Here is a 144,179-nt window from a genome sequence, read left to right as displayed (position 1 = left end):
CAGATCGTTAAAGAGCTATTGAAGGTTCCCGACCCTCCCCTAACCCTGGACATCGCAGGGACCAAATGCAATCAGCTTGCGGACTTTTTCGATTCTAAGATTCAAAACATCCTAAAAACTCTGTCACCACCTGAGGGCATCTTAGATTTCGGTGGCAGGCTCGACGTGCCTAGCTCGCAGCTGGATGCCTTCGCCCCAGTCTCTGGGGAAGTGTTCCAAAAAACCCTGGCAGCTATGAAAAGCGGCTCTCCCTTTGACCCCGCACCTATGTACATTCTTAAACAGGTCAATTCCACCATCTCCTCTCTTGCCACCGACCTAATTAATGCCTCCCTTTGCCAAAGCATTGTTCCTTCAAGCTGGAAGGGAGCAATTGTAAAAGCCCTACTAAAAAAGCCTCAGCTGGACCCTTCGGATTTGGCCAACTTGTGGCCTATATCACTGCTACCGGGACTCAGTAAGATTGCAGAGAAAATGGTGAATCAACAACTTTCCTCTTTTCTGGAATCTAATGAATTATTACGGAGTTCGCAGACAGGCTTTCGACCAGGTCAGGGAACAGAGACTGCTCTTATATCAGTCATCGAAGAGGCAAGGTGCATCTTGGATTCGGGAGGATCAGCGGTAGTGTTCCTCCTGGGTCTAAGTACAGCCTTTGATTAGGTTAACCACCGTATCCTAATTCAGCGCCTATTTAACATCGGAGTTTCAGGCTCTGCCCTGGCTTGGTTAACATCCTTCCTTAACAATCGGACTTTCCAAGTTTGGGAAGGGAATGCACGGTCCAACTTGATCCCCCTCCAGTGTGGTGTGCCGCAGGGCTCCTCATTGAGCCCTACGCTGTTTAACGTGTACATGTCCCCACTGGAGGAGGTGGTTGCCCCATTCGGGATAAAAATAGTTAGTTATGCAGACAATACACAACTTGTCGTCTCACTTACTCAACAGGTTCAGTGTTTCGAAAACCTTCATTCCTGTTTGACCGAGATACATGCCTGGATGAGTAAGTCCTCTCTCAAATTAAACGGATCTAAATCCGAGCTTATGTTTTTGGGGCACAAACTGACATCACCACCGGATGCCATTTGGCCTGCCTGTATGGGTGCTCTCCCCCCAAAAAATGAAATTAAAAGCCTACGAGTATGGATTGATCAGGACCTCTCTTTTAGATTTCAAGCCAAGAAAACTGCTGGCATCTGTTTCGGCTTACTTCGTTGCGCTCGGAAGGTCCTTCCCCTTCTTCCAGCCCTTTCAAAAAACTCTTAATCCAAGGGTTGATCCTGTCAAGGTTGGACTATAGTAACGCCCTGTATCTGGGCACCCGGAAGCGACAATCAACAAATTACAATATATTCAGAACTCCGCAGCTAGGCTGCTCACAGGTACTCTGGCAAGGTCCTCAGCGAAACCGGCCCTCAGAACTCTTCATTGGCTGCCTATTCGTGAGAGAATAAAGTTTAAATCCCTGTGCATTGCTCATAAATCTTTACAAGGCAAGGGGCCGCCCATCTTGAAAGCCAACAGGCCCCTTCGCTCTGACCACGAGTGTCTGGCCATAATCCACAGAGTGAAGAGGGCGCGCACAGGAGGTCGGCGATTTTCCGTCAACGCAGCGACTCTGTGGAATTCTTTACCGCTGAAGATTCGAGCTGAACCGAGCCATTTGCGGTTTCGGAAACTCCTTAAGACCTTCCTTTTTCCCCAGGGTCCCTAATTCAGCCTTTGTCCTTAGTAATCCTGGCTCTACAGCGCGGGGACGCCCCCGGGTAACCAGGCGCTTTATAAATCTGCATCATATTATCATTTTGCACTGCTGCAAACATCTGTTTCACATCTCCAGTCTCTACATCCGGATCTTCCGCCTGGTCCTCCGACAAGCGGGAGCCCCCGCCTCTCTAGCTCTAGTTTTCTTTGCATCGAAGAGCAATTTTGTTGGGTTTTATCAACTTCTCCCATGGTGGCGTCGACAAGGGTGCAGTTCCTGTCAGGGGCCCTATAGTCCTGAGATGTACGATGTCGAATTCGCCTGAGACCCACGTTGCTGGGTCTAGGTACCACATTGTGTGGTGTGTCCGGTCTCCCCCGAGGAAGTCCTCGTCTCCCAGGTATCCCTGATTAAGGGTCCTTGCCTGGTGGTTCTGCAGCACCACAAGCACAACTGCCAGTCAGGTACCACTCTCCCCTCCAGAAAGCGTGCTATAAGATGGACCAGGGCAAGGGGCTGGAACTATCCCCTTCCTTTAAGTGCAGTCTAGTTGTGCAGGGCCAGCAGCGCAATCCCTGCTCTGCAATTGCGTGATCTGTGATCAGTGTCACAGCTTCGTATTGGCCTGTAGGGTCCAGAGCGTCTCACAATTGTAGCCAATGGCCCCGACGTCTCCCAGTGCAATAATAAGGGGGTGCAAGTGGCGGTGCAGTTCTGCAGTCTCCCGCCCTTGCACACATGGGGGCAGATTTACAAACCCTTACGTCACTTTTGCGCTGGCATTGTGTCACTTTTTGTAACACAGCGGTGGCGTAAACAATGTGCCACATTGCGGCCCATTTACAACGTGACACATCTAGGAAGATGCGTCACGTTGTAAAGCCCTGTCACATTATACCTGCGTCAGGTATAATGTATGCAGGATGGGCGTTCCCACGTGGGAAAGCCTCGTAGAAGTTACACAGTGTAATCTACAAGATTTCACAGCGCCACTTCTAGGGCCCCACTGCCTCAAAACCCTACGCCTGCTTGGAGCAGGCATACGGATGGATGCACTGTATTGGAATAGGCCTTCCCGTGCATTGCTGGAAATGCGTTGTGCTTGTGACACAACTCCAGTAATGCATGACTTTTACACCAACAGATGCGTCAGAATTTCTGACGCATCTGTCAATCCTGGCACCATGGTGCGCCGTATTGTAAATATGGCGCATCCATGGTGGCGCAAGGGTATCACAGGCTGGCGCATGGAAACTGACGCATCTCTTCAGATGCGTCAGTTTCTTGTAAATCTGCCCCTAGGTGTTTGGGACATGGGTCCGATGATGAAGAAAGCCGCAGATGGTGCCTGTGGGTGAGGACCCAACAATATATCCTACATGCTGTATGGATCACACTGATTCATCTAGGTGTAGATCTTATACTAAATTAAGATATACATGGGACCACACAACAAACATACAGACAGTACCCTAGTCCACATAGCAAGGGTATGTGATATATTGAATCAGTTGATGTCAGGATTGAATTGCTGCCACTAGCAAAGGCAGTAAACATTTCTTTACTACGTTGCATTTAGGTACTTCTTAGTGCTCTAATTTAGGAGTTGCATCAGCCTGATTGTTCAAGATTACCACAAAAAGGAAAAACCAGCCCATGCCATACAAGTGATCTGTAACTGGTTTTGCTTTATTATTGCTGCTCGCTTAAAGCCCTAAAGCAGTTGGGGGTGTTTAGCAACCTAATAAAGACCATCCTCTCACTCACGAAGAAGCCGAAGACACCAGACTCTGTTTCCAGGAAGGCATGAAGAATGTGGCAGCCTGGATGAAAGACAACTGTTTGAAGCTCAACTCTGAGAAGACCGAAGTCCTCATCCTCAGACCTTGCACCTCCGCCTGGGACAACACCTGGTGGCCCGCCACCTTCGGGAGCCCGCCCACCCCCACTGACCACACACAAAACCTCTGTATCATTCTCGACTCCTCCCTCTCCATGAACTGCCAGATCAACACCGTCGCCCCCACCCGTTTCAACTGCCTACGCATCCTCCGCAAGATTTTCAAATGGATCCCCCCGACTGCAGGAAAAACATCACCCACGCACTCATAACCAGCAGACTGGACTACGGCAACGCCCTATAAGCCAGTATCAACAGAACCCTTCTACACAAACTCCAAACCATCCAGAACGCCGCAGCCAGACTCATCCTCAGGGCACCACGTCACGAACACATGACCTAACACCTACAAGACCTCCACTGTCTCCCCATCGAGAAGAGGATCACCTTCAAACTCCTCACCCATACCTACAAATCACTCAACAACATCGGACCCAAATACCTCAACGAAAGATTATCCTTCCACGCACCCAAGAGGAACCTCTGATCCGCCAACCTCGCCCTGGCAGAGGTCCAGTGGTGGCTGGTGACATTTGAATGTGGTGAGGCGTAAAATTATTGTCGTACTGCACTCCGGCAAGCGAACATAGCGAGAGAGCCTGACCAACCTACCGGGAGTTTGGGGGGGTACTCCCCCAGAGAAATTTTGAAAAAGAGTGGACAAATCGTGCATTTTCAAGTAAATTTGAGGAAGCAGGAAGGTTAATAAAGCAATACGATTGAATTATTTATCATTCGAGAAACTGCCAATTTTGATGAGCTACAGAGGACAATCTTTGCTTATGCTGATGTTAGCATTTGCCTACATTAACTTTTGAACATACTTGCTGTTTCATGCGTAACTGCACCCCCACCAACAACAATAGAGGGTGACTCATACATTTCAGCGTGGTATGAACCGAGATGTCAAGCAAGTGACAGATGCCGATGTTTGCCATCTGGATCACATATTTTAGGGGGTTGGTGTATTTCTGTTGTAAATTCATACTTAGCTCTATATGGCTTCTTGGTGTCTTTAGTCCTTTCTTTGTGTTTCTATCTTCTTACCTCTATATGGCTTCTTGGTGTCTTTAGTCCTTTCTTTGTGTTTCTATCTTCTTACCTAGCTGTGTTCTATCTGGTGTGTTGGGATTCTAGCCCTGGCAGTTGGTCTGGTCAGCTGTGAGGTTTTGTGCTCTGCTGTTTTTCTTATTCCTTTGTAACTTAATAAATCCAACTTAACTACTGGAAGATGTGTCTTGCTGCCTACTTAACTTATGTACAACAATTTCACGTGAAGAGGAACTGGAGGCGGGTGGCCACCCGGTCCACTTGTGCCAGAACACCTATTTTTGTTGCAGTGTATTCACTATTCATGAGCCCAGTGCAGAAAGTCCCCACATGCACACTGGGAGACATCAACATGGACGAAGTCAGAAACCAAGTTAGCGCCTCACAAATCAAAACCTTCGTCGACTTCCCAGGAACTTGACATTGGCAGGCGCCCGGTCTGGGGGTACGCGCGGGGAGAGGGGAGGCGTTTAATTTAATGATTAATTAAATAAAAACAAATAAACTTACCAGGCATCTCCCGCTCCGGTCCTGCATCGCATCACGTCTCCTCTCACAAGACGTCAGTCAGTGGAACTAACTTCATCTTCTCCCCGCTCTTTTGCTTGAAGTTGACTGGCAAATCTGAAGACTGGATGCGACTGTGGGCGGCTACTCGGCTGTATCCTGGCATGTGACAGGACATAGGGCAACTGTACGTAAATGCCCGAGCAGGATCCCATCTTCAGGCTCTTGCATTACACTAGGCATGCGCAGCATACCTTATGTATTGTGAATGGAGTAGGGAGCTGAAATAAAAATGCGCTCTTCTCGCAGATGCGCAGTCGGAGTCCAGAGCTGGACTCCTGCTGCTCTCGAGTGTGCTCTGCGTTTGTTGACTCATGCGCACTTTCACCTGTGAAGCAGCTGCCAGCACAGGCCGGAAATGTAAACAGACAAATTGTCAAAGCTGTCAATTTGTCTGCTTACATTCTTGCTTTGCTGTCCGATTCAGTGAGCAGTTTCTTTTCGTAATTGCCTAGTGGGGTGCCTCCCTGTCGCTCCTATGGACCAACCACCACTGCAGAAGTCCCCTGCATCCATAGACACAGAACAGGTGGGAGAGCTGTCTATTGGTGGCCTTCCATGGACTGACAAATTACTGATGTTGTTGAAGGTTGTGTGACATGTTGTTCCAGCGACAAAGTTATAAAAATTGTCTCTCCTCCTGTACAAGAGGTTATGATTCCCAATGGTCCTTGGTTGAAGTTTGCCATTGATTTTGTGGGGCCATTTAACATTCTACCTAAAAAGTATACATTTGCTTTAGTTGTGGCTGATTATTTTAGTAAATGATGGGAGGTGCAATTTATGACTGATCCCAATTCACAAGAAGTCATCAAGTTTCTTCAGAGTCTCTTTGCAAGAGAGGGCTTTCCCAAAGAGATTGTCTCCGACAATGGAGTACAATTTACTTCAAAAGAAATGTCAGATTTTTTTAGCCAGTCTGGTATTGCTCATAAGCGTGTAGCACTCTATCACCCACAGGCTAATGGTTTTATTGAGCGTACCAACCGTATTCTAGTTGAATGTGTTCAATGAGCTGTCTCTTCTAGGACTGATATTAAAGAAGCTGTTCAAAGTCTGCTCTGGGCACATCGTACCACTCCCAGCTCCATCACAGGTTCCAGTCCTTTCAAACTTCTCAGATGTAGAGAAGCTTCTTTTCACATGTGCCCTGCTTGGATGAAGAAATGGGGCTCCCTGTCCAAGTGTGGAGAATCTCCTGATAAGGGTAGAACACTTGATCAGTCTGTTCTTCCAAATTGTAAGAATGTTGAATCTAATGTTTCTGTGGGCGATTGGGTGAGAGTTAAATCGCCTTTAAATGTCCCTAAAGGACTTTCAAAGTTTGGTCCTCCTGTTAGGGTTGATGCTGTTTCACTCTTTGCTGTTTGGGTCACTGGGAAGAATTGGTGGAACTTATCTAGGATCTACAAGATTCCTAAGAGAGTAGTCTTGCAATAAGACCTTGAGCAAGGAGATGTCACAGATATGGTAACAATGCCATTTAAACAAACTCAGAAAGTGAGATCTGATTTGGCTGAGTTGTCCATGAAATATGTCCCGCCACGTAGAAGTGGTAGGATTAGACTTCCGCCTAATCGCATGGATTTGTAACTATATGCTCTGTCCAAGTATTTTAGTTCACTTTGTTGCTTTCATATTATCCTTGTTTACATTTATAATTCCTCTTTATCACGTTATCTATTTCTTTCAGGTTTTCTTCCTAGCTGATCTGTTCTTTTTGTCTCCATCTTTGTCTGTCTTCTTTTCTCCTTTTACACAATAATGTTGTTATTGGGAAGAGAGGAGATGTTGTAGTATTCTCTTCTCTCTTTAGTGGCATCTGTGATGTCACTGTCATGACAATAGAATGTATATGTTTGAATGTGAGGAGCCTGTTAGTTCCTGGGAGTTGTGGAGGCAAACGGCCATTAAACACGAAGTCTCCTTACCTACTTGCCTCAGCGTAATTAGTTCAGAGAGCCTTCTCCCACATCACAGCCAAGACCTGGAACGAGCTCCCTGTGAACATCAGACGCTCCCTGACCCTGTACATGTTCAGGAAGGACCTCAAGACCTGGCTCTTCAACTGATGCCGAGCTGCCATCAAAACTCCCCAGTGCCTTTGGACCCTCACTGATTAGTAGCGCGCTATATAAAGCCCTGATTGATTGATTGATGTCCATTCCCTCCTAATGGAGGTTCTACCCTGTTGGACCTCTAATTCACACATGCTACAAAGTTTTTTAGTAGTTCAAGTTTTTCAATGACTACATGATAAAAAACAAAGAAAATGCATCTGCCAAAGCCATGTGGCTGACTATTGTACTACTGGGGCTTTTCGTCGTCAAAATGCTTTAACACTTTGAGGTTTTGACACAGATTGCGAACCGGAAATATTTTACCATAAATCCAGCCATCCCATTGTAGAACTTTTTGCAGATTGAGTTATGCAGAGTTACTCAACCACTTCACGATTACAAGGAAAATGAAGCTTCTGGTTGTGTTCATAGATTACTCCTTTGTCTGTAGTCAAATAATAGACTACAGAGCAAGAGATAATATCCTGCCTGAACCGCATTTATGCCACTGTTTTAGATCTGGGGTACAAATACGGTGCTTTGTTTTATTCTCCTTTCAGCACAGGATCTTATTAAGTATAGGGCTTAGACTGTCGAGTTAGTCTACCCTTAAAAATGCAATGCTGCAATATGTAGGACAAAGAAGAAATTAAGTGTTCACATTACTACTTATGCAGGGCACAGTAGTGGCTGTAACAGTGATGTCACTAAGGCAATGTCCACTTGTGTTTCCAATTAATCGATGGTTCAAGCAGACAATGAATAATTGATGTATTAGCATGGGAAATGGAATAGTGCACACAACATAAAAGGATACCAATACTTTATCTATTGTAATCTACATCCAGAGTATCCCGTGAATATGTTTTCAGTGCAGCTGAGGCAATTGTCACTGTGAGGATTAGTCTGTCTCCACAAAATGTGGATAGTTTGCATGATCTGGATGAACAAAGGAACAAGAATTTCATCCCCAAAGATCTTAAGGCACGACCAGATATATTAGAGAAAGAGGTGAGAGATTCTTCACAACCCATCTGTCAGTAGTAGCCTCTGATCAACATGAAACGTACATTGAGCACTAATAAATTGGCTTCTGTAAAAAGTTTTTAAAACAAGATACATAAAAGTAATCGAATGGGATGCAAACATTTTTATGTGCTGTGAAAAGCTAAGCAAAACTGCTTTTTACAATATTTTGGTGATTAGGCACAGACTGCATGTCTGAGAGTGGCCCCTGGTCGGTCAGAATGATATACCAGTGGTTGCTTTGCTTTCCACATTCAATCTTCTGAGAACTGCATTTTACTTCCTGTTCAGGATGTATTCTTGTCATTCAGCAGTCTTTTGGGAAAAAATCCAGATATCCACCCTAACCAGGTTCAGCTTCCATGGCCCGATCTGTTATCTGCTGCATGCTATTTAAAGCAAGAGGCAAAACACCCTCTTATTTCAAGGAGAACAGCTAAGACACAGGTGGCTACAATTCTAATGTCCTCAAATACGATTTGATACAGGGAATAGAAGCGCAAGTTCCCTGTACATACAAAGAACAGGTGAAGACGGATGCAGTGGGAAGCAAGTTTCTGGGACACATATTGAACATGTTCTGAAAGGGAAATAGCTCTGTAAATGTCAGTGCAGGCTGTATGCAAAGTAGGAAAACCAAAGGTGCAAAGTAGATCACACGTGAAGGAGGGTCAATGATTAAGCAATAGTGCAGTGTAACAAATTACACAGCACGCCAGGCCAGGGACTAAGATTTGTATGTGAGCAGTAGACGTTGATGTGCATAGGAGCCAAGTATGCATTCCTAGTTCACCAACGTCTCTAATTTAGCAAACTGTTCTGGTATCAAATTGGTCCCTGTAATAATGGATAAAAGAGGTGTTTATAGCATTGTAAATATTGGATAAGGCCTTTTGACTTCTGGCTGATTTGCGTTCCAGATAAACATAGAGAAATTGCTAAGCAGTTGCATATGCTATTTATTATCTTTTCATTACATTTGGTACCTTTCACTGACTGTATGATTTAATTCCTCAAGTATATTTGCTTATTGTTTAAGGACAATTTGGTTTAATAAGGAAATGACCCAACTTCTGAACGTAAGGCCAGTTTGATTACTGCGTCAGTAAATACTCACATTGGCCAAATAAAAATACATTTGAAGCTATCACATTTGCTATGTTTAATCTGAGACACTTACTCAGTAGTCATGAGTCCGGCATGGTTCTGAAGCTCCAAGATACCACAACAGACTATCTTGAATCCAGTGGCACAGTGAGCAAGGGACCAACGTCTGGGCATACCCTGGCTACTTAGGGCGAACATAGCAACACAACAAGATGATGGACGGAGTGCTGAAACTTTTCAAACACTCACCCCTTGTAATAGATCTAGGTTAATTAAATCTATTGTAGTTTTGCTCACCGTGCCACACCAGTTTGGTCCCAGTGAAATGCAAATTAGTCTGGATCCTGCTCCCCATGATAACAGTCCAGCCCGAACTGCCAGACACTCCAAGAGTATTCATGGGAACCCTTTTTCCTGGCTTGGGATGAGAGAGTAGGCTGAACAGACAATTTGCAGGACCCCACAATCAAGGGAGAGCCAAGATCTTAGTATGTTCCACAGCAGAAATTTAGGGGACGTGAGAGATGTCTTACTCCAACACATGTCACAGTGCACACAGCAGCAAACATGTTATTTCTGCCTGAGGGCTGGGCATGTTGATCATAATGTATTACAAGAGCCTAGTCTCAATACCCATGTGAAGCATCCACCAATGCGAATCACACAGATGGGTTCTGTCTTCAACTGGAGGAGAATTGATATAATCAGGAAATCTTTAGTCATATTATCATTCTTGCTACAGGACCTGGTGCCATATGCACGAAGAGCTAACAAACGGTTAATCATTCGCAAAATGGGTTCCAATTGCAAAGATGCCATTTTCATAGGTACGAAAGGCATTCAAATCGATTATTTTTGTTAAGCGATGCAATTATTTTATGATTCTATATGTTTGTGACTCATAATAGCGAGTCGCTTTTAACAATCTTATGTTATTCAATTCGCTAACCTTACATTTAGGCTATTCGCAAATTGCACATAGTTGCAAAATTATCATTTTGCACATACAGTTTACCACCAACTCTGAGTAAGAGGTAACTCTGAGCAAACACTAAAAACAGCCCCAGAATGCATCTGCCACTTCAATAATGACAGCTTTATATTTGATGACAAAAAGAATGAATATATTGATTTGTTTGCAGAGAAGGACGATAAGGAAGAGGATTTTTAGACTCATAATAACTATTTTCCAACACACTGAGGAAGAAATCAATGCAAAGTACAGGCCAAGTAGGGCTCTAATTTTAGAGCTCAGAGTTGATTTAAAGCCACAGCTTGATAGTGATACTCCGCAAAGTATTTCAATCTACTCCCATGTACAGGTTTTATGTTTGCTCCTCTTAGCCTCTGGTAGTTACCAAGGTTGAATAGCTTCCGCTTGTGGAATGTCAAAAAGTGCCACATCTAGATTTTTGTGTGATTTCCTGGATGCAATGTTAATGCACATAAATACTCATATTTATTTTATTCGCAATACACAGGGATTACAAAATACAAAATGAGAGTTTCATAGGATTTCCAATTTTCCACATGTGATTGGCGGTATACATGGTTCACATGCCTGTCTTCCCACCATTCGACATTGAGTATTAATTTCACAACCCTAAAAAAACTCATTCGCTAATCATACCAATGGTGTGTGGAGCAAAGGGGTTACCAATATTGGATCACCATTTCTAGGGAGCACGCACGATTTTTTCAATTGAAGACATACTGACGTTTACACAAGGCTACAAAGAGGCCACTGTGAGGATGGATATTTATTGGGCAATTTTTGTTTAAGTGATTTTAACTATGTCCAACATATTATCTTAGCATTGTTTATTAATATCCTATTTGATGTTGTAGGTGACCGTGCTTATGCCTTACGCTCCTGGATAACCACTCCATATCTGTTCCCTTATATACAAAATGAGCACTATTGCAATGTTGCCCACAGATGAAAGAGAGGCATACTTAACGTACCTTTAAACTTAGTAGGTTCAGATATCCCAATTTTAGTGGTGTACCATTCAAAATTCGGCAGAAGCTTGTTGCTAAATTATAGCAACATGTGTAGTTCCGCACTATATACCCACTAGAAAAGGATTAGAACTAAAAATGTCAGAGCCTGACGAGGGGGATGGAGAGCTGCCAGTACACCTCAACGACATGCTGAGTCAAGAGCAGCAGAAGTGCGAGTAGCACATGCCAACGTAATACATCATTCTTTTTCAGGGTAAGTTTCGAAGTTAAATATTTATTATGAACAACATAGGAAAACACTTTGCATTTTGTAAGTCAAAATATTCCTTTATTTTCGGTTGTGGTAATATATCCAAGGAAAGAAATAATTCGCATCTATTAATAATTCAAATGTAAAATAAAATCATTGTTTTTTCAACTTTAGCAAAAATGTTTAAGGCTTGTGTTTTTCACAACAAGATGTTGTAGGTCCTAAATTCCCCCTACACCCCCTGCAACTCCTGCTTCTACACAGACTCATATGGTCTTTTGTAGAAATACTACTGACACTGGACTGATCCTCACTTTCCCCTGCTCCTACTTGTGTGACACTTGTAATTTGTGATGTTTGCAATGTTTCCACAGCATTAGTAACTTAAATGAGTCCTCAAGTTACATGTCTGCTGTATTGCCCCATTTCAACTTGCAAGCTCACAATGTGGCATGACAATGAAGATGTACAAGGCGATATATTAACCTAATTACGTCATCAATATGTGCTAAATAATGTTTCCTACGTCTTTGACTCTTATTATCTTGATATAATTATTATTATAAACTCTTCATTGCATCATTCAAAATATCAACTTTTGAAACCATGGAATTCTTGTTTTCAGCAAGAGTATTTGCAACGTTTTGTAAACCAGATGTAATGCTTTTCTTAATTTTTACCAATTTCTGATTGACCAGTTTTATTTTGTTGTGGGCGCTAAACCTTCAGCATTGATACTGCCAGTCTTGGTTGGATTCAGTATTAACAACATGGAGAATGCAAGCTCCAAATCTTCCCCTCAGTTGCCTTGGCCTCACTACATATTCCTGGGTGACACTTTGGGGTCTTCGGGGAAAAAAACGTCCGTACGATTTGTATCCGCAGCCCTCTCCATACGAATCGTACCCGTCCGTCCGAGTCGCGTAGTACGATCCATATTCCATGAATCCGTCCGAATTGTCGCGATCTGTATGTATTGCAAGGCTTAAACCGTGAACCGTACGACTTGTACACATGCCATACGACTCGTACACATGCCGTACGACCCGACGAATACGATCCGGACCGGGGTATGAAGACGGGATTCGTACGGTCCACGTCAGGTAAGGGCGAGTCGTACGGAAAAGCACGCAAACACATACACACCGTACGGTTCGTACCCCCCATGATCGCAGGGGTATGCACCGTCCCCCCGCGATCATGGGGTGTATGAGCCGTACCCCATGTGCGATGGGTGTATGAGCCGTACCCATGTATGATGGGTGTACGAGCCGTACCCCATGTACGATGGGTGTACGAGCCGTACCCCATGTACGATGGGTGTACGAGCCGTACCCCATGTACGATGGGTGTACGAGCCGTACCCCATGTACGATGGGTGTACGAGCCGTACCCCATGTACGATGGGTACCCCTGCGATCATGGGGGGTATGCACCGTACCCGGGGGGGGCCGTTCCGTACCTGTTTCAACGCGAACTCTGTTTTTACGGCTGTTTTCAGCACCCGTAGAAAAAGGGTCGTACGGTGCGTACCCGACACGTATCGTACTTGCTGGGTCGTAAAAACCAGCTGCGAACCGTACAGATGTCGCGTACAGCGGGTTCCGAGGGAGAATCGTATGGAGATTAGAGTCGTACGATCTCTGTAGGACTCGTACGGAGTACGGCTCCTGGTACGAATCGTACTTCGTCGTACCTACGGGGGATGTTGCAGGGAACGATTCGTACGGGAAAAATGCTCCGAACGGCTATTCGGAGCGTTTTTTTCCGAATCTGAATCGGCCCCTCTATGTACCTCTTTTAACACCTTCTTTTAATGACTGTATACGAAGTGTAACACAGGGACTCATAGTTTCAGCATGGGTTGTTGTGTCCTGGCTGCCAAAATCAATAAGGTCATCAAGGAGCATTTGAGATTCATCATGGCCCTCCCCTTCTGAAACATACTTCTTTGAGCATGTCTATCTGTTTGAAAATGGATCAGAAATTACTTTTTTGTATATAGTAAGTTATGGTTTTAAATGTTTTGGTTTGTTTGCAAAAATAAATGTTTTCACCTCAACCTAATGCTCATTCTTTAACTATATCTCCCACAATGCACTATGAAAACAAACTTAATTTATGTTTTAAACTACTCGACTGAATATATTACCTATGTAGAGTTACTCGAACCCTAAAGGTTGTCTAAACATATAAATCTTCATACAAACACCAAAATAAAATGTGTCAAATTATGCGATAGATTCAATATTACAGTTACCTTGAGAGTTTCCTGGAATGTCAGATGTATCAGATGAACTAAATTCACAAACAGATTCAGGCTCCATAGTAGTTTGAACCAGTTCTTCAATTGCAGTTGATGGAGGGGACAATGCTGGGACTTTCTCTAGCAGCTCTGGCCTCATTTAGCCGGTTTACCACCTTCTCCTTTGTCCTGGATCTGAGATCATACCATCTCTTTCGTATTTCCTTGATGGATCTCTGTGACACTCCAAGAGAGTTGATATTCTCCTGTATTGCTTGCCAAGTTTTTTTTTTTTAGATTCGGGCACTGTAAAAGATGTTTTATCAAACAGTTCATCATGGTGCCCAACAAACTCCTTGGTCAGTATATCCATTTCTTTTTTGGGAAAATTTTAGATTTCGTTTTCTGGCACCATCCTTCTTTCTAGTCTCCTTTCTTGCCATTTTTATCATTGGGAAGGGTGGCTGGCACTTGACACTTCACCAGATTGTACTGTCTTCACTGACCTTGTTCTGTTCCCATTCCCCGGTCCACCGCCGATTAGCAGATTGAGTGGAGGGAATAAAAAATGTGCTAGCATTCGCGCCAAGAATTTTCGATTCTATTAAGGACACGGAGGCGAGGATTATGCTTCTCTTTCTTTTATTTGCTACTCACAGCAGCCAATGAAAACGTTTTGTATGCAAATAAAACTACATTTCCCATGATGCTTGTCCTTACATCACATCCTGTACAGCCCTATAAGAGCCACTGCATCCTGTTTCTCTTCCTCTTTCTTTGCTCGAACCTTAACAGTCAATAACATTAATAATTGCAGTCCAAAAACAAGGAGAAGGAAACCCAACAACATCCTCCAACGTGGAAGAACCACATTCCGATTGAGAAGTTTACGTCTCCGAAACCAGAAGCACACCTGCTCGTTGTTTTTCTTGAACCTGAAAGGAATGAGACAGGAAAAACCCGTAACTTTTGCTTAAACAGCATATCAAATACATGCAGGTGGGTAAATATTACCAATATAGTAATAAAACAGGGTGGGATAATCCTCGCCTCCGTGTCCTTAATAGAATTAAAAATTCTTGGCGCGAATGCTAGCACATTTTTTTTTCTATTACAGGACCAGAGGCTTCGTATTATGCTAGTTTAACGCTTATAATACACAACAACATTTATATCACCACCGATTGGTAATAATTGCTGAAACAAATTCAGAAATCGAGACCTTGAGGTGTTTGTACATTCAGAAATAATCATATAACATTAAGAACCATGGCATCATGAACAGACTGTGACCGGACATTTGGTATGAAATTATTATTCCCTGGCATAATAGTCCTCAACCATGTGGTTAGTATAGTCGCTGGCACATGTTAAAAGATTTTTTGTAACGCAACCAACCATTAATTATATCTTGGATACTGAAGCACCTGGAACAGAATGTGCCCCAAACATTTTGGGTAGGAATCTCTGCTGCCTTCATAGCAGACTTGAGCCAGTAGCTATCGAGACCACAGTAACAGGTTGTAACTAGGACCTCTTGTAAATTGTAAAACAGTAAATCCATAATTTGTAGCTGGATAGCGTGCTATGTAGTAGATCCTGATAAGCTGTAGTCCTGGTATAAAGCGAAATGAAGCCTTGTTTGAAATGACTACCGTACCTGTAAAAATCCAGTTTGGTGTTACCTACTGTAGGAACTGCGACAGGTATAAAGGCCTAGCGTCACCGCATGAACCGGAATCTAATCCTGGGTACTATGTATGAATAGCCCATTATAAATAAGGGAAGCTAGAGAAAAACCCACCCCCTTAGAGAAATATCCTGATCTGGGAGGGAGTTAATGGAATACCTGACGAGAAAGATTGGCACAAGCCCATCCATTCACCCTCTGTTGGAAAATACTAGGCCGAAAAAAAGGTCGAACGGCTGTTGTAAGCCGAGCGAAAAATCAATATGTACAACAGTTTTGGTAGAAGAGCGTCTGTCACGTGAGGAAAATTAACCCCACAGTAGAGTCATGTGTGATGTATATACCCGCTAACATGACCTTTCCACGTTGAAAGAATCGCAATGGAATGAAGAACCTGGAGTATAAGGGAGCGCCAGCAACGCAGTTAAGCGCTGGTCAAGTTTCCGTTGTTATCGGGAACCTTGAACACGAAAAGGCGGTTGCTTACTTGACGACGGACATGCAAGAAGCCCTGCTAATCACGTGAAAGGATACAAAGCACCCTGAGCAGGACACAACCCTTAGCCATGGGTGGTGAAGTCGGCATGGAGGTCTTCATACATCAGAAATGATAGGATCTGATTCTGCTGACAGTGAAGGTGTTATAATAATAATCCACATTTGTAAAGCGCGAACAATCACCTGAAAGGGTCTCTATGCGCTGGGGGCCGTCAGGAAGATTAAGCAAGCTATTGCCCCGAGTCACATGGTGCTGGGCTAATCTGGCGCCGAGGATCGAACCGTGATCTCCAGATTCCAGTATCAATCGCCTTGGCGCCACACCGCTTGCCAATGTAAGGCATTGGAAGGGTGTCTGACGGATTAGGAGTTGACCCTTCCAATAGTAGGAAGATCAGGAACCTTCTAATTTGGCGGTAGCCGCGGTTACAAATATATTGTACAAGTGTCAGAGAAACTAATGTGAATGAAGGTAATAATACCAGTACACCAACAAGTGCCCGAAGGGACTCTTGCACGGAGAGCTCGAGAATGAGCTTCAAGGGGAATATGTGAAGGATTGCACCATCAGAGACAGGCCAGAGAACGGGGTACTGTTTGGAGGACAAACCCCCTGAGGCACAGGGGAACTGAAGTGTAGCTGGAACCGGCCATGATATTGTGTATTCCCGAAAAGGGACCGGAAGCTGAAACCCTGAGGCATAAGGGATTGTAGTCGAAAATGGCCATAAGAAAGTGCAAATGTAAAGGACTGTTATTATGAAGTATCCTTGGGAATCTAGGGGAAGGCTAAACATGCCCATATACTCTAGATACCTTTGCAACGAAGCTAATTGGTGCATGACCACCCATTTGACATGGTTAAAATATCAATTTTCCCGAAAAAGCCTTTGCATCTCTTGGAGGAGATGGGGCGAAAGATCTACCCCAAAAAACGTATCGTGTTCACCGCAATCCGCGGAGCCACCGGAGAGACTGAATCATCTAGCTTGACAGTTCTGGAAAAATCCTTCTTATAAAGATCTAGAATCAGGAGGAAGCGGATGTCAACGGTAGGAAGAAGACCGACCATGGCGTTAGGAGAAATGAAATAGGATAAGAAAAGGAAAAGAAAACGAAACAAGACAAGAAACAAGACAAAAAACAACTCCCAAAGGATATGCGTAAATAATAAAGATGGGCGGTCATGGAGGCTTGCTACCCCGTGCAGGGGACTGTATACCTGGGGCCCTGGTGACTGACACTGGGACGGAAAATCCCGATTGGCACCGACTGCATTCTGGGGCGAACGCTCCTTAATGTAGGTTTATTACCGTAGCACGGGAGGCTTTCCAATATTTCCTGAGGCTGGAAGTCTTAAAACATCAATAGCGCCCACCGGAGGCGGGAGAAGGGCCTTCGTGTGCTCGCGTGAGCGGCCAAAACGATTCGGCACAGCCGCATTAAAAGAAATATGTAGGCTTTAAAAGGGGGAACAACTAAGAGCACCAACACAACTAATCTTAAGCATATTAGTTCAGCGGGTGAATAATTATGAGCCCGATGGCCGCCCGCATGACGCCTTAGCTCCGCTCTCAGCGAGAGCCTCTTGAAGTTATCGCTCCCGGCTGGAGCCCATCAGCATGCCTGAAGGTAGTAGCAGGCCAGCGGGAATTCAGTGTGAAGCACACGATACACAAGCAACACCAGAATGTTTAAACGCAGCGCGATGCGTGCGCTAGCGTAAAGACAGTATTAGTGGAGAGTATTACGATGCTAGTGCAAAAGAAACTTGAAGCAGTAGCGCGTTACGCGTGGTTGAACCAGAATTATTTAGCAAACAGCACGAAGAGCGCTTACAAACGCAAAACAGCAGAGTTTAAAACATAGCGCGATCTACGTGCAAGCATAGCCATACAATCATAACCATCACAAATTAATTAACGATCAAAGAAGGCAAATATCATATTATAGTTCTCGAGCACTTAACTTCCTGCTTGAGCAGCAAAGAAATAGGAAGAGAAACAGGATACTGTAAAGTATCCACAGTTCCCCCCACAGATGACACTACATGGTTCTCTGTTACACCCAGGTTTGTTTATTCACAACCTTACAGAGAGCGCCGAGCCTCCTGCTTCACTGGCCCCGGCACCCGTAATGAAGCCTTCGCGCGCTTCACCTAAAATGGCGGATCGGCGTGTTGCGTCATCACGCCGATCCAAACACTGGAACGCTGACTCTACATATCTCCCCTTTTTATATATATACAATTACACTATGAGTTACTGTCCATCACTCATATCATAGTCCCGAAATCTGGCTGGCCTCATCACTGCTCTCCCCCCTCTGGTGCACCTTACCGGGGTGGAGGTCACCTCTCTCCCGCTGGATCTCTCCGGGGTATCTCCTCTATCTTCTTGGCTGCTTTCCGCCCTCGGCCTCTCCTGGGACCTCTGTTCCTGCCAGGGCATCTCACCGCTGGGCGATCTCACCGCCCCTTGCTCACCCCTTATGTCTCTTTCCTCAGTCTCTCTTTCTTCCATGGTCTGTTCATTCTCCACTCCGCTTCTTTCCATTCCTTCCTGATCTTGGTCACTATTGTCCCATTGTAGAATTTTGTTGCATCTGGCCATGCGGTCTTGGGACCATACGTTTCCGTCACTGAGCAGGGCAGCCCTATCATACACCTTCTTAACCTGAAGGGGTCTACTGTACTTGCTGTCCCCCTTCTTCTGCAGCACCGCCAACTTGACTCTTACCCATTCTCCTTCTTCAAGGTTGGTGTCTCTCACATTCCTTCTAGAGTTATAGTGTTTGGTGTACACAGCCTGGGCCCTTTCCAAATTTGCTTGGACCACAGATGGCGACCATTTGCTGGTAACCGTCTTCTCCTTCCAGGCCCTGTTGTCCCTCGTGAATGGATCTCGGCCCCTCAGGATCTGGAACGGGCTATACCCCGTGCTTGTGGGGGTGATCCGATACGCCCAGATCATTTGCCATATCTCTCTCTCCCAGTCCTTGTCTCTCATTATTGCAGCCTGTATGGATCCCATTAGTACACGGTTAAACCGTTCCACCAGTCCATTTCCCGCAGGGTGGTATATGGATGTGTGTTTAGAAACTATGCCGTTCCTTTCCATGAATTTGGCCCACTTGTCTGAGGTGAACTGTGGACCATTGTCACTCAGTATACGTTTGGGAATCCCTTCCCTCAGGAAGGTGTCTGTCAGAAATTTGAATACGCTATCAGTGCCCATTTCCTCTTCCACTCTCACATCTGGCCACTTGAAATACCTGTCCATGAGTACACACACGTATTTCTGTGTCCCCTGCCCATCGAGAATGGGACCTAAAATGTCGATCGATAGTTCTTCCCATGGATTCGCGGGGGTGTCAAATTTACCCAAGGCTGGCCTCAGCGGTTTTAGGGTCTTGTCTGCTTGCTGGCATTGGGTACAGTCTCTGACGTGGCGTTCTGCTTGTATGTCCATGCCCAGCCACCAGTACCCTTCCGTGGCCCTTGCTTTCGTCTTCCCTATCCCCAAGTGTCCTTCATGTAGTAGCGTGAGTAGTTTGGGGATAATTCCTCTCGGCGGTATCACCTTGTCTCCTCTGTATATGAACACCCCTTGATCGTCCACAGAGAGTTCTTCTCTCACTTCATAGTATCTCCGTAGGGACCCACTCAGATGTCTTTTCTCCGGCCACCCACACACTATGCATTTCATTACCTCCTGTAAGTCCTGGTCTTCTCTGTAGGCTTCCTCCCATTCTTGATTGCTGATGACCCTTTCTTGGTCCTCCATCATCGCTACCATTTCCCCCATGGCCTCCTCTTCTTCCGTTTCCATCGATGCCGCCCAGCTCAAGTAATCTGCCACCTTGTTCTTGTTGCCGGGGATGTATTCTACATCATATCTATATTCTAGGAGTTTCAGTGTCATCTTTGCAATCCTGGGGGTGGCACTGGCATGTCCGCTGGACGTGAGCACCTTCACCAGGGGGTTGTGGTCTGTTTTCAGCTGGAACCTCGTTTCCCACAGGAATTGTCTGTATCTGGTCATGGCCCACACCACGGCTAGCATCTCCTTTTCTATGACGCTGAATTTCTTCTCCATTTCACTCAGCACTCGGGATGCGAAGCTTAGGGTCTCCATCACTCCTTGCCCCCTGTCTTGCATCAGGACTGCACCCGGGTCCTTTGTCACTGGCGTCTGTGGTAAAGATTGTTCCCCCCTGAGGGTCGTATCCCTGCAATGGTATTGCCTGTACAACGTCTTTCTTTATGTTCTCAAACTCTCCTTGGGCCTCTACCGTCCATTTGAACACTGTCTTCTCCCGTGTTAGCTGCCTCATGTGGTGGGTCTTTGTCGCAAAGTGGGAGACAAACTTGCTGTAATACTCAGCCATCCCTAGGAATGACCTGACCTCCTCCTTGTTGGATGGTGGGGGTGCTTCACAGATGGCCCTCACATTTTCTGTCTTCGGGGTGATCCCTTGTACCCCAATCTCATGCCCTAGGTAGGTCACCTTCTCCATTCCTAGCCGGCATTTCTCCCACTCTGCCGTTAATCCTCTTTCGTCCAACACTCGCAATACCTTAGACAGCTTAGCATCATGATCCATCCTGTCCTTGCCCATCACCAGGATGTCATCCTGGAAGTACTGGATGCCTTCCATGTTCTTGAAAAGTTGGTGCATCAATTTTTGAAACACTGCAGCCGCCGACGCCCGTCCGAACGGCATCCTGCAGAACTGGTAGCACCCAAAGGGAGTGATGAACGAGGTGAGTTTCCTGCTCTCCTGATGCAACCCTATCTGATGGTAGGCCGATGTTAAGTCGATAGTGGAGTACCACTTGATTCCTCTGGTCTTCGCCAGCATCTCCTCAATGCGTGGCAGCGGGAACTTCTCCACCACAATGTTTTTATTTAGTTTGCGCAGGTCCACACAGAGCCTGACCTTGCCGCTTGGTTTCATCACCACCACCAATGGCGCAAGCCACTCCGCACACGTGATGGGCTCAATTATGCCCTTCTTCTCTAGCTCCTGAAGTTCAACTTGCACAGCGTCTTTCACCGCCAACGGCACATTCCTCACTCTGTGTGCTACCGGCTTAGCATCAGTTTTCAGGATGATTTTGTGTGCGAATCTCTCTAGTTTCCCAACATTCCAGCCGAACACTCTGGGGTAGACATTCTTCCTTTTCTCCAGGTTCGGCCATTGTTCCGGCTCCGTCAGCAAGACCTGCACCACACCTCCTGGGTCTCACTTGATGCCGAGGTCGCCCTGGTCCATCCACCTCAGGACCGATGGCCCTTTCTCTGAGACATACAGTTTGCAGTATGCGCTGCGTCCCTTGAATTCAAATTTGAGTGGCCTGAAACCCGCCATGGGTATACGGTCTCCATTATACTATACCGGCCATATGACCAGCCGCTCTAGCTCTGGGCCTAGTTGTGGCCTGAACTTTTCGTCCCATACCGACCGTTGCACTATCGTGTAAGGTGACCCCGAGTCTGCCACTATGCTGATTGGCACTCCTCTGATATGCATGTCCAGCACCGGTTTGCTTGATCTCTTGGTGTCCACACACAGCACCTGGTCGTAGATACATAGGACCGTGTCCTCCTCTTCATGACCGCTTCTCTCCTGGTCATCTTGCTCTTGGTTCACAAATCTTACCACGTTTTTGGTCGCCTTTCTCCGACACACTTTCTCGTAGTGTCCTACGATCCCGCAGAACAGGCACTTGGCACGGAATGCCAGGCACTTCCTATCGTGCGCTTCGTGAGTCATGCTACCGCACCGGTAACACTGGTTCTTGGCTCCCTTCGAGTGGTTCCCTGGCGGTCCTGGATTTCCTTGCCATTTGTTCGGGCCTCTCTGTGGCGCTCCTTTGCTCCCATTGTCTCTTCTGGGGGCCTCATCTTCAATTCTATTCACCATGGGCCTGGCCATCGTTTCCTTTCTTGCTGCCTCTGCGCATCGCCTCGCCAACTCTGCTTTCTTGACGATCGCCATCACCTCCTTCAAGGAGGAGTCCCTATTAGCCCACAACTTGTCCTGCACCGCTTTACTCGTCATGTGCATCACTATTTGATCCTTTATGAATTTGTCGTGGAAATTCCCGTATCTGCACGTGAACGCCAACTTTTTTAGTGCCGCAACATGTTCATCGACCGATTCCCCTTCTTTCTGTTTACGTTGTTGAAAGTTGTATCGGTCAATTGAGACACAGACGGCCGGCCTGTAATGTTCATTTAGTTCTTCAATCTAATGAGCATATACATCATCGTCACCACTCTGTCTCTGTTTGGTTACCAGATTCTTGAATACCCTCAGCCCCTCTGGGCCCAAATTATGAAGCAGTATCCGTTTTTTCCTTTTGCTTGTAAACTGTTCCTCGTTCTCGTCCTCCAGCACCTCAATGTAGTTGGACATATATTCCCTCCAGTCCTCCCATTTCATGAGGGGTACGCCTGGTTTGGGTAGAAACGGTATGGGCGCCGTTGTCGAGGATGCCTGCGCGCACATGGTTTCGCGCTTCTCTCCTGGTCGTGTCTCCCCTTGCCCTTTGGGGCTCCCCGGAGCGCTATCCTCTCTTTCACTTTTCGGGCTCAATGGAGTGCTTTGGGCCACACCGCCGTCTCTGCCCTCTGAGGTCGCCAGCGCTGTCCCCTTGCCGTGCGTGCAACAGGTCAGTGGTCCTGCGTCTCGGCTCTGTTGCCCCCTTCTGACCGCGTGGCTGTGTGCTCCCGCCGTCCTGCAGGTATGGCCTGATGGAGCTCCGCCGCCCCTGCCCTTACTGTATGGGGCTGCCTGTGTTTTGGGGACCCCTGTACCTGGTGACTTGGGTCGCTGCGTGTGCTCTGCAGCACATGGAGTGTACTCACGGCCCTGCAGCGCTCTCTGTGGTCATGGAGCGTTAACAACGTGTTGTCCAGCGTGTGCTGTGCAGTGGGTGTCTTTGCCTCGGTTGCTCTCTCTGCACGTGGGTTCTTTTCTGTATAGTTGACGCTTCGTTCTGTTTTATTTTTTCCTTTTTTTTTTTTCATCCGAGCCTCGTCGCCATTGTAAAGTATCCACAGTGCCCCCCACAGATGACACTACATGGTTCTCTGTTACACCCAGGTTTGTTTATTCACAACCTTACAGAGAGCGCCGAGCCTCCTGCTTTACTGGCCCCGGCACCCATAATGAAGCCTTCGCGCGCTTCACCTAAAATGGCGGATCGGCGTGTTGCGTCATCACGCCGATCCAAACACTGGAACGCTGACTCTACAGATGCAGTGGCTCTTATAGGGCTAATACAGGATGTGATGTAAGGACAAGCATCATGGAAAATGTCGTTTTATTTGCATACAAAACGTTTTCATTGGCTGCTGTGAGTAGCAAATAAAAGAAAGAGAAGCATAATACGAAGCCTACGGTCCTGTAATAGAATTCGGACCCACAGACAGGCACTCAGGAAGTGATTGCTACTTCCGGGTCATCGGGAGAGTCAGCTGACTAGCAGCTGAGCTTGCTCCTTTAAAAACGGGACTCCTCTCTGCTCGTGCACGGACCCACTGAGCCCGAGACTGAGCAGATTCATTTTGACACAACTAGGAGGAGGAGCGCCTGGTAAAGGGCTCCTCAATCCTCGCGTTGCTTTTAAAACATTTATTTTGCTTTTAAACTTGTGCTTTTTAAATAACTTGACACTCTTTACCACATTGTACTGTCTTCACTCACCTTCTTCTCTTCCCATATTCAAAATTTTAGTGATTTCCCCTTTTTCTTTGCTCATATAGAACAGAAGTAAAAGTTTCACTGCCCTGCGTATTTGTCTTTTTCTCCCGTCCACCCTGCAACACAGAATTCCGAGTAAGCAATCCATCCCTTCACTCTGCCAGCTCCTTTTGTTTCCTTTTTCAAACACCCAGGTTAACCTCTCTCTATATCTAATCCCCCTTCCTTCAACACAAAAGTTCTAGTCAGCAATGCATCCCTTCAGTCTGACATCTATAACTGATGGTATGCTGCTGCTTAGTTAGGAGGGTACCCGAGACTGGTCACTGGAAGATTCCCACCTTCCTTATGAAATGCTATACCTTGATTAGTGTGAAGGTGGTCTGTTTGTCTGGATTCCCAGACCTGAATAAGAGGGCCCCATCCCATTCTGGGGTACAAATGGGCTGGAGGAGGAAAGGAAAACTGTGCCCCGCTTCAGTTTTAGGGCTTCTCATGCCACGCCTGGAATGCCTAATGCCATGGCCTGCCTGCTGTTACAGTCCACCTAAACTTCCCCCTAGCAGCTGGTGAGGCTGACTGGATTGCTTCTTGTCAGTCAAATGATACCTGGTTCTCAGTGTATAGGGAAGATCTTGGTCTCTCTTTTTTGTGAGCGGCTCACTCCCTGTCATGGCAATTTAGCACACTGACCTGCCTGGGGAAACTTGCTTAATCAATAATCTCCTTTCCCTGCTGGGTTTGAAGCTCCCATGTGACATCTAAATGAAGGGCAGGAGGACGAAAGAGGCAAACATCACCAGGTGTTGCCCCCACACATTATCACAGGATGACAGTGAGTGCCTTGGCAATATAATGAGTCTTACTCTTCTCATCTTCCGAAATATAGATCCATTTGTAGGAGTTGGTGGGTTTAGAGGACAGCTGCATGGTTGGATTTCCTACTCTAGTCATGAGTCCCTCATTAGGGAGACCCGAAAAGGGAGATTATGTAAGAGTGGGGTTAGACAATCGGTATTCTTTTGTTAAGAGTTTTGTTGCTTCTACATTGAATTTCCTAGTGTACCCTTAACGCTTAACAGTATCTTGGAGTTAATTGATTCTTGATCGCTTCTGGATGGACAGCATGGGATAGAGTTTACCTTAGTTGCTTATCAGTGCCTCCAGAGGGGTTGGGTCACTGTCATTTCTGGGTGACTCCATGTAGCATACTTTGGTAGTTGCAATGAATAAGCACACTATGCATCCTATGGCAGTCTCAATTGTTGGATAGAAATTACTTCAAAATAGGGTTCTAAATCGGGTAGGTATGCATTCTCCAAGACTTCATGCTTAGGTACAGTGTTGTTTGCTGCATGTCTTTTAACCACATTTATCTCATCCAACACCTCCCTTTTAAAAGGGTAAACACTCAAAATATTGAGTTTTTAATATCGATTAGCATTAATATCGAATAAAAAATATAAAATGGACACAATATCGAATGGACAGAATATAGACTACAAAAATATCGAATAGAATAGCAATACTATCGAATCCAAAATATAGAATGGACAAAATATCGAATGGACAGAATACAGACAACAAAAATATAGAATGGACAGAATATAGACAAAAATATAGAATGGACAGAATATAGACAACAAAAATATCGAATTTGAGGTAAGTAAGTTAATTTCAATTTTTTAATAATATCCAATTTGTTAAAGTGATTTTTTATGTTAGTATATGTGTGAAAAGTGTATATTTATTTTATAATTTATTTTAATTAATTAATGTTATGGTATTTAATTTTTGCGTAATATAATTCTGTAGCGGTTTGTGGGTTTATAGGGGAATAGAGTGGGAAGTAATTTAACTATAATTAATTAAATTCATTTATTGGTATTTATTTTGAATTAATTGTTAATTAATTGTTAATTGGTAATTAATTAAAATATAATTGGTGATTAATTTTAATTGATTGATTAATTGATAAATATGTTAATTTTATTAATTTATTTTCTGTAGCGGGTTGTGGGTTTATAGGGGAATAGGGTGGGAAGTAATTTAATTATAATTCATAAAATGTTTTACTTTATTTATTGGTATTTATTTTGAATTAATTGTTAATTAATTGTTAATTGGTAATTAATTAAAATATAATTGGTGATTAATTTTAATTGATTAATTAATTGATAATTATGTTAATTGTATCAATTTATTTTCTGTAGCGGGTTGTGGGTTTATAGGGGAATAGGGTGGGAAGTAATTTGATTATAAATAATTTTTTTACAATTATTTATTGGTATTTATTTTTAATTAATTGTTATTTAAATTTGTAATTGGTAATTAATTAAAATATAATTGGTAATTAATTTTAATTAGTTGATTAATTGATAATTATGTTAATTTTATTCATATATTTTCTGTTGTGCGTTGTGTGTTTATAGGGGAATAGGGTGGGAAGTAATTTAATTTTAATTAATTAAATATTTTAATTTATTTATTGGTTTTTTGTTCTAATTTTTAATTATTTTATAATTGTTAATGTATTAATTGGTAAATAATTTGTATTAATAGGTAAAAATGTGTAATAATTAATTTTTATTTGTATTTTTAATTGATTAATTATTATATTATATAAAATTGTTAATTACTTTTAATTAATTTGTAATTGGTATTAATATTTAATTTATTTTTATTTATATATGAAGTATTTACTTTCCCTACTGTTGCACGCTATGGAGTGGGAATAGTAATTTTTACCCCTACGCTATCCAACGCTTTCCCTACTGTTTCACTCTCTGGAGTTGGAATAGTAATTTTTACCCCTACGCTATCCAACGCTTTCCCTACTGTTGCACTCTCTGGAGTTGGAATAGTAATTTTTACCCTCCCGCTATCCAACGCTTTCCCTACTGTTGCACTCTCAGGAGTTGGAATAGTAATTTTTACCCTACGCTATCCAACGCTTTCCCTACTGTTGCACTCTCTGGAGTTGGAATAGTAATTTTTACCCCTACGCTATCCATCGCTTTCTCTACTGTTGCACTCTCTGGAGTGGGAATAGTAATTTTTACCCCTATGCTATCCAACGCTTTCCCTACTGTTGCACTCTCTGGAGTGGGAATAGTAGTTTTTACACCTACGCTATCCAACGCTTTCCCTACTGTTGCACTCTCTGCAGTGGGAATAGTAATTTTTACCCTGCCGCTATCCAACGTTTTCCCTACTGTTGCACTCTCTAGAGTTGGAATAGTAATTTTTACCCCTACGATATCCAACGCTTTCCCTACTGTTGCACTCTCTGGGGTGGGAATATTCATTTTTACCCTTATGCTATCCAACGCTTTCCCTACTGTTGCACTCTCTGGTGTTGGAATACTAATTTTTACCCCTACGCTATCCAACGCTTTCCCTACTGTTGCACTCTCTGGAGTGGGAATAGTAATTTTTACCCCACGCTATCCAACGCTTTCCCTACTGTTGCACTCTCTGGAGTGGGATTAGTAATTTTTACACCTACACTATCCAACGCTTTCCCTACTGTTGCACTCTCTGGAGCAGGAATAGTAATTTTTACTCCTACGCTATCCAACGCTTTCCCTATTGTTGCACTCACTGGAGTGGTAATAGTAAATGTTACCCTTTCCGCTATCCTACGGTAAAAATATTGTAATTTGTTTTATTAATATTACGTTTATATATATATATTTATATATGTATTAACAAATCAATTTGTATGTTTTTATTTTTTACTTACATTAATTGTTTCTTATTTTTAAGGTTATTTAAGTATTTTAAGTATGTTTAAGTTAATTATATTTATTATTTCATTAATTTTTAATTAATTTAAAGCATTTTTAAAAATTCGATATTTTGACTAACTATATTTTTTACATCGATATTTCTGATTCGATATTTTTGTACTTACCTGTTTGGAGATAGGAGTTCGATATTTTGGTATTCTATATTTTTTCCTCGATATTTTTGTAAATCGATATTCTTGACATCGATATTGTTTCAGTAATCCTTTTATAAGAAACTATAACCAGCATCCTTTCACTCTTTCAAAGGGCGCCCACTAGAATCCAATGCAAATCGGCATAGTTGGAGGATGAAGTGCAATATGAAGGCTAAAATCCATTACAATGTAATACAAACAACACATCAAGAGCACCTTACTCCTCCTCTCAAAAAATGCTTTAGGGCCTTTAGTGTAACAGCAAAGCAGTAACACAACTACATGCCTTCACATCTTCAGTTCCATATTATCAAATTAGAATACAGGGCTAGTGATGGGAGGAGAAGGACTTGCTTCCCCAGATAAAATAAACTCCGCTCTGGCAGATAGAAAACATGCTTTCAATCAGATCTAAATATTCCACCTTTGTGTGCAATTCATGCCCAGGTATGTGTTTGCTTAATCAGCTGATTGATCATCTACATTTCTTCTATGGTCTTTTTGTATCCTGTTATAACTATGGCTTTATTCATTCCTGCTACGTGCCTCCTGAATTTAATATTAATTATGTAAAAGAAGACATAAAAAATGACATCCTTAGGAAAAAACCTCACCACCTTCCCTTTTACGAATACCCCCATCGCCCGCAACCCAGATTTTATGCCTGCGCTCCCTTGAAATCCCTCTCAGCTTGGGTCACAGGGGAATGCAGAATACTGCAAGACTTCTTTAAAGGTGAAACCATAAAATCTTTTACACAATGCAAAGCTGAGTTTTGACCTCCAGACACCGCCAGACATCAATACTTCCAACTACATCTCTGGGCCCTGCACCCTTCCAACTCCTCAGCCGCTATACACCCCCTCACCCCCTTTGGATCACTTGTACGAATTTTTGAGGGCACGCGTGGGTTAATATACAAGACTTACGCTGTATTGCAACAATCCGGCGTCCTACCCAGCCATTTACACTAACAATCATAGGACGTATAATGTGCCCATGACATTACAAGCAAGCAATGGGAAATCTTGTGGCGCAATATCCCAAAGATTTATAGGAGTAAACCCAAGAAAGAAACAGCCTACAAAATTCTGGTTGAATGGTATTAAACCTAGCCCACCTGCACTCTATTTACCCAAGTGTATCGTCAAATTGTTGGTGAAGCAGGGACAACAATAGAGACTTTCAAGCATATATGATGGACCTGTCTGCTCACTGCTCTCTTTTGAAAGGAAATCTTGAGTCACATCAAACACACCCTGAGTTATCTGATCTCGACCAACTATAGCACTGTAATCCTAGGGCTACGTCCCCCGGCATTTAAAGCAATGATCTACTCAGACTGGTATCTAACTAAACATATGATGGGCTCAGCCAAACAACGGCATTACGCTGTCCTGGAAATTCCCCAGTGCTCCTGTTAGCCTCTAGGTACACTAAGCTTTGGCATACCTTATCACTGGAACAGCTCTCCCACAAACTTGCTGACTTAGATAAGAAATTCATGCGCCTCTGGCAGCCTCTCATTGACTGCATGTCCATGCTTGAGAACATATGCTTCCAGCCACTCGACTTCGCGCACTCCAATTATTTGATTAGGCTGACATGTGGATGAAGTTCATACTCTAGTACCTCAGTCGGTTTGGTCGATAGAGGACCCCCCCCTACCTCTCACATGCTCTCCTCACCTTTGTGCCACCGTTTCCTCCTCCATGGTATTGCCTCCTCCCCATTCCCATTTTGCGATATGTTCTCCTAAGCCCTCCATCCAGACCTTTGACCCTCCCATAGATTCTCTTGTTGACTTTGTTCTCCCCCAACCCCCATTTACCCATTTTTTCCCTCTTTCACCTCCCTCCTGCCTCCTTTTTGGAAATACAAGCATTTTCCTCCTCCCATACCCACCTTACCATGGAGTTCACTTGCTTTCTCTAGAAGCCTGAGAAGGCCTCAGAAATAACAGCATTGTCATTAGTCTTTAAGCCATCAATACTCTTGTATAACTGCTTTTGCTTTGAGTTTTCTGAACCATTTGCTTTCATTGCTATGTGAACCCCTGACTTATCCTTCTTGTGTTTTTGTAATATTTACTGACAAATCCAATAAAACACCTCGAAAATGAGGCCCTCAACCCCACGTGCGCTGCAGAAATGTGACTTTTGTTGACGTACAAGTGGTGCACAGTGTAGGAAGAGATCCACAAGGCCATGTAAAGGCCCTCTGGCCCTCATTTATGAGGTTTTGACTCAAGCCAGTGCTGCAATGAATCTTGCTGTGCTGCCGTGCGTCAAATGAAAAGGGCAGGAATGCAACATATCCATGAGATATGGCGCATTCCTATCCTTTTTCCCTGCGCAGGCGCACAATGGGCTGCCCTGCGCCAACGCAAACACCCTTGCGCCATGGTGCAAGGGTGCCTGCGTTGCGGGGCTGATTGATTTTGTACAGGAAGGGACACCTTTCTGCACAAATTCAATCAGTTGAAGTGATTCCAAATTTCTATGTGTGCTGCACAAGGCGGCACACATAAAAAGAGGAGACATGTTTGCTCCTCCCTTATGCCATCCCTGGGGTGGTGTTAGACTGTGTCGCATTCCCAGGTTTACCATTCCTTGAAAAATCTGGGAAAGCTTCAGATTCAATAGGTGTTGCATGAGAACATCCACAGCAACACCCATGGAACTCCCCTTTCACGCAGTATTCTATGTGAAACAAGCACACATTTACAAGGCCATTTAAATCCACGTAAAGTGGTTTTGAGTGGCCTTGTATATATGCTGGGGTACATTGCGCCACCAGAGCATCCATAATTTGAGATAGATTCTGAGAATCTGCGCTGCATTCAGCAGCACATATAGGAATAGCAAAACGCCTCTAAACATTGCATGTTGTGCTAGAAGGTGACCGTACCTGCTCATGATCAATTCCACCTGCAATGCAGGCACCCTGACATCATGGTGCAAGGGTGATGCACTGGTGCATGGCAGGCCATCGTGCAACGGCACAGGATGAAAATAACAGGATTGGGATGAGTGTCTTAAGACTCATCCCATTCCTGCCCTGTATGTCATGCAGTAGGGTACAACAACAAGAAGGTATGCAGTGTTTGCCCATTGCATCATGTAGTAGAGTATATGCATCTCAAACTTTCATACCAAATACCAGTAATATATCTCTATCTCTTTACAGAGGATGCACCCATACCTCCCGGCCAGGCCCCTGTCCCACTGGACTTTTCTGACATGGATGACGGCGTATCAACCCTTGATCAGGATACCATCCACCAAATCCTGTACTCCATACAGACATCTCCTCTGGTTACTGAGAGGGTCACCAACATTGCAAGGTCCCAAGAGGAGCCATCCACAATTGTACCAACAGCATCTTCCAGCACACAGCCACCACTCGGCTTTGAGGACAAATAACTTGTTTTCCAACAGTGTGCTGTGGGACTACAGCATGAGATTGTAAATGAGGTGAATGTGGGGATGGAGACCATGGCAGGCAGCCATGGTCTCATGGTACATGGGTACGTCATCTCCAATGAGGACAACGTGAAAGATGTACCAGACACCTACCCACCGCTCTGTGACCTGGATCAGTACCTGGCAACCATCACTGGTATTATGAGTCAGAGGCATGATCAAATGCCTTGTCAAAGTGGCACCAACGAGGTTGCCAAACATCTGTGGGCAATATGTAACATCCTCGAGGCCATGGAGCGGAAGCAGGATACATACCTTGCTACAATGGCTGCCTACCACTGGGATGTCGTAGCGGTGTTGAAAAACCAGCAGATCCTAGTCAATGCTGTGCTGCTTCACTTGTTGGCACAGGGTAATGCTGCTGCAGGTATGGATACTACATTCTCAGCCCCTTATGTGTCTGTGCCTCATCCACCCACTGCACCTACAACAGCACCCACATGGGACATGTCCGACACATTAGAGGAAGAAGATGTGGACGGCACACAATTCCAGCGTGAGTGTGGTCCCTAGCATTTCCTTGTGTCACATACACATTAACTCATTTGGACAGTACTGATACCCTTGCCAGTGTCTGAACAACTGGTACTGTCCATTACTTGCAGTATCCACATTTTGAATTCCCCCACCAAAGGACGGATGAGGTGGCTGAAATACCATAGTTGCACTGTAACCCACCTTCTCACTGGAACACTCCTCACATACATATGTGTCATTACATATTTCCCACTAGAACATGTCTAGACACCTAAAGGCTCACCTCTTGATTCTGGGTTGTTTTTGCAAGGACTGCCACTTGCCAGTCAAGAGGTCTTTATTCGATTTACATCATAAAAGACAAACACATATACATAAAAATAGCATTTTGCATATAAGATAATAAATACTTTACAATTTAAAAGCATGATAAGAAGGTATTACATTTAAAGACAATGATGGACGAAAAGACCCCTTGCTACATAAAAACGTCTTACTTTAAAAACACAGTACAGCGTAAAATTCATTTGCCAAGGTTGCGGGTTCGGATTGACCATGCCCAACTCACAAATTTTGCTACACCGATAGCAATGGAAGGGGAGGTGTCAGTTTTGAGAATTCTAAACGCTTCCACAGCAGATCTGGTCCCTAATAACCGACAAACTGGTAGAAGCCAAACTTTCCTGGGTAACGAATACATGGGGCAGCAGAAAAAGAGATGTTCGATATTCTCTACTGCTGTTACACAGAAGGGACATTTATCACTGCCACCAGCTGACCAAGAGTGCGTTAGCCCCCGCACGGGAAGCGAGCCCACTCGTAGTTGGTGGTACAGTTTACGATCATATGGCTTGGTGATTAAGTCCTAATAGGCTTCGTATTTAGGAACATCTTTTACAACCAAAAATTCCAGTGTCATGGTCGGACCACTGGACATAGCAGATCTCCTCTCAGTGATCCAATGCCAGTAAATATCCTTGAGTGCCTTTTTTGAGGGAAAAGTCGCACTTGCTGGATCTACCCATAGTGCCTCTAGGTTTAAGTTTTTCAGGAGTAACCTGAGGTGGCAAAACCAAGGTACCCTGTAAGACCCGTCAAGACCCCTCACATCTTCGATGGCTTCAGCAAACAAAGATAATTCCGGTGTAGTCCACAGACGCCGCCAAAACGCCAGTGGTCTAAACCGTACCACGTCTTCAATGGACTTGACACCTAGGTCTAACTGCAGGGGTAAACAGGGTGTCGATTGAGGGAGGCCAGTTGCCATTCTCAGGAACCTATTCTGAGCCACGCTCAAGGAGGAAAGATCACTATACCCCCACAGCTCGGCCCCATAGGTGGTTGCAGGAATTACCTTGGAACCATAAATTTTAACAAGCGGTGCCATGGGTTTAGTGAGGGATTTAGCATACTCCTTCAATAGGGCTCCCCCAAGTTGCCCATGTTTCAGGGTCAAAAGATCCATCTGTGGTTTCCAGCTCAGATTCTCACTTAGTGTGACACCCAGGTATGTGAAGACCTCAGTTTGATCCAGGGTGGCACCACACATTAACACCTTGGCCTTCACAGGCTTGGGGCCACGCAGAACCATAAACTTGGTCTTATTAACGTTCACCTCTAACTCATGGTCGCTGCAAAAACACTCAAACCGAGCCAGGGCGGACTGCAGTCCCTGCCTCGTTTTCGAAATAATCAGGGTGTCGTCCGCGAACATGAGTAGAGGGATTTTCCTTCCTGCAAGTATGGGCGCATCCGTTGGAAAATTTGTAAAGTACTTAGTCACCCCATTAATAAACAAAGAAAACAGGGTCGGGCCAACACACACCCTTGTCTGACCCCCTTAGCAACTTTAAAGCTGTCGGTAACTTCACCTGGGCCACCCCATCTTACTTTGGCGTAGGTATTTGTATGCAAATTAATCAGCAACACCACCAGCTCTTTGGGCATACCAAGATCCAGCAGAACTTCCCATAGCTTAGACCTAGGTACAAGGTCGAAAGCTGACCTGAGGTCCACAAATGCCGCAAACAACAGGCCTCCCCCAAGAAGGACCACCTTCCAATATACTAGCATAAATCTAAAAACTTGCTCCAGGGTCCCCATGTGTTGCCGAAAACCCGCCTGCAGAGGGCTTAAAACATCATAGTCGGAAATCCAAGTCTGGATCCTGCCCAAAAGAAGGCGGGCCACAATTTTTTGTACTGCATCGATGAGGCTTATGGGTCGGTAATTGGCCGTTACTGAGCGGTCCCCCTTCTTATGGATGGGGAGAATCTCCACCCCGAGCCATGATTCTGGAACTTTCGCACCCCTTGCCAGTGCATTCGCCAAAAAAACACTTGCTCTTTGCTCCTTGGAAGATGTGCAAATAAGCATAGTCACATGTATCACTTTGTTGAATGTCTGATTGACTGTCCAGTACTCATTTGTGTATGCACCAAAACCATGTAGAGCACTTTCCACATGAACTAAATACCCCACCATGTCCACATGACAACATAGCCACTTTGGAGATAAAACTATTATTTCAGAATTCTTGCTGCATGCTAGGTAGCAAGTATAAATTCCAGGTCTATATCATGACCACCTAAGTCTACAATACAGCATTTGGGCCTACCTTCTCACTGGAACACTCCTCACATACATATGTGTCATTACATATTTCCCACTAGAACATGTCTAGACACCTAAAGGCTCACCTCTTGATTCTGGGTTGTTTTTGCAAGGACTGCCACTTGCTCTTTGCTCCTTGGAAGATGTGCAAATAAGCATAGTCACATGTATCACTTTGTTGAATGTCTGATTGACTGTCCAGTACTCATTTGTGTATGCACCAAAACCATGTAGAGCACTTTCCACATGAACTAAATACCCCACCATGTCCACATGACAACATAGCTAAAACTATTATTTCAGAATTCTTGCTGCATGCTAGGTAGCAAGTATAAATTCCAGGTCTATATCATGACCACCTAAGTCTACAATACAGCATTTGGGCCTAATGTGTATGTAATGTCCGTGTTCCGGACACTACCATGGCAAGTCGTCAGCAAATCTAATTGTTGTCATCACTCACTGAATTGGTGCAATGTGGATTGTGTAAGTATGTGTCATAAGTATATGAGCTAATACTTAATGATTTGTATGTATAGTTAAAAAACAGTACTACTTACGAGAAGTGTTGCAGCATGTTAACACACACTGAGTAGTGCAGGTGGGAAACTATTGGCCAGTGTGTACATTACCCACAAGAGAATGATCTACAATGTACATTCACATGTTGAGATGCTTCTAGTAAGTAGATAGCATAAGACACTGGATCCATTCCCAAAGGCCCACAGCAAGTTACACATACACAAACAGTTGCTGGAAATGGCATAGTATGTGTCCGACCACTCACAAGCATACATGCCAACTGTCATGCTACCCAATAGTAAGCAATATAGCAAAACTCAAAAGTGAAATTTTATTATGAAGATCATGAAACAAAGAAATCTTATACCTAATTCAAAAACCTAAATATACCTAAAAACCGTTTACAACACATGTATCCTAATAATACATGTCCTAACATTACTAATCTACCTTACCTACCCTTAATTTACGTTACTCTAAACATTTAGCACAGAAGACCAGTTTTACATCTACCCCTACCCCCTTAACACATAGAAGAACATTAGACAAACATTTACTTAACATAAAGATCAACTACCTAAACATATAAGCTTACACAATCATATATATATACTTTTTTTTATTTATTTCTCAAGTAAAAAAAGAGACATGTGGTATGGATCCCACCCACCCACTATACAAACCACCCATTACAACATCTACCATAAAACACACTGATATCTATAAATATAATCTAAAGCTAACCATCCCTATCTAATAAAACCTAAACTATGATATGATGATGTGAAACATTAATACAACAGCTCGGTACCAAGGATGATTGGAATTTTGGCATTGTGGGCCTATAACTGCTGTAGGATCCTATCCAAAGGCTGATTCGGGTTGTTCACCATTTTTAACAATGTGGCCATCTGCAGCTCAAGTCCATCCAGTTTATGTTTCACCAAGTGCATGTCCTGTGACGTGTGTCCCTTATCTACAGATTGTCCATCCCTAACTTGTGGAGGCTGGGCTTCCAGTATTGTTGGTGCGGATGAAGTTCTTGCCACAGATTCCTGACCTCCTGCCTGTCCCCTTCTGTGGCTTGCCATGGTGTCCCGTGTGGTCTATGGCACTTTTTACGTGAAGAGGTTAAACCCAGGTCCTGGAAACCTTTTTTCTTTCAAACCTGCGGCCCATCTTGAGGAAACCCTTTGCTCTGTGCCTATGTCGTGGTGCCGCTCCAGTTGGCTGCAGTACTTCCGTTCCTCCTCTGCAGTCATGTTGTCTGTTGGAGTAAAAGGACATATGTCTCAGACATTGTAGTTATAGATGACTCTCATCCGTCACATGCATGATAACATCATTTATGCACAAGTTGTGTGTATTGCCAAACTGTTCACATATGTGGGCCTACCGAAGTACAATTGACACATGTGCCTTGTTCAGCACATCCTGTATCAACACATCAGGAGCGTGGCCATAGCCTTGTGGATACAGAAAATGGGAGGCTTTGTAAACAAAACAAAAAAAACAGAGCCCTGCTAAACTAAACTACAAATTGGATGTCCAAAATCTATTCTTCTCATCTATTTACTCCATGTGTAATGTCATGCAGCATGCTAGAAGGTACTAGCTATGTGACTAGAATGTACTAAGGTACATGCATGGTCATCCAGCTAACTTACACTGTGATGATATTTACACTATACCAAACTTATGGTATCTATTGGTTGACATTTGCTGGGTTGAACGAACATGGGCATGTATGTGGGTAGCCATCTCACAGATAATGGAGGCGTATGACACCTTCTCAAAACAAACACATGTACAGACCTGTGAATTTTGCAATGTGTGGATAGCACATCAGTGCATCCATTAGATTTATTCTGCAGTCAAGTCAGTTGCAGTTCATCCCTCCCATCCCATGTCTCCAGGTGCTTTGTTCACCAGTTAACAATAGTCCTCATGTTGATTAGACATTAGCTTGGCTGGCCTACAATTTTGTATGTCCATTGCATGTATGACTCAGCGGGTTGTTCATTCAAACCTGATGCAGGCTGTTGTGACAAATGACACGTTGTATGTGGGCAAGTAAGTTACACCTATGTACCAATTACATGTCACAATGGAGTCATACACTCTTGACATATATTTGGGATAAAAGATATTGTACACTTGATTAGCATACAGGACGGATCCATTTAGACCATGGCACATCACCCGTACATATCAAGGGGCTTATTTACACACCCCTCGCGCTGCGGGTACATCACTATTTCTTATATGAAAAGTGATGCACCAGCAGCACAAGGGGCTTGTAATAATCCCCACATTTCCAAAAACGTGCTTTTTGCATGTTTATTCGGCTCCCAAGTATATTACAAGAACATGTAATTCCAAAAATTTTGTGGACACTCTCCTACTGGCAAATCATAGCGTCTGCTCACAAATGACAATCCAAGTGATAATAATCGTTGATTTGTAAAAACTGGCACAGTACAATTATTGTTGGGCTGGAGCTACATACAAAGCTGCCTCATTCATGGTAGTTTGTACTCAAACAGAGGAAGGCTATGTTATGCTGAATGGATCTGCACAGTGCACATGCCTAATATATACATGTTGTAGGCAAGGCAATGCATGTGAGGAGTTATATGGCACACAGCTCATACATCTGGGCACTGTAACAATCTAAACTTTCCCACACATATTGTGTCTGTAAAGGTCCCTAGCATTAATATCCCACTCATCTGTGACATATGGCTGTAGTAATGGATTCAAGGAAAACACATTGCTCCATTTTGAAGATATTTCATACACAGCTGCTCTGGTAGCATTCCTGCTTCGCAGCAGTGTGTGAAAAATTAAAGAAATGAAGGGCTCATTCATTTAAGATGTGGCACATTCCTGTCATCATAACGTGCTGTAACACACAATAGGCCAGCATGCCACAATGCTGGTATCCTTGCCACATGGTGTAAGTGTGTCTGTGTTGTAGGGGTGACATTAATTGCACAGGAAGGGACACTTCCCTGCACAAACATGATGTGTGATGCAGTTCCCTCTTTATATGTGTGCTGCATTCCGCAGCATCCATAGAAAGTTGAAAAAGTCTCTTGTGATTGGTTTTGTGCAGGAAGGTGTCCCTTCCTTCACAAAAACAATCTCTCCTAAAATGGAGACACCCTTGCACCATGGTGCAAGTGTGTCTGCCTTGATGCATGCCATCCAATTGTGCACCAGCGCTGTGGAAAGGACAGGCATGCCTCAGATTGGTGTACATATGACGCATCCCTGTGCTATGAGAGTGACACAGCACGGTGTAGCCAAATGGGTTATTGCGCTGCATTGATTACTTGTAAAGAAAGCCCTTGGTATTCAATTTCAGCTTCTAAACAGGTTGCAAATCTGGAAATGTGGAAAGTCCTATTGGTGTTGCATATGGTCACCCACAGCAACACCATGGCAGTCCCCTTTCACACAGAGTAATGCATGTAAGGGTACGAAGTTTACAAGGGCATGAAGGTCTTGTTGGCTTGGCTAGTGCAACTTAGGTCAGCCCATTGTGCAGCTGGTGCATCATGATAAGAATATGCCATGGTGGAAAAATGGTCTCGTAAAGAGGCCCTAAGTGTGCCTTGATGTAAAGTATTTTGCTTGGATACACACACATTCCATGTATCCCAGGTAGTATGTCAAGGCACGAGTTTGAATTCTGCTTTTCTGGACATGTTGATGATAGCTCTAACCCATGTCATACCATACATTTCATGCTATACATGCTCACTACTGTTCAAGGTCAGTATAGTCATTAAGTAGATACTCACTGGTAGCATGTGGGTCGCGGAAACTCTCCACTTTTACCGTGTGTGTAGGGTTCTGGTCCACCTGTGAGACATAAATGTTAGATATGGGGGTCTCTAGTTGGCAGAGGTAGGTACCTTTGACCAAGTAGGGACCCTTTCTTCTAGTAAGGGTAAGGAGGTACACTCCTAAAAGGTAAACAACCGTTACAACGCAACTATTACAACGGACTACTTTTACAACGCACCTTTTACAACGCAGGATCCATTACAACAAACTACCTTTACAACGCATTTTTTTACATCGCAGATACCTTTACAACGCATGCCATTACAACGTAAGTATTGGTAAGTATATAATTATATTAAAAATGTTATAGGTTTGGGTTTTTGGGTACAGGGGTATTTTTAGGGTTCAGGGCTAGGTTTGAGTTTTGGGGTACAGGGGTATTTTTAGGGTTCAGGGCTAGGTTTGGGTTTTTGGGTAAAGGGGTATTTTTAGGGTTCAGGGCTAGGTTTGGGTTTTTGGGTAAAGCGGTATTTTTAGGGTTCAGGGCTAGGTTTGGGTTTTTGGGTAGAGGGGTATTTTTAGGGTTCAGGGCTAGGTTTGGGTTTTGGGGTACAGGGGTATTTTTAGGGTTCAAGGCTACGTTTGGGTTTTTGGGTAAAGGGGTATTTTTAGGGTTCAGGGCTAGGTTTGGGTTTTTGGGTAAAGGGGTATTTTTAGGGTTCATGGCTAGGTTTGGGTTTTTGGGTAAAGGGGTATTTTTAGGGTTCAGGGCTAGGTTTGGGTTTTTGGGTACAGGGGTATTTTTAGGGTTCAGGGCTAGGTTTGGGTTTTGGGGTACAGAGGTATTTTTAGGGTTCAAGGCTAGGTTTGGGTTTTTGGGTAGAGGGGTATTTTTAGGGTTCAGGGCTAGGTTTGGGTTTTTGGGTAAAGGGGTATTTTTAGGGTTCAGGGCTAGGTTTGGGTTTTTGGGTAAAGGGGTATTTTTAGGGTTCATGGCTAGGTTTGGGTTTTTGGGTAAAGGGGTATTTTTAGGGTTCAGGGCTAGGTTTGGGTTTTTGGGTACAGGGGTATTTTTAGGGTTCAGGGCTAGGTTTGGGTTTTGGGGTGCAGAGGTATTTTTAGGGTTCAAGGCTAGGTTTGGGTTTTTGGGTACATGGGTATTTTTAGGGTTCAGGGCTAGGTTTGGGTTTTGGGGTACAGGGGTATCTTTAGGGTTCAAGGCTAGGTTTGGGTTTTAAATAAAATTAAATAAAAATTAAATTAAATTAAATTATATTAATTTTAATTACTTACATTTTTAAAAATATTATATACTTACCAATACTTACGTTGTAATGGTATGCGTTGTAAAGGCATCTGCGATGTAAAAAAATGCGTTGTAATGGTAGTTCGTTGTAATGGGTCCTGCGTTGTAAAAATTGAGTTGTAAAGGTATGCGTGCTAAAAGTATTCGTTGTAACGTCATACATCCCTCCTAAAATAACCCCTGCTCACCCCCTTGGTAGCTTGGCACGAGCAGACAGGCTTATCTCCGAGGCAGTGTGTAAAGCATTTGTGAACACATACAGTAACCTAGTGACAACACTACAGATGGACACCACACAAGTTGTAGTATAAAAAGAAGTATTTTTTTATAGACTGAACACAAGACCACCAACGAAAAAATCCACAATGCTGTACTTCAAAAATGGTAGAAATAGCTTAGTTCTCTGTAGATGTAAAATGCGACACTTTGAGTTCAATGTACCTTTGGATGCGTAACGCTATACAACAAAAGTGTTACAGGGAAGGTGATTCGTCGGTTCCTTACACGCAAGAAAGGTGATGCGTCGGGTCCCTACTACTGCATAGGAAATGTGTTGGTTCTCCTCCGCCTGGGGAGGTGATGCATCGGTTTCTTACTGCCCTACCGTGGTGATGGGACCAGCATCGCCGTGATGCGATAAAGATCCGGTGCAATGAAAAAAAATGGCGTCTTCTTCTTGATGCAACAACGATGCGTGCACGCCCGATGGCCGCGCGCTGACTCACGATTCTTCTGAGTCGCGACATGCCCTGCGACACGCTTCTCCGGTGATGGGACGGCGTCTGCTGCGACGGCGACACTCTTCTCTGGTGATGCGAGGCGCTTCATGTGATGCGATGGTGACAGCAGCGGCGGCGGTACGCTTCTCCGGTGATGCGACGGCGTCTGCTAGGACGGCGACACTCTTCTCTGGTGATGCGACGACAACGACTGCGGCGACGACATGCTTCTTCGTCATGAGTCCCGCTTCCAGCTTCCAGCAACACACAGTCACTTAGAAGGCCCAGCTCAACAGCAGGCACTTCAATTCCCAGCAAGGGAAGGCAGGGGAGCTGGTTGGTGAAGTCTGTTGTCCCTGAGACTTCAGCAGGAGGCAAGCTCTATCTCAAGCCCTTGGAGATCCTTTACAAGTTGATTTGAAAGTAGTACAAGTCCTTTCTCCTTTCTTTGGCAGTCAGGCAACCACTGCAGGCCAATTGTCACGATTCACTCCCTGTGCTCTCGTACCCACCACCAGGGGGCTGCATAGTGGGACTTTCTAGTCTTCTAATAAGCTTCCAAACCCTCCCCTGCATGCATATCCTGACTCCCAGCCATTTGGACACTTATTGGGAATTGACATCCATTCCCAATCCATGCCGGGTTTTGTGAAAGCCAGCCTGCATATACTTGAAGCCGGCCTCCTCATGTGTGGAACTCCACTACCTAGAGTTCCCTGCTCACTGCTTCGTCTTCATCCCTGCAGGCCAAGGATGAGTGGAAGAATTCAGCTCACCTGTGGCTGGCTGCTGCTAGCCTGCTCACACCTGCTGCCTGTGATTACTGTGAGCCCTTATAAGCCCCAGCTCCCTTCAGGCCAAGGTTGGTCATTGCAGCTGTTTACCAGTGAGACCGATCCTTGTTTCCAGTGCTCCCTGAGGTTTTGCTATCCTTGTTTCCAGTGTTTCATGAGCTTTAGTTATGCCTTGTTCCTGACCTGCTGCTGTTTTCCTTGTTCCTGAATTAGCACTGCCTGCAGTGCTACCTTGACCCCTGAGCCTTAGTATTCCTTGTTCCTGAACTGCAGCAGTTTCCTTCTCCTGAATTAGCACTGATTACAGTGCTACCTTGTTTCCTGAGTACCTGAGCTATAGCTATTCCTTGTACCTGAATTAGCCCTGCCTGCAGTGCTCTTGTTTCCTGAGTTCCTGAGCTATAGTTTTTATTTGTTCCTGTTCCTGGGCTTCAGCTATTTCTTGTTCCTAATTTGTATTGCTTGCAGTTTTCTCTTGACTCCTTGTTTCCTGAGCTGTAGCTAATTCCCTGTTCCTGAACTAGCACTCCCTGCAGTGCTACCTTGACTCCTAAAGCTTTAGTAAATCCCTATTCCTGTACTAGAACTACCTGCAGTACTATCTTGACTCCTGAACCTTAGCTCAATTCTTGTTTCTGCCCCAACTCTCCCTTCTGTGCTATTTTGTTTTCTTGATTCCTTAACCTGCACTATTCTAGTATACCCTTGTAGCCTCCCCTTCTGTATATCCTTCTCCAGTCCCCGTCTTTCTTCCCATTTCCTTGGTTCCAGTTCCTAGTTTGCGGTCTTTCTATTCTGCTGCCTTGCTTCTTTTGCCTTGTATGCTTGTTACCTGCTTTCTGCCAAGTGTGCACTGTTATTTCCTTCCTTTCCTGTAAAGCACTCCTTGCTAGCCCCTTGTCTATTGTGCTTGTGTTTAGTTCTACCCCCTTGCTGTTACTGCCTTGCTTGTTCCTGTTTCATCGCCAGGATCCGTGGGCACAGCTAACTACCTAGGTGGTGTTTCTTATTCACTGTGAGTATTGTCTTTGATTTGCATTTATAACATCACGAAAGGTATAAGCTCCACAGACACAAAATACACAATTAATAAGGGGTCCAAGGGGAAATTCATTTATAGACCAAGTAGTATTCTATCCCCCATCCACAGTATGCCAAAGCAAAACGGATACTACTGGTCTATCAACAAAGTAATATACGGCAAATAACAGAATCCGTAGCAGCTAAACCTGTGCTAAGCTGGAAAGGAATCCCATCAGCCCACCAAATGGCAGAACTTCATCATCTGGGATTTGTAAGACTGGTATATGATAGGCAACTCACCTTATATACTCGTGAGCTGTCCTAACACAAAGCCACCAGTGATGGATCGAGCCATGAATGTAAGCTCTGTGGTGCTGAAAAACAAATTTTGCAGTGATACTAAATGTGAGAAAAAATCATAAGTGCAGATTAAAATTGACTACTATGACAACAAGGGTAGATTTATTAAAGGCTTATCATAGTGTCAAAAACTAAAAACTGAGTATGGATAGTTTGTCAAAAATAACTATCGTCAGTTGACTAGAGAGGTCTACATGTTTCAGCTATTGTAGGTCATAGTGAACCACTGGCTTTCTCCTGAGCCGAGGGGGAGGAGCAGCTCGGGGTACCGACGGACAGAGCGGGGCCTCATCACCTGAGCAGTCGCCAGGAGAGGAGAGGTTTACTCCCATGAGACATTGGGAAAGAATCCATTCCTTGAATACTCGTCCTACACATTGGAGATATATGGATGGTAGGATGTATCGCATTACTTATTATTTTTCATAATTACATAGAATTTCATACTTTTTGCAGTAGTGTAGTCTTTGGTCCTGAAGAAAGCCAGTGGTTCACTATGACCTACAATGGCTGAAACATGTAGACCTCTCTAGTCAACTGACGATAGTTATTTTTGACAAACTATCCAAACTCTGTTTTTAGTTTTTGACACTATGATAAGCCTTTAATAAATCTTCCCTTGTTGTCATAGTAGTCAATTTTAATCTGCACTTATGATTTTTTCTCACATTTAGTATCACTGCAAAATGTGTTTTTCAGCCCCACAGAGCTTACATTCATGGTTCAATCCATCACTGTTGGTTTTATTTTGGCATAAGCTCCACAGACCCTGCCTTTGCATGCATATCCTATATGTGGTTATTTGCAGTCAGTATCTGTATCAGCAATTGTGGGTAAGAAACTTACTGAGCTTCAGTCTTACCGTGTGGAGCACCAGAGTGCTTTACCCCACACCCCCTTTATTGTTAATGTTGTTTCATATATATGTCTTGCCCATTCATCCTGGGTGTAGTTATTCTGAATGCTAAATTGCCTTGTGAGTGCCCTTCCTTTCTGAATCTTACCCATCTTGTTTACTTGTACAGGCTTCCCCTTTGGATCTCTTTTTCTCCTCTGACTCCCTGTATGATCCTGGGCAGCGCTGTTCTCCTTTTCTTGTGTAAGTTTTCTACCCAGCTCCCAGTCCTTGCCCAAGTCCCTGACTGTGTTCCCCACATAGTCCCGGACAGTCCCTGACACCAATTACCCAAACAGCACTCAGCTTAGGGATAGTCTCCTCCCCCGTTTCTCTGGCTCCTCTCCTCAGCACAGGTTCTTCTTGTTTCCCAAAAGTGATCTAAAGCTCTGGGTCCCCTTATTTATACTAGCAAATCCTTGTCCTCTGAAGGCAGAGGGTCCTGTACCCAGTCCAAACCAGTTCTGTGCAGTCCTGGAGCACTTTGCTGACAAGACTCCTTCTTTCCTTTGACAGTGTGGGCCAGGGACATCAGATGCACCACAGGAGGTGGAGCCAGCATTGTGGAAGGCAGGCACAGCCCTATTCAGGTCCCAGGTGCACTTCTCCCACCCATCTACATGCAGATAGCTCTATTCAGCCCTGTGCTGACACACCCTGTCTCCTGGAATCCCCCAGCCCCTGTCACTCAAACTCCAGACAAGGAATACACAACCTTGCAGTGGCAGGCTTGGACAGTTAGGCAAGGAAATACCTACTTTCTAGAAGTGGTATTTTCAAACACAGAATGTTAAAACCACTTTCACTAAAAGATATATTTTATCATTCTGAGTTCAGGCATACTAAACTCGACTTCCTACCTAGTTCCCTGAGTCAGTTAGGATTATAAGATGTAATAATCAAACTTCCCATTCTGGCCTATAGGGAACAGGTAGCCTTGCAATAGTGAAAACACGGAAATGGCTATAATTCACTATTAGGACATGTCACACACACCAGGGCACGTCCTACCTTTTATCTACAATGCACCCTGCCCTGGCCTACAATAGGGGTGACTAATATGCAGAAAAGGGAAGGTTTAGGGACTGGCAAGTGGGTGCACTTGCCCCGTCAACATGGCCATACCAGACTGCCCACAGGCTCTGCAATGGCAGACTTGAGACACACTTTTACAGGCTGCTTCTGTGGGTGGCACAACCAGTGCTGCAAGCCCACCACCAGCATTTGGTTTACAAGCCCTGGGCACACTCCGTGCACTGTACTAGGGTCTGACAAGTAAACCAAACCAGCCAATCATGGAATCACTAATCCATACATCAATTTACCATAGGGAGCACTTGCACTGTGGCACTGAATAGCAGTGGCACAGTGCCCAAAGCATCTATAACCAGCAAAAACACATGAGGCAACAGCAAAAAAATGGAAGGGAGACCCACGCCAACAGTGCTAGGTCTAACAATAAACAAAAGGACATTGACCTGTGAATGCAGACCATGTACACAGTGAACACATGTTGCACAGAACATTGTTACTACACACGCCTAAAATTGTCTTACAATGGAGTTTGTGTCCTGAGTTACTTTTCTGACACCTAATTAATGCCAAATGGCATGTCATAATGCAGTTATTCTAGGACATAGAAGTCATATCACCTATGAGGCAAACATAATACAGTCCAGGTACAAGAGGCAACATAGTTTGCTACATGGGTGAAGGATGCCATACTTTAAGGCAATGGTCTTCAAACTTTTTAATGCTTCACCCCCAGTTAAAACAAATAAATCGGGAGGCCCCCCTCAATTTTTCCCAATTATTTTATTGAACTGGTACTGTTAAAATATGTCTATACTTATTTAAACAATGCAGTTAAGTTCTATTACCATTTTAAAAATGCAATCAAATACATGATTGCCAAACATACTATTTTGGTCAGGCAGGCATTACTAACTGTAAAAGTATTCACAGTGTGATTATTAGAAATGGGGGTGGGTGTTCTGAACAATAGTCCCTTCCCTTTTGACACCTTCTCAATGCCAGGATATAAATGAGAAACAATGCTAATGATGGCCCATTACTACTGCTCTTTTTTCTGATGAACACTAAGCACTGTTATCAGCATAATGCTTCTTTTGGCCAGAGCATGGTGGCCCCTAGGAGAAATGTAGGCCCTCCTAGGGGGACCTGCCCCTCAGTTTGAAGACCCCTGCTGTAAAGGCTGGGTGGACACTCCATTTGGTATTTGCTTACTGTGCTCTGTAGGCCAACAATGTGTTCTCTGAATCTTACGTGTAATTACATTTACAAGAGACGTCACATGTTTCTTGTACTTCTTCCCTTAGCTTGTGATATGTGACACATGTAACCTTCATGTTCCCTGACATCTCTGGCACATAGTGGCTCAGTTACTCTGCATTTCCCAAATACCCACATTGTCAATGTATGTGTGCAGAGAGTGGGCCTCAACACACCCTGTCCAAACTATTGGCCCATACTAAGTGGTTGATGCTCGGTATATCGACACATGTAAACTTTGTGCTGACCTGCTACAATGTAAAAAGGAATGATAGACTAGTAACAAGGACCTATGGATTATTAATTTCTCATTTCCCTGTGGTGCCTTGCCATGGGCTGCCATGTTCCAACACAGGTACCTTAAGTTCCATGCTGCAGGGTGGCAGCGTTTCAGGGATGAAGAATTATTTTGCTGTGTGAAGGCACACTTTCATCCTCCAATGCAATGACAGTAATAGTCCCCTGTCTGAGTGCTGCTGCTTGCAGCACACATATTGTAAAAATGAATTTCGTGACATGAAGTTATTTCTTTCATTGCAGCTCCCTTACGCATACCACGGTGAGACGTGGGCCTGTTGACACATTGCCACTTTGAAATTATACTGTAATAGGGGAATGTAAGAAGTTCTATGGGTGTTGCGTGTAAACGCCCACCCTAACACCCTTGACACACCTCCCTATTGCTGGCTGAGCCAACCCACTAAATTGCCCTGAGTTGGCTCTGTCCATAGCTACTAGGCAATGAAAGGCCACACGAGGTGCATTTATGTGGCCCTGCAGATATGACCCCCAATGTGTGATTGGCAACACCAGCAATGACATCAGCACCTGTATTGGGATGAATGTGCAGTGTAGTCCCCTTCACAAAACAATAGAAGGATAAGTTACTTACCTGTAATCCTAGTTCTCTTCCAGGGGTATCCTCATCAAAGTCATAGGCACTGAATATTCCCGCCCATGTGCGGGACCCCGGAAACAATATAAAAATATATATGTAAAAAACACATATATCTCGCTCCACATATATGTATGTACATATATTATTTTTCTCACACCAATGCAGCTCCATAACTGAGGCTAAAACAATGTAAACACATATACATGCACTGCAATTAGTAAGGAAGTAAAAGAAAAACACATTAGGTCAAATAACCTTTGAACTTTGTGTTTTAATGAGTAGACCACTCATAAATCCTGAAAATTGCTTGTAAATAGACATTGTTAGCCCTCAGGCTGCATTGCAAAACAATAGCATAGAAAATGAAACCATTTTCAACAAAAAACTGGCACCGTGCCTTTAAGGCAGCCATGACCCCAGGCTTCCCATCATGCCTCAGGGGTGACAGTTAGGTCAGTTGTTCTTTGCATAACCCTGAAGACAGGGCTCAACCACAAGATTGAAAAAGTACCAAATCTCATTTACCTGGGGAGGCGGGTGGGTTGCTTATGACTTTGATGAGGATACCCCTGGAAGAGAACTAGGATTACAGGTAAGTAACTTATCCTTCTCTTCCAGGGGATCCTCATCAATAGTCATAAGCACTGAGTAGAATAGCAAGCCCATCAACCACCGGCAGGTAAATGAGAAGTACATGACCCAACCAAGCAATAACAGCCAAATAACTCAGCTGTTAAACAGATTCCTCAGGGAGGCCTGGCCCACCTGGGTATCTGCTCTCGTGTCAGAATCTAGACAGTAATGTCTGGTAAATGTATGGACAGACCTCCAGGTCGCCGCTTTACAAATCTCAGACATGGGCACATCATGTAGGTAAGCCGCCGTGGCCGCTCTACCTCTAGTGGAATGCGCTTTAGGAGTAAAAAACAGAGGTTTCTGCGCCAATTGGTAAGCAAGTTTGATACACGAAAACGATCCACCTGGAAATGGACCGTTTCGATGCTGCATGGCCCGTTCTGATCGATCCGTAGTTAACAAACAATTGATCAGAATGTCGAATAGACTTGGACCTGTCCAGATAGAACTTTAAAACCCTTTTCAGGTCCAAAGAGTGTAACGCCCTCTCAGCTGGAGTAGAGGGATTAGGAAAGAAAGTGGGTAAAGAGATAGACTGATTGACATGAAAATCTGACACCACTTTCGGCAGGAAAGAAGGGTGCGTTCTGAGCACCACTCTGTTCAAATGAAAAACTGTATACGGTTCTTTAGTACATAGGGCCTGAATTTCGCTCACCCTACGGGCTGACGTAATCGCTACCAAAAAATCCGCTTTCCAGGAAATATGCTGTAAAGTAGCTTTATGAATGGGCTCAAACGGTGGGCCCATCAACTTTTATAGTACTAGGTTCAGCTCCCAGGGAGGAGACGGAGGCCGTACAGGAGGGTAAACCTTTTTCAAACCTTGCAGGAAATCTTTTACTGCTGGCAACTGAAAAAAAGAGGTTTGTGAAGGTGATCGCCTATAAGCAGTTATAGCGGCTAAATGCACCTTAATGGAGTTAAACTTCAAACCTGCTTTAGCAAGGTATAACAAGTATGGAAGAACTGCTTCTTCCTGACTCTTCACCGGATTGTGACCATTCTGCATGCACCACATATAGAACCTCTTCCACTTGCATGCGTAAGAATGTCTCGTGGAAGGACGTTGTGCTTCTCTCAGAATGGACATGCAGTCTTGTGGCAGCCCTAGATGGCCGTACTGAATGACCTCAGGAGCCATGCTGCCAAGTTCAGTGATGGAAGGTTGGGATGGTGAATCCTCCCGTTCATCTTCGATAACAGGTCCGGCCTGCATGGAAGCCTCTTGTGAGGAGACACTGACAGGTGAAGGAGGTCCGTGTACCACCATTGCCTCGGCCAGTCGGGGGCAATCAGGATCATTGTTGTGCACGAGTGGCTCAGCTTGCTCACCACCTTCGGGATCAGAGGAAGGGGTGGAAAGGCGTACACGAATTCCCCTGACCAATCGATCAAAAGAGCATTCCCCCTCGTTCCTGGTCGATAAAACCTTGAGGCGAAGCTTGGGCATTTGCTGTTTACGTCGTCCGCGAAGAGATCTATGGAAGGACGACCCCAAGACTGGAACACGTCGTCTAGCACTTCGTCGTTGAGAACCCAGTCTTCTCTGTCTTCGAAGTGCCGACTTAGTGCGTCCGCCCTCACGTTCTGCTCTCCTGGGAGGTGGACTGCTTGAACAGACAACTTGCGAGCCAGAAGCCAATGCCAGATGCCCTGAGCTTCTAGTGACAGAGTCCTTGAGCGGGTTCCTCCCTGCTTGTTTAAATAGTACATAGTGGTGGTGTTGTCCGTCTGTACTAGAACCACCTCTTTCTGAAGCGAGGGAAGGAACGCTTTGAGAGCCAGGTGGACTGCTCTCAACTCCAGCAAGTTGATGTGGTAGGTGCTTTCCTTGGACGACCACAGACCCTACACCTGAAAAGGACCCATGTGCGCCCCCCAGCCTTGCAATGACGCGTCTGTGATGATCGTTTGTGTAGGAGGAGATTGATGGAAGAGAACTCCCACTTGCATGTTCTGCTTCTTCGTCCACCACAGGATGGAAGATCGTGCTACCTCCGACAAAGTGATCTGATCGTCCCAGCGATCTGATTGCTGGTCCCATTTGTCCTCCAGATCCTGCTGAAGAGGACGCATCCGAAGTCTGGCGTTCAGTACTAAGAATATGCAGGCAGCCATCGATCCTAAGAGGGAGGCTATCTTTCGCACTTTCTGAGTCCTGTTGCGAAGAACTTGCTGGCACTTGAGTGCTATTGAAAACTGTCTCTCCTCCGAAGGAAACACTTTTCCTACCTCGGAGTCTATCAGAGCTCCTAGGAAGTGAATCTTCTGAGTGGGATGGGAGACCGACTTCTTGTCGTTGACATGCAGGCCTAGACGTTGACAAAGTTCTATGCATGTCTGGAATTGATTCCTTACATTGTCTGGAGTTGGACCTTTCAACAGCCAATCGTCTAAGTATGGGTATACGAAGACTCCCCTGCGGCGTAGAGCTGCCGGCACCACTGCGACACACTTTGTGAACACTCTGGGGGCCGACTTCAACCCAAACGGAAGGACTTTGAACTGGTAGTGAGAGGTCCCCACCCGGAACCGAAGGAATCTTCTGTGATCTGGTCGTATCGGGACATGAAAATATGCGTCCTGAAGGTCCACCGAACACATCCAATCCCCCTTCCTGAGATGTGGATATATTTGGTGAAGCGCCAACATGCGAAATTTTTCTTTTCGTACATGTAGATTGAGTGTTCTCAAGTCCAGAATAGGCCTGTATTCTGCCTTCTGGCCCTTTTTTCTGACCAGAAAATACCTCGAGTATACTCCTTTCCCCCTTTGAGCCACCGGTACCCTCTCGATGGCTGATTTCTCGAGGAGTGTCGCTACTTCTTTCTTTAACATTTGTAGCTGGTGGCTTGACGTTGACATCGGAGGAACGGGTGGAGGTAGACGATGGAAACGAAGACAGTACCTATTCTGCAGCGTAGACAACACCCATTAATCTTTTGTAATGGCCTGCCACTCTGTCCTGTGATGCGCAATGCTTCCCCCCACTGGAGTGGACAACGGCGCTGGGGGAAGTGAAGACTCATTGCTTCTGCTGAGACTTATTGAAGTTGTTGCCTTGTCGCTGATTTCCATTTCCTTTGGAATTGCGCTTGCCTTTGTATTGCGACTTTTGTTGGCCTTGCTGGTTCTGGCCCTTCTGCCAGTGAGGGGTTTGAACCCTCTGCTTCAAAGAGCCCTTGTTGTCCGAACGGAATTTCTTCCGTAATTCCTTTTTCTTTTCAAGCCCCACGGCTTTGAGGGTGTCTAACTCGATCTTCATCCGCTGCATCTCCTCATCAGCACTCGCACCAAAGAGAGACGTGCCCGAAAAAGGAAGATTTAGAATTCTGGCTTGAGCCTCGGGTTTCAATGCCGTAAGGTGCAACCATGAGGATCTCCTCGCTGTGATTCCATGCGCATAACCATGCGCAGCCAACGTTGCCCCATCTGCCGCCGCTCCTATAATCTGATTGGAGACTTGACTGCCCTCCAACAGAACCTCCTCAAAGTCCTTTCTATCTTCCTGAGGAAGTTTTTCAGAAAACCTCTGAAGTGAGTCCCACAGAGATCTATCATATCTGCCGAGCAGCGCTTCCGCATTGGAGACCTTGAGGAAAGAAGCTGAGGTGTTACAAACTCTTCTCCCCCATGAGTCTTGCACCTTGCTGTCCTTATCCGGCGGTACCGTGGATGAGGATGCTACCGCATTGGATTTTCTTGCCGCCGCAATGATTACTGAATCAGGCGGGGGATCAGATTTGAGGAACAGAGGATCCTCATCAGGAGGACGATACTTCTTGAGAATCCTCGCTGGGACGGACTTCACCGTAGCCGGAGTCAGGAAGGCTTCATTCACTGGGTCCATTATACCCGGGACCAACGGCAACAAAGGTTTGGGTGTCGTTCTGTGCTGTAGGGTTTCAAATATGACCGTCGTCTTGATCTGCGGAGCAGTCATAGGCACTCCTAGCTTCAGGGCTCCCCTGCCCAAGATGTCTTGGAACGAGAAAATATCCTCAGTTGGAGATATCCTCGAGCGTGGACTGTTTGTCAGGGTCGGAGAGTAATCCCTGTGAGATCGGGTCCTTGAAGAACTTGAAGAGCTACGGGTCCTCCTGGACCTAGATCTTCTACTTGAGCGCGTTCTAGAATGAGATCGGTCTCTGTGACGAGATCTTCTATTACTTGAGTGCCTAGAACGAGACCGTTCCTTGCGGCGGGTAGCCTGGTCTCGATACGCCTTCAGCCGATCTGCCGTCTCCTTATCCTTGGCCCAGTGGTGAAGATGTCTATACCACCTTGGGGAAAGACGAATAGGAGGAGATTTGTGTGTGGGATCCTTCACTGGTGAACGCGACCGTGGAGGCTGATCCGCTTGATCCTGTTGCGATCTTGCAGGGGACTTGGACCTCTCCCTATCCGAATCGCTGTTTTGTCCATCCGAAGATCTGCCACTGCGAGATGCTGAAGAGGATGAGGATAGGCTCACTAGAGATCTAGAGAAAGACCTGGACCGAGATCTCTCTTCTGCGACCCTCCTTCTCTTGGCAGGAGGATCCTGCACTGGAGATTGTCCCACCTCCGCAGCCGATGCTGATCCTGGCGAACCTAATTGAGGCCTTAGGACTTGAGACTGGTCCAATGGTTCACCCTCTTCTCCTGCAGCACCTGCTTCAAAGTCGACCTCTCCTGTGACCTTGCAGGAGAGATGTTCACTGGCTGCGAAATGCTCCGTTCCCTGGATCTCCGCTGATCCATCAACGGTGGCTGTATCGACGCCGAGCGCCGAGCAGATAGACGCTCTCTCGACGTCGACCGTGGTTTCCTCAACGCCGACCTCGGGTGGCGATGACTGTCCTTCGGCATAGAGCATCTCGCCGTTGAAGGCTGTCTATCGACGACGACTGAGGCTGCTTCGATGCCGATCGCCGGTGCTCTGTCGGCGACGGGGGGTGCCTCGAGGCCGAATGCCGCTTGTCTGAATGCGACGGAGGCTGCCTCGACGTCGAACGCCATTGATCGGGCGTTGACGTGGGCTGCTTCGACGTCGATCGACTATGTGTCGACAGAGGCTCCCTCGACGCCGAACGACCATGACTAGTCGTCGACGGAGGATGTTTCGACGCCGAACGCCGGTGGCCAGGCGTCGACGGAGAATGCCTCGACGTCACAGCATGACGATGCTGTTTCGACGTCAGGTGGCTCGCCGTCGAACTCTTCTGCTTCGACGGTGACCTATCCCTCGACGCTGTCTGTAGCGGAGGTACCTTGGATGTTGACGCTGAAGACATCTTCTTCGTCGCCGTCGACTGCTTCTCCAACGCCGATCTCGATGCCGAATGTGAACCAGTCAGGGCTTCTTTCGATGTCGACCGCGCCTTCCGACTTTTCTGCTTCTTGGGAGATCTTCCTCTCTCAGAAAGCCCATAAACACGAATCCTCTCACGTTCTTTCAGAGTTCTGGATGATAAAACCTGGCAGTGTTCACAGGTTTTCGAGGAATGAGAGTCTGGTAGGCACAGGATACACACTGAATGAGTGTCAGTCTTGGCCATCTTCCTTCCACATGAAGGGCATTTGTCAAAGAGTGAAGGCATCTCTGACAGAAAAATCACCTTTTTTAAGCCTAAAAAAGGTAGCAGTAACACCCTAGGTCAAAAAGACGTCGAGTGAAAGCAAAAAATTGTAGGTAACAAGAATATTTTTTGACAAAAAGCCAAAAAGAAAGGGAGCTGTTTCACCAGGGTCCTGACTGAAGGAGCCGGAAAGAACAACTGACCTAACTGTCACCCCTGAGGCATGATGGGAAGCCTGGGGTCATGGCTGCCTTAAAGGCACGGTGCCAGGTTTTTGTTGAAAATGGTTTCATTTTCTATGCTACTGTTTTGCAATGCAGGGCTAACAATGTCTATTTACAAGCAATTTTCAGGATTTATGAGTGGTCTACTCATTAAAATACAAAGTTCAAAGGTTATTTGACCTAATGTGTTTTTCTTTTACTTCGTTACTAATTGCAGTGCATGTATATGTGTTTACATTGTTTTAGCCTCAGTTATGGAGCTGCATTGGTGTGAGAAAAATAATATATGTACATACATATATGTAGAGCGAGATATATGTGTTTTTTACATATATATTTTTATATTGTTTCCGGGGTCCCGCACATGGGCGGGAATATTCAGTGCTTATGACTATTGATGAGGATCCCCTGGAAGAGAAGTGGTTCACACAGTTCAGAGTGGGATTTGACCTTGTACGCTCACAAACTTTTGTACCTGTACATTTGCTTCAATTCACAGCAGCAAATCATTGCCTCTGCAGCACTATGTGCACATAGATGACTATGGTCACACATGCCGCTATTGTAGTGTCTGTTGCAGTTACGTAGTACACACATATGCTGCCATAGTGACCTATGTGCACTTTCGGCCCTACCATATACATGTCCAGAAACCAGAGTATTTATATACCACACAGTAATGTTTTTTAAGGAATATTAGGACTTATCAACAGGGCCACCGATTTCCAGGCCCAGATGATCCAGCAGATCCCTTTCACGGATGACCACATCTTGCCACTGGTGCATCAGTTGGTGCGCATTTCTCTCCAACCCAAATATCTTTCACATTTGAAACCCCACTCTCTCTCTCCCATCTTTGCCGTCTTTCTGTTGTCGAGTAGCCTTTGCTGATTTGGCTCCCACACCTCAGCATTTGTGGCAAATAATGCATGAGTAGCCACAATAGGACCCCAAACTCGTCATGTGACAGGTTCTTGGCCCTGCCAGACATTCAAATTTCCTAGACACTGTAATAAATTTCAACTTCAGACCTACCCTTCCCCCTACACCTATGACTATTGATCCCAAAATTGACAAGCAACCCACAATACAACACACAAAAGTATACAAAATCAATGACAGGACAATAGACTCACTTTTTGGACAATATGGGATAGGACAGACACAACTTTACAGCATTAATTCCCAGCCAAACTCTCTCCTCTACACAAATCCCTGCAACACCAAGCATACACCTAGAGAGCCAAAGTGAAACAGAAAGTAGCAGTGTATTTCCTGATTAGTCAGTGACATTGCATCATTTTCCGTGGAGATGCATCACGTTTTCTACGTTAGTGTAATTTGTCCCACCTATGCGTCGTTTATTTATGACGTAACATCCAGTGGAAGTAGCAATGATGATTTGTGTCACGCACATTGCACTAATGTTGTCGGTTTGCCTAGAAGCGTGATATATGTAAAATGCTTTTGACACAGATGCATCTCGTTTATCATTACTTTGCCTCATATCCAATGAATGTGTCACGTTTGGACTTGAAACTTCATTTGCTTTGGGCTAGGTCACTTTTTCAAGACATGCATTATGTTTTTGACTGACGTGTCACTTTTCGAAGTGATAAATCACATAAGCCTTGGGAAAAGTCACCTTTTCTTTAAATGCATCACGTGACCAGCAAATGTCACTTTTGAGACACAAAAGTCACTTTAGCCTTGGTAAAAGTCACCTTTCCTTCAAATGTGTCACTTGTGGCCAGCACATGTCACCTTGGGGTCACAAAAGTCACTCAAGCCTTGGGAAAAGTATCCTTTCCTTCAAACGCATCACATGTGACCAGCAAAAGTCTCTTTAGGGAGACCAAACTCACATAAGCCTTGGGAAAAGTGACCTTTCTCTCAAATACAACACTAGTTTCTCAAAGGTATGTTCACTCATTACTGCTACGGATTTGTGCATGTGTATATGTGCAAGGCACTTTAGTGATACATCCCATTACAATTATCTGTGCATAGTAGGTTAGGCAGTGACCTGGGGGGCGTACATGTAGGACGTGAGCCACCATAGCTCCGTGCCTACACCCCAGTTTTTGCTATTTATCCTGATCTCTCGGCGGAAATCTTCATATCCACGAAAAAGCTGAAAGTGGGTCCGGCTACCGACCGCAAAAAAAGGAACGAATTGAGCACCAGAGGTAGCCTGCAGCTGAGCTGGCCCCGGAGCAGGGGCGAGGCCCACAAGCGAGACAGCGTCCCCGGCCCACAGTGAACATCGGGGCGGACCGGAAGTGAGCCGAATCCGGGGAGGTACGCGCCAGCTTGCGCCCCTGTTGCATATCACCGCAGGACGCCTCTGTGGCAGCACAACGGGGAGGCGACGCTCCCCCCCCCTCCATAACCCCATTGGCGAGTGCATCTGACCAGGCCAAATCGCGGACATCGAGGGCGTTGCAAGGCGCCCGAACGAAACGCGGCTGCCGGAGACCGGGGACCGGGCCCAGGCGGCGGAGTCAAGTCACAGCTTGATCACCGCTCTTCACCGCCGCCTCCCCCCACCCCCCAGGAGCTGTCCATCGAGGCCCGGATTTGGGACGAGAAAGGCACGGGCAAGAGCGGGATACTAAACAGCGCCGAATGCGGCGGAGAGTGGATGGGATGCCGCTGGGAGACCTGCTCAGGTATTCAGACGGCGGCCATTGCCACATGGTGTTACAGCGCTAATAGACTGCTGACCACGGAGTGCCTGCGGAGTGGCCCTGAGGACAACGGACACGGGGTGGGCCCCCCCCCCAACACAACATCACTGGCTGATTTGACAACACAGCGGCTTACATACAGCGCTAATACACCCTCTCTCCGCCACGTGCGACGAGAGTCCTCATCTGGGGAACGCCACGCAGCCTCACGCCCATTGACAGTGGAGGTAGCGTTCATATACGCACTGCTGCACCAGTAAACGCGCGACACGTCGAAGCCCACAGTGTGGTCCGGGGAGGGCCGGTGTAGGCCACGACGACTTGGCAGCGGCTAATGGTGGGATTGCACTGCCCCAACTTGAGGCAGGGGTGAAATTGCTGAAAGTTCCTGCTGCAAACTTGGGCCCTTTAAGCATTGCGGAACACCCGAAGAAGCAGCCACAGACAGACAACACAATGGTGAGAAACGGCCCACGCCGCAATGACCCGGCGCCACGCACGACGGTCCCCTCCTCTGGCTCTGAGGACGCCCTGGCGTCGTCCACTGAAGACATCATCCCGCCGACGGGTTTGGGGGCGCAGGAAGCTAAACTGGACCTCATCCTCACAGAAATCAGGGCCTCCAGAGAAGCGCTAGAAGCGAGAATGGACTCGATGTCAACAGGGCTGTCCTTGCTGAAAGATGACCACAAAAAACTATCGGAAAAAGTAGCCGAACATAAACTCGCACTGGATGATCTGATACCCCAACAAACCGAGCACTCCACGAAACTTGAAGAACTGGAGAAACATGTCAAGAATCTGCGAGAGAGGGTGGACGATGCGGAAGGGCGTTCCCGCCGCAACAATATACGCATTTTAGGTCTGCTTGAGCGAAGTGAAGGGGCCAATCCGACAAGATTTGTGGAGGACTGGCTGAGGACGATCATGGACGCAGAGGACCTAACACCGATGTACAGCGTGGAGAGAGCACACAGAGTGCCGCCCAGGCCGCTGAAACCGGGAGCCCCACCACGCCCGATGATAGCCAGACTTTTGCACTTTAGGGACCGGGATGCGATATTGAAAACTGCCAGAGAAAGGACACCAATAAAATATGAGAACAAAACAATTTCCATCTACCCAGACTTTACTCAGGCAGTACAGAAAGCCCGGGCGTCCTTCTGGGAAGTGAAGAAGTCACTCCGTGAACGTAATATGAAATATTCGCTATTCTTCCCGGCGCGGCTTAGGGTCATCCATGACCAAAAGTCCTTTTTCTTTGATACCCCGGAGGAGGCATCGGAGTGGATGGAGGTGTCGCTAACACCGCCCCGATCCCGGAGGGACAGTCAGGGAGTGCAGAGCGAGCACTCACAAGGAACCTTGAAGAAACGTTCAGATCGGCCACCGGAGAGGAGGACGGAGGACGCACACCCACAAAATCAGGATAGGGACCGGTCAGATGTGGAAACCTCTCTACGAGTCGCAGTTCTCACAACAGATGCACTGGCAGCTCATGATGCGGACATGGACAGAGCCAGGAATAGCCAGGCCAGCTCTTGCACGGCTGCATCAGATACGGACACTAGTGTGCAATTGTTCCCATGCATCACGGCGCAGCTGGCAGAGGACCTCTGAATGATGTCACAGTAGCTGCGGATTGGTAACGTAACCCCACGACAAATACATTGCTGATGGGAGGAGATGGGTGCCGAGTAGCTTATCAATGACGGGGTGTCTAAGAGGAGAGACTTCGAGCAGACACTTGCAGTAGGTTCTCGACTGGGCACATCCCCCCAGGCCAAGGCACAACAATGCTTTGTTTCTACCCCAGTTGGGTATTATGGTTTGGTCCCTCGCAGTTCACTAGGAGGGACCTTATGGTTGGGAGGTTCAGTACAGCTGAAGCACTCACAATAATGTATGCATTATCAAATGTCTTGAGAGCTAGGGTGAGGTCCAGGTTTGGGAAAGCTAGGTACTATGTCGTCTTTTAATAATTATAAAATCTGCACCTGGAATGTAAGGGGATTGGGCTCAGTACACAAAAGGTATAGAGCACTGGCACAGCTGAATAGGCGTTAGGTGTCCATAGCATACTTGCAAGAGACCCACTTAAATAGGGAGGAGGGAGCTAAAATGCGACGAAAGTGGAAAGGCCAATTATTCGCCACGGAATATTCGGCATTTTCATGACGAGCAGCTATTTGGATACGGAACAACACCCCTTTCAAAGTCCTAGAGCAAAAGATAGACAAGGAAGGGAGATTTGTACTGCTTCGAGGGATACTAGATGGTATATGCGTAGTACTGGGTTGTATTTATGCGCCTAACTCGGAACAATCCAGGTTTTTTCCAGATCTCAATGGTATGCTGTCAGGATGGGTAGAGCAAGACTGGGTGATAGGGGGAGACTGTAATGCGGTGTTGGATGTTACGTTGGATCGCTCACACCCCCCTCTGCACGCCACGGACAGTAGAAGACAGGCTGAAGCGCTGGCGTCCTGGGCGGCTGGGTGGGACCTGGTAGACTCCTGGCGGGTCCAGAACACAACAAATAGAGAATATACATTTTACTCCCCGCCCCACAAACTGCACACTAGAATTGACCGAATTTTTTGTTCACGAACACTGGTCGGGTCCATAACAACAGTGCTACATATGGGCAAGACGTTATCAGACCATAACCCAGTAGAACTAACACTACAGTGGGGGAAGATCCCTACTCCTATACCAATGTGGCGTTTATCGCCCGGTCTCCTGGAGAATCCGGTCTTCCGCTCCACTTTACTAGATGCCACCACCCAATACTTTACCGATAATGAGAATACAGCCAGTTCTAGGCAAATCGAATGGGACGCGTTTAAGGTGACACTACGCGGGGTAGCGATGGGCACTAAAGTGGGGGTCAAGCGTTCACTGTTAGACAAGCTCAAGAAGGTGGAAGGAGGACTGGCACTACTGGAAAACGAAGCTGTGGGTACGGATGGTGTCCTTACACAGCTCCAAGAGGCACACATTCAACACGCGGAGCTGTTAGAGGAACTGCGGTTGATAGATTACAAAGAATACACATGTAGGCAACACACACAAGAGGACAGAGCGGGCCCCCTACTGGCGCGTTTGACGCGTAATGCTCCGGAGAGCAACCCCATCACGGAAGTGAAAGATCAAAGCGGGGAGATTATACGAACCCAAATAGATATCAATAATACGTTCAGGACTTATTACACTAAGTTATATGGCCCACATGCCCCACTTTATATGCAGGACTTAGACAACTTTCTTTCGGGTCTCCAAATCCCACAATTAACACCAACACAACAGACTGAGCTCTCGAAACCCATATCGCTGCCGGAAATCAGGCAGGCCATTAAGGCTATGCGGCGAAACAAGGCCCCAGGATCAGACGGTTTGCCAGCTAAATTTTACTTGACGTTCATAGACACATTGGCCCCAAGACTACAAATACTGTACCGAGAAGCTCTGGCAGATGGTGCGTTACCAGAATCGACACTGCAGGCAATAATAGTGTCCCTACTAAAGCCGGGTAGAGACGCACTACAGCTGGAAAACTATAGGCCATTATCCTTACTGAATACGGATTATAAAATCCTCAGTAAACTGTTGGCGACAAGGCTATCGCACTATGTCGCGGATATTATTCATCCTGACCAAAATGGATTTGTTCCGGGGAGAAGCACCGCAATGAATTTACGGAGGCTGGATCAGCTGATGATAACGCAAGGGAGGGAGGGAGTAAACGAAGGGTGTATCTCCCTAGACCTTAGGCAAGCATGCGACTCCCTGAAATGGGATTACATGTTAGCAGCGCTGACCAAATTTGGCATTCCTGAGTTATTTATAGCATGGGTGAGGTTGCTCTATCACGGACCTACAGCGAGAATCAGAACCAACGCGTGTGTCTCTGAGCAGTTTGCAATTGCGAGAGGGACCAGGCAGGGCTGCCCATTATCGCCCCTACTCTTTATTATCGCCTTAGAACCTTTACTTATAAAGGCGCGAACTGTGGCAGTACATAGAGGAATAACCAGTCTCAATACTCGCCATGTCATCTCTGCCTATGCGGATGACATATTATTATTCCTTAAATATATGTCAGGCCTCCTAACGCCACTTCCAGAATTATTTAGCGACTTCAGGGAACTCTCGGGCCTCACAATCAATGAAAATAAATCCTATGGGTACTATTTTCACAGGCCCCTTATGGACACTCGATTGCAGTTTGCACCACACAACTTCCAGATTACACCTGATACTTTTAAATATCTGGGTATTCAGATATACAGACGTCCGCAGGACCTATTGGAGGGTAACCTGGGGAAGACCCTTAGTGCATTACGGACACAGGTTCGTTTCTGGACCACATTACCGATCTCAGTGGCGGGCAGAGCTACGATATCGAAAATGGTGGTGCTGCCCAGGCTTATCTATTACTTCACGAACTTACCGATACAGATACCTACCCCCTTTTTTAAGGCTCTAAATACGGTTTTGACGGAACTGGTGTGGGGCACTGGCAGGCGGCGTGTCAGTCTGGCAAAATTACAGTTGCCGGCGGACAGGGGAGGTATGGGAGTCCCAGGCCTGATTGCTTATAGTTATGCATGCCAACTACAATGGCTGGCCTGTTGGCTAGCGGGACGCAACCTCCATGAGATTAACATGTCTGACGCTGATAGAGCAAGAGGGGCCATACACAGCTTACTTCTACCACGAGCCAAAATACCGGACAATACTCCGCCGCTCCTAAGACTAGCATTACGACAACGGAAGGCGGCTGTGAAATATACGAATAAAACCTCCACATACGCACCCACGATCCCGCTGCTGGGAATACCCCTGGGAACAGGTACACTCACGGAACGTAGGCTGACACCATGGCAAGAAGCAGGAGTGCTACAGGTCGGAGATTTCTTCTCTGATGGGCATATACTGACGTATACGGACTTCACTAATCTACATCACACCCCGAGAGAACTGTTTCTCACACATGCGCAGATAACGCATTACATCGCCACACACTGGGCGAGAGCCGGAACGGAACCAGACACAAACACGTTGCTCACCATGCAATATCTAATGGGGACAGGTAGTCATCTAACGAAATGGCTGACGTGTGGAATACGGGAGGGCAGAGCAGCCTCATTGCAGCCCCACAGGCTCCGCTGGGAGGCAGACGCGGGAAGAGCACTCAGAGACAAAGAGTGGGAAAGAGTGCTGAAGCACCCCAAAAAAGTGGCGCGAAACCCTAAATTTAAGTATATCCAATTAATGATAGTCCACAGGGCATACTTAACTCCACACAGACTGCACACAATGTTCCCGGAATCAGCAAATACCTGCCCTAGATGTGGGGTGGATGATGCAGGCCTTCTACATATGTTCTGGGACTGCCCCAAGCTCAACCACTACTGGGGGGGCGGTACAGGAGACACTGGAGGAGGTAACACCGGGCAGGCCATACACGTCCTGGTTATATGGGGTTCTAGGTCTAGCATACACTGAAAAGAAAAGGAGCGTAGCTACACGATTTACGGATTTGGCTATGCTGTTGGCGAAAAGAGCAATAGCGATGAAATGGAAATCAGCTAGACCGCCTGACATAGAGGCATGGCGCGGAAAGGTACTGAGATGGGGAAAAGCTGAAGGTGTAGAGTTGCAAAGGGAGGAATGCAGAGGCCTTAGAAAAACACACATCTCCCTAGATTGGAACTCGATACTGGGAGAGTTCGAAACCCACTCCTCGACCCATACCGACTGATGCCTGAGAGTGCTACTGGGTGTCTGTCTAAATGCACTTGAGACTGCAGATTGGTGACTTTGTTATGTACACTGAGAGTGCTGCACTAACGATCCCTACACGAAGCAGGATGCAGAAGCAATTATTATGTACCACATTATACACATGCTATGAATGAATGGAGGATGATGATCGAGATATTCAAATTAGTAAGCAATTATGAGACTTTACCCGCAAGACATTGCCTAGAGCCACCGGTTATGTATACCACATGAGTGCTAAGGGGGGAGGGGGGATAAGGGGGTTGTTTTTGGTTTCACATAGAAAAGTACGATACATTCACCTAAAAATATCAAAATTCTGTGTTATATGTATATGGAGTAATAGTACACTGAAAAACGATGTAGTATTGATTACTGTATTACTCTGAAAAGTTATTGTGCCAATAAAAACAAATTTGGAAAAAAAAAAAAAGGTTAGGCAGTGACCTTTATTTATGGCTTCCATCGCACAGGCTGTTATTTTGACATATTGCCAACATTTGGCATTCCATACAGTAGATGTCTCATGACCTGGTCACAATAGCATACTTACAAGTCATATTTGTGAATTTTACATTTTATTTAGTGGTGTGTTGGTTGGTGGAGAAATGACAGGTATGTGGGTCATGAGAAATATTTGGACAATATATGTGTGTCAACGTATCCCTGCAGCAGTGTTATGGATGTTCCTGCCGTCAGCTTCTGCATCATCCTCATCGTCCTCCATTTGGCCTAGGGGTTGTTCGTCACCATTCCACGGTACATTGGTGCTCACACATATGCTGTGTAGTATAACAACCTTCCCCCAGATAGATCCAAACACCTAAACCTGCCCTTGACCAGGGCACAGCTTCACTCTACTATGTTACGTGTTCAGCTGTGTGCATGGTTGTAGGCCTTTTCAACATCTGCCTGGGGGTGTCCATGTGGAGTCATCAGCCACATCTGTAGGCCATATCTTTAATCAGCTGTAAGTGATGAGAAGGACATTGTCAATACAATGGCTCAGGTTTCACATTACATGACCTGTTGTGTATGTTCTGTGTGCTGACATTGCTCGACATATTACTTTTTTAATACAAACAAGGGGTGATGTTTGCATGAAAATGCAGAAGCACAGTGGTCCACCAATTCTGCCAACGCCATGCTCCGACAAATTCAAAATGCAGGGACGTGCCGTATTTACAGGCATACTGTGCACCCCTGTGTTTTCATTGGCGTTGGTGCTAAAAAGCAGCATAGCACCAGAGCAGGTACCCAGCCACCATGCAGCAAGGGTGCCTAACAATTTCGGTGGAATGTGGTCCCTGTACACAACCACCATGTCAGCACTCCCTTGCACACAGTGATGCTACACTGCATGTTGTGGTATTCTTCTGACCTCTGTTCAATTGCACCTTTCTAAGCCAGCCATGGTGGTTATATATGTGTTGGGTGACTTTGGGGTTATTTGTAGACATGTGTTGTGATGCATGTATGATGCATGGTCCTCATACTCATGGCCCAACTGCATTGCTGTACACTGAGTTGTGTTTGATGTCCATCAATTGTGGCTGTTGATGGGTGTGTAGGCAAATGTGATGTTACTTACCTACAAGTAGTCCATTGCCATATTGTCAATTTTGGAAACTATCATTAATGATACAGTTGCAGAAAACGAATGCATCATGCACACTTCCTGGGTATTTGACCAGTGGATTTGTAAATAGTCACTGATGGTCCACAGTAGCCTGGACATTTATTGAGTAAGTGTGCCACCTTTTGCGGTAGAGATGGGCAGTTGCAGCATGAGGAACCAGTTGCACATGCGTGCAGTCCATAGCCACAAGGACATGTGGGAAGCCTGCAATTGCATAAAAACCTTGTAAGATCTCCAGCTGCAGCTGTTAGGTGTTTGGGAAGTGGAGGTACCGTGGTGTGAGGTGAATGATGGCATACAGGACAGATGGAAGAAAGGCGGGGAATGATGACTTAGATATGCCTGCCACTCATCCTGCTGTGGTCTGGAATGAGCCTTAGATCAACATGTGTATTGCAGCCAGTAGCTTAGCCTGTGGTGTAATGTTCTTGGCCCTGGCAATTGGTGCTGGAAGGCATGTTGCAACAATTCCACAATGGGCTTCTTCTGGAGGTGGTAATATGTCATGACTTCATCGTCCCTGAGCCCAATGAGGGTGGTCCACTACCGGTAGATGTGCTCCCTTCCCCTGCACTGCTTTTGTAGTGATGGAAGTGAGGGAGGTTGTAGTGGTTGGGCTGCTGGTGGTTGTGGTCTTCTCTATCCAACGCCCAGCTACAAGATTAGGAGATCCATGTTGTCAAGTTTTGTTGCTAGACTGTTATGCCTACCTTCTCTTTTATTGCAACAGCAGATGCGTAATTTATTACGCATGGGTTTGTGAGGCGCAGGGATTCTGACGTATTCGGAAAAGTGCGCCATGCTTCTTGGGGATTAGTCATTTTACGAAATCCTTGTAAATATCCCTGCATCAGATTTGCGGCAAAACATACACAGGAACACCTATCTTGCATATATTAATACTAGCGGGGTGCATCAGGTCCTGGGATCCTCACCCTCCGCCTGGGACGACTCCTGGTGGCCCCCCGCCCTGGGCAGCGCACCCAAACCAACTGACCACGCACGCAACCTGGGCTTCATCCTGGACTCCTCCCTCTCCATGGCCAGACAAGTCAACGCCGTCTCCTCGTCGTGCTTCAACATCCTGCGAATGCTACGCAAGATCTTCCGATGGATCCCCACCGAAACCAGGAAGACGGTCACCCAGGCCCTCGTCACCAGCCGGCTGGACTACGGCAACTCCCTCTACGTCGGCACCACCGCCAAACTCCAGAAGAGACTTCAGCGGATCCAGAACACCTCAGCACGACTCATCCTGGACATCCCCCGCCGCAGCCACATCTCCGGACACCTGAGAGACCTGCACTGGCTCCCGGTCAACAAGAGAATCACCTTCCGGCTCCTCACCCACGCACACAAAGCCCTACACAACCAAGGACCAGGATACCTCAACAGCCGCCTCAACTTCTACGCTCCCACGCGCCAGCTTCGATCGACCAGCCACGCCCTCGCCGCCGTCCCCCGCATCCGAAGAGCCACCACAGGAGGAAGGGCCTTCTCCTACCTGGCCGCCAAGACTTGGAACTCCCTCCCGACCCACCTCCGCCTGACCCAGGACCACCTCGCCTTCAGGAAGCAGTTCAAGACCTGGCTGTTCGAGCAGTAGCGGACCCCCCCCCCCCCCCCAGCGCCTTGAGACCCTCCGGGTGAGTAGTGCGCTATACAAATGTTCTGATTGATTGATTGATTGATTGATTGATTCTATTACGACACATTTCTGTCATACATGACGCAGCTCCCTTGATGCATCCCTTTGTAAATATGGCACAAAAAAAAGCCACTGGTGGGCCAGAAAACGTGATGCACCAGCAGCGCAAGGGGCTTGTAAATATGCCCCCAAATGTCTTACACAATATACAGGGAGATACATGACCAGTGTGTTCAAAGTAGCCTCATGAGAGATGGATCCGTACTACATTTTCAGCATATCCTTTTGAGATAAATGCTTTATATGATGAATATAAATGGATATCCTGTATAATCAGTATTTATCTTGATATTTTGGCATTATTCTGGCTCCTTGAACCACCTGTGTAAGGCATGGACTGAAAACTTTTGTAGGATTTTATTATCATATTACAGTCTTGATAATGTCCTTAGAGGACAGCTTTTACCAGACTGTTTACTGCTTTCACCACTGGCTCTCCAAAGATAAATACAATGTAGTCTCTTCTCATCTATAAATCACAATGGACATTCGCCTAATTATTACTGTATGACTGTCCTTTTGTGTCCTCCAACCTATTTGTTTTTTATTCTCTAAACAGAAATTCTAAATGGCAACTTTGAACAGTCGGCATACCTAGGTCCGGGGTTATATTCTCCCATCTGCTGATGGCACAGTACTCTTCCTGCTAACTGTCTCTCTGAAAAGAATGGCCAAGCTGAATTTTACCAGACAGGATTTCTGATTAGAAGTAAATTGTGTGACTGTTCTTTGCTTGCTTCTCTTATAATGAAGATCTCATATGTTTGGTGTTTAGAAGACTGACCATCGGCAGCGTAAGGAAAAAAGCAAAGGTTGCTATGCCCATTTTTTCCAGCAAAATGTCCCTATCTTTCATAGTTCTGTGACTTGAAGAGATTCTCTAGATTGGAGATTGGGCATGGTCAAGTGTGGTGAAGGTCCACAAATATTTCACCAAACACTCCACCAAATGGTCTACAAAGGTCCTCCCTTTCATGATACTACTGTGGTCTTAAGATGTCAAGTCTGTATCTTTTTAGCACATAAGCATGGATTGTATTTTTAGCACGCAGATACCATGTTGAGCACAGTCCCTCATAGAATAGTTGTCCCTTACTTCTAGTAAGGAAGGGTTCACTTAACGGTGTCGATTATATAAGCAAGTGGGCTACTAATGTCTAGGACTCTGTTCTAACAGAATTAAATAACATTGCTAAATCTCTCCCTCAGGTCCTTAACCAAGTGTTGGAGAAAGGCCATGTGAGGAAGCGCCCCAAACACCCCACACAAAGCTGCAACCCATTCCTCGTACCTCGCCTGTGGTTTCCTTCCTTCCTGGGTCCAGATGATGAAAGCAAGAGCTGCGAGGAGAACCAAACAGTGAGAAAGGACTTTCTTTCCTTTGCGCAGGACAGAACTGCATCAAAGGAACAACCAACTAATCGAGAGGCAGGGGTGTGCCACTGACCACCCAATCAATGCCCAGAGCAGAGAGAGAGGCAAAAAATAAAGAAAGAACGATAAATACTGAGGAGGAGACGGCCGAAGAGGACGCCATCGGGAGCGGAGCTGCAGGAGAGTCGATAGGTGCTTTGGTATCGGGTAAGACACTACTGAGGAAGATGACACCCAGGAAGAAGCCGCCAGAGGCGACGCCAGAGGCAAGGAGGCTCCACACATGTGGTGCGAGGACTGGTGGACCCCAAAAGACATGCACGAGCCGCTGCAACTCTGGAGAATTGCGGCAGTAGGCGGTACGTGACTCGGGAGAGGGGAAGGTTGGGAAAACCGGGTGGCGGGCAGGCACCTCTTGGGACTCCCTCCAGTACACTGCAACACCTAGAAGAAACCCAGAAGAAAGGAGAAGTGGGAAACTTCTACTTAATCCGCGACCCACCAAACAAGAACAGTTTGTTTATAGAACTTTATGCATTACTTGAAAGGAAATCACCACTTGTAGTAACTGAGAACCTTCTGTTGCAATAAATAACCCACTATTACACCCATACGGCCTCCTCGCTTCGGTTTCCGCCCTTCCCTCTGACAGGCCACAATCTTTTGGTCAATTTTAAATGTGAGGCAGACTTTATAGGGATCTTGTGGTTGGATCTGCTTTCCTTGATATTTTAGTCCATTTTTGAAGGTTCTCTTTAACTAGTGCCTGACAAGTTCAGCGACATGGTCAATAGGCACCGGTTCTCTTGAACCAGCAGAGATCACCGGATCATTGACTTTGGATTAAGAGAAAAAAAGATAGAAGGTTTACTTGGACAGGCATCACCATTAAGGATCAGGTCCAAAACTAGAGACCATGATCTATAAAACACAACAATGCACGTAGAATCCAAAGGAAACCTCTGCTAGTCTTGCTTGAGGTCAAAAGGGCATTTGATAGCATCCATTGACCTTTCAGAAATGGCACGCTAAACGCCTTTGCATAGGCCACATTTTCAAAGGGGTGGGAGCTCATTAATTACAAGAAGCCTCCTGTCTTAATTAGAGTAAGAATATGTCAAACCATATACAGTACAGAGAGGCACCAGAGAGCGTTTCCTCTTCCCCTTTTTCTCTATTATTGGGATCCTTAGTAGAAAGAATCCAAAGACACCCAAACATCACTGGAGTAAAATTGGGCGGAGAATCCCATAAACTATTCCAGTACATAGACAAAATGATAACGATACTGATCGACCCTGTCAAATCTCTGCTGGCACTCATGCAAAAAACGAATGAGCTATTGGACGCTCCTAAGGTTTTGCTTCCACCTCTCAAAGTCCCACATACTGAAGACTTCAGTGCCTGCAGCAAAAGTAGATCAACAAAGCTGATTTGCATTCCGCTGGGCACAAGGCAATTTACCATATTTGGGAGTGCTGCTGGTGCCCTCTCTCAAGTGGACCTCGCAGAGGAACCATAATTTGCTTATGCAAACGGCTCAGAGAGAAATTAAGTTGTGGGAGGGGCTTTCTTGCAGCGGTAAAGATAATCACTCTTACCAGCATGCTATATTTTTTTCCAGATGTTGCGGCAGCAGGTGTTATGTGCGGTCCTGCACAATTTCCAATACAACTTTGAATGGGCCAGGAAACTATGTTGTCTTGCCAACAGTTAAAAGCTAAAGGTCTCCAGAGATGGTGGTCTGGTCCGACTAGATATAGCACGGTACTACCAATGAGCTCAATTCCAGTACATGTATAGTGGGAGTGAAATTAATAAGTGAAGCACTGGTTCTAATTGGACCAGACTGCTGTATGGTCATAGATGGAGGGGGTCCCAAAGACCCCAAAGATAAATTGAGCATGGGCACTGGACTCTTCTCCATTAAATAGGACTGCCTCGACAGTGTGGGATAAAATAGGGGTCACGTGAGGCCTCAAGATGTTCCCCCACCATTGGAACCCATTCTTTGAAATCCCTTCTTCATCCCAGTTATGACAGATGAATGGTTCACCAAACAGTGATCTAAAAGATGGTACATAGACAAAATATCGATTTTTAAATTTCGACATACAATTATATCGAAGTTTAAATATCGAAGGGACATAATATAGAAGGTAAGTAATATCGACACTCTTAATATCGATATTAGTAATATCGAAGTTTTAAATATCGATGTCAGTAATATCGAAGTAAATAATTTCGATGTTACTAATATCGATTTTTAAATACATTTTGTGTATATTATATTGTATTTATTATGTTTAATAATTTATTTTTAATGTAATTTAATTAAATGTTGTCTTTTAGTACTGTAGCGGGTTGTGGGTTTATAGGGGAATAGGGTGGGAAGTAATTTAATTATGTTAAATTAATTATTAATTAGTAGGAATTATTAATTAATTAATTGAGAATTATTTGTAATTAATATTAATTAATTGATTAATTGATAAATATGTTCTGTAGCGGGTTATGGGTTTATAGGGGAATAGGGTGGGAAGTAATTTAATTATGTTAAATTAATTATTAATTAGTAGGAATTATTAATTAATTAATTGAGAATTATTTGTAATTAATATTAATTAATTGATTAATTGATAAATATGTTCTGTAGAGGGTTATGGGTTTATAGGGGAATAGGGTGGGAAGTAATTTAATTATGTTAAATTAATTATTCATTAGTAGGAATTATTAACAAATTAATTGAGAATTCTTTTTAATTAATTTTAATTAATTGATTAATTGATAAATATGTTCTGTAGCGGGTTATGGGTTTATAGGGGAATAGGGTGGGAAGTAATTTAATTATGTAGAATTAATTATTAATTAGTAGGAAGCATACATTAACTTTTATTAATTGGTAAATAATTATAATTAATTGGTAATTAATTTTAAATAATTCATTAATTGATAAATGTGTTCTGTTGTGGGTTGTGTGTTTACAGGGGAATATGGTGGGAACTAATTTTAATGTAATTAAGTAATAATGAATTATTTTTTATAAGTATGTTATTTCAACCCCTACGCTATCCAACACTTTCCCTACTGTTGCACTCTCTGGAGTGGGAATAGTAATTTTTACCCCTACGCTATCCAACACTTTCCCTACTGTTGCACTCTCTGGAGTTGGAATAGTAATTGTTACCCCTACGCGATCCGACACTTTCCCTACTGTTGCACTCTCTGGAGTTGGAATAGTATTTGTAACCCCTACGCTATCCAACACTTTCCCTACTGTTGCACTCTCTGGAGTTGGAATAGTAATTGTTACCCCTACGCTATCCAACACTTTCCCTACTGTTGCACTCTCTGGAGTTGGGGTTGTAATTTTTAATCCTACGCTATCCAACACTTTCCCTACTGTTGCACTCTCTGGAGTTGGAATAGTAATTGTTACCCCTACGCTAACCAACACTTTCCCCACTGTTGCACTCTCTGGAGTTGGAATAGTAATTGTTACCCCTACGCTATCCAACACTTTCCCTACTGTTGCACTCTCTGGAGTTGGAATAGTAATTGTTACCCCTACGCTATCCAACACTTTCCCTACTGTTGCACTCTCTGGAGTTGGAATAGTAATTGTTACCCCTACGCTAACCAACACTTTCCCCACTGTTGCACTCTCTGGAGTTGGAATAGTAATTGTTACCCCTACGCTATCCAACACTTTCCCTACTGTTGCACTCTCTGGAGTTGGAATAGTAATTGTTACCCCTACGCTAACCAACACTTTCCCTACTGTTGCACTCTCTGGAGTTGGAATAGTATTTGTTACCCCTACGCTATCCAACACTTTCCCTACTGTTGCACTCTCTGGAGTTGGAATAGTAATGTTTAATCCTACGCTATCCAACACTTTCCCTACTGTTGCACTCTCTGGAGTTGGAATAGTAATTGTTACCCCTACGCTATCCAACATTTTCCCTACTGTTGCATTCTCTGGAGTTGGAATAGTAATTGTTACCCCTACGCTATCCAACACTTTCCCTACTGTTGCACTCTCTGGAGTGGGAATAGTAATTGTTACCCCTACGCTATCCAACACTTTCCCTACTGTTGCACTCTCTGGAGTGGGAATAGTAATTGTTACCCCTACGCTATCCAACACTTTCCCTACTGTTGCACTCTCTGGAGTTGGAATAGTAATTGTTACCCCTACGCTATCCAACACTTTCCCTACTGTTGCACTCTCTGGAGTGGTAATAGTAATTTTTACTCATACACTATCTAAAATGTATTTAGCTTTTTTATTAGTATTATGTTGTTATTATTAATTGTTATTTATGTGATTATTTTCTGTATTTAAATGTATTAGTAATTGATTATATTTTTATTTTTTTATAAGTTATGAAAATAATTAATTTAGAGTTAATATTAATGAAAAATATATTATGTATTATATATTTATTATGATGAATTTTGAGAGGCAAGATGGCGGCCGCAGTAGCGGCCGAGTGAGGTGCTTGGACCGTTGCTCCGTTTGACCCCTCAGTGAAAGCCCTCATTCCCTCTGGCTTTCCCGCACACGATGCGGTAATTTTCCTCGCGGCAGCGATACACGTCTGGTGAAGCGACGGTACTTACTGTGTAGCTGTGAATGTTCGGGGCTCTCTTCTGCTGGCGTCCATCGGCGGTTACTGACCGTTGGAGTGGAAAGGAGGAGCTGTGACGGCCGGCGATTTTGCCTGTCAGCCTATCGTTGCGCGGCTGCGTTGGGAGCGGTGGCGGCTGCTTGGTGCAGAGGGGAGAGTGAGATCCGCGCTACTGAGATTTTGAGTCTGCCTGGCTCGCTGTGTTGGGATTGCCGCTCATAGCTCTTGCTCTCCGTGGTTGGCGCTGGGAGACTAGACAATGGCAAGGGGCAGAGGAGCTGCAAGGAACCGTGGAGGAATGCCTCCCCCCACACCTGTGAGTAGTCCTGCGGATGGGGGTGCAATAATTGCAACAACTGTGGCAGTGGAGCAGGTGGCTGCTGTGGGTGGCGAAAGTGGCATATCTTCAAGTTCTAGGAGCATACCACCGTATCACACCATAGTGGGGGGCAGGAATAACCGAAAAACAGCACAATTGCCAGATATATCGAGCACAAAAGGGCAGAGTGAGCATTCGGCTCAGAAGGGTGCTCAAAATTTGCTATCTCAAGATGTTATAACGAAACAGCGAGTAGTACCGGCAATATTTAACAAAAAGGGGACTAAAGTTAAGGCCAGCTCAAATTTGGAGCTGCAGAATTCGCAGAATTCGCAATCTACCTGCAACACCCCAAATATGATAGGGGTTGATCAACACGAACTACTGATGGTAGAGAGTGGGGGCCTCTCTGACGAATGCTCAACACAGGTGACCTCTCTCAATCAGCAACTATTGGATAGTGGTGGAACCGCTGACGGCACACCAGGCGATACAAATGTAACAAATGTAACAAACCCTACTATCTGTTCGGGAACTGATCTGGGTAGCGAGTCTGAATATGCTGGCTCTGACGGCAAGTTTTATTCCATGACAGATCTGACTACGGCGTCTGATAAGGAAAATGATGAGGACAGTCTTAGTAATCAGGGCGACTGGGGAGATACCCCTGTCGAAGAAGACCACGAGATTCAAGAAGAATTTGAGTACACATTTCCTAATGGAACTGTAAGGAGAGTAGTAGAGTCTCCGGAGTCTGAAGCGATTACAGGGTCTGAACAAGGTCCAACAGTGACTCAGCTTAATTTGGATGCGGAGGAACTGGATGAGGAATCAATTACCTTAGGAATGGTTTACAAGAGTATTATGGCACATCGGAATGAAACCAGAGCAGAGGGCTTGCACACACAAGGAGCAGTGAGAAAGCTCCAGAATACAGTAAGACCCCTGGTCAAAACATATGCGGAGGTTTCTACGCGGGTGGTAGAAGTCGAAGAACGCATTTCTTCAGCTGAAGATACTCTGGTTAAACAACAGGTGGACATTGAGAACTTGCAAAAATCCAGATCTGATGTGGACTGGAAGCTGACAGATTTAGAGAATAGGGCAAGACGCAATAACCTGCGCGTCTTGGGCATTGCCGAAGGAAAAGAGTGATCAGACCCACGGAAGTTTATTACTCAGCTATTTAGAGATGTTTTTCCTGAGCTCAATACATGGAATTGGGACATTGAAATAATTAGGGCGCATAGGTTCCCATTGGTGATTAGGCAGCGGCAAAACAAACAAAATGCATATCCCAGGGCAATTTTAATTTGTCTTAACAACTATCTATTGAGGGAGGCATTATATGATTTAGCTCGTCCTGAGCGAAAACGGAAAGGTGCTGGATGTGAATTCTTTGTCCGCCCGGACTTTTGCCAGTCGACGGTACATGAACGTTGGGAGCTGCGAAAGTTAATAGCTCCATTCAAAGAAAAGGGCGCACAATGTTTTCTGCTTAATCCAGCAAAATTAAAAACGATCTATAAGGGCCATACCCGATATTTCACCTCTTGCTCAGCTGCACAGCTTTATTTAAATGAAATAACAGCGCAATCAAAAAGTCCCGATTCGCATAATAGTAATTAATAGCTATACATGAATGCGCTTTAAAAAAAAAAATTGAGCGAGAGGTAGCAATTTTTGAAAATGTATTGCTGGGTTTTGGATTTTTGTGCTACTGCTGCAAAGGAAAAGTAAGGTGTAGATAAAGACATACTTCAAGGACTTCCCTTTCCCCTTAGATTATTATTTTGTTTTCTTTTTCTTTCCATCGCAATAATGTTTTTCTGTGGCTTCTTATTTATTTATTTTTTTTTAACATTGTTTCTTCTCTTTTTTTTAGGGAGAAATGTTATTGGGAAGATTTATACATGTGTACAGAGTTAAATAAAAGTATGTAAAGTAGAACAGACCTTCTTGTTTTGGGGGAGAGGGGAGCTAGTCTGGGGGCGGGGGCTTGGGGGGGTCAAACAATGGAGCACGGGCTGGGTACGTCCACATCACAGAGGACATTGTCCTTAAGCCTCGTTATGGGTGGTGGTGGGGTGGTGGGGAGGCAAGGGGTAGGGGGGGGTAAGGGAATGGGGGTTGCTGGTGGGAAATGGGTAGAAAAAAGAAAATAATACATAAAGCAGGGTTGGGGCGGAGTTCTTATGACAAAGCAGTCAGTATTTTTATTCAAATGGAGGATAAGCTGGAAAACAGGGTAGAGAAAAGAGAGAAAAGAACTGATCAGATTAGATGGCAGGTAGGGGGATTAGGGTAGGTACGCTGAATGTTAAGGGGCTGAATTCACTGGAAAAACGACGTCGGGTAGCACAGGAATTACAAGTTCTCCAATGTGATATAATATGTCTGCAGGAGACTCATATAGTTTGGTCAAAGCGGCAACTGTTAGAAGAACTTGGGTTTAATGTAATTACTTGTACTAAATATTCGGGTGCTGCTAGAGGTGTAGCTATCCTTGCTAAGAGACATGTAACCAACACGGGTAGGAGTCTATCAGATGGGTTAGGACGATGGGCAATTTCAGAATGTCTTGTGGGTCATATTAAATTTACGGTCTGTGTAGTATATGGGGCAAATTTGGATGAAGCAACGATCCTGGAAAATCTGAATGTTGAGTTAGCAGCGTGGCCTACACCTCTGATTCTATGTGGCGACTTTAACATAAATCTTGCACCGAATATTCTAAATAATCAACTGGCAAAGTATGTCGGTAGGAAGCCACGCGTGTTTAAAGCATTACAGGCACTAACGGGTGATCATGGGTTAGTGGACGCGTGGGCCTTCTTAAGGGGGGCTGCACCTGGGTATACTTTTTTTTCGTTCCCCCATAGGACGCTCGTCCGATTAGATTATTTTTTTATCACCCAATCACTTCTAAATCAGGCAACGATACAAGTATATCCTAGAATTACCTCTGATCACGGACCAGTAGTTTTATCTGTTGCTGGTATAATATCAACGACTCGACCAAGGGCTTTCTCTTTTGACCGTAAACTATTAGTTGAACACCAATTCATCGAGCAGATGAAACAATGGATAATCTTTTTTTTCAATATTAATCGAGGGAGTAGCAGTGTTGGAGGAGTGTGGGACTTAGCTATGGTATATACAATCAAAAAAAAAAGACAGCCAGTACCCAAAAAATATATCAGGATTTGATTATAGCTGAGGAAAACCTTATGCAAGGTATACAGGCTGAAAGAGACCCATCGGAACTGGTTACAGCAGTGGCACGGCTAAAGGCAAGACTAAATTTGATCTGGGCTAAAGAAGCAGCAAAAAAGTTTTTTGTTAAAAGGCAGATCCATTACGAATACGGCGAGGCAAGTGGCAGATGCCTCGCCCAAAAAATGAGATCAATGGAGACTGCTCAACGAATAGAGGAATTATTAGATATGAAGGGCGATTCTGTTAAGGACGATCAGGGAATTTTGGAGGTATTTAGACTATTCTACGAGATGCTATATAAAGATGAAGTATATGATGAGACAGCGGCCATTACTTTGATCAGTCAATATTGTACTCGAGACCTCTCATCGGAGGAGATACAATTAATGGAGACTCCCATCTCATTAGAAGAACTTGAACAGGCAGTAAATGGGTTAGCATTAGGGAAGGCGGCAGGGCCTGACAAGCTGCCGCTGGAAATATACAAAACTTTTTTCTCTGTTTTGAAGACTGATCTTTTGTTGACAATGTTAGAGGCACAGAAAGGTGCACCCCCTAAAACATGGAGGGAGGCGTCGATTGTAGTGTTCCATAAAAAGGGCAAGCCGGCTAATATTCCTGGATCTTATAGGCCCATCTCGCTTTTAAACGCAGATGGGAAAATATATTCAAAGATTTTAGCCAACAGACTTTCTGTTGTTATTGCAGGATTAGTCTCACCAGTACAACATGGGTTTATCCCTCAACGCAGTACAACAAATCATGTTAATCGGGTGATTACCTTTTTGGATTATGTTAATGTTACTCGGGAACCATTCTGTTTCATTTTGCTCGATGCCGAGAAGGCTTTTGACCGTGTTACATGGCGGTTTTTATGGGAGGTGATGAGGAGACGCGGTTTTGGGCCACAGTTCATAAAATCTATCCAGACATTGTATTATCGTCCAGTCGCACGTATCAACACTATGGGACTTGAGTCGGCAGAGGTAGAAATCAATAGAGGTACAAGGCAAGGTTGCCCCTGCTCTCCGTTGCTATTCTCTTTATATATTGAACCTTTTTTGAAGATGTTAGAACTAAGTGAGCATATACCCCCTTTACTCATACAGTCCTATCAATTCAAAGTATTGGCATATGCGGACGACGTAGCCGTGGTCACGCCGAATCCAACAGTAGCGATGTCAGCAATTGAACAACTGGCCACAATTTTTGGTAGGCTATCTGGCTATAAATTGAACTCTGCTAAGACTCAGCTCCTAAGTATAAACATTCCGAAATTTACTGATCCAAGGCTGTGTCAAGAAGTCACATACTTAGGGGTTAAATTACGAACATGTACTACCACTTTGGTCAAAGTTAATTGGGAACAACTACTGGTCGGTGCTAAGAAACAATTAGAACGGGCTGAATGTTTACACCTTTCCCTAGTAGGACGATGTAATCTATTAAAGATGTTGATATTGCCCCAAATATTATATTTTTTTCGCTGTATTCCTTTGGAGATCCCTAAAGTTAGATTGGCACAATTACAAGCAATTTGTATGAGTTGTATGTGGTCAGGGAAAAAAGCACGACGGGCTAGGCACTTCATGACATTGCCGAAAAAGCTAGGAGGATTCTCGGTACCAGACTTTGCACTGTATTATTATGCCTGTAGGTTACAAGGGATGGGTATGTTGTTGACAGGAACAGTACCAGCGCAGCCGGCTGAATATCCCTCGATTTATCAAATGGTATTGGGTATAAAAGTAAAAAATCTCTTATTCCTCTACCTAGAATGGAGCTATTACAAACGTACACGGTTTAAAATTTTAGCAGCAGCATACAAGGTTTGGCGAGCAGTTAGAGAAATGTTTGGTCTCTGTAAAATCTCTTATTATACACCATTGGTATCGCCAATATTTTTACCAGTCGATCTATGGGATAGAGTGGTGTATAATTGGAGGGGTAGGGGGATAAGAGTGGTGGGAGATCTGTATTCTGATGGTGCTCTTAAATCTTTTGAAAAGCTACGTACGCAATATCAAATCCCTAGAGAGCATTTTTCTAAATATCTCCAGATTAGGGAGTTTTTAGAGAAAAGTGGCATTATCTTTCAACCAAACCCCCTGATCGAAGCTAATATAAGAACCGCAAAGATAGGCGTTTTATATAATTTGATGTTAAACACAAAAACCAATGATATTGAACAGCAGAATCTCAAATGGGGGACTAAATTAGAAAGACAAGATATTCAAATTGAAATCTCCTTGGGCATGGCAACAGATTTATTTCTATCGGCGAAGCTCTTTTCTCAACATTTCAAATCCCTCTTTAATTTATATTATACACCCGATAAGGTTTCTAAATGGTCTGGGGATGCTATAGGGAAATGTTTCCGATGTGGCCACATTTCTGCAAATGATGTACATATCTTTTTTATGTGCCCATCATTGGCTCCCCTTTTGTTACAGATAGAACGATTTTTATCGGGTATTGTAGGATGTCAAATTCAATTATCTGCAACTCATATTCTTTTGGGGGTAGAAATGGGATTAAAGGATACAGGAGCCGCAAAGCAACATGCTAAATTAATATTTGTCGCGACTGCTGTTTATAGATTGTGTATTGCTTCGTACTGGCTACAACAGGAACCACCTTCATTTGTGGAATGGCGGTCTAGATTCTTTGTTACACATAATATGGAGCACAGTCTGTATGTGTTAAAGGGCTCACGTAAAAAGAAACTTGGCGCACAAATATGGGGCAGTGTCACACAGTATATGGAATTATAAAATTGGGTTATATCTGCTTTTTAGAGCTTGCCCCTAGAACTTCGCCAATGGTTGGATCTGTCTTTCCCTTTAATTCCTTCATTTTTTTCTACATTTTCTCTAATAGACTAATGTGTTACGTGAATTGCGAGACATCGTTTTCTCCTCCTTGTTTCTCTATTCATAACTATCAATCTCTTCTTTGCTGACTATTCATGATATGTTATGTAATTTTTGCTTGATGTAAAAAGCAATGTTGTTATTTGGGAAATATGTCAATAAGCAATGATTTATGTTGTATTTATTTGTATTGATCGGAATGACTAATACCAACCGCTTCATGTATCAAAAAAAAAATTAAAAATATATATATATATATTTATTAATATTAATTTGTATTACATTATGTATTATTTTAAATATTATAGTACATTTTTAAATATGTTTATTACATTTATACGTATTATTTTGTTAATATTAGATTTTTATTTAATAAAAAAAACGATATTTTACAAAAAACGATATTTTTGTCATTGTATATTTTTTTCCGATATATTTGTACTTACCTTGTTAGGGATAGGATTCCTATATTTTTGACTTCGATATTTTTGTTCCGATATTTTTGTATATCGATATTTGTGTTATCGATATTTTGTCAGACATTCCTAAAAGATGCACAAGAATTGGACAGTTCTTCAATCGGAGGAGATAAAGTATTTTGAACATTCTAAGAGTCATTTTTGTCTTGCCAGAGGCAGAACACCCCACTATACCTAAATTAGACATTGTGAGATGCATTTTACTATCAGGCCACTTACAAGCCAGACCCTGACAAAGTTAGAACAGTGGGTTATCATGAAATATAACTACAAAGACTAGTCTGAGAAATGTACAAGCTTTTGCAACATAGCGAGAGAAGTGGGACATCCCCTGGACAAAGGAGATGGGTATAAGAAGCAGGTTGTCCCCTCACAGAGATTGAATGAGGAGACATCTATGCCCGAACAGCTATTATGGCACAGTTGGCTAATGACACCGTGATTTTGACTAAGATATCCTTGTACTAGTATCAGACCTTGAAGAAGCTTTGTAAATGGCACCAATAACTAACATCTGTGTTTAAAGTTATACATGGCACTATCATGGTGATATTTGTCGCACTAATTCTTGAATCAAGCCACAAAATGTACATATTCAAATTTTCGATCCTCTTTGTTTGTTATACACTAAGAACCACAAATGGTACTGATATTAAAATTTTTTTTTACATTTCAGCTCCCCTGAAGAAGAGATCTTTGTGATCTCGAAATGCATTGGGATTTACAACAATATCATGTCATAATGTAAAATGAAACTTTATGTTGCACTTTATTGTCAATTAATATGAATTAATTTGTATGTTAATACTAATAACTGCAAAGTCAAAAAATTTTTCTGTTAATACGAATAAATAATGAAAAACACTTATTTTGATAAAAGATTACACTCAAGTTAGAATCAAGTAGCGAACCTTAAGGGTTAGCATTTGCAGTGCAGAAAGGGTCTGGTGACAAGTACATCACCTACCTTGCTCTTTGACTTTTAGGAGAGTAGCACCCTCCTCCCTTCCCGCACGCCCTGTTGAAAACTACATAAAAATTGAACACCGGTGATTACTTTGAAAATTTCGAGTGCACAGTACAACCCCACTACTTTCTACAAATGCAAGTCTGGCAAATGTTGGAGAGAAGGCAGGGACAGAAGCATGCTGATATAATTATGATCCTTCTTCCCACGCCCCCAGACGTACTGTAAAGTGGTGTTAGAAGCCATTGACAAAGATTTCCAAACATTTATACCAATTCTCCAACATATGTTATATCTGACCTAGGGATCAGACATACCAATCAAATAGACACTTCCAATCAATGCGGGGTAGACAAATGTCCCTGGCAATTTGCCCAGCAAAGCAAACAATAACAGCAGTGTGACGTAGGCATAAAATCACTTACACACATGGGTAGGCTAAAGGCCATGAATCAGACTGGTCTCCTTAGGGAGCTCACTTCCCCACATTCTCTTTGGGTACTTTAGTGAGGTGTAACTATGGGGTGAGCAGACGCACTTTCAGTAACAGAAGAGAACCATGAGCAATTGCTGACAATGTTTTAGTTGACAGCTGAGAGGGTGGGGGCATGGGTACCGAGTTGTGCAGGACAAGGGATGGGTAGTAATATATTTAGAGGAGAATGTTATTCCTTGCTAGTAGGTGTTTGTGTTGTTGTCATAGAACTAAATAATAAAGTTAACTATAAAGGACAGCAGTACAAACTGGCATGAAGGTCACAGATGCATGGTTCTGACTGTGGAGAACCTCTAAGGTTGCCTCAGGAAGATTAGGTCTATATGTGAGTAGATTCGCATCAATATTGGAATGAAGTAACCGCTATCATTACTTTGCATCTGCCCGATACGCAGTATTGGCAAATTCCTATTGCAAGTTGACTTCTGAAGGACCCATTCAAGATGTTTTCATTTCCAAGGAAACTTTGCAGATTTCACCTTCAATACTGTCAATACGCAACTGCATGACTGCCTATTCATTGGATCAACAGAATGTTACAATAAAGTGGTGGCTACATTTTGCTTGACTGGCAATGAGTGCACACTTACCCTTGGCTAGATTCTTTGAGTCAGTGAGTGACAAATTCAACGAGGCCGACATTTTTCGACACACCGATTATATTGCTTTTCACATTTGTTTTGGTCGAGACTCATTTGTGGATAGGAGAATTTGATTTTGAGACATATGCAAGTCGCCAGGGTCAGGTGAGAGCTCACCTGTCACACTTTCGTTGTTCGTGATGAGAAACAGGCTCACAAATGTATTACAAATAACTAGTTTCCCATCAGTCTCTTTTTCAGTTTTCTTTTCTTCTGTTTTTCAATGATTCTTTACATTGCAGGCAGCTTTTCAAGTAACCGTGCAGCCTAGAGTGATCAAGAATGGTGTGCATGTTGCATGGGAAAAAAACGTGCTGTATTAAATGTAACTATTTAGTATAAGTATACATTAGAGCGGGGCTAAAAGATAACTTTCTTGTAATGGTACACAGAGCTTAGCTCAGGGGCAAAAACTGGGTGCATTCTCAAGTCGCTATCAAGCTCCCTATAGGTACAATATAACAAATCACTATGTAGACGTTTTTTATATTAAGCTTTTTGTATCAACGTGACTTTAAGGCAGAGCCACTCAAGCGCTATTTGAAACGAGAGAAATAATGATTATTCACGCTTAGATTACTATAGCTAATGTAGGCTTGAATTTCAAAACGGGTAACGTTGATTGCTATTATGTTTGTGACAGGTGAACGTTTTACTACTAAGCAAACAGCAGTTAATTGTTGAGCACAACGTTCTTTTTTTTCCATTCTTTCCCATGTGAAGAATGTTTTCTGTTCTTTGTGATTATTGTGGAATGTTTTCATCAATAGTGCATTCAAGAGACACCTGCAATGTTTGCAGACACGTATCCTATCTGTATAGACAGATAGTTTAGTTTGAAGGACTCAGAAAGAAGCTAGTATTGTGAGAAACCTTAAGAACATAACCGGCATATAATCTAGCTTTAACCTAATCAGACAGTCGTATGAGAACTGTGTATAGGTGAGTAAAATGTTAAAATGTGTGTTTGTGTCTTAAGTTCAGAACAAATATGTTCGGAGCGGAATAGAGCAGAGCAGAGTAGGAGATTTAGAGTGCTCTCCCAGAGAGAGTGGACTGATTTTCCTTTGTCCTTTCCTTTTGAGACAACTCCATGCTGGCTAGTGCTCTACTTCATATGATTTAATATGAAGTGATTGCTTATTAAAGTCCATGCATTCTGATTATAACTTGCTAATAACCTTTGCCTTCTGTGAACCATTAACATTAAACCTTCATGGTTTGAAACTAGATTACTCTATGTACTACTTCTGGTGACGAATGTGCTTCAACAAAATCCTTAGCGGATTAACACCTCTTGAGAGAAGAGCTTTATGGTCCCTGAATTTTTACAAAAAAGGGCTGACAGCTGCCATAATTATTTAAAAAAAAAATCTTTTTATTATAAAAAAAAAACATGCTCCAGAAAATTGCACAGTGGTCAGCAGCAGTAGGATAATGATACATAGAAGACACCACAACTTATGTTTACATGTCAACAATACGGCCTGCATAGAAAGATCAAACCCCCTATATGCCTACCAACGCTGACAATAATACCTCTGGGTTCTAAACCGGTGAGACTTTTACTGAATGGACATCCTGGCGAGCAGATTTACAACACCCCACCCATACCCATCCTCCCCCTCCGCACAGCCCATCAATCCCCCCTCCCCCTCAGGCCACTAACGTCTTTACGTCATTTGGCGCATTTGGTGGGTCTTCTGTCCTCTTCGATTAAGGCCATATTCCCAGGCCCTCTTCACTACCGGGCCATGCAGCGTCTGAAGACGTACCATCTCAGGAAGGGCCTGACGTATTCTCAGCTGATTCCATTGTCGGAGGAAGTGAGAGACGAGATGCGGTGGTGGCTGACGCACATGGAGGCCTGGAATGGCCGTGCGATTTTCGGCTCCGCCTCGGACATAGTCATCGAGTCAGACGCCAGTCGCTCTGGCTGGGGGCCCAGGTGCGGAGATTTTTCCACAGGTGGCGCCTGGTCTGCACACGAACAGTCGTTTCATATCAACTGCTTGGAGTTGCTGGCAGGATCCTTTGCGGTCCAATGTTGGGCGAAGGACAGAGTTCAGTCCTGTGTCCTCCTCCGGATGGACAACGTGTCGGCGGTCTGCTATATCAATCATCTGGGGGGGACCAGATCCAAGATGTTAGCGGACCTTGCCAGGGAGTTTTGGCATTTTTGCCTGGATCGGCAGGTGTCGGTCACGGCGGAGTACCTGCCGGGTCGACAGAACGAAGTGGCCGATTGGCACTCCCGGCACCTGCTGGACGCCAGCGTGTGGAAGCTGGACCCTCAGGTGTTCTCCTGGCTGGCGGACAGGTGGGGGTCCCTTCTCAGTGGACCTGTTTACGTCACGCCTGGATCATCAGCTCCCGAGGTTCTTCAGTTGGCGCCTGGATCCGTTGGCGGAGGCGACGGACGCTTTCCTCCAGGATTGGTCGGGCGAGCAGGGGTATGCGTTTCCCCCGTTTTCGATGATAACGCGTGTGTCGGCGTTACTTCGCCGTCAGTTGGCGGAGGTGGTCTTGATCCCTCCGTGGTGGAGGTCTCAAGTTTGGTTTCCAGTTCTACTGGAATTTTCTTGGGATTCTCCAATACTACTCCCCCCACTCTCCTCACATTCTGCTCAGTCCGGACGGGACTCCCCACCAGTTAGTCCAGGAGGGATCACTAAGGCTGATGGCTTGGCGGATCTCCGGCGTCGCTGGACGCTCCCAGGCCTTTCGGGAAAGGCAGAAGACCTGCTCTCCAAGGCGTGGGCTGATGGCACGACCAGGAGATACCGATCAGCCAGGCATAGATGGTGTCGCTGGTGTGTGCGATGGAGTTTTGATCCCGTGGGGGCGGATGTAGTTCACGTTCTTAACTTCTTGGCCGGTGTGGCGGAAGATGGCCTTGCCTACCGGTCAATCAACACTTTCCGTTCCGCTATCTCGGCTGGACACGACCTTGTGCAAGGTTCCCCGATTAGGGAGCACCCCTTGGTGTGCAGACTTCTGAGAGGGATTCGCCTCTCGCTGCCTCGGGAACCACGGTATTCCGTCCTTTGGAATGTAAACAGGGTTCTGAACTTGTTTTTGTCTTGGCAGCCAAATAGGTTCTTTCTTGTAAAGAACTCACAGCTAAGTTGGCAATGCTGTTGTGCCTGGTATCCTGCAGGCGGGTTTCAGACGTTCGAGCACTTGACACCACTGCTAGAGTTTTTTCCCAGGATGGGGTGTCATTCACAGTGAGTAGGCTCTTCAGGGTTATTTCCTACCTGGCTTTTCCGGATTCCCCTAAACTGTGTGTAGTGCAGTGCCTCCGTGCGTATGAAGATTTGACTGAAGACACTCGCCCTCCGGGCGAAAGACAACTTCTCCTTGCCCTACGTAAACCGTACAAGGCTGTTTCTTCCCCAACAATAGCCAGGTGGGTGTGTTGGGTGATGCAGGAGGCGGGGATTGATACCAAACAATTTGGCGCTCATTCAGCAGGAGGAGCGATGGCCTCTAAAGCTTTTGGCCTTGGGGCTAGGTTGGAGAATATGATGCGAGCGGTCGATTGGTCCTCAGATTCCACTTTCAAGAGGTTCTATTTCAAGCCATTGTTGGAAGTAGCTCGGCTAGTTTTGAACTGGCATAATCCGAAGCCTCCAGTCCTGCCATAGAATGAGAATTTGCCTAGCCTTCGTGCTGGTAAGTTCCAATTCTATTAAGGACTCGGAGGAGAGGATTATCCCCCCCAATGACTTCCAAGAAGTGGACCCTCCCCGTATGGAATGTAAGTTACTCATTCATGGAGTTTTTCTGATGGCTTTGTATGCTGATGGTTTGCACTGTTCTCTTGCCATGTGTCTTACGTTGGGCTGAGTAGACGGTCAGTATCTGACACTGCATTTTTTGCAGTGAACGACGGTACCAAACAGGATGCGTAAAATTGCTGGAGCATGGGCTTCGCGTGAAGAAAGAGGAAGAGGAAGCAGCTGCGGTGCATGATGGGAGCTGCCGGAGTGAGGAGACTGACAAAGGACTATTGTTGAGACTCTTTTGTTTCCCAAGTGTTCATGGGAAATGTAGTTGTTTTGTGTTTTTCTTGCTGCTATTTGTACAAATAAAGGGAAGGAAGAAGGCATAATCCTCGCCTCCGAGTCCTTAATAGAATTGGAACTTACCAGCATGAAGGCTAGGCAAATTCTCATTCATGTTGTTGGGAGGTTTCTTTTGCGCAAGTGAAACTTTTACCCCCCTTCAAACTGCCAGAATCTGTGATGGCATTAGTTAATCCCCCTGGCGAGTTCCCTTTGAGACAGGGTGAAGTTCTCTCCATTGAACATTCTTGGGGTGACTCTGTTGGCTTAGGGGTTGTTCTAAAGATAAAGTATACTTGGTTATGCTGTGTAGATGCCCCTACTTTTCCGAACTTCTATTGTGGGTATTTTTTTGCCTTTGCGCTGTTTCCTTGAGGAGGGCATTTTTCCGCTGGGGTGAGGAGTTGGTGGGCTTGGGTACTGAGAAGAAGGCCTGAGGGAAATCTGAGCGCTTGAGTTGCACTGGTGGGAGACGTGTAGCAGCCTCATTGAGTGGCATCCTGTTGGCATCTGGGTATATTACTTTTTGATCAGTTGCTTCCTGGGTTGTAGCAAGACCTAGGTTTAGTTGGAACTTTATTTCTAATAGCACTGTACTTAATGTGGCGGGGAGGTTGGGGTGTGTGGCCAGCCGAGCAGCGAAATGGCCGCTCATTAAGAGGGCTATTACGACCGCTGCATAATCCTTCAACATCCTGCAATATGAGTGAACATAATTGCCCATAAACGCATGCAGTCAGAGGGTGAAGGCGACAAGCATTGGCGGCTGCTAAAATATTGATAGAAAAACATACAAAATTGAAGATATTGGCAGTTTCCAGCTGCTGCAGGGTGGGCCCAGTCGACGCGGCCTAGGGAGACTCCATGCTGTTTGCGGCGACTCACATAGGGGAGTCACAAGCTCGCAGCACGGGATGCTGCCCGCTGGCTCCCCGATCCGGCGTAATCAATTTGGCCCTGCGGTGCTGGCTCCTGAGACTGTGTGCGGTGTCTGGTGCCATGTGGTCCCCCGGTGCGGAGGCCTGGACCTGACTGGACCTGGAGTGCATACCTGCTGAGGCTGCGGTGGCGGCACTTCGCCAAAGCACAGAAAATGCGTGGCGGCGAGCGAGACCCGGAGGTGAGCGGCTGTGAGGGGTGTCAGTTTACATGGAGTGTGCCGTGCGGCGCTGCCTCTGCCGGACGGCTCGAGCGGAGGGGTGGTCCTCGAGGATTGGCCCTGGCCTGGTGAGCAGCTGTCTGCGTGGGAGGGGTCACCCAGGTCTATATACTGGCTGAAAGTAATTAAACAATGCCGTACCTGGGTTGTATGTGAATCGCTGTGTGCAGAAGCGGCTACCATGTCTTCACAATATCCCTGGGGCTCCGTGTGCCATCCCTGTGCGTAGCAACATCAGCTTCAACAGCAGTGGGTGGGTATGAAGAGAGATGCATGTGAGACCCACAGAGCGATGCTTCAGGGCGGCGGCACGGAATTCTGCGGTGGGCCGCTGAGGAACTGGTGGGCAACCTGGGAAGCACTGAATGTTGCCCAGCTGCTGTGTTGCCTCGCCATGATATCTAGGACAAGGGGGAGCATGCTGTCCCTGCATAGTGGCACTCCACAAGATTTGAGAAAAACCAGTTCAATAGTGTACCTCTCCCGGGAGCAGGTGAGGCGGGTTGGTAGGTTGTGAGAGAGCACACCCAGCATGTTTAACCTACTTCAGCTTGCCCTGGCGGTGTCTGTCCTTGTGCCTCTGCTTGCCATCCTGTGTCTCTCCTGTGATTCAGAGTGTTTGTTGTGAGATACTCCTGGGCAGATCTGCGCTCTGAGTTGGATTAAGATCTGGGTGTGCCTGACACGCCCTGCTGTGCCAATAGGTCTTCGTGAACATGGGGAAACACGATACGAAACAAGCTAAGCTCACCTTTGAGCATAAAAGACTCACCCGGCACAAAGACGATGATGTGGACACTGACGGTAACCAGTCAAAATATCGAGGTTTTTTTTATCGACTAGACATAATATCGAGTCAAAAATATAGAACAGACATAATATCGACTAGACATAATATAGACTACCAAAATATCGACTAGAACATTTTAATATCGAATGGAATGGACATAATATCGAATCAAAAATATAGAATGGACATAATATCGACTAGACATAATATAGACAACAAAGATATCGAATTTTAGGTAAGTTAATATAAAAAGAAAATTGTGTGTAATATAAATATGTAGCGGGTTGTGGGTTTATAGGGGAATAGGGTGGGAAATAATTTAATTATAATTAATTAAATATGTTAATGTATTTATTGTTATTTATTTAGAATTAATTGTTAATTAATTATTAATTGGTAATTAATTAAAATATAAGTGGTAATTCATTTTAATTGATTAATTGATAAATATTTTAATTTTAGTAATTTATTTTCTGTAGCGGGTTGTTGGTTTATAGGGGAATAGGGTGGGAAGTAATTTAATTATAATTAATTAAATATGTTAATTAATTAATTGGTAATTAGTTTGAATTAATTGGTAATTAATTTTTAATTGATAATTAATTAATTGTTAATTGATAATTAATTTTAATTAATTGTTTAATTGACAATTATGTGACTAATATTTTTTTTCAGTAGTGGGTTGCGGGTTTATAGGGGAATAGGGTGGGAAGTTATTTAATTTTAATTAATTAAATATGTTAATTAATTGATTGGTATTTAATTAGAATAAATTGTCAAATAATGTTTAATTGGTAAATAATAAACATTTTAATTGATAATTAATTTTTATTAATCGAATAATTGATAATTATGTGAATAATATTATTTTATTTTTAGTAGCGGGTTGTTTGTTTATAGGGGAATCGGGTGGGAAGTAATTTATTATAATTAATTAAACATGATAATTAATTGGTATTTTATTTAAATAAAGTGGTGATTAATTTTAAATTGGTTATCAATTAATTCTTAATTGGTAATTAAAATGTAATAATTGATTAATTTATAATTATGTGATTTATATTTATTTATTTTCACTACAGTGGGGATATTAAAATTTACCTCTACGCTATCCAATGCTTTCCCTACTGTTGCACTCGCTGGAGTTGGAATCGTAATTTTTACCCCTACGCTATCCAACGATTTCCCTACTGTTGCACTCTTTGGAGTGGGAATAGTAATTTTTACCCCTACGCTATCCAACGCTTTCCCTACTGTTGCAGTTATTGGAGTGGGAATAGTAATTTTTACCCCTATGCTATCCAAAGCCTTCCCTACTGTTGCACTCTCTGGAGTGGGAATAGTAAATTTCACCCCTATGCTATCCAACGCTTTCCCTACTGTTGCACTCTCTGGAGTTGGAATAGTAAATTTTACCCCTACGCTATCCAACTCTTTCCCTACTGTTGCACTCTTTGGAGTGGGAATAGTAATTTTTACCCCTACGCTATCCAAAGCTTTTTCTACTGTTGCAGTTATTGGAGTGGGAATAGTAATTTTTACCCCTATGCTTTCCAAAGCCTTCCCTACTGTTGCACTCGCTGGAGTGGGAATAGTAATGTTTACCCCTACGCTATCCAACGCTTTCCCTACTGTTGCACTCTCTGGAGTGGTAATAGTAATTTTTACCCCTACGCTATCCAACGCTTTCCCTACTGTTGCACTCTCTGGAGTGGGAATAGTAATTTGTACCCCTACGCCATCCAACGCTTTCCCTACTGTTGCACTCTCTGGAGTTGGAATAGTAAATTTTACCCCTATGCTATCCAATGCTTTCCCTACTGTTGCACTCGCTGGAGTGGGAATAGTAATTTTTACCCCTACGCTATCCAACGCTTTCCCTACTGTTGCAGTCTCTGGAGTGGGAATAGTAATTTTTACCCCTACGCTATCCAACGCTTACCCTACTGATGCACTCGCTGGAGTGGGAATAGTCATTTTTACCCCTATGCTGTCCAACGCTTTCCCTACTGTTGCACTCGCTGGAGTTGGAATAGTAAATTTTACCCCTACGCTATCCAATGCTTTCCCTACTGTTGCACTCGCTGGAGTGGGAATAGTAATTTTTACCCCTACGCTATCCAACGCTTACCCTACTGTTGCACTCGCTGGAGTTACAATAGTAATTTTTACCCCTACGCTATCCAACGCTTTCCCTACTGTTGCACTCTTTGGAGTGGGAATAGTAATTCTTACCCCTACGCTATCCAACGTTTTCCCTACTGTTGCACTCTTTGGAGTGGGAATAGTAATTTTTATCCTTACGCTATTCAACGCTTTCCCAACTTTTGCTCTCACTGGCGTGGGAATAGTACATTTAAACCTCTCACTATCCAACGAAAAAAATATTGTATATGTTTTGTTAATAATATGTATATATATATATTAAAAAAAATATATATTTTTTTTAAGTTACAATAATTATTTATTAATTTTAAGTTTATTTAAGTATTTTAAGTATGTTTTAATTTATTATATTTATTATTATAGTACTTTAAAATGACTTTTAAGATATTTTAAAAAATCGATATTTTGACTGTCTATATTTTTTCCTATCGATATTTTGGAGTCGATATTTTTGTACTTACCTGTTTGTAGATAGGAAGTCGATATTTTGGCATTCTATATTTTTACCTCGATATTTTGGTAAGTCGATATTTTGACCGTCGATATTATGTCAGTGATCCGGACACTGACAACGAATCCAGAGTAAGAGAAGGCACTGAGGGCGGTGGTGATGATCTCCGTACTCTTCTACTTGACATGAAATCCAGTTTAAAGACCATTGATAACAAACTAGACATGCTAAACGCTAGACTCGACCAGGTCAAAAAGCAGGTAGACACACAAGAGGAATGTCTGGACCTACTAGACAACCGCGCCAGAGAGAACTACGAATTCCAGATAGAGACCAAGGAGCAGCTTCTCAATATGGACAGAGTGCTGAACATAATTAAGGCCAAAAATGAGGATTTGGAGGCCCGCTAATGCCAAAACAATCTACGCATCACGGGTATCCCAGAAACAATAGCTATCGTGAAGATGGAACCATTTGTGGAGGAACTGATGCATGAACTGTTTGATCCGGAACTCTCAGTGCTCTTCATAGTGGAGCGGGCCCACCGCAGCCTGGGTCCCAGCTCTCCAGTGGGGTCCGCCCCGAGACCAATACTTGCACGTGTATTGAACTAACGAGACCGGGACACTATCCTTAGGTTGGCAAGGGAAAAAGGAAACATCAACCACAAAGGTATTAACATTTCCATTTATCCGGATTTCACCTCAACAGTGCAGGCTGCCAGGCGTGAATTTGTGCAAGTCAAAAAGTTGCTACGGCAAGCAGAAATACCATACACGATGTTGTACCAAGCTAAATTAAAGATCAACTACGAGGGGTCTGCCCATCATTTCACAGTCGCCAAATCTGCAAAACATGTCTGTAGCTCAAAAAACCAGCAAAATTGACCTCTAAGGACTCCCAGGAAGCGAGGCTAAGTGACAATGACTGATTTGCGGTGCATGCCACTGGCAGGTATTGTTCAATTTCACCTAGAAAGTATGATGCTGAACTAAGTAAGTGGTCAGTGGAATGCAGAAACCGCACGCTAACTTTCACCTCCATTAACACACCTAAATTGTGCAATTGTGGGGCTCTTACATATTAAGGTGGCCACCCAACCTTTGGTGGGGTTGTACGCCGGTTAACCATGCCCCCAGGGAGAACTTCCGGTACCAGTCCCTTGGCACAAGCCCAGGGCATAATACTCAGTTTGTTAGTAAGGGGTGGGACTTATACTCAACCTAATTGGGGGGGTTGGAGTGGGTGGGGGGGACAGGGATGTTCATTGGTTTAGACAGAACAGTACTATTGTATGTTATCCAAGTACTAGGAGCAACGAACCGCACGTAATGCATGGCTTCTACTATGCTTCCTATTTAGGCACAGACTTGCATGCGCCATGCACCAAAACCTGTTATACACCTAGAGAAACGGCTAGACGTCCCCAATTAACGTGTATGAGAGAATTAAAGTCAATCAAAGATGAAATCATATAATCTCCTCACATGGAACATTAAGGGGTTAAACAATTTTTGCAAATCTCGTCTTGTCCAAACATATTTAGCCAGACACCATATTGATATCTGCTTCCTTCAGAAAACTCATTTGAACAGTTCATCACACACCAGGCTACGAAATAGACGTTGGGGGCTATCTACTTCTCCATATACTCTAACCATGCTAGAGGGATATCTATACTAATAAGGCGTGGCCTAGGCTGGAAGATGACCACATCGCAGGTTGATCCTGAAGGACGCTATGTGATCCTGGGAGGGAAATTAGGGTCAATACATATCACTCTGGCTGCAATATATGGCCCAAATGTGGACAAGCCGAAATTCTTTTGGGATATTTGGGCCAAGATTAAAACAGTGGGATATGATACAATAATATGGGGCAGTGATTTCAATGCTCTGGTTGACGATGCCAGTGACAGGAAGGGAGGGTCCCGTTGGTTGCATTCAAGGTCCAGTGCTGCCCTCAATTAAATGATTGCAGACGGAGGGCTGATAGACATATGGCGACAAAGGCATCCTTCGCTATTTGAAGGTACATCTATCACTGCTCAGTTTAACTCTTGGTCGAGGTTAGAATTGTTCTCATCTCACCAGACGTAGCAGCCTGGACCATCACTACAAATCACCTTCCTAGAACACTTTCGGACCATGCGCAGGTCTTATTGAAATGGTCTATACCAGACGGCCTGCAGAAATCGGCCTGTTGGAGACTACCACCACAAGCGTTCATGGACACTCTATTTAAGGAAGAGATTAAGGGTGACTTCACGGAATATTTTTCCATGAATGCAGGCTCGGTTCAGACACAGATCATGCTATTGGGGGCATTTAAAGCCGTTATCCTGGGAAAATGCATCTCAAGGCAGGCAGGGATACTTAGGTCCATTAGACAAACACTGAGTAAACTGGAAGCAAGCATAAATGATCTTGAGTCACAATATTATAGTAATGGAGACACAAATAAATTGGGCGACATAAGGATCAAAACATCAGAGTACGAAGAGGAAGCCGATAGGGAAGTGAAATTCTTAGGGAAATATACCGGGCATGTAGATACGGGAAGGGCAACAGGTCAGGCAGGACTTTGGCTAATACACTATGCACACCCAAAACAGAACTGTTCCTCTCTGAAATCCTAGATGATCACTGAGAATCCCACAGGGAATTTGGAACAATTCACCAAACACTATTCCACACTTTACACTTCCGCCTCCCATGTGACACAAGAGGAGTTTCAGTCATACTTAGACTCTCTCGAACTGCTGTGATTGGACAGGGGTCATAAGGCTTATTTGGACGAGCCCTTCACGGTGGAAGATATCAAACAGGTGATAAATAGTCTCCCCTCTGGCAAAGCTCCCGGTTCGAATGGTCTGACAGTTGCATTTTACAAGACCTATGCGGACCTGCTGGTGCCCCAACTCCTGGCAGTATACAAGGAGGCACAGGAGCTTGGGAAATTCCCTCCCACAATGAGAGAGGCCATAATATTATCACTGCTGAAACCTAGGAAAGCTCCCAATGATAGAGACTCCTATAGACCCCTTTCACTACTAAACATTGATACAAAAATCTATGCCAAGCTATTGGCCAACAAACTACAACAACTGTTGCCCCTGATCGCCAGACCAGACCAACCTGGCTTTGTTCCAGGCAGGTCCACTTCACATAATCTCTGCACCTTTTTCTCTGTACTACACCATCTCAATCCTCAATATCCAACTTTAGCTGAGCTTTTGGATGCCACTAAAGCATTCGACTCACTTGAATGGGACTACTTGTTCACAATACTCGCCAGATTGGGTCTCAGCTCAATGTTCATAGATCAGATAAAATTACTCTATTCCTCGCCCACAACACAAGCAAGCCAGAGTGTTGTGGGAGCTCCTGACCCTTGCCTTGGTTCAGGGTGGACTGAGCGCACCAGATATCCAGATTTATGCATATTGTGCACAGGCACAGTTTCTACACCACTGGGTCCATCCCACACCCTTTCAGCCGCATGTGGCGGTCGTGATAGACAGGGCTGCTCCGACCACACTCTTGTTCGCGATATTCCAGCGTTACACTAGATCGCGGACGAAATTGACACAGTTTGGGAAGCTGAGATGGAGCTGGAATGGCTTGCGTAGGAGGACCGGTCTAGATGTCCTATATGCTCCCTCAGTCCCACTGGCACATAATCCCCAGCTGCGGGTACTGGAGGACAAAGGAAATGTCACTCTGGCTAATAGGCTTGGCATGAACACATATGCTGACTGGCAGAAAGAAAATGGAGACAGCACCCATCATCCCCCCAGCTAAAAACACTCAGAAAGACCAGGAACGAGTACAACAAAAAAGTACTCAATTCCAAGAAGGAATTCTTTAGATCGGAACAAGACAGCGCCAAAAACAGTCCGTGGAAACTATTTGAGATGTTAAAGCACAAGTTACTTACCTTCTGTAACAATATATCTGTAAGAAACATTAGTTACTGTTAGATTCCTTACCTTAGAATTACCCCCAGGCGTCAGACTGGATCAGGAAAGTTTTCGTCAGCAGTACCCCTGCACGTCGGTAGGCGTCCTCTGCGGGACGTGTCCATCGTCAGCGTCGTGATCGCCGGAATGACGTCATCGGAGTACTTAAACGTTGCCCTCGCACGCTGACGTCAGTTCTGTACATAGCTTTCCGCGCCAGTAACGCAGAGCCATGATAGAAACCGACACTGGTGCCATGAAACTAGGGCCCTGAAAGGGATGTCCTTAACCCTAGATATCGGTTCGCAGAACAGGGAGGATGGGTGGGCGGTAAGAAATCTAACACTAACTAATGTTTCTTACAGATATATTGTTACCGAAGATAAGTAACTTGTGAATCTGAAAGAAACACGTCAGTGTTAGATTCCTTACCTTAGAATAGATACCCCAGCAATACCAACCCCAGTGGTGGGTCTGCGAACCAAGATCACACCAGAAAGTCCTAGAGAACGGAACGGCCGAAAAACCCATCTCTCCGGACTTGGCTGTCCAGGCAGTAGTGCCTAGCGAACGTGTGCAGTGAGGTCCCAGTCACTGCCTGACAGATGTCCTGCAAGGGGACTCCCCGACCCAGGGCAGTAGTATCTGCCGTGGCCCGAGTGGAATGGGCGCGCAGCCCAACAGGAGGCTCCTGTTTCGCCAACGAGTAGCAAACCTTGATGCACAATACGATCCACCGAGAGATGGTCCACTTGTGCACCGCCATCCCTTCTTAGCGCCAACGTAACCAACAAAGAGCTGGTCGTCCACCCAGAACTGGCGTGTACGATCTAGATAGAAGGAAAGCACACGTTTTGGGTCCAGATTGTGGATCCTCTCTTCCTCCTTCGAGGGATGCGGAGGCAGAAAGAAGGTGGGCAAGGTGATGGACTGCCCGATGTGGAAGGCTGTGACTACTTTGGGCAGGAAAGAAGGACGAGTCCTCAGAACAACTTTGTTCGGATGGACAGAGAGGAAAGGAGGTTTTGAAGATAGAGCCTGGAGCTCACTCACTCTCCTGGCAGAGGTGATGGCAAACAGTAATGGAGTTTTAAGAGTCAGAAGGCGAAGAGGACAGTTATGAAGTGGCTCAAAGGGAGAGCACATCAGATATGTTAGAACAAGATTCAAGTCCCACTGAGGCATCATGAAGGGAACAGGAGGAAACATGTGTGTGATGCCTTTCAAGAATCTATTTACAACAGGGGACTTGAAAAGAGAAGGCTGATCAGGAAGCCTTAAGAAGGCTGAAATGGCTGAGAGGTAGCCCTTGACAGTGCCCAGAGCAGAGCCCCTGCTGGGCAAGAGAAAGAAGGAAGAGGAGAACCTCTGAAAGGGGGGCAGAGATTGGATCCACAGCTTTTGCTGTGCACCATGCCACAAGTTTGTTCCACCTGCAGGCATATACTGTTTTTGTGGAGGGACGCCTGGCTGCCAGAATCACATCACAGACTTCAGGAGGGAAGTCAAATGGCCTCAACTGTCGCCGCTCAATCTCCACGCATGTAGGTGGAGACTGGACAGGTTCGGGTGGAGGACCATCCCCTGCTGCTGAGACAGAAGGTCCTCCTGAAGAGGCAGACGAATCAGGGGATCGACTGACATGCTGAGTTGCTCGGGATACCAGTCTCTTCGTGCCCAGTCCAGAGCCACAAGGATGACTTGGGCCCGGTTTCGCCCGATCTTCTTCAGGACTCTGTGCAGAAGTGGTATCGGCGGAAAGGCGTACAACAGAACGCAGCTCCACTCGCGACGAAAAGCGTCGCCGAGCAAGTGCCGCCTTGGAAATTCCAACGCGCAGAACTGATGACATTGCGCGTTCTCTTCGGTGGTGAATAGATCTAACCAAGGCTCTCCCCACTGCTGAAAGAGACCTTGTGCCACGTCCGAGTTCAGACGCCATTCGTGATCCATCATGCACCGGCGGCTGAGTTTCTCCGCCCTGGAGTTCAGGGAACCTGCCAGGTGTTGAACCACCAGAGTTACGCCCTGGTGTTCCAGCCAATGCCAGAGGTGCAGAGCCTCCTGACAAAGGGTCCTCAACCCCACCCCGCCCTGTTAGTTGCAGTACCACATGACGGTGGTGTCCGTGAACACCTGCACTACCCTTCCCCGGACAGAGGGAAGGAATGCCTTCAGTGCAAGTCGGATCGCCCCCCGCTCCAGAAGGTTGATATGGAGCCGGGACTCCGCCGGAGACCAGAGGCCTCTGATCTCCCTCTCTCCCATGTGGCCCCCCCCATCCCAGGAGGGACGCATCTGTCACCACTATGTGCTCCGGTTGGGGTAGGGAAAGAGACCTGCCGCTGACCCAATCGCGCTTTGTGAGCCACCACTGCAACTGGCTCGCAGTGCCCTCCGAGATCAGGATGTGGTCGGACAGGTTGCCCTGATGCTGTGCCCACTGAAACTTCAGGTCCCACTGCAGAGCCTGCATCCGCCACCTGGCGTGATGCACCAGAAGGATGCAGGAGGCCATGAGCCCCAGGAGCCGCAGCGTCAACCTGACGAGACTCGGGATAAAGGCTGAAAGATCGGAATCAGAGCCTGAATATCCCGAACCTGCTGCTCCAGGGGATAAACCCGAAACTGGGCTGAGTCCAGAACCGCTTCGATGAAAAGGAGCTTCTGAGAGGGGCACAGGTGTGACTTTGGCAAGTTGATGGAGAACCCCTGCGAGTGCAGGAGGTCAGTCGTAGTCTGGAGGTAGGAGACAACTGTCTGGGGCGAGCCCGCCTTCAACAACCAATCGTCGAGATAGGGGAAGACTGAAACCCCTGATATGCGCAGATGAGCTGCGACCCCCGCCATCACTTTTATGAACACCCAAGGGGCTCTGGTAAGGCCGAAGGGGAGCACGGTAAACTGAAAGTGCTCGTGGCCTACCGTGAACCGCAGGTAACGCCGGTGGGCCGGCAGGACGGGGATGTGAAAAAAACGCGTCCTGCAAGTCCAACGCTACCATCCAGTCTTCTGGGTCCAGGGCAGCTAGGACCTGAGCCAAAGTCAGCATCTTGAACTTCTCCTTCCGGAAGAAGCCGTTGACGTTCCGTAGGTCCAAGATAGGGCGTAGGCCTCCTTTGCCCTTCTTGGGTACCAGAAAGTAGTGGGAATAGCAACCACGTCCTACTTCTGGCCCAGGAACATGCTTGATAGCCCCCTTGGCCAATAGGGCCGTAACTTCCTCCTGCAGAAGTTGCAAGTGATCCCCCAACATGCGGTGGTACTGCGGTGGCATGGATTGAGGGGTCGCCTCGAAGGGGAGGGAGTAGCCCCTTCAGACGATTTACAGCACCCACCTGTCCGATGTGATGGTACGCCCTTGGGGGAGGTGATGGCGGACCCTGCTCCCCACTGGCGTCAAATGGGCCTGAAATGTCGTACTAGGAAGGCTTAGAGGCAGATGATGCAGAGGCGGGTGTGGACTGGACCTGCCGGTGTCCCCCGATACCGCCACAGCGGTAACCACGTCGGCGACCGCGTTGAGCCTGGGTCTGCGGCCTGTGGCTGGCTGGACATGTGGGTGTTAAGTTTTAACGGGGTATACCCTAAAACTACCTGACCTGGGCCAATGATTAAACAAGGACCCGACCGGCATGTACACGGCGGAGTACAGATAGATAAAGAAAAAGAATAGAACTACCGGGCAGCAGTGATGATCTGCACACCCTTGTAGCTGCAACTCAACGGACCACACATTATTTTCAATTGGATGATTGTCTCACCCCAGAAGAATCACTCATAATAGGAACCTAAGGAGGTCCAACGAATAAGGTCACTGGATGACCAAATGTAAAGCGCTCTCGTTTTGCGAATGTCCTGATGAAGACCCCAGAATGAGGTTTCAACTAACCCTTACACAATGCGGGGCGGGGTCGAAACGTAGACTGTTAGGAACATAGGAACAAATCAAATGGAGTAAACCCTATCCTATGTGATAAGAGAGACATGGAACTGTGGATCTAATTCAGACTGTAAAGGGCGTATTGAGTTTTAATTGTGATTGTGTTATGGTCACAACACCTTTACCCAGTCCCCACACTTATCCCACCACACCTATCCCACTCAACTACCTTTCTCTTTTTCTTCACTGAGAGTGCGTCGATAGTTATGTAGATACTATTTCGTAACTTTGATTGATAAAAGTTATGTATAACCTTGTTTAAAAATTTAAGGGGCTTATTGATTGATGCTAAGTCTCCGTTTATTTATTTTTGTGCCGCTTGATAACAACCTAGACATGAAAGCCCACATCAAGTCAATGACAAAAAGTGCCCGGTTTCACCTGAACTATATGAGAAAAATGAAACAACTCATCTCTACGGCGGACCTCAAACTGGCAGTTCAGTCCTTAGTTATTTCAAGGATCGAATATGGATGTACAACTCTAGCAGGTCTATCAAAAATGTCCACAGCTCCACTAAAAGCCTGTCTAAATGCGGCAGCAAGACTCATTACTGGAACCAGAAAATACGACCATATCTCCCCTCACCTGAAAGCATTACCTGGCTACCGTACGAAGCCAGAATTCAATTCAAACTGGCATGTACTACACACAAAGCGCTCCACTACAAACCTGCAAGGTACTTAGCTCAGAAAATAGAGCTTTCAGGGGACGCAGACCAGCTAGGAGTGCCACAGAACTGCTGTTGAAACCACCCATCTTTCGGAATAAAATGTATGACAGAGCTTTCTCCGGAGCAGCCCCAGAATCTGGAACTCACTCCCTCCAAACATTAGAAAAATTCCAAACATAGCAACATTCAAGAAGGAAGTGAGCAATGAGCAAGTTCCTTCCATAGACTAGACTGCTCACTTTATCATCATGTCTAATACCCAAACGTCGATCATGAACCGGTCCTGTTGTAGAAATAACAGAAAGTACATCTGAACCATGTGTATAGAAATACTGTTACACGTTGTAAAAACAGTTTTTTCTGAAAACTATAAGAAAGTAATGTACAGGAATATTATATATAGTAATGTTGCTATTCGCTATGTATCTCAATTGTTTCAAAATTGTTTTCAAAATGTAAATGTGAAGCGCTCTGATACCCAAGGGCCAAGTCCACGCTATATAAAACTCTATAAATAAATAAATAAAAATATGCAGATCTATATCCAGACTTCCGCCCACCTCTGGTGGGGGAACTAGGTGCAACACCCTCCTTCGGTGAAATATTTCTGTATCACCGTATAAAAGTAACTTGCCGTCAATTTCACGCCACCTTCCCCAATCTGCCACCCAGGTTCTGGAGCAAATACTAATCAGTCAGTCACCACGTACACTTATCACCAAGCTATACAGCTCCATGCAGACTACATCTCCAATTTTGGAGCCCAAAACTTTACAGATCTGGAACACTGAGTTAAATCCACCACTCTTAGAGGAGCAATGGGAATGTTGTTGTGGCCAACTAAGGATGCTATCCCCAAATTACAAATTGCAGTTGATTCATTTTAAGTATCTGCATAGATTCTACAAAACCCCTGCCCAACTATATCGCATGGGCTTGCGGCCAACTGCAGACGGCTGGAGATATAGGGCGAGCTCATCAATGTTTATGCACGTAGCTTGGGAATGCTTTGCCATAGTAAAATACTGGACAGACATATTTAACACTATTGGGAAAAATCTTAATGTACCGACAACACCTTCCCCGTTGTTAGGACTATTGGGGTATGTGAAATAAACATCTGCAAATTCTCGGAAACTGCATGCCATGCTATTATTATTGGCCAAACGCAGGGTAGCTATACACTGGAGGAAATTTTGTGTCCCATCCACTAAAGCATGGTTGCGGGACGTTACTTACTGTCAAACCCAGCTCTCGTTATTTTGGGATATCTGGAGCCTTATATTAGAATGGCCGCGTACACAACAGTCTGACCATACAGAAGCAGTACCATCCAATGTAGCAGCCGTTTGTGTTTGCCCCCCCCCCCCCCCCCACTGTAGAAATAGATGTCTAAAATGAGATGCTGTAATAAGCAGAATTGGATTTGTGGTCAGTTATATGTTGGGTGCTGAGGCCACGTAGGGCGTGCAATGAGAATTTGGGAAAGTATAGCATTGTTCCTATCAAATATACTGCTAGCACTGTCCTAAGGGGTTTGTAATTGTTATGTTTAAAGTTTGCAATTGGATGTTATGGAGCTTAAGCATAAATATGTTATCATGTAACTGTAATACTTTGGAAAATGCAAATAAAGAAAATGTTTTTAAAAAATGTGGCAGGGAGGTTTGCAAGCTTGCCTAACACATGGCTGAATAAGTAGGCTAAGGCAGTTTTTCCCTCTTCGGCTAGCACTCTTCGTATGAGCATATTTGGGCTCCTATTTTAGAGACGAATGCCGTGACATAAATAGTTATGGTTTTTAGGAGGTCCACCTGGAGGTCAAGCTTGTTTGACTGACATTTTACTGCGTTGACTACTGATTTAAACAAGTGTAACAGAGCGTACCAGGTGTCTCTTGTCCCTACTTTGAGATGTATTGATGCAGCTTGGTGAGCTTGGGTGTCGTCTGAGTTAATACTAAGGTGGGCCAGAGCAGGAGGCGAGGAGGTCTGAAAGTCCTCAGAGTACCCATTTAGATCAATGGGAACCAGGCTCTTTTTTGTCTACTAATTTGTTGAGGGCCCGGTCTGCCAGCCCGTAGAATCTTCAAAGAGGATACCAGGAGCTAGATGTAGGTAAATCAGATTTACCGATTCATAAATACCGAATTTTACCGATTCGGTATTCATGAATCGGTAAATCTGATGTAGGTAATTATTTGGTAACAAATACCGAATCGGTAGGATTCGGTAAAAATACCGAACTGCCAAGGGGGACAGGGTGTCACTTTGACACCCTGTTGCACCCCTGTTTCTGGCTTGTGTGCCATGTGACACACAGACATGCCCTTAGGGCATGTCTGTGTGTCACATGGCACAGGTGTACATGCACATCATCACTCAGCACCACAACAGCACTGTCCTTGCTTGCTACCAATAAGCATTGCCATAGCCAATAGGACTCGCATTAGGAAAGTGTAAGCTATTGGCTTTGTGAATAACAATGCTATTAATGTATATATTTTCAAAGCCAATACATATTTTAAAAAATTGTCATTTACAATACCAATAGCTCACCCTTTCCTAATGCGAGACCTATTGCATTGCAAATGCTTGTTATTAACTATTCCTCTCATTGAAAAGGTGTCATTTTCTTGCTTTTTGAAATGCTCTTCCGCCGTGAATCATCTTCGGTTTTAATTGATTGTTGGGCTGTTGTTGGGGTAGAATCACTCAGGGGCACCACCACATCACTCGGGGACACCACCACATCACTCAGGGACACCACCACATCACTCAGGGGCACCACCACATCACTCAGGGGCACCACTCAGGGGCACCACCACATCACTCAGGGACACCAGAACATCACCCAGGGACACCACCACATCACTCAGGGACACCACCACATCACTCAGGAACACCACCACATCACTCAGGAACACCACCACATCACTCAGGGACACCACCACATAACTCAGGGACACCACCACATCACTCAGGGGCACCACCACATCACTCAGGGGCACCACTCAGGGGCAACACCACATCACTGAGGGACACCAGCACATCACTCAGGGACACCACCACATCACTCAGGGACACCACGAAATCCCTCAGGGATACCACCACATCACTCAGGAACACATGACGTCACTCAGGAACACCACCACATCACTCAGGGACACCACCACATCACTCAGGGGCACCACCACATCACTCAGGGACACCACCACATCACTCTGGAACACCACCACATCACTCTGGAACACAACCACATCACTCTAATACACCACTACATCACTCTAATACACCACCACATCACTCAGCCCAAACACAGCATCACTGCACTGTCCTTGCTTGTTACCAATAAGCATTGCCATAGCCAATAGGACTCGCATTAGGAAAGTGTAATTTATTGGCTTCGTGAATAACAATGCTATTAATGTATATATTTTCAAAGCCAACACATATTTAAAAAAATTGTCATTTACAATACCAATAGCTCACACTTTCCTGCTGCAAGACCTATTGCATTGCAAATGCTTGTTATTAACTATTCCTCCCATTGAAAGGGTGTCATTGTCTTGCTTTTTGAAATGCTCTTCCGCCGTGGATCATCTTCGGTGTTAATTGATTGTTGGGCTGTTGTTGGGGTAGAATGCGGCTGTAGATGGGTTCGTAGACCTCTTGCATCTTTGTTATGTGAGAATAACACATCCATTAGATTCTTTAGGAAGCTAAATTTGTTTAGAGAGTTTGAGTAAAATATAAGCGACTGGTCTGCCTGCATGGGAGAGAGTAGGTGATCCTCACCCTGCTGAGTCAGCCGAGCTGTTTGCAAAATGAAGGCTGGTGCACCCTTGTTTTCCAGTTCACATGTGCACCTTTGCTTACACCTTGTGTTGATCAGCACAGCCCTGGTCTTCCCGGATTTAATTTCTCTGGACCCATTGGCTTTATTATCCCAGAAAGCGCTTTCCCTTGCACGAAGATCTTCAATGTTTAATAATATCCTGATTTTCTGGGCTGCTGGTGTTCTGCAGACGCTTGCTAGTGGCTGCGTCTGTAGCAAACGACTACATCTTCTTTTGCAGTCCTTTGGGTAAGTCAAACTTTGATGTAGTACTATGCAGCATGAGAGAATAGTTTGTTATAGTGTTACATTTGTGGTCCCTACTGCAGGTACCAGGGTGGGGGGAGCTCACTGCTGGGAACTAGCCACGGGACTGGCCAAGCCGGGCCGTTTCAGCTCACCAACAGCTCAAGCAGAGGGGGAATGCTACACTCCACCCACTCTCTTGGGGTCGCTGTTTAGGCTAATAATCCTGGCTTGAATACTTGCCTAAGGACCCCTGTACCCCCGAACCCTCATAGGGCAGCATGCTTCTCACATGCTTCTCTTGTGCCTCATACCTTTTGCTTGAACATTAAATACTTTGAAAAAACAAGAGGCAAGAGGCGTTTGGCAAAATAGGAACAGTTTGTTTCATGAAACAGAGCGGTCGGGAGAACAGTTACAGGCGCAGGGTCTGGGGATCGTCTCAATTTACAATCTGTCTGCTGCCTCTTTCTATACAGTTCATCATAGGTAGTAAAGAATTTCTGGTGATCCATGTATGGTGAGGAATGTAAGTTGCTGCCTTTGGAGTCATAAACTGATTGTCTAATGGAAAGTACAGGTGGGCCTCAACCTTGGGTGGACACAATTTAGTTGGTGGGTAACGTGTCCAGATGTCCGGCATAGGGAGTGTTTGATCACTGCTGTGTCCCAATTAGTTACATGTTCCATCTGACTTTATGGTGTATTAGGAGTATGCATTCCCCTCTGGCCATGTGTGCTTTATTGGGGCCAATATAGCTTGAACATTTTAGTGTTCATGTGCCTATCTGTGGAATTGATATAAGGTTTCATGTTCATGTATTTGTCTGCCGGCTACGTGCCACCCCACCTGTGACCTATCAATCAGTGACCAAGGGTCTAGGTATCAGAGCTTGCCTGACTATGTATTTGCGAATCAGGCTGATGTGGAGTTTACAATGGGCAAATTTGTTAATAAAGACGGAATTTGGTTATCATATATGAATGTACAGTTTTTCTTATTAACATCGACTTTTTCCATATTAACATAACTCGCGGCATGAGTGAGCAAGGTAGGGGGAGCGCTTGTTGGAAGCATAGATCGAGGGCCTCGACTAGCACTTTCTGAGGCTTCTGGAAGCCTCTAGGGCCACACAAAGGATGCATAGGGGCTGCAGTGCCCAGAGTCAGCTGCCTCATCGCATCGATGCTGCCTATACTCTGAGCCTCCTGGCTCCCCATACAAGTTCCAGCACCCCCACTTTATGAAACCCTCGTAGGGGAGGGGGTGGAGCAAGACAGAATCAGGCTGGTGTCAGGGCCAGAGAACGCAACAGGAAGCGGATAGTGAAAGTAGCTTGTCGCGAAACCACAGAGCTGCCCACAATTGCAGCAATGGGCAGTGCAGTGCATTCGGCGTCACCAGCTGTGTTCGCATTTGTTGGCAGGTCCTCACCAATATGAATAAACATTGGGTATAGGGAAAAATGTGTTGGTCTTGGAAAGCATATATTGTTTAGCCCCTAAGACTGAAGTAACTAATTTGTGTGGGGATCTGCTCCTTTTGAAAGAGCAGAATGCCATCACTCACAGTGAAGCTGGACAATGGCTCAAGTGAGCCTACTCCCTGTACCAATCTGTCTCCTGTAGTGGACATAAGAAAAAGTGAATGGCACAAGAGCACACGAATTGATGAAGGATGGTTGAAAAAAGTTTTATTGTTTTTGATTGGTTTATCCAATACAGATATGTCCCAAATTATCGGCATTGAAGACTAAGCATGGGCGGATTTTGCGGATTGGCAATCCGCGAACTTGCGTATTTACGGATTCGCAATCCGCGAAGATCCGCGAACTCTAGCGGATTTGCGGATTTTTCCGTTTTTTGTGTTGGCGCGTGTTCGCGCCGATTTTGGGACAAGTTCGCAATTGCGAACTTACTTTTTGGCTTGCAACGGCCGCGACTATGTTGTTTCTACGTCTGGTTTATCATCACAGGTTCACAGCACCCTCTGTTTCACCACTGCCACCCTCTGGGACACCCATGCCACCCTCTAGTACATCCTCACAGGCACCTATTAGGCACCTATTAGGTTTATTTATTACTGTAGATTATGGTGGTTGAAAAAAGCTAGCACACCTGCCCTTCTTCAACTGCCATCAATTAATTTGTGTTTCATTAATGTGTCAGTAATTTTGAAAGTTCCAGTCTGGCTGGCACCTGCTTCCTTCCTTATCTGTAATTTGCTTTTTGTTGCAGTGAAATTTTTTTTTTACAGGACCTTTATGGTGCTATTCTATGAGCCTGCTGTTTGGGTCATAGCAGGGTCATAGAATTGTTGCAAACTCTGGAGGGGCCCATCAGGAAGCACTACCTTGAATGTTACTAATGTTAAGTTTGAACTTTTGCACCTGCTCATTGCTTTCATTTTAGCTAAAATCGTTTTTTTTGCAATTTCGCGCGTTATTTGGGGCGCGAATCCGTGCGAGATCGATTTCGGAAGCCGCGAATACAAAATTTTTGTTGCGACGTGTATATTCGCGTGATCTTGCGCGTGTTCGCGAGGCGCTTCTAGCTATTCGTTTGCCAAGTTACCCTATCGGTCGTACACGGGCGCGGCCATCTTGTTGGCGTGACGTAATTCCGTTTCCGCCCGCTATGTGTAATCTCGCAAAGTGTGCTGCTCGCGAGTACAAGTTCGCGCGTACTCGCAAGGAAAATCTCGCGCGAACTTACCCACGCGGTCGTGAACGGGCGCGGCCATCTTGTTTCTCATTCATTGCTATGGTTCTGGGCATGCTTTCTCTATCCTCTCTCAATCTCTGCCATCCTTTGCTTGTTTGAAGTTTTTTTGATCTAATTTTACTTATTATCTAACCCTCTATTTTTCTAGCTCTATATTTTTGTGTTTTCTGCAGCTTTTAGTTACTTTTAAACTACTTTTTTAAACTCTTTTCTTTTCTTCTTCACTATTCTATTTCTTCTTTATCATTTAAGTTTATTTCTGCCCAGACCATGGTAAAGGGAGCCGGGAAGCACCCTGAGAAGGGGAAGGGTCCCGCACCCCGTGCCCGGCTCCCGTGCGGGCGTTTAAGGGGGGAGCAAGTGGTCCCGAGGGAGATCTTCAGCGCGGAGGAAGTGGCGGCACTGATCTTCCATGTCCAGCGCCGCCTCCCCAAGACGATCCTGGGAGGCGGCAAGATCGCGACCGGCTATGGCATCCGGGAGCGCCGCCAGCGGTGGGAGAAGGTGTGCCGGGCCATGTACAAGATCTCTGGGGTCCGGCGCACATATAACCAGGCCACCCACCGCTGGACCGATGTCATGGACCGGGAGCGGGACTTGCTGGACGCGCTCGGCGTAGAGGTCCCCGGGCTTGGTGAGTAGTAGTAGTAGTCCATTTACTACTCTGTTTTATCCTGCTCTGTTATTTGCAAATCTTTGTTCTTTACCAAGAGCAATAATGCTGCCGATTACATTGAGGTAAATTATATTTCAAAATCTTCTATGCATTTCATTTTCAGGTGCACTGCTCTCCTTCTCAGTAGCCTTGCTTGCTACTATGCTTCTTTGTTTTGTATGTTGTGTTCAGAAGCATTTCATTGGCCTGAGAAATTATGTATCAGTGTACTGTAAAGAAAAGAACTGCGTAATGCTAGACAGTAAGGGTCATATTTTCAATTACCGGCGCATCCCTGCAAAGTAGCAGGGATGCGGCAGTAATTGTGTGCCATGCCACCACCACCCATTGGCCCAAAACGTCACAGAAGCCTTACGCATCTGTGCCGTAAAGGCAGCGCATTGCTGGAGTTGCGTGCCAACGATGGCGCAGCTCCAGCAATGCTCTGGGGTACCCTATCTCCCCAATGCTGCATCAAGCCGTACGTCGGCTTCAAGCGCGCAGGGTTTGAGTCATGCATCATTGTCATAAAAATGACTGATTGACATCTTGTAGATTTCCCTCAGCCACTTTTAGGATTCGTTCCTGCGCAGGTACGCCCTCCCTTGCGCCGGAACGCCCCCTGATGGCGCAGGGCTTTACAACGTGATGCATCGCCCATATGCCCATATGTGTTTTTTTTTTTAATATATACGCCGCACCAACACCATGGCGAGTCTTTTGTTCTGCCGCTGCGTCAGAAAAGGCACGCAACAATGGAGGAAAATCAGCCGCAACTTCCGCAAGGGACTTATAAATCAGCCCCAACAGACTGAAGTCCAGTGTCCTTCCTTTAGACAGTCACATGGCTATCAGAAGAAATAGTGGCGGTGGTGGCGGGTGGATTGATAGTTTGAGTATTCACTGATCTGCAAGCAGGATGGACTTTGTCTGTCACGTGTTGCGCACTACTGCCTGCAGTGCCAGGCCTAGGCAAACCTCTTTAGTAGTCTGTTTATTGAGTTACATAGGAACTTTCTAAGTCAACGTTCCGCAAATCAGGCAATACGAATAACGTAGTATACCACATGAGATAGATCCCGTGGAATAGTTGTCTATCTATTTGCTATTTTTCCAAAATATGTTGTTATTGTTCTTTTGAAATGTTTGATTTGGTTGAAAAATCTCATCCATGTTTTATGGTTTTTCTTTCTTTCATGTTGTACATCAGCTCCCCCCAAGGGCAAGAGGACACAGGAGGAGGGTGCTGAGGATGCAGGCCAGGATCGGGCAGGCGAGGGCTCCTTTGCTGGCCCCAGTAAGTTTACATTTTACTAAACAGTACCTATTTTTTCCTAGCGTTCCTCATTCGATTTTTTCTAAATCGTCTTTGATCTTCTTGTAGACTGGATATAAATTCTTATCCTGCCTCGAATATGACTCCCTGTGGTATTACTAGACTATTCTTATTAGTCTGTCTGTGTAGCTAACTAAGATTGGACATTTGGCAATTCCATTGGACTCCCATTATATTCAGCAATACCTCTATGCACTGTCTCCTTACTGACTAGATAGTGTGGCAGAGTCATTCAGCTCCCGAAGTCACCGATTATAGATCCCCAATGATCTCTAGATTATCGTACGCAGGACAAGAGAGTAGTACGGAGTCACAGCACAGTCAAGAAGTGTCAGAGGCACTCATGCTTGCAAAAATTCCAAAACCTTTAGCTCATCCACTCTAGTCTAGAGGAACAAAAACCACAGAGTCTATTTAAGTGTAAAAGCTTTATTAAAAGTAAACACATTTATTGAAATCTACTTTGTCATAAAACTATTTAACTGTAAACGGAAAAGTGGTTAGTGCTGACGATTAATTGGACACATTTCTTGTGGTCGAGCCGAACTCTCACCTACTTTGAACTTGATCCTGGTCGTGTTCTTAGGACTCAGGAGTCAAGCTTCTGTCTGTTAGGAGAAAAAGTGGTGCGTGTTAAAAATCAAAAGCAAGCATTCATCAGTTGTGCATAAAAGTGCAGCAAGACAACAGCCTTCCCTGGAAAATGGGACATTTTTACTATGGAGTAGACAGTCACAAATTATTACATTGTATTCTGTTTTTTTAACATTTCTCCTAGACCAAATATTATATAGTAGTGAGTGGTGTATTCTAACTTTCTTAAATGTACTTTGTAGGTGTAACATCTGGTGACGGGGCCAGCGCGGAGGTGGCTGTGTTGGACTTGGACTCGGAGGCCTCTGGGGAGGATGCGGCGGTAGAAGAGCTGGTGGCCGTTCCTGTGGGGGATCAAACGGTGGTGGCGGAAACAGGTAAGCTATATATTCCTTACTTATTGAGATTGAAGACTGCATAGTGTGCTTTCTGCACGGGTGTATTACAATTACAAATCAACCAGGTAGTAGCCTCCTCGAAATGTACTTCGACTTAGCTGTGAAGTTTTTGGTGAGAAGAATCCCAATAAGTTCTTAGACGAACGTGATGGATGGGATGAACGAAAAGCGAAAGAAGGGTGTAAGTAAGTGGGACGCGAACTTGTATGATGGCTGGCAAAGAAGAACGATATGTGTTTGCTTGGACCCAGAGGTGGCTGGGAAGGAAAGAATATGGTATGGTGCATGGCTGGGTCAATGATGAAGCAAGGATGGGTGGAAGGACAGCAGCCTGGGTGGGTGAAACAGAAACTGTATGTGTGCGTATACTTTGAATGAATGGATGCCTGGAGCATGGTATTCTCTGACTCTTACATAGCAAATGTGTATCTAGAGAGAGTAGATGGTCGCCAGGTGAAGTAAGTGTTACCTTGAAGAGCATGTACCACCGCACCCGCACGTCCGTCCCAGTGCAGGGAAGGCAAGGAAAAGAAATTGTAAATGTGTCCAATACTACCATGAATAGTAGCAGTACTTTGTATTGCGTTTGCATTCACAGCATATATCTGGTTATTACGGTGGACACTCCGTACCTCTCTTAATAACTTTAGTTTACTTGTAGTACGTCATTCATGTGTGGGTGTATCACTGTGTTCACTCAATATTAAGCAAAGCACCTAAAGTCATCTCATCTGTCATTAAATACGTCCCATGTGAAGTGATAGATAATCAAATTAGTTAGCTTCTTCAGTTTCCTTTTCTAGTACTCATTTGCACTGTAGGGTGAAAGGTAAATTAATTAAGCAGTAGCCCTTGTAACAGAGTATTCTCAGTGCCACCCGTAATAGAAAAGTAATAGCTTCACCACCTGCATGTACTGGACCGGTACAGTAACGCAAGTCTGTCTCCATCATCATGGTGTGCAACTTTTTTTCTCGGGTGCAACTTCACTGTGCTGTGTCCATGTCATTCTGCCGGCTTGCATAAGATAACGTACCCATTTCCCTAAACAAGAGAGAAGAAGAAGAATAAGACTGGTGTACTGTCATAGTCGACTGTAATGGAAGTCCATAGTGGTCGTAGAATTAGTTCATTAAACTACCACTACTGTTAGAGCAAGGATGCAGAAGTGGGAGGTTACATAGATACTGTCCTCAATAGTTATGTACTGTGCTTTCAATTTGCTACTTGTACTCTGTGACCCAACTTTCGGCTCAATCACTTTGTGTTATTAATAAGGAGCATTGGTTACAGACTATGTCTTTCTTTCTTCATATAGTTGCTCCTTCCAAATCAACAACAAGGAGGGAGCAGGCTAGATTGGCCCGGCAACGGAGGCTGGAGGCCACAGTCGCCGAGTATCGGCGGCTGGTGGCCCTGGAGGAGGAGGAGGACACGCAGTCGAGCGGTGCAACATCTTCGACTGTGACCACTGCATCCTCCTCCGTGACTAAACCAGCGGGACCGAGCCGGGCTAAGAAAGCCGACCGCCACCGCCAAGCACCCGAAATACCAGCTGCCCCCCACAGGAGCTGCAAGGAACGCCAACGCCGCCTACGAGTCCGCATGTCCAACCTGGAGCAGGAGGTCCTGAGGTATAAGACCTTGGTTAAGGGCCTCCGCTCCGAGCTTGCCACCCTCCGCAAGGAGTATGATGCCCATGCCGCATCATGCACCAGCACCAGCACCCTCCAGTAGTGGAGTGTCCCTTGCCCTTTTTTTATAGACTTTTGGGGGGTGGGATTTGGGAGTTGGGATCGTTTTGGGACGTTTCAGAGACAATCGTTGGGGTTAGGGTGGGTGAGGGAGATTATTTTGTTAGGGATAAATAAATATATTTTTCAACTACTTTATCTGACCATACCTGTTTTTTACTGCTGTTCAGTCTGGTGGGTGGGGGGGCGGGGGTGTAACAGTAACTTTGTTTTCCTGAACAGTCGTAGGACTTTAGTAGTACAACCGTCAATCTCTTGTCTACTCCGAAATAATACTCCATTATACTACCTCCCACCAAACGCTTATCTTACCTGTAATTTGTGTTAGAAATTAGGGCTAGGCCCAGGGCTGGCTCCAGGTGAAATGGGGATTAACGTTGTCATTCCTGGGCGGGTGACATTTCCTCATTGCGGTGTTACTAGTGGTGTGACACAGTGGCAGTTGCATGCCTATGGAAAAAAAGAAAACGAAACCTTGTTTGTACTCCTTACTGTAGCATTACAACGGTTACGGTACGATCGAGAAAATAGCAGGTGACAGTACACTAGAACAGTGCCATAATGTAGCCTAACAAATGGTAAAGTATTGCAAGTATAACTAGTACTTGCGTTGAATTTATTTGACATTGGCTACTACTACTAGAAGATATAGTACTGAAGCTGAGTAAGTCTAGAAGATATCCTCGTATTCCTTCACCAGCCTGTTGCTGCTATCACCTTATCCTCCCCAGCAAGTGTGTGGAATTATTGATGTCATTTTAGTCAGACATCAAGCAAAACAACACAGCCCGGGGGAAGAGGGTTAGGGTTTGTAAAATGGATGGGAATGGGGGTTTCTTTTTGGGTAGGTTTTGTTGAGAGAAGAAAAAAAAAGCAGAGCATGGACAAACAATAATTGAAGATACAGAGTTTACAGACAATCTTTGGTTACAAAGTAAAGGTAAGCACATGCAGTCACACTCATAGAATAAAAGACAACAATGGATACTGTATCTGTATTGCGTATGTTGTTGGAGTTGTCCTGTTGAAATTGGTAAGTAAGTTGCATGCAGCAAACAATTCCTCTTATTGGCGGCACTCCTCCATTCCAGCTGACGCTTCGTCCATCAATGTGGTGGTGACCACTGACAGAAGAGACACCCTGTCCACTGCCTGCCTGGCGGATGTTGACTGAAACCCGGCCTGTAATTATTGAACGGAAAACAGGAAGTGCTATTACAATACCACTGATAAATAAATAAAAGGTATGTACGCTGTGTGGTTCAAAAAGTCACACTTTGATTTCCCTAATAGACAGTACAATATTTTTGAAATTGCGTGCTCTGTCTGAGTCACCTTTTTAAGGATCAATAAGTATGGCCAAAATATTATAGCGGATCTTTCCCCTCAAGGTGGGTGTACTACTGTGTTTTAGAACAAAATTTGACCTTCCCAGCAATGCTCCCACCAAGACCCTTACTAAAGCCAGTCGCAAAAATGTAGAAGAACCCAATCATATCTCCAAAAACGATGCCTAGCAGAAAAATGGTTACAAAACGTACTTTGAAAGTAACAGTAGACCCAAATACAGACCGTGGATTGTATTCAAACCACTTGCCTGCAAGCAAAAGTATCCATAGCCAGCATCGCTCCAACAGTGCTCTACAACAACAGAACCGCGTTGCAATAGAACCCCCCTAAACACATGCAATCCTGCTGCTAGGGCTAACCCTAACGAACCCTAACGTACAAAAAGTGCAAAAACTGGTGTTTCCTTATGGATTTTGTCCAACAAACTTCTAGCCGGTATTAGACCTTCCCAGGAATGCCCCAGGCAAGACCCGCCAACCCACCCGCAAAAAAACACGCGACACAACACCACCAAACAGCGAAAAAGCTAAATCTCATACTTACAATGTCTCTCGGCCTTCGGTCCAAACGCGGCGCTGTGCAGCTAGGTCGTCATCATCATCAATCATCATAACTCCTGTTTTCCACCACGGATTTCCTGAAAAGCAAATGCAATCAAGATTAGACTGTCGCAGCAGTGCTTCGACAGAGACCCCGGCCGCAACCCACCCACGAACAGCAGGAAGCCCCCCAAAACGCTACATTGAGCAAGATGTCTGAAGAAATGGCAAAAAAAAGGCTGTTCCTTATGGATTTTGTCCAAAACACTTGTATCCGGTATTAGACCTTCCCAGGAATGCCCCAGGCAAGACCCGCCGGCGCCAACCCACCCGCAAAAAAACACCCGACAACACCCCCAAACAGCGAAAAAGCTAAATCTCATACTTACAATATCTCTCGGCCTTCGGTCCAAAGTAACGCGCTGTGCAGCTAGGTCATCATCAATCATCATAAGAACTCCTGTTTTCCACCACGGATTTCCTGAAAAGCAAATGCAATCAAGATTAGACTGTCGCAGCAGTGCTTCGACAGAGACCCCGGCCGCAACCCACCCACGAACAGCAGGAAGCCCCCCAAAACGCTACATTGAGCAAGATGTCTGAAGAAATGGCAAAAAAAAGGCTGTTCCTTATGGATTTTGTCCAAAACACTTGTATCCGGTATTAGACCTTCCCAGGAATGCCCCAGGCAAGACCCGCCGGCGCCAACCCACCCGCAAAAAAACACCCGACAACACCCCCAAACAGCGAAAAAGCTAAATCTCATACTTACAATATCTCTCGGCCTTCGGTCCAAAGTAACGCGCTGTGCAGCTAGGTCATCATCAATCATCATAACTCCTGTTTTCCACCACGGATTTCCTGAAAAGCAAATGCAATCAAGATTAGACTGTCGCAGCAGTGCTTCGACAGACACCAAAAATTACACACAAACCCCCGGAACCCCGCCAAAGAGCACCTCAAAGGCAAGCAAGTCAGCAAAAACGGCAAGAAATTTCCACCTCATATTTGGTCCAAAACACTTTTGTCCATTATTAGAGCTTCACAGCAATGGGCCCAAAACCGTCAACTCACCCGCAAAGAAGTACAACACCCCCACAAGTGCTGAGTCTTTCTTCATTGTGCGTAATCCAGCACTCTGCTTGGAGGGAAATCGCAGTCTGGAGGAGGAGGATAGAGGAGCATGTTCTTCAGAACTTGTGAACCTGAGGAATGTAGACTGCGGCACCTTCAAATCAATAAGCAAACAAGTGAAGACAGTTCTGATGATGGTCTTGTTTTTGGGATTAGGTGATTAAAGTTTGAATTAAATTAACTGTGCAAAACAAAGAAAGAGATACACAAAGCACACAGGAATAAAAGTGAATAAGGACGAAAAAGAAAGTTCTTGATTGATTGTCTCATTTTCAGGGCTCGGTGTCAGGGAATAAGAACAAGATTTCGTCATCATACTCTGCGAATTCAGGCTGGATGAGGTCAGTGGCACTGAACAGAGAAAAAATCCCCTCATCTACGTTGCTGTCCTCATCGTCTTCATGTGGCGTGCTTTCTCGCACTTTGTAATCTGGTGGTATGAGGTGCTGATTCATCTTGATCATTGTCAGCCGCTCCACATTTTTGGGCGATAGGCGGCTCCGTTTGGCAGTTACAATGCCACCAGCAGCACTGAAAACACGTTCAGAAGACACACTTGCGAGTGGGCAAGACAAATAGTTTATAGCCAGGTTGTAGAGCTGTGGCCACAATTGTTTTTTGCCATGCCAATACTGCAATGGCTCCTCATTAAGAAAGACCACTGTTGAGTCATTCAGATAGTCCTGCACCATCGACTCAAGGTCATCAACTGTTCCTCCACTTTGCTTACTTTTTGCTGTGCCTGTGACATTTTTTAGAGAACCATACCCCATCAAACTTAGCCAATCCTCCTCCCCAGCCACTGTTAGTGTTGTCATTGTGTGTGGTGCAGATGATCCAGTTGCCGGTGTCTTTAACGGCTGAGAGGTCACTTGTGCCCCAGCCACAGGTGCAGAAGTGGATTCTTGTGACTGCGGATGGCCTGCTGATGCTGATGCTGATGTACTGGCTTCTCCTTCAATAACCTGCCGTTCTTTTTCAAACCTCTTGGCTGACCAGGCTAACCAATGTTTGTACTTTTGAACATCTGCATCAGCGAAAGGAAAGAATGCGTTGTCTGCCAGCGCCTTTTTGTAGCGTGGATCCAGAATAGTAGCACAAATGTAATGCTGATCTGAGTTGATGTTTTTAAGACGTTCATCACCACGTAGGCGATGTAATAATTTCTCAGACAAAATGAAATGTTTTTTTTTTTTTTCATCTTTTTCAAACTCAGAAGAAACCGCCATCAGTTGGTGCTCCAGTATGCACAACAATGGGATAGCTTTTCCCAAATTACAGTCCTCCTGGCTGACTGCACGCGTGAAGAACTCAAAAGGACGAAGCATGTCTGTCAGGCTTTTAACTATGGCCCATTGCGCCTTACTCATCCGCAGGTCCTCCTTCTGAGATGTAGCCTCTGTCAAGAAATAGTGATCGAGTACCGTATACTGCTCATGCAGACGCTCAAGCATGTAGAAGGTTGAGTTCCAACGTGTTGCCACCTCCTGGATGAGTGCTTTCACTGGCATTCCACGTTGAAGTAGCAGTCTCCGCAGATGCTTCCGGGCCTTAAAAGAATGGCTGAAATGGTTGCACATTTTGCGGCAGGTGGCCATTACCTCGAACGCTGGACTCTCTTTATCACTCAAGAATTTTTGAACTACCAGGTTGATACAGTGCGCCAAACACGGCACTCTAACATGGTGACCCTGTGACATGGCCTTAACTACATTGGCGCCATTATCCGTGGAAACATAACCAATCTTGCGTTTTAGGGGGGATAGCATTGACAACACCTTTTTGTCAAACTCTTCCAAAAGGTTTTCTGCTGTGTGACTTTTCTCCAAGGCAAACATGGCTAGTGTTGCATGTTTCCGAGCAGCTTTGAAAACTTGGTCCGGGTCAACACCTGCGTTTAGCTTTGCTATAACACCTGAAAAAGAGACCCAGTGTGCAGTGATGCACATGTAATCATCGCCTGGGCCACTGGTCCACATGTCTGTTGTCAGATGTATTGTGTGAACAGCACTCTTCTGCAAAGCTGCCCCAATCGCCTGCAGCACATCTTCATGTAGTGCTGGAACCGCAACTCTGGCAAAATAGAACCGGCTCGGAACCTTCCATTTAGGGCAGAGCGTTGCAACTAATTCAAGAAAACCTACCGCTTCTACAAAAGAAAAAGGTAGAAGGTCCACAGCTAGCATTTTAGCCAGCTTAGTGTTATAGAGACGCGTCAGTGGGTGGTTGCGTTCATATGGCACCTCTGAAGTAAGCATTGTTCTAATGTTGCCCTGGACCAAGCATTTACGGGCTGATAATGACTTCGTTGACCCAATTTTGCTCGCTGGTGAACTTTTGTGCGTTGGTGTCTCACTCGCTCCAACACTCTTAGTGTGCCTCACATTGGGTGTGCTGCTGAGAGGGGTACTGGGTGTAAGGGAAGTGTTTGACACGTCTTCTTCCTGCTCGTCAACATCAGATGAAACATCAACGTTTCCTTGATTTTGGCCTTTCTTGATCGCAGCTAGGTGCGCAAACCATTGGACAGCGTGCTTTCTGTCAAGATGACCACTCTGGCCGCCGGTACCATAGTTGCTACCTGGCTTACCACGACTAACTGCAAGCTTACAAAGGGTACAAATGGCAAACCTTGGATTTTTGGGACAAACAGTAAAGAAGTCCCAAACTGGGGACTTGAAGTGTCTGTGGGACCTGGAGGAGGCGGCGATACTGGTGGTGGTGGTGGTCATGAAGCTAATGCCAGATGAAGTGGAGGATCTGGATTGGCCAACTTTTGTACGTTTTCCACTTTCACCGCCACTAATTAAGGTCGAGGTTGACGCAGGTCTCTTCTTGCCAGAAAGAAATATGGAAGCGGGACGAGTTGGTGTACTACTTAACTCCAATGGTTGTGGTGTTTCCACTGCCTCCTCATCGACAACATCATCATCATCATCATCACGCGCAGCAGCTCTTCGGGCTAGGGTCAAAATGTCTGTTTGCTGCATGCCCGCTGGGGCTGCAGTGACCTTTATGATGACTGGGTCGTCGTTGGCAGAGTCTTCATCAGCAGCAGTATCCGCCACTTCTTGTTGAGCCTCATCACACTCCATAAGTCTGAGACTTTGGACGAGCTTCCTTTTACGCTTAAGTACCTTTGTTGGATCATGGTGTGCCTCACTCTCAGACGGCTGTGGTGCTGGTTCCCAAGTTTGATCCGTATCATCAGAAGGAGGTGTGCTTGAAGAGGATGTAGACACCACCCTTGATCTCTTCCTTGCTAGGGTTGTGGAAGACAATGAAGGATCATCAGGAGGAGTGGCTTCCTCAAATGATACCTCGCCTTGATTGTCGATTTCCTGATGTGCCCCTACTTCGGGAGGAACAACTATTGTGGGCACTTGTTGTGACCCTCCATGCACCTCTGCATGCGCATCTCCTTGCGCTGCCTCTCCTTCCACATGTACTTGGGCTTGTACTTGCACATGTGATTGTTGTTGCCGCTGTGGTTGTTCAACACTCGTCAGATGAGCTACAACAACCTGTGTTGATTGAGGGACATTGCTGCTGCTTTCTTGCGATGAGTCAACATCACTGGTCGATGGTGATTGAAGAAGTATACTGGCTGCCTCTGCAGCACTCAAGGGCTTGGACTTAAGTTGGCGTGGTGGTGGTGGTGGCACTGAGCCCAATGGAGCGGGGGTGCTGCTGCCAGCTTGGTCCCCAGCAGATCCCGCTGCAGCTGCTGCAGGCATACTTTTTTTTTTACTCACAAAAAAAGGGGCGGGCGGCACACCAGTGTCCTTGGTAACTTGCTTCTTCTGCTCCTTACTGGCACCTTTCTTGCTAGAGGAGCTACGGGTTACTTTTTTTGGGGCCATCTTCTTCAGAGCAGGTCAGCAGGCAGCAGTTGCACGAGTTGCAGAGGGTTCTGTGTCCAGACGTGACGTCGCGTGACGTTATGCTGCACACACCGCTGCAGGACTTCTTCCTGGCACTGGTGGTTCTATTGAGTCTTCTTGTGCACCTAAAAGCAATGGAAGACAGAGGAACATCAGTTCAGTTATACACCCCAAAAAATCGACAAAACACAGAAAAATGAGCACAATCCCATGCCATCCATGATGTTTACATTGAAGACACCCCACAGAAAGACTAGGGACATGCAAGTATGCAACACTCACTACCCCTGGGCATAAGGGATGAAAAGTAGGCAAAATAAGTGCAGGCCTCAGACACTGCCTCTCCTCAAAATGGCCCCCTTACACCCCAAGCACATGTTGCCTGTACCAGCCAGCACTCAAGATGGCCACCACCACCACCCACATGGCCAGTCCACATCAACAGTACACCCCCAAAAAACAGAAAAACAGCCAGAAATCACCACAATCCAATGCCATCCATGATGTTTACATCAAAGAGAGTGAGACAACACCACAGGCACACTCAGTCCATGCACCACCACCACCCCATGGCAAGCAAAAGGCCACACCAGCAGCCCCCCAAAAACGACAAAAAACAATAAAATAAGCACAATCCCAGCCCATCCATGGCCTCAATTATGTTTAAATTCAAGAAGACACCCCACAGAAAGACTAGGCCCATGCAACACTCACCACCCCTGGGCAAAGGGCCACACCAGCAGGCCCAAAAAAACGACAAAAAACAATAAAATCTGCACAATCCCAGCCCATCCATGGCCTCAATGGTGTTTAAATTCAAGAAGACACCCCACAGAAAGACTAGGCCCATGCAACACTCACCACCCCTGGGCAAAGGGCCACACCAGCAGGCCCAAAAAAACGACAAAAACCAATAAAATCTGCACATTCCCAGTCCATCCATGACCTCAATGGTGTTTAAATTCAAGAAGACACCCCTCAGAAACACTAGGCCCATGCAACACTCACTACCCCTGGGCATAAGGGATGAAAAGTAGGCAAAATAAGTGCAGGCCTCAGACACTGCCTCTCCTCAAAATGGCCCCCTTACACCCCAAGCACATGTTGCCTGTACCAGCCAGCACTCAAGATGGCCACCACCACCACCCACATGGCCAGTCCACATCAACAGTACACCCCCAAAAAACAGAAAAACTGCCAGAAATCACCACAATCCAATGCCATCCATGATGTTTACATCAAAAAGAGTGAGACAACACCACAGGCACACTCAGTCCATGCACCACCACCACCCCTGGGCAAGCAAAAGGCCACACCAGCAGCCCCCCAAAAACGACAAAAAACAATAAAATAAGCACAATCCCAGCCCATCCATGGCCTCAATTATGTTTAAATTCAAGAAGACACCCCACAGAAAGACTAGGCCCATGCAACACTCACCACCCCTGGGCAAAGGGCCACACCAGCAGGCCCAAAAAAACGACAAAAAACAATAAAATCTGCACAATCCCAGCCCATCCATGGCCTCAATGGTGTTTAAATTCAAGAAGACACCCCACAGAAAGACTAGGCCCATGCAACACTCACCACCCCTGGGCAAAGGGCCACACCAGCAGGCCCAAAAAAACGACAAAAAACAATAAAATCTGCACAATCCCAGCCCATCCATGGCCTCAATGGTGTTTAAATTCAAGAAGACACCCCACAGAAAGACTAGGCCCATGCAACACTCACCACCCCTGGGCAAAGGGCCACACCAGCAGGCCCAAAAAAACGACAAAAAACAATAAAATCTGCACAATCCCAGCCCATCCATGGCCTCAATGGTGTTTAAATTCAAGAAGACACCCCTCAGAAACACTAGGCCCATGCAACACTCACTACCCCTGGGCATAAGGGATGAAAAGTAGGCAAAATAAGTGCAGGCCTCAGACACTGCCTCTCCTCAAAATGGCCCCCTTACACCCCAAGCACATGTTGCCTGTACCAGCCAGCACTCAAGATGGCCACCACCACCACCCACATGGCCAGACCACATCAACAGTACACCCCCAAAAAACAGAAAAACAGCCAGAAATCACCACAATCCAATGCCATCCATGATGTTTACATCAAAGAGAGTGAGACAACACCACAGGCACACTCAGTCCATGCACCACCACCACCCCTGGGCAAGCAAAAGGCCACACCAGCAGCCCCCCAAAAACGACAAAAAACAATAAAATAAGCACAATCCCAGCCCATCCATGGCCTCAATTATGTTTAAATTCAAGAAGACACCCCACAGAAAGACTAGGCCCATGCAACACTCACCACCCCTGGGCAAAGGGCCACACCAGCAGGCCCAAAAAAACGACAAAAAACAATAAAATCTGCACAATCCCAGCCCATCCATGGCCTCAATGGTGTTTAAATTCAACAAAACAGTTGTATCATGCACCCATAACCAACCCTGGTCCTACTGGATACTGTGGCTACCCACAATATAATTTATTTAATTTTCTGAAAAAGTTCCAAAATTGTACTTGCAGCAACTGTAATGCCCCAAACAAACTTACTTGTGAAAGTTGATTTCTAATCCAAAAGTGATCCAAAGACAGTCAAAAAGGCCTCAAATCCAAATATCCAGCAGCACCCACAAAAAGTAATCCTTCCAGCTCCAGATCCAAATGAAAGTGACCAGGAGATGGACAAAGCACTGGGAGGAGCCTGCTGGACAGGAACAGGAAGTTGGAGACTGTGGGGCACTTCCTTCCTCCCCCCCCCCCCAAAATGGACTCCTTGCAAAAAAAAAGGCCATGCAAATGTCAACCTGAGGAGTGATTCTGATAAAAATCATAATTTTCTGAAGGTTTATCCTGTTTGCTGGTGATTTTCTTGTGCGAAATTGCAAAATCTCTATTTCGCAAGTGCGAGATTGTTCCTTTCCGCCGCAACTACATGTTCGCAATTGCGAACTCTCGCGAGGTGTGCTGTGCAAGGTGGCAAGCCGCGAGTACGTATTCGCGGGCGACAAACTCCCGCGGGAACACGCAGCAAGATCTAAAATGGCGCGTCACTCGCAAAGAAAAACAACTCGGCAAACGCTAAAATGACGGAAAGTGAACGCCGTGCACCACGCCGCGCGCCGCAACCAAGCAAAAAATCCGCCGCGAGCGGATTCACGGATTTTCGACAAATTCGCGAGCGTTCGCGGATTGCGGATTTGCCGAAAATCCGAAAAATCCGCGAGCGGAGCGGATTTTACGCCCATGCTTATTGAAGACATATATTTGCAGAATTGAAAAGAAGCATCAAACCCTCAAAGTAACTTGCCGGAGTACATAAAATCAAAGGTTACACAATTATATCAACCTAAAACTGAAACAAAGTTTGCCGGTTATATGCTCGTCACAATGCCAAAATACTTTGAAAGATGTCGTTGAGTTGTAAAACGCCGTTCATAAGACCCTCATAAGAGTGCGCAGAGGGAGGAATACGGGCTACATATTCTAGAAACAAATTCCGCACCTACAGATTCCCAGCCGCCTATTCGACCATGACACTGCCTGCAGGCTTACTTTACCGAGTATTCAGGAAGGTTTATCAGTCAGTAGCATTCTGAAAGGACATTAGCATCTCGTCCCAGTCCTGTTTAATCTCTTTGCTGCCCCTGCCCTCTACTCTGTACATTGGAAAACACCTCCTCCTTTCAAATTCTGCCTCATACACGACTCGACTAGCCCAATGCTTAAAACCACGCTCTTTGGGGGATTTCCAGGCCTGTTCTATGCATCTTATCGATAATACGATAACAAAAATAAAGGAATCTGTTTACCTGCTTTCTTCTTTTTTGCGCTGAGGCATTAGTCCTAAAGGCAGACCTTCGGTTTTAACATTGAAGTTCTGCCCTGCATCTGTTCCATTGACTCTTGTAAGAAAGTTGTCAGCTCTCTCGTTTCTACCTCTAGCACGTACAGATGTCAAAGAAAGAGAGGTACTTTTTTATTTATTTTATTTATTTATTTATTTATTTATTTATTTTATTTTGAGAGTTTTATATAGCGCTGGCTAGACCCGGAGGTATCAGAGCGCTTTACATAAGGTTCCACAGGAATGACAAAATTACATCAATTACACTTTACATCAGTTACTAGAAAAACATTTCAAGAGAGTAGAAGACGATATCAATGGAGCTTATAAGGGTAAGGGGGTAGGAGTAGATAGGATGGAGAGACGAAGGAGAGTCTGCCCAAAGTCCAGCTGGGTAGGTGACGGCCGAGGATGAAGTCCACAGCCCATCTCCTCTATAGCTATCGGGTAGCTCCACCGGGCATCAGCCAAACAGCTAGGTCTCAACAGGAAAACAATTAAAGAGCAAAGAGTAGGGAAAAAAACAGATCGGGGAGAGTTGGGAGTCCAAAGGAAGGAGACAGCCAAAGCGGTGTGCCAGAGCCAGTCTCCCCTATAGCTGTCGGAGCAGCTCCACCGGGGATCGGCCATGCATTTCGGACTCCGCAGGCAAAGGGTGAGGAACAGGGGTAGGTCGAGGTTGTTGATCACTGTGTCTCTGGGGCTGGGGGGTTTCAGCCACGGGGCTTGTCCATGTGAGATCATGGCAGCCATTTTAGGGTCAGGCGCTGAGTGTTGTACAAGTCCCTTGTTGTTAAAAGACAGGCCAATCTTATCTATAACTATGGCGCAACAACATTATCAACCATTACTTTGCTTGGTACATCTTTTTTACAACACCCCTTTCAGTAGCTCAGAATTATCCACTGAGAGGTTAGCGTGTGGCATTGCTGTTTTCATTTAAAGGGCTGTAGCTCATCATCCAGGCGACTCTTCGTGGTGCATGCGCGCTCAGTTAGCATCGCTTTTTATCACAACCCAGCGTGTGTGCTCATTAAGAGGACAAGCAGGAAGCCTGAAGAAACAGTTCCGCTCCGTTCTTTAAACTGCCACATTTATTATGGGAGCATCGGATGAGCATGTAGTACTGCCCCTCTAATCATGCCAATTATCCCAATTCCGGGCAAGGTAGGGTTTTAAAATCACCAGGGCTAAGCCTGATCGCTGATGCTATCCACCATTTTATTTTTCACTCATCGAGACTTATTGCCGGAATCAGCTCCTAATGCAATAATACCTCACCGGAGCTTCAGATGTGTGTCGTACGTCACTCGGCATAGATGTCCTCATTGCAGCTTGTGACAAGTATGTTCTATGCAGCAAATTGAATTGCAGCATTTTAGACGTATCGTCAAGTAAGATGCCAAGCATTCGCAAAGTCAATAGGTGTAATGTTGGCTTCAGGATTTTGGTTTTATCAATACATGTTTTTTTTCCATGAGTTTTGTAAATGTTAAGGTTGGGGAAGCTGGGGGCTCTCACTAACATAAATAAATAAAGATTGGCTTAAGGCAAAACATGATTTTGATCTTCGAAAGACTACATTGCCAGAGACGTCAATGGGCCTGAAGGGAACTACATTGTGTGTGGCCTGAGGCCAGGCCCTGCAGCCAACCCCTGCTGCACACAGCCTTCACCTACCAGCAGGGGGGGTTGGCTGCCTGCCTGCCAGGAATTGGTGCAGTCCTGGCCATAAGCCTAGTTAAGTATGGTGATAAAATATCAGAATTTTGAATTTTTAAAATGCCTAGAAATTCACTGAAAAAAAACAAAGGTCAGTGTGATGTTATAGTTAGGTTATGTAATACTATTTTACTTCACATTTTTTTTAAACCCGTAGAAATTCACTGAAAAAAACAAGGGTTAAACTGATGTCAAAGTAAGGTGAAAATACTAACCCTGGGCGTAGTGGGGCGTAGTGGGGCTCCGCGGAGCTACGCGGAGAGGGCGAGAAGCTACGCCCACTCCCGCACTCCGCGTAGCCCCACTACGCACCTCCCTCCCGCTCTCCCCTACATACATTATTTAAGGAATTACAGTGATTAAAACAATATTAAAGCACTTACCTTGTCCGGGGCTCGTCCGGGGCTCCCTCTTTGAATAGCGTCCTTTCCTGGATACCAATGCGCATGCGCGGGCGGCCGCGCATGCGCATTTCTCCCGAGAAATGCGCATGCGCGGGCTGCCGCGCATGCGCATTTGTTTCCAGGAAAAGGACGCTATTCAAAGAGGGAGCCCCGGACGAGCCCCGGACAAGGTAAGTGCTTTAATATTGTTTTAATCACTGTAATAGCTTAAATAATGTATCTAGGGGAGGGCGGGAGGGAGGCGGGTGGCGGCCGACTCGGCTACGCCCACGGAGTGGGCGTAGTGTTGCCGGCTACGCTGTCTACGCAAAATGCGTAGAAGGCAACACTACGCCTACTCCGTGGGCGTAGCCGAATCGGGTGCCCACCCTTAGAAAATACTAGTTAAAACATTCCATTTTAAACTCTAAAAACTAGTGAACTTCACCAGTTATATTTAACGGAAGTAATTATAACTTACGCCGTCGCCGTGCACTGCTTATGACCTCACATATTACATCAATCATGACATCTCCTACGAATTCATTGATAACATCAATGCAGAATCTGAAATATCATCCTTGATGACAACACTCTGCCTAGCATAATGCTGCAATCTGTGCCATAATTGTTTTGTTATACACGCAAGTGTGCACTGCTGCTGTGACTTCGATACTTGTTCTGGGTGTGAATGAAATGTACTGTTCCTGCCCTGCTGTATCTGTCCGGTGTTGTGTTGCGAAGGCTGACTTGTGGTTTGCTTTCAAACTTTGGGAGGGGCTGTTCCCTATCTTTACCAAGTCACTAATGGTGCACTCTATTAAGTCAATACTACAACATACCCATACTATGGGGTATAAAACCTTACTTAGTACCCATACAAATTACCTTTTAGAATCCATTATAGCCTAATGATATTTCATTGTGTATATATATCCCATGACATGTTTAAAACAGAGCATTTTCGAGCAGAGACCCCTTTAGGCGAGTTGAATTCTGACTATAATAAAATTAGCAATTTACTAACAGTTTTTATGCTCTAGTACGAAGTTGCGCCACCATATTGGTTGCCAAGACCCCTTGCCCAGTAGGAGGGTACTAAACGCCTAAACACAGCAATGAGTTATTAAGGACGCCCACCCAGCAATCGGTTAATAAGATCCTGGCCCAGCAATGTGTTGCCAAGCACCCTCACCTAGCAACATGCTGCCATGTCATTTTCACTAGGCAATCATAGTATCCAGGTACAAAAGACTATATAATCTCCTCTCAGCTAGGGATAGGGGAAGGACCACCTGCAAGCGTAGGAAGCCATGCCATCCAAAGATATTCCCGTCAATAACAAAAGTAATCAGTGGGTTGTAATAAGGTATGCAAAGTGATTTTACATAATTTGGCAGATCTGAAAATAGAAGTATTGTAGGATTTTTCTAATAATTTATGCAATATAATGTTTGGTATTTTCATTATTTTTACTCTAATACTATTCACCTTTGCAAGTGTCTATTGTTGCCATGATTATTCCAATCCATATCGGCTACAACAGGATGGGGCGCCAAAAATCTCCATTATCATAAACATCTATTAAACGTACATCAGGGTAGCGTACGAAGGGACCACATACAGTTGTCAACATTGCATAGAACTTGATCACATTTTCTATTGTTTTGTTCACATATAGTTGTTACCTGCATATAACGTCCAAATATCCACATAAAGCTAACATGTATTGTGTTCATATACAACAAACCATCTCAAGGCTGAAAAAGGCAGACTTGATACATGCATTTGTAGAACGTGTGTGATAGTGCAGACACCCACACATAAAGGCATCTCAGAGGCGTTTGTGTGGGGGAGATCTGTAAAGGCAGGCAGAGACCTTGACATTAAGACCCACAAAGGGTAGCTGCGCTTGAAGAAGAGGGAGCTTAACCTTAGTGTAATCCGCTTTCTTCCTAAACATTGCTATTAAGAACAGTGAGTTGCGTTTAATCTATATGGCCACATTATTTGTGGCATCGGTCTAAGAAACATTAATATGATTTTTCGCTTTTTGGCAATGGTGTAAGAAACATTAATATGATTTTTCGCTCTCATTTGTGCAGATTTTTTAGCTTTCCTCTGAGATTTTACCTCTTTTTCCGCAGATATTTAAAACGTATTTCCATAGAGTTTCCCCAATTTGGACAGTTGTGGCATGTGACTCGCTAGCGAATGCTTTCTAGAAATGTGTGCAGTCCCTTGGAGTCCCCATCTCAATTCCCGCCTTGCCCCTCAACTAACAGTCATGTGCTGATGGTGAAGACCTTTTTGCCCCCCTCCAAGACTGCATGAAAAGCACTTGCACTGTTTTAAGATCTTTGAAGCAGACTACCTATTGATAGCAATGTGTTCCTGCCTATTTACGATGTCCCACTCGCAGACTAACCCAGCTTACATTGAAAACATCTGCAGTCGGACCTGCCTGTACCACACTCATGCCAGGGCCTGGAGAATGCTTCAATTACTTACCGGTAATTGCATTACTCTGAGTCCTACTCCCTCGCTTCCCTTACTTACAAAATTGAGGCATCCCTGCCTCACCAGACACCCGTACCCACGTGATTTGTCACGTGGGGACTATATATAGCCCCCAGCCCCCTCATACCTCCTGTAATACCACACAGATCGAAACCATACCAAAAGGTTGGCCTGGACCAACAGGGATGGAGGGAGGGATGTAAGTAAGGGAAGCGAGGGAGTAGGACCCAGAGTAATGCAATTACCGGTAAGTAATTGAAGCATTACCTCATCGTCCCTCCCTCGCTTCCCTTCCTTACAAAATTGAGATGTACAAAGCCAAACAGGACAACCAAAGAAGGTATGCAAAAAACAGGTTTATTAAAAAACACAGAAGACCAGGGAAAAACCACTATTCAGGAACCATAGTGGAAAGAACCCTGTGTCCCAAGACATCAGCACAGTCAACCTCCTGCCCAATCCTGTAATGAGAGGCAAATGTCAGCGGGGAAGCCCAGGTGGCAGCCCGGCAGATCTCCGAAATGGAAGCCCCTTGGACCTCCGCACAGGAATCAGCCATGGAGCGAGTGGAACAACCCTGAACCCCCAAAGGAGAAAGGTGACCCCCCTCTTTGTAAGCCAAAGAAATCAGCGAACGAACCCAACGACTCAAGGAAGGAGTAGAAGGACGCAAACCCCGATTCACAGGACCAAAATTAACAAAAAGGGAATCCGAGAGACGGAAAGGAGCGACCCGCTCCAAATAGACCAGGAGAGCCCTCCTAACATCCAAAGAGTGAAGCCGGACCTCAGACTCCGAGGACGGAGAATCAAAAAAGGAAGGAAGAACCCACTCCTGATCCCTGTGGAACTGAGAATCCACCTTAGGACGAAAGGAAAGAATCGGCCGCAACACGATTCTGTCATCAAAAATCCGACAAAAAGGGTGCTTGGAAGAAAGAGCACCCAGTTCACCCAGGCGGCGAGCAGAGGAAATGGCCACCAGAAAGAAGGTCTTGAATGACAAGAGGCGCAGATCCACCGAAAGCAAAGGCTCAAAGGGAGAAGACATCAAGGCGTCCAAGACCAGAGACAGATCCCAGGTCGGAAAATGCCTCCGAGGGGCAGGAAGAACATTACACAAACCCTTAAAAAGGCGACTGACCAACCCCTCAGAATCAGGGAGATTGCCCCAAGAGCTCCGAAACGCCTTAATCGCCGCCCATTGCAAACGAAGGGAAGACACCTTCAAGCCCAAGGCAGCACCCTCCTGAAGAAACAGCATCACCCCAAACAAAGAAGAGGTAGCAGGGTCCAAACCCCGGACAAGACACCATCGACTGAAAGAACGCCAGTGACGCAAATAAGACTTGTTGGCCGAAGCGCGCCTAGCCGCCTGCAGAGTAGAGGTCAAACCAGCCGGAACCCCTTGACGCAGAAGACCTAAGCGTTCAACCTCCAAGCCGCCAAGCGCATCCGGCCCAGAACATCCCGTTGCAACGCCGGGAAAACCAAAGGGGGAGGGGACAGAGGCAGCAACCACTCCACCTCCGACCTCATCTCCACCAGGAGAGGAAACCAGGAGGCACGAGGCCACGCCGGAGCCACCAGAATCACAGAAGCCCCCGAGGACCGGACCTGGAGAAGGAAGCGGAGAAGAAGTGGGAAAGGAGGAAACGCATACAGAAGCCCGCGGGGCCAAGGGCAGGAGAGAGCATCCACCGCCCAGGCCGACCCCTCCCGACAGCGGGAGACAAACCGGGACACCAAGGCATTTCCCACATCCGCAAAGAGGTCCACCACCGGAACACCCCAACGCATCGTCAGAGCAACAAACAACTCCCGATGAAGGCAGAAATCCACAGAAGACGGAATGGCCCTGCTGAGGGCATCCGCCCGGGAATTGTACACTCCCTGAATATGGATCGCCGAGAGCGCCAACAGATGAGACTCTGCCCAAACAAACAACCGCCTTGCCACCAGGGCTAGAGAAGAGGACCTCGTCCCCCCTGCCTGTTGACGTAAGCCATGGCAGTGATGTTGTCCGTCCTGATCAGGACCACGGAACCCCGCAGAAACCGGGAGAAGGCCAACAGAGCCAAACGGACCGCCTCCAACTCCCTCCAGTTCGACGACATCCCGCTCTGAGCGGGAGACCAGAAGCCCCTGGACTGATGAACCCCCAGCCAGGCCCCCCATCCCGAGAGGTTGGCATCGGTGGTCACCACAACCGGAGCCGGAGGAGAGAGAGAGACACCCTTCAGCAAATGACCCCGAACCAGCCACCAACCCAGAGACGACCTGATCTGAGGGGAAACCGGGATTGGAGAAGAGAGGGGAAGGCAATGGGGAGACCAATGCTCCAGAACATGAGCCATCAGAGTGTGCAAATGGAATCTGGCCCAAGGAACCAGAAAAACTGTGGCCGCCATGTCCCCCTGGACCTGTAGCCAACGTGCTGCCACCTGCACCGGACCGGACAGAAGAGACAGGATGTGAGCTTGAATCTTGGCCACCCGAGCCTCGGGCAGAGTGACCACCCCCAAATCGGTCCGAAACCTGGCCCCAATGAAGAGACGATCCTGGGATGGAACAAGGAAGGACTTGCCCAGATCGACAAGAAAGCCGTGTTCCCTCAAAACGGCCAGCACCACGTCTGTGTGATCGAGAGACAACTGGAAAGAGGGAGTATGAACCAACCAGTCGTCTAGATACGGATGAAGAAATATCCCCCGACAGTGGACCAGGGCCACCAAAGGGGCCAAGAGCTTGGTGAAGACCCGAGGGGCGGACTTCAGCCCGAATGGCAAAACCGCAAACTGGAAGTGGAAGCTGCCAATCGCAAAACGAAGAAACTGCTGATGAGTCTGAGCCACAGGAACGTGAAGGTAAGCGTCCTGCAAATCGATAGACGTCATGAAGTCCCGGACCCCCACCAACGGGAGGATGGACTGCAAAGTCACCATTTTGAAGTGGACGGTCCGAACCCAACCATTCACCCTCTTCAGGTCCAGAACTGGCCGGAATCCCCCTGACACCTTCTGGACCAGAAACAAAATGGAATAACATCCCAGACCTCGCTGTGTCAGAGGGACCGGAACGATCGCCTTCTTTGACAGAAGATCCCGAACCTCTTCCAGCAGAGCCTCCCTCTTGGTCGGAGACTTGGGGACAGGAGTAAGGATGGTGCCCCAGCCGGGTGGAACGGCGACAAAGTCTATAAGATAGCCTCTCCTGATAATAGTCAACGCCCAGAGATCCCTCACATCCAGCCGCCAAGCGTCCAGGAAAGACATCAGCCTCCCGCCCACAGGACTGACGGCCGAAACACAGTCGACGTCAGGACTTCCTCTTGAAGGTATCCACCGGAAGCTTGGGACCAGGCAAGGCCGAAGATTTCCCGGGTCTGAAGCGGCGCTGACGAGCAGAAAAGTTCTTGGAGGACTGGCGGGAAGACTGAAAGGACGCAGAGGAGGAAGGAGCCGGATTTCAAAAACGGCGAGAACCAGAGGCAGACGCCTTGCCCTTGTAAGGCAGAGCATGTTTACGGTCCTTGAAGGCCTTAGTGATCATACTATCCAGCTGGTCACCAAAGAGCATCTTGCCATCAAAGGGGATCTTAAGGAGCGAGGACTTCTCCGAAGAATCAGCCTTCCAGTCACGCATCCACAAGTTCCGACGAGCCAAAACCAAGGAGCCAGAGGCCATGGCCGCAGACCGAAGTACATCCGAAGAGACGTCAGCCAAGAGCTTAGCCTGTTGCTCCATGTGAACAAGCAAGCCAGAGCAGTCCGTCTCCTCCTGAATAGCCGTGGCCAGTTTGCCAAAGTCAGACACCAAGGACTGTGCCGCATACGCCGAGTAGACGCCAGCACGTAAAGACAAATTCCCAGCGGAAAAGGCTTTCTTCAGTGCACCATCCACCTTCTTATCAGTAGCATCCGAAGGTGAACAATCTTCAGGATTGGGAGAAGTGCGACCAATAAGAGTGGCCAACATGGCATTCCCCTTCACAGAGTGAGGAAGAGAGACCTCCCCATCCTCCAGGGAATAAAGCTTCTGCAAAAAGCGAGGAACAGAGGCGCGCTCAAGGTCCTGCCATTCCCCCGAAATCAAGTCTTTGATGCGGCCATGAAAGGGCATAGCGAGCTCAGGTGGCTTAACATATTGGGGAAAAATGTCCTCAGACCCCACGGGAGCAGCAAAAGGAGAAAATCCCAAGTTCTCCCTGATGTGTTGGAGAATAGCAGGCACCTCTTCCCTACGCACAAACTTCCCCGAAGACGTAGAAGGCATGGCAGAGTCCGAAGAAGAAGAGGAGTCCTCAGAAGGAGAGTCCACTGGACCCCCGCAGCACGAGAAGACCTGCGCCTTGTCGTAGCACCCCTCGCCTCCAGGGCACGAGACACAGCAGCCTCAATCATGGACTGCACCTCAGAAGCAGACAGGAGGGCAGAAGAATCCACCGGACCCTGGGACCTGGTCCGACGAGCCGGGACAGGCACCTCACCATCACCATCATCAGAGGAAGACAAAACTCTCAAGCGCTTAGAAGTCCGCTTAGCCATAGTGCAACTGACAGGGTAGAACAGCCGAGGCCAGCACTTAAATAACGTGTAGCACAGCCCCAGCCGGGAGACAACCAATAGATTCAAAAATACACGAGGTAACCAATGAAGAAGCCCGTAAAAACAGAAATCCAATCATAAAAACAGAAAAACGAATAAAAATCGACCTCAAACGAGGCCCCTACCGTAAAGGAGCATCGAAACAGCCAGCCGAGAAGCCACAGCACATCCGCCAGCCGCCGACTCCCATTCCGGTCCCCCGAACCGGAACTAAAGCCCCAGCCACTCAGGGCCGGTGACTCCGTCACCCGGAACCCGATCGCCCAGCCGCCGAGAAGTGCACCGCAACTCCAGAAATGCGGTGGGGAAGGCTCGCGCACACCAGGCCGGCGTCGCCAGACCCAGCAGGCAACAGCAAGTGAGGGAGAAGCCCTCCAATCCGATGAAAAAGACCGCAGCTCCACAGAACGGCCAGCGCGTGGGACGCGCGTCTCACAATGGTGAGACAAAAAAGAACAGGAGGTATGAGGGGGCTGGGGGCTATATATAGTCCCCACGTGACAAATCACGTGGGTACGGGTGTCTGGTGAGGCAGGGATGCCTCAATTTTGTAAGTAAGGGAAGCGAGGGAGGGACGATGAGGTAATGGCTGAAGTCCATGGTGTCTGTCCGCTGCTGCTCAGGTGGCGGGATCGTGAATATTTAGGACTCTAGCATGGTAGAGTCTCTTACATTTTTTACTAATATGTGCTCTTACTGTTTACTTTAGAAGAACATGGTTAAGCTTTGGGTTACCTCCCAAGACTTAAGGAATGCCACCAGAGGCTGCTCCTTGCTATAGGTCTTTGCAAGCAGCGCATGACCCAACAAGAGCCCTCTGTGGGGAGGTGTAACATTAGAGCAGTGTGTACAGGCGTACCTGCCCCTTCCAAATTGTTTCCCTTCAGCTGGACCATGAACGAGATCCTTGTTGACTTTTTTTCAGCCTCTTCCCGCGTTCACTCAATTACAGAGTAACTTCATTTGATTTGCTGAGAAATGCAGCTAAGAATTACCAAGTGATAATATTTCCAGTTATGTTTGCTAAGAGCCTCTAACTCTTAGAAAATGAAAAATAAAAAGTTCAGTAATAAGTAAAGTGTAGTTCCCTGCTACTGTAGACATTTCTGCTTTGCAACCGGGCACCCACAGAAATGCCACTCGGATGACAAAATGTTCAATTTGATCACTAATGTAGGAAGGTGAGGCAGGGGACTGATTGGCAGACTGTGTTCTGGGGAAGAGTTTACCGAAAGAATGAAAAGGTATACTATTTAGACTCACCACTGTAGGTGAGAACATGAATTCATTTACATATATGCCTTAAGAACTGCCTATAGACTAAGAGTATGAAAATCCACGTATGTACCGTAACGTGTGTTGATATGTTTTATTAACAAATTGATATGCATCGTTTGTGTTTCTGCGGGAAGCCCACTTAGGCCTTCGCTTTAATGCACAATTACAAACATTTTAGACGATTTTCTGTTTATCCTATGTTGTACGCTGCCCAGTTTAGCTGAATCGCTGTGCTAAGCCTACCCGCCTATTGGTGTTAGCAAACCAAATCGAAGATTCCAGAAAGTAGTACAGTAAGCTCTTGCTGGGGAAACGTGTATCTTCTCAGGCCTTCTTACATTATTCCCATGAAAAAAAGCCTGGCACCTGCCTATTAGTTCCTATCTGTAGGTTTCTTTTTGTCATCTATTCCCACATTCCTCCCATTTTTATTTAGCAAGCGTGCATAAACGTAGCACCCACATGTATTGATTATAGAATTCTCTGTTCTAACTAATTGGAGGTGAAGCTCAGGTCCATTGAAACAGCAATTACCTTGCTGACTTGGATCGCCTGCTGGCTATGTTTGCATCAACGCGTTAGATTTGGATGTGCTTTTACAGAAGGCCTTATATTTAAAAAACATAATGTGTTGCACAACAGAGGGTGAGAGGGAATTCAGAACTTAAAAAATGTGTCATTGAAGGCTTCCCCCCAAAACAATTTTAGGCAAGGGATGAACTAAACTGAAAAAAGTAACATATGACCTAAACCATTTTTGGAGTCTTTTCAAAGCAATAACCTTGTTGCAAAAATGTGTGACGAATTTTATTTCGATAGTATGAGTGCATTTCTTCAATAGCAACAGTTGCTGTTAGCTTACAGTTGCCATCTAGAAAATATATATTTTTTGTTACCCAATCCCGAATCATTACCAGTGAGGATTTCACAATGATACTTTGTTGGATTATGTCTACAGGGCCGGCTTTAGGGCAGTGCGACTTCTGCAGCCGCACTGGGCGCTGAGCTGTGGAGGGGGTGCCGACCCCAGGAGGAGTGCTGCATTTAGCAATAACTTATGATTTGAGAGATGAGGGGACATTTGCGGGTGGTAGTGAGAGAATCCGAGGAGGCGGTCATGGGGTGTGTGGGCGCCAAGAATGATTGTCACTCCAGGCGCCATCAGCGCTAAAGCCGGCATTGTATGTCTACTAGGGTAGGGTTCTGAGACCCTTTGTAACATTAGTCACTGAAACGGTGACAGAACAAAAGTGAGAGTGCCATAGATGGACTAATCAATAGGATAAATAATTAATGATTTCAAACTAGTAGTACATGGTTTCTCTTGTGTCTTGGTTAGAATTATGATGTTGTTGTAGCTTGTGTTTTTCTACTCATTAATAGCGGACTCCGGTTTCTGAGTAAGACTACAAAATAGCCCCTAGATGTTTAACATGAAGAATACATTACCGGCTCCCCATCTTCCTCGTCGCAGTTTTACGCGTTCCCAAGAGACAGCAAGTCCCTTTTTTCAAGATCACTGGGGAATGCAGTTCCTAGTAAGTACGGATTTGTCTGTTTAGGTCACTTAAGTTCCAGAGAGTCTGCAGGGAGTATTACTCTGTAGGAACAAATAGTCTCACACACCTAGATGGGTGTCATGCTTCATCATTGGGACTTTGCTCCACATCGGGCCAGCGCTGCAATGCCCAACGGGCACCCTCAATGGGGGCTCTTTAGCGGAGATCTTTTTGTAAGGCGTATGGTAAAGTGTGGGTAAAATAGTAGATTGGTATAATTTTAAGTAAATATGTCAAAGAGTGGGATAAAAATAGGACATGGGGTACCCTACAGAAATAGTTTAATGATTGAGTCCTACTGCCTATGTTAAAATATGAGGTGCCACCTACTAGAAGTAATTATCTAGGTAGCTGAAGGTTGACAGTTGACATGTTCCAAGCCTGTGAATGATCTAGAGGCTTTTCTTCAGGACCATAAAAACCGAAGTTACTCCCAGCCACCTATACCTCTCTATGTAACAATATATGTAGATTCATTTTTGAGAAGACCCACTGACGGTATAAATCAGGACTTCTCGAGAATTTTGCCTGCTGACATCCTTATTTTCCTTTTATAAAAACATACAGTAATACACAAATCATGACAAGTTGAAACTACATATCACCAATTGTCTTTTGTGGCAGTACATTTCTTAAGCGATAGCGATAACCATTTTTTCTGCCTATTAGGTTCAGCAAGGGACTCCTTTCTCATCATACACATGTCCACAGGTATAACACATTCAATGCATTTGTTTACATAAACCATAATATGCACTTTAGTATATTTTCTGAGAGTCTATACGCAGATAGACACCATACTCTCCTTATTTTGGGCACTCTCAACATTATTACCTACTGAGTTCATTCTACCTGGTCATTTACACTGTTCTCCACCCTTGTTTCATTACTTATCAGGTACGCTTGAAACGGGCCCCAGCAGTTTTTAGGCTGACTTTTCGGTGGGAGTAGCTCGTTGAATACACCCGATTGTGTGTTGCAATACAGTAAATCTGTGTGCCAGTCCTCTACCATGGGGATCGGGCCCTTTCTCCACCGCAATCCCATACGCCTTTTGGTTAGAGGCAAACCGATCGCCACTAGTGGTCTGTTGGGTTTTTCAATACCTAAAGTCATATACCAATAGTGCTAATTTCGGATCTGGCTCTATATCTGTCCCTGTGATAGTACACAGCTCCTTAAATATTTCAACCCAATATTCATTTATTCCAGGACATAACCAGGCTAAATGTAGGAATCCCGCTTTGTCCTCCCGACACCTCCAGCATCGCGAGTCTTCTCTCAGCCCGTACCTGTGCTGTCTCTAAGGGGTATAATAGACTTGATGCAGGTATTTAAAGTGTAAGAGCCTGTATCGTCCATTTAAAGAGACAGATTTGGTTTTAGCGCAGCAGTATAGCCAATCCTTATCATTTATGGGTCCCCCTAGGTCACGCTGCCACTTTAGCCGCACCTTCAACATCATCGGTGTGGGTGCCTCCTGTGCACTTGTGTAATACCTTGTGATTAGCTTACACGGTCTCTCGATTGTATCAGTGTTGAAAGCACCCCCACTGCCTGTGGTTCCATCAGTTCTTCTCCTTGGAGTTTCTGCCATGTCTGCCTAGCCCGATGATAATGGTTCTTACCTAGCATTGACATATTAGGGCACCTCTCCTGAGCCACATCCCAGCTGCCAATCACCTCAACAATGAAAAAATCACCCAACTTGTTTATCCCCAAGGTGCGTAGTGCCTTCTTTGCTCCATCGGATCCATAGGCACCAGCGTAATGGAACATGTGGGGAGTATAGCAGCGCTCCATACTGTTTATTCAGGAGTGCAAGCCATGCCTCTGCTGTAGTTGCCAGGGAGTCAAAGACTCCCCTTTGCCTGGACAGATTGCGGAACAATATCTGCTGTGTAGTGATTGGTTTCGCTGCCTCCCTCTTCAGTCATAAATGAGGCGTATCTCGTGGACCATGGATCCAGTGAAGAGTGAATGTACTCTGGGCTGCCCTATAATACACTTTCAGATCTGGGGCGTTTAGGCCCCCCAACTCATATGGTAATGTTAAAGAGTCCCACCGCGCTCTGGGCTGCTTTCCTGCCCATACCAGCTTTACCAGTAATGTGTGAAGAAGTTTGAACACAGTATTTGTAAGAGCTATTGATATAATTTGTAAAAGAAATATAAATCTGGGAAACAACACCATTTTCATTACAGCTATTAGCCCAATAATGACAATGGTAGCCTAATCCATCTGTCCACATCATCATTGAGTTTTCGTATAGTTTTCTAGTAATACCACCAATGGAGCTGTATGAACCCGGATCCCCAAGTAGCGCACCGATTCTGTTGTCCACATCACTGGGTACTCACTTGTTGGGGACCTTGTGACAGGGGTAAGGGGGAAAATAATCAATATATCGCAATTTATTTACAGGCCCGATAGTGTTCCGAACTGCACCACCTCATTAAGTATAGGGGAAAGATTGGTGTCTGGATTATTTACGTACAATAGGGTATCATCAGCATAGGACGATATAATTAGTCTATAGCCTGGGAAACATAGTCCTCTGTGACTGTGGTATTCACGTAAGGCACAGGCCAGCGGTTCGGCCACCACAGCTTACAGCAGAGGGGACAGTGGGTTGCCCTGTCTGGTACTCCTGGAGACAACACCAAAAGCGTCAGAGACCACCTGCCCAACCCACACTTGGGTCGTCAGTACTTTATGTAATGTAGAGATCAGCCTCATGAAGAACTCCCCCACACCTATTTTATGGTGTACTGGGAACATAAACCTCCACTCCACCGAGTTGAAAGCCTTCTCGGCATCTAAAAATACAGCAGCGGCCATTACTTCAGGATTCAAATGCTGCATGACTCCAAATAGTGTGTGCAAATTGTAGGATAGGTTTCGGCTCAGAACAAATCCTGCCTGCTCCGGACCTACTATCCCTGGCAGTAAGGGTGCTATTCTATTTGCCAGGATTTTCACGTAGATCTTAGTGTCAACGTTAAGCATGGATAAAGGTCTATAGGATGAACAGTGTATTAGTGCTTTGCCTGGTTTGAGTTCTGTAACTATAATGGCTTCCCCCATAGAGGGGAGCATTGCCCCCTTTTCAGCCATCTCTTCGAATAACATTTTAAGATGCAGTGCTAGTAGTTCTTGGAAAGCCTTGTAGAATGTAAATGTCAGCCCATCCGAGCCAGATGCTTTTTCAGCTGGCATGCTCTGTAGTGCAGCGTAAATGTCAGACAGCCTTAGGGGCGCCATTAGGTGCTCCCTGTGCTCAGGGGCTAGCCATGGCATTTTAAGGTGGGTCAGGCAATCAGCTACTGTGTCCTCATTATGCTGTATTTGGGAGCTGTATAACATTTTATAGTACTTGCTAAATTGATTTACCATCTCCTCAGGAGTACTCAGGTTACCTCTTTCATCCTCTACAACCTCTGTAATCACGTTTGATGCTCTTGGGGGTTTCAATATGTTAGCTAACGTCACACCCGCTTTGGTTCTCTCTCTCTCTCTCCTTAGACCCACGCCTTGGTGTATTTTCCCATATGCTTAACTCATCATTAGCTGTTTCCTGGAATTCTGCCAGATTATGCTGAATGTCTGCCCTCTTTGCGCCCCTCCCTCTTCCTGCAATGCTCCCTCCAAAACTGCTATCACTTTCTCCAGGGTATGCAATCTGCCCCTAATAGCGTTCAGCACTCCCGCATGCTTGCAAATTGCTATTACCATAATCTAGTTTTGTCTCCCTACTCTTTTAGAGTGTGACTAGAGGGGCCTTACCCCAACCCTCCCATGGAGAAAGTAGTTTAGGAATCTTGGGTAAGATATGAGAGAAGTTCTCTCTCATAGTTTTTAAAGAGTGTACGCACATATGATTGACACGTGTCATGCACTTTTGAACCACGCGCACTAAGCAGTGTCGTACTAGATGGTTTCTTGTTAGTGACCAGTGAGCACCTACAAATCATGTTTGTGTTTTCTCTTTTTTAATTTCTCCTACAGGCTAGACTTGGAGTTCCATACTAGTGTGGAGTGATAATTGACACCACACCAAGTGGTTAATCTTTATTATTAGTTTATAAAGACGGAGCCCACTGTAAGTCAGGTACCGATGAATGCCACATACCCTGAGGGGACACAAGGCAGAAACATGTTGACCATACATATCACGGTGAAGGGATAATTAATTCCCTAGATCACCATACACTTCTTTTAATACCATACAGTTGCATAGTTTATTAAAATTGGTTTTTTGACAACTGTAATGGTTTTTAAATCACTTTCACCACTCACGGGCCCCCACTTAGTTTAGAAGTGCATCGCTGTCATCACGTGTATGCCCGCCCTCTATCAAACCAAGTTTTTAGAGGGTGAGGACGGCCAATAATGAAGCATGACACCTTGTGGTGTGTGAGGCCAGTCCTTCACTTTGTGTGAAATGTCCACATTGACTACTCATTTCTAAGCACCTGTAGGTCCCCTCACTAGGAGCAGGCCCACTTGTGTTTAACATTATGTGTTGGAGGCTGGCTAGCTCCTAGCACCCTGTGCCTCTAGTTCCCTCCCCCGGTTATACACTGGGGCTAGTGTGGTTTACTTATTAAAATTAATATTCCCACCCCAGGGAGTGCAATAGTAGGGAAAGCGTTGAATAGCATAGGGGTAAAAATTACTATTCCCACTCCAGTGAGTGCACCAGTAGGGAAAGTGTTGGATAGCACAGGGGTAAAAATGACTATTCCCACTCCAGTAAGTGCAACAGTAGGGAAAGTGTTGGATAGCGTAGAGGTAAAAATTACTATTCCCACTCCAGTGAGTGCAACAGTAGGGAAAGTGTTGGATAGCGTAGGGGTAGAAATTACTATTCCAGTGTGGAAAATGTAGGATAGCAAGGGGTTACATTTACATACTTAATTAAATATTTTTTGTAAAATAAATAACATATTAATTAATTAACAAAAATATTAATAATAAAGACCAATACAATTAAATTAATATGTACTTAAATAAAAATAAATTACTTCCTACCCTATTCCCCCATAAACACACAACCAGCTACACATACAAAATGACACAACTAATGTAATTATCAATTGATCAATTAATAAAAGCTAATTACCAATGAAAAATTAACTAACACAAAATTAATAATTTAAGAAAAATTAATAATTACTTAATTATAATAAATTACTTCCCACACTATTCCCCTATAAACCCACAACCCGCTATCACATAAAAAATAACAATTATTTTAATTATCAATGAATCAAATACAAATCAATTACTAATTAATAATACATTTACAAAACATCAATAACAATAATATGAACTAATCATAATTAATAAAATGATAAATTGAGCTATTAATAAAAAAAGATCAAATATTAATTGCCAATAAATTAATAATCAATAACAATATAAAATATATTAATTAATTAATTGTAGTTAAATTACTTCCCACCCTATTACCCTATAAACCCACAACCCGCTCTGCTACTAAAATGCTAAATTTAAATTCAAAAAATTAATAATTTCTAAACATTTCATACATATATTTAAAAATATTAAAAATACATGACAACATTTTTTAAATCTACACTAATATTATAAAGAGAGAGCCAAAACCTTTGAGGCGGGTAATCTCAGGAACCACAGCATCAATCACAACACCCAATACAGCATTGGAAAGGGCAGTTGCAGCAGAAGGACATAGGCTATACAGATGCCCACCATATACATTTGAAAGGTAAAAGAACCTTACCAGTAAAGTAGTCCCTGGTGGGCGTGGGCGTGGGCGGGGTGCGGCATGACGACAAAAAAAAAAGCGTTCCTTAAACATGTGCGTTGTGCTGGGGGCGTGTGATGTGGGCGTGAACAAGGCCAATGGGCGCGGCAATTGCAATTGCGCGGCAGCAAGGGGTGTGGCCAATGGGCGCGACAACCGGCAACAATCGCGCGGCACATCCCCCTAAAAAAAAGCGTGCCTTGAGGGCATGTGGAAAACAAACGTGTGTGTTGGGCCGGGGGCGTGGCCAAGGCCAATGGGTGCGGCAATTGCGTGGGAGCAAGGGGCGTGGCCAATGGGCACGGCAATTGCCGGGGCTTAGGCGGGGGCAAACACGACTGATCGTGCCTGCGGGGACAATAACTGCACAGTATCCTGCGCGCTGTCAGCCAGTCAACTCTCTGCATAAACGAATTGACACCAGGCGCACAACATCAACCAGGGCTGGAGCCGGGCTCAGGCGGCGGAAGACGCGACTAAGCGCGCCTGCTGGGACACTAACCTTTGAACTGACTGCACTTTCCCACACGCGCAGCGTCTCCAGCGCGCGCTGTCACCCACTCCACTCTCTGCATCAACGACTTTACACCACAAGCACAACATCAAACAAAACTGGAGCCGGGCCTCAAGCGGGGGATGACGCGATTCAGCGTGCCTGCGGGGACACAAAACTTACAACGGAATGCACTTTCACGCACGCTTACCTACGGAAGTGGAGTACATACACACTAGAGACATCTGCTAATACTCTTACTCCGAGGAACACACAGTATCTGCAGACACATGCCTAACTATTGTGACACTTCATGCTATAAATGTTCTCTACCGCGAGATTTTTAAATAAATTTCCCTTGCCTATTACACACATTCTATTTCATACCCGGACAACATCGGGACGGGCTGCTAGTATATATATAAAATACATACTAAAATACATAACACTATCATAAATATCGATATTATTAACAACTATATTTTTGCTAATGATATTATTTACTTTGATATTACTTACTTCGATATAAAAAAACAATATTACTTACCTTAAGGTCGATATTCTGGTCACCGAGGTCGATCTGAAAAAATAAAAAAATACATTGATATTTTGACTGCACCCACGTAAAGGCTGTGACTCTGGGAGCAGCATATGCAAGTGTGAGAAGCACTGGGGAGTGATCTGAATACGTTCTAGGAAGGTGTTCGCAATCAGGCACCCTAGCTTTCAGTTCTTTGGATATCACCAGTAGTCTACATGAGTGTACATGTCATACGCAGCTGAGTAATGTGTGTACCCCGCCCTGTCTGTAGACCTTTGTCTCCATATATCTTTAAGCCTTTCCCGCTGCATCATGTCTAGTATAGCACTGGCTGCCGCTGAGGGGTAAAAATTACTATTCCCACTCAAGTCAGTGCAACAGTAGGGAAAATGTTGGATAGCGTAGGGGTAAAAATTTCTATTCCCACTCCAGTGAGTGCAACAGGAGGGAAAGTGTTGGATAGCATAGGTGTAAAAAGTACTATTCCCACTCCAGTGAGTGCAACAGTAGGGAAAGTGTTGGATAGCGCAGGGGTAAAAATTACTATTCCAATTCCAGTAAGTGCAACAGTAGGGAAAGTAATGATTTAATATATTAATAAAAATAAATTAAAAATTACTATTCCCACTCCAGTGAGTGCAACAGTAGGTAAAGTGTTGGATAGCGTAGTGCACGGGTACTCATAGTACGGCCCGCGGGCCACCTTGCAGACAATTTATCCCCGAGTTAAAAAAAATATATATTAAAGCGTGTCAGCAAACACTGCGCGCCGCGACTCTGAGACACTCTGCTACTCTGTGGGGGCCTGTGCATGCCAGTCATAGTCAGAGTGCAGCTGCAGGGACGATAAGAGGTTAAATACAAAAGCCTCATTAGCATACAAATGGTCTGTTAAAGACCTGCGAAGTGTTCCGGTGCAGTGTGTCTGTGTGTACCAGGAAGCTGCTCACCCCGAGCACACACAGGCAGGGTGAGATGAAGAGGGTGACAGAGGGAGGTAGAGGGAGGGAGACAGAGGGAGGGAGGGAAAGGGAGGGAGAGCGAGGGAGGGGGTGAAAGGGAGGGAGAGGGAGGGAGAGCGAGGGAGGGAGGGAAAGGGAAGGAGAGCGAGGGAGGGAGAGCGAGGGAGGGAGAGAATGGGAGGGAGAGCGAGGGAGGGAGGGAAAGGGAGGGAGAGCGAGGGAGGGAGGGAAAGGTAGGCTGACAGAGGGAGAGCGAGGGATTGAGGGAAAGGGAGGCAGACAGAGGGAGAGCGAGGAAGGGAGGTGGAGGGAGGGAGACAGGGAGGGAGGGAAAGGGAGGGAGGGAGGGAAAGGGAGGGGAGGGATAGTGAGGGACACAAAGGGAGGGAAAGGGAGGCAGACAGAGGGAGAGCGAGGGAGGGACGGGGAGGGAGAGCAAGGGAGGGAAAGGGAGGAAGAGCGAGAGAGGGAGGGAAAGGGAGGCAGACAGAGGGAGAGCGAGGGAGGGAGGGACAGGGAGGGAGAGCGAGGGAGGGAGGGAAAGGGAGGGAGAGGGAGGGAAAGGGAGGGAGAGCGAGAGAGGGAGGGAAAGGGAGGCAGACAGAGGGAAAGCGAGGGAGGGAGGGAAAGGAGGGAGGGAAAGGGAGGCAGACTAATCAATAACAATAAATATAAACATAATAATTAATGAATTGTAATTAAATTTCTTCCCACCCTATTACCCTATAAACCCACAACCCGCTCTGCTACTATAATGCTAAATTTAAATACATTTTTTAAATAATTTCTAAACCTTTAATACATATATTTAAAAATATTAAAAATACATTACAAAAAATGTTAAATATATATATAAAATACATACTAAAATACATAACACTAATATAAATATCGATATTATTAACTATATTTTTGTTAACGATATTACTTACTTTGATATAAAAAAATCTGGTATTACTTACCTTAAGGTCGATATTCTGGTCACCAATATTCTTGACATCGATATTCTGTTTCTACGATATAGATAAATTGATATTAGTGTAGGTCGATATAAAAAAATAAATTAAAAAAAAGAAATCGATATATGCGTACCCATGTAAAGGCTGGGACTCTGGGAGCAGCATATGCCTGTGTGAGATGCACTGGGGAGGGATCTGAATACGTTTTAGGGAGGTGTTCGCAATCAGGCACCCTAGCTTCCAGTTCTTTGGATATCAGCCAGTAGTCTATATGAGTGTACGTGTCATATGCAGCTGAGTAATGTGTGTACCCCGTCCTCTCTGTAGACCTTTGTCTCCATATATCTTTAAGCCTTTCCCGCTGCATCATGTCTAGTATAGCATTGGTTGCTGCAGAGGGATGCCTGGGGTGGTCTTTAGATCGATCTACGTCAGGGTCTAGTATGCAGTTGAAATCTCCTCCCCATATTTGCGGTACACCCGACCACTGGTGCACTTTAGCCTTCACTGCACGATAGAATTGGGAATCATCGTAATTCAGGCCATAGATTCCAATAAGCAAGAACGTTAGATCTTCTTTTCTACATTTTGCTATTACATATCTACCTCCTGGGTCCTTATACAGTCCTGTTACTGACACCCTAGACTTATTTCCCACCCATATCAGCACCCCTCTGGCATGAGATGTATAGGTAGTGGCGTAGCATTGCCCCTGCTGCTTGCAGTGTGAATGTGCTTCCCTATCTGATTGTAGGTGCATTTCCTGCAGTATTGCGATATCTACTTTGTGCCTCTGAGGTATACCACTACTTTCCTAACCTTCCTGTTGTCATTTAGTTCCCTTACGTTCCAAGTTAGAAAATCTAAATTGCCATCCTAACTTATCGCCTGTTTCACTCGTGCCTATGTCTGTGATCTTTCTGCTTTTACAGCTGTAACATAATGCCAACCGGTTCCTGGTCTAATCCTTTCTCTCCTTTTCTTTAATATACCAACATTTACTGTCCCGAAAAACCCACCCGGGCTATGTGTGACCCCAACTGACATAGCATTCAATTTCCCCCCTCCCCTTGACACATCCGCATTACAAAACAACAAAAATAACATTGCTTGCCGTGAAGTACCCTGGGGGCAGATATTTCCAGCTTTTACTCATGCTAACCCGTTCCCTCCCCCACAATAATTTGCATTCTATACACAATGCCCATTTATCTCTACCTTAACTCCTTTACTGTATAGTTACTGGAGTATCCCAGGTTTTTTGTCAAAGTTTTTATCTGGCCCTTCCAATTGTTCTTTATGTCCATACAATTTAAGGTTACTTTCTTATCAGAACAATCTTACCAAGTCAATCAATCAAACAAGAATTTGTAGAGCGCACTACTTACCCGTGAGGGTCTCAAGGCGCTGGGGGAAAAAAAGGGAGGGGGGGCGCTACTGGTCCAACAGCCAGGTCTTGAGTAGCATCCTGAAGGTCAGCAGGTCTTGGGTCTGTCGTAGGTTCAGTGGGAGGGTGTTCCAGGTCTTGGCGGTGAGGTGGGAGAAGGATCTGCCTTCGGTGGTTGTTCTTCGGATGCGAGAGAAGGTGGCGAGGGCGAGGGCGAGGTCGGCGGAACGGAGCTGGCAGTTGGGGATGTAGAAGAAGAGTAGTCTGTTGAGGTAGGCTGAGCCAATCTTGTGGAGTGCCTAGTGTGCATGGATGAGGAGCTTGAGGGAAATCCTCTTGTTGACGGGGAGGCAACGCAGGTTTCTCAGGTGGGGGTGATGTGGCTGTGGCGTGGTACGTCGAGGACCAGGCGTGCAGAGGCGTTTTTAATGCGTTGCAGTCATTTGATGAGCTTGGCCGGGGCTCCCGCTTCGAAGGCGTTTCCATAGTCGAGTCTGCTACTGACGAGGGCCTGTGTGACTGTTCTTCTTGTATCTGTCGGGATCCACCTGTAGATCTTGCCGAGCATGCGAAGAGTGTTGAAGCAAGAGGAGGAGACTGCATTGACTTGCTTGGTCATGGAGAGTGTTGAGTCAAGGATGACTCCCAGGTTGCGCGCATGGTCGGTGAGTGTCGGGGCGTCTCCCAGTGCCGTAGGCCACCTGGAGTCGTCCCAGGCTGAAGGGTTGGAGCCGAGGATGAGTACCTCCGTCTTGTCCGTGCTCAGCTTCAGTCGGCTGATCTTCATCCAGTCGGCGACAGCCTTCATTCCTTCGTGAAGGTTGATTTGGCGGTGAGGGTGTCCTTAATGAGGGAGAGGATCACTTGAGTGTCGTCGGCGTAGATTATGTTGAGGTCGTGCTGTCAGGCGACTTGTGCAAGCGGGGCCATATAGATGTTGAACAGTGTCGGGCGGAGGGATGATCCCTGGGGTGCACCGCAGATGATCTTGGAGGCTTCGGATGGGAATGGGGGAGGCAGGCGCTCTGGGTTCTGCCGGAGAGGAAGGAGGTGGTCCATTCCAGGGCCTTGTCTCAGATCCCTGCGTCGTGGAGGCGTGTGCATAGTGTGCGGTGACAGACGGTGTTGAAGGCGGCGGAGAGGTCCAGGAGGATGAGGGCTGCGGTCTCACTGTTGTCCAGCAGGGTCCTGATGTCATAGGTGGCGACGATGAGGGCAGTCTGGGTGCTGTGGTTGCTGTGGAACCCTGACTGGGATGGGTCCAGGATGCTGTATTCTTTGAGGTATCAGGTTAGCTGTCTGTTGATGATCTTCTCGATGACCTTGGCTGGGAACAGAAGTAGGGAGATGGGCTGCAACTCTCTCAAGGGTATTGTTGTTTCTTACACACCAGCTCTTCTGATCTTGGAAGTTAGTGTCAGCGTAAATGTGTTCCCACTGCCACCACCGCATTCTGTGTCTCGTCAGTGTGCCTCACTGCTCCTCAGGATCTTGTGGGCTACTGTCTTTGCTCTGTGTTGCCCTTAGGGAGCCTCGGTTGCCTCCGGCTTGTTCCTGCTGCTTGACATATTTTAGTGCCACCTGATGATCTGTGAAGTAGTGGGATCTACCCTCAGATTTTATCCGAAGTTTCATCGGATATCACATACTGTATTCGATGTTTAGATCACAGAGCTACTTCTTGGCAGGGAGAAATAGGCGGTGTGCCTCCTGGACCTGGACCTGCTGTGTGAAATCAGGGAATAGTAAGATCTCCATGCCTTCCAACCAGAGTTTTCCTTGTTCTCTGGACTTACGCAGAGCAGCGTCTAGATCTCTGTAATTTCTATAGCTATGATCGGCTTCGGGGCTGCCCCAGGCACCGGCCGAGGACTCAGGAAGCAATGCGCTCGTTCCACAATAAACATGTCAGAGAAGGTGCTCCTGTCCAAAAGCTCCACTAGCATGCACTCCACATACTGCTCCATGTTACTGATGTTTGTTGACTCCGCTATTCCAAGGATTCTAATGTTATTTCGGTGTGACCTGGCCTCTAAGTGATCTGCCTGGGTTTGGAGTGTCTTAAGGAGCTCGTAAATGGCTTTGTGTTCCCCACTTCTGTTTGCATTGTATTTTCCACATTCAACACTCTTTGTTCAACTGTGTCTAGTCTGACACCCTACTTATCCCGGCGCACAGACATTCTGTCCATCCTGTAAGTGATAGCATCTATTTTGTTATCAATCTTCGTTAAGCTCTGTTGCATTGTTCACAGCTTTTGCCTAATGTCTGGCTCCGCCCCTGCCTCTCCATTCACCTCCTGTAAGTCC

General features: G+C 45.5%; 1 long non-coding RNA gene across 1 annotated transcript; it reads right to left on the bottom strand.

Moving 5' to 3' along the window:
• Positions 1 to 35,223: 35,223 nt before the first annotated feature.
• Positions 35,224 to 140,510, bottom strand: LOC144827265 (uncharacterized). The gene is made up of 4 exons (XR_013610106.1): positions 140,487 to 140,510; positions 138,569 to 138,601; positions 79,015 to 79,075; positions 35,224 to 36,086 (listed from the first exon to the last, which is right to left on the bottom strand). It is a non-coding gene; the product is annotated as an uncharacterized LOC144827265 (long non-coding RNA).
• Between the last annotated feature and the right edge of the window lie 3,669 nt (positions 140,511 to 144,179).

This window comes from Lissotriton helveticus, chromosome 4_1, assembly GCF_964261635.1.
Source record: "Lissotriton helveticus chromosome 4_1, aLisHel1.1, whole genome shotgun sequence".
In the NCBI taxonomy this organism is placed as follows: Eukaryota; Metazoa; Chordata; class Amphibia; order Caudata; family Salamandridae; genus Lissotriton; species Lissotriton helveticus.
The sequence above is the reverse complement of the archived record's forward strand: the minus strand, read 5'-3'. Positions and strand labels throughout refer to the sequence as shown.